The following is a 131,231-nucleotide window of genomic DNA, read 5'->3' on the forward strand; positions in this document are numbered from 1 at the left end:
AGTTCCAGGCTTCTAAGGGTCAGATTTATCATGCATTCTTCAGAAATTGCAAAAGCCTGACAGGCAGTTTCAAGCCAAATAAAACCTAAACAAATATTAGGTGTGGGAGGGAAGGACTTGGGAAAAATTAAGTGGTGATATGGGAAGAGCCAGAAAAATGGGCGAGCATGGTCTGACAGGCCCCTCCAAAACCCCTTCTACAAGTGCTCTGGCCTGACGAAAGTAATAATTATAAACACTTTTCACTGAGAAGAAGCCTAGGGGCAGGAGATAGAGTCCTGTTCTTTCCTGTGGATCTAAAGAGCAAGCAGACAGTCAAGCCAACAGTAAGAAGATTTGGAAAATGGGCAGAGTTCTACAGCCAGTTACTAACTAACAAACTGCAAAGGGAGGCAAGGGTGAGGGTTTTGATGATAGCCTATAGTCAAGTACCAGGACCAGATAAGAGTACCAAAAGTCGTGGAGAGCTGAAAGAGTGGAAAAGAAACTCAATCAAGTAGTAGTTGATTAGAATTGTAAGGGCTTTGTATTGTTGAAAAAGAAAACAGAAAGTCTATTTCTGGCAAACAGAGTCTTGTCATTGCTATTCCCTAGGCCCAGGCAATTCATCCTCTACCTTTTGCCCCATCCCCAACAAACCCATACCCACAGAGAGTAGGAGACAAAAGCATTGCAGCTTCTGGAAGAGAAATCCCTCTCCATCTACTTCAGTTGTGGCCATAAAAGGCAATCAACTAGGCAGAGACTTTCACTGGACTCACCAAGAAACAATTACTCCTGACAAGGCAAAGATTTCTTGTTCTTCTTCCTCAAGAGACTCTTAGAGACATGTAAATTTGTAATTTATATATTGTCCAATCATGTGGAGGCACATCTGGACTCAACCTTATGAGAGACATCTGGAACTGGGGATAGACGCAGTAGCTAGAAGTGACAATATGTGTCTTGCATTGGGGAGGGGCGAATGCATTTTGTATAGCAACTAGGATAGTTCTTAAAGTCATTAATCCGAAAAAGCACACATGTGCATTTATGTGTGTTCCCACACAACGATGCTTAGGAAACCACTTACCCGTCTAGGTAAAAGCTAGCTCTTATCTCCTCTGAAAAATTCCTCTTTTCCAATGGAGAATCCATCGTGTATTATTCAGATAGGGACTATCTCACCTCTTCATAGTCTTTATTCTGGGTACTGGGGATACAACAGCGAACAAAATAAACCAAATCCATGGCCTCTAGTAGCTCTCATTCTTGTCATTAAAGAAATACCATAAACAACAACAACAAAAAAAAAACCTAATACATATAAAACAGAGCACAGTAGCTCACACCTGTAATCCCAGCATTTTGGGAGGCCAAGGTGAGAGGATTGCCTGAGGCCAGGAGTTGGAGTACAGACTGGACCACATAATGGGTTTTCTACAAAAAATTTCTACAAAAAATTTAAGAATTAGACAGATGTGATGATGCACACCTGTAATCCAACATACTCGGGAGGCTCAGAGGGAGGATGGCTTGAGCCTAGGAGTTTGAGGCTGCAGTGAGCTATGATTGCATCACTGCATCCAGCCTGGGTGACAGAGATCCTGTTGCTTAAAAAAGTTTTAGAAAAAAGGTCAAAAATGATCAGTGTGAAAAAATAAAGAAAGAACTACAAGGGGGAAGTGCATTATTTAATGAATCAATTAGTGTTTTCAAAGTAACAGTTGCTGGATTTTAATGCACAATATGCTCAAAAATTTTGAAATGCACAGAAAATAGCAATCAGTCCTGAGTATTTTTTAAATTTGTTTTCTTTCTCTTTTTTAAAAAAAAAATTTAAATTTTCTCTTATATCTGAAGCTGTATCTAGAAAATGCTGAAACATTTTTGAAGCTAATTTAATATAAGTACTAAGATACGCCATTTATTTCATCTATGAGGTATTGATGAGATCTGCAAATATTTCAAAACTCACTTTTCTCTGTGTAGAACTGTCAAAGCAAAATCAGTGACTTTTAAATATCTTAAATTTATCTCTATAGAGTATTGGGACTTTTTCAGAAATATAGCATTCATGCGTAATGTTTTGGCTTCAAATCCTGTGCAGAGGAAACAATAGAAGGACAGGCTTGCAGTGTAATCATTTCTAAAGAATGTATTTTAAACCATATTCACAGTAATTCATGAAGCTTTAAGAAGAAAAAAAGAATGTATGTCATCAGCTTAACCATAGCAAATAAGAAAACTCATGCATTAAACATTGCAAAAGGAAGTAATACAGCTTTAGTTCAATCTGTAATTTGTGAGCTATCACAGAGATTCTGGCTTGGCACCACTCACAAATGTTCGCTGAATGTCATTGAAAAGGTTTGAGAGGACTCTCCAAGGACCAATTAAAGGAATGGAGAACTAGGAAAGATTGTTCACCACTAAGAAAAAGCAAAAAGAATGGCACAAGATGAATGTGGCTTTCCAATTTTATTATTTTGTCTGTAAATAGGGAAACACAAGCTAAAAATAAATAATATTAAACATCTCATTCAGTTATTTGTTCCTCATCATTAAGAAGGCGTTCTCATGCACTTTTGATTGACCCTGTTCTCCTAAAGTCTGGTAGTCCTCCACTCCCAAATACCAAACTGAGTCATTGACTACATTGTCATTACCCCTTTTTCCTGTTTCAGTGTATATATGTGTATATACACATATACATATTCATACAAACACAGATATATTTCCAACTTGTATAATTTCATTTAATTAACAAGTAGTGCGTGACTCAAAAAAGAGAAATCGAAGATTCCTATTCAACTATACGAGCAAAAAGTTGTTTAAGAACTATTCTTTATCAACTTAAACTCATTACCAACTATCCATTTTCATGTTTCATGTATGATATATTATACATGTATCATTAACATATATGATGTTCCTTCTAAAAGTGTTCAGGGTGTATAACAGACACTCAAATATCAATTCACTAATTAGTTAACTAGTTGACTAGTGGGACTGGTTGGACTAAGTGTATTTAATAAATCCTTTGGAAAAAAAATTTTCTTATTTCCACAGGTGTTGTTTACCCAAAGTTAATTGATATCTGATATTTTCAGAGATTTAAGAGGAAAGCTACTGACTACATATAAGATTTCTGTTTACATAATTAGTTTTTGTAAGTCTGGGCTATAGATGGAGGAGAAACGACAAAAGGAAGGTGAACAGAATGGAGGAGTAAATGGGTTCTATCACTTAGCCTATGGATTTTAATCTTCTCAAAGGTAAGGATCTTCTTTCTATATTCTTCTATATGCTACACAATGTCCAATGATAAATAATAAATTTTCATTGATTACTTGTTCTACTATTAAAAGGCAGAAATCTAGAGAAAACTTAAGTTCCTTAAAGTGATTCTGTCCTGAAGAACTCGCTACTTTGTTTTCTCTTTTGTCTCTTTTTCACTCTGGGGTTGCTCTAGTCCTTTTCAGGCTTAATCTCTGAAATAAACCACAACCATTTATGTTCTCAAACAAAGGAAGGGTGAGCAGCCTTGCAGAAGGGAGAAGTCCAGTGTCAGGTGCAGTTAGAATAACTGGGTTGAATGAGGCAGTGGAGTGGTGAAGCCAAAGAGTCCTGGATTGAGAGTAACCAGGCACGCCCTATAAAACAATTTGCCTTTCCTCTCTAAGGTGGAGTTTCTTCATTAGTAAAATTAAGGGACTGAATCATGTGTTCCATTCGAGCTCTAATATTCCATAATTTTTATAATTTCTCTAAGTCATACACTTCACAATCATTTATAAATAGCATAGATACATTTCACACTGACATGCCCAATGTCAAAGTGAATAACCATTTTCTAGTGATTTTCTTTACTTTGTTATGACTAACTGATATGTAAAAACTAAGTTTCACTCAGTTGAGTATATGCCGTAAACAAGCCTTGTAGTACTACTGTATCACAATATTTTTTCATTATGAGCTAATAGGTCCTTTAAACCCAGTAGACTTATGAGCTCCTCCAGGGCAAGTACTGTGTCTTAGTCATTTTTTATCCTCAGTGCATGGTCTTTAGCATGAAAACATTCAACACTTTTTAATAATTAGCCTAAGTAGCTAGAGAAAAGCATACAGAAGAGAAGCATGCTGACCAATCTCACTTCCTATGCATGACCACGAACCTCAAGAGAGCCCTCAGTGCTCCTGGCAATCAAACTCTATTTCTCTGCTTCACTCAGTGCACACTCATAGTTGTCTACTTCAGACTTCATTTTCTATTCTAAATCCTCAACACCTCCTACTTTCTTCTAAAGAGTGTATCCATCAGCTCCCATGTACATTTCTATCAGGATTTTATATGTCTTCCTCCTTCTACGAAGGATGAGCAGCCTGTGCTCCTGGGCAGGTCAACCCATTCATTTGTACAATAAATCCCACCCACTTATCCCAACACAAGTACAATTATTCATTCAGCAATTCTCCTTACTCTCTCCTGAACCAGTATGTTCTCTCTATATATCTTTTACATCAGTGTACACTCATGTGATTATTTCTCTCATCTTAAAAAAAAAAAAAAAATCTCTTTTGACCCCACTTCTGCCTCTAACTGCTGCTCTATTTCACTTCTTGAATCCAGTCCAATCACACCTCCCATTTTCCACCAAATCTGCCCTTGTCAAATTCACCAACGACCTCCACCTGCTAAGTTATGACTGTGAATTCTCAGTCCTCATCTTTCCTGATCTGTCAGCAGCATGTGACTTGGTTGATTATTTCTTCTCCCTTAAAATGTTTTCTTCACTTGTCTTCCAAGGCACCACACTCTGCTGGTTCTCCTCCAGTGTCGCTTCCCTGCTTCTATTCCTCCTTTGTGGATTCCTCCTCATCTGCCCAACTTCACAAAAGTGATGGCCTCTAGAGCTCAGGCTCTGGACTTTCATTCTTCTGTCTCTCTATGTTGTCTGACCCAGGTCCGTGGAGTTTTAAAACATTCACATGCCAGTAATTTCAAAATTTATACTAAATTTTTATCTTCAGGCCCAACCTACCACATAGTATCCAAATTTGTATATTCAATTACCTATTAACATCACTACATGGAAGTTTAATAGGCTTCTTAAACTAAATGCATCCCCAAATGAAAGTCGTAAACTTCTTTCTCAATCTTTTTTTCTAGACAGGTCTCACTCTGTCACCCAGGCTGGAGTACAGTGGCAGGATCATAGCTCACTGCAGCCTTGACCTCCTAGGGCTCAATCAATTCTCTCACCTCAATCTCTTGAACATTTGGGACCACAGGTGCACACCACTACACCCACCTGATTTTTAAAAACTATTTTTGTAGAGACAGGGTCTTGCTATGTTACTCAGGCTGGTCTTGACTCCCGGGCTCAAGCAATCCTCCCACGTTAGCCTCCCAAAGTGCTGGTGGGCCACAGGTGCCTGGCAGGTTTTTTTTCATAATAAATAGGTATAACTCCATAATTTCAGTTGCTCAAGCCAATAAGTTGAGTCATTCTTGATTTCTCTTTCTTTTCACATTCCAATGTGTAATCAAATTATATCAGATAGATCTTTTTAAATATATCATGAATACAACAACTTTTGCCACCTTTACCCTCACCATTCTGGCCCAAGATGTCATTATTTCTCACCTGAATTACTGCAATAGCCTCCTAACTTCTTTTGCCCTTGCTTGCCTCCAGAGAATTCTCAGCATAGCAGCCAAAATGATCCTATAATGTCAAATTTGGTCAAAATATTCAATCTTGGCTGGGCACAGTGGCTCATGCCTGTAATCCCAGCACTTTGGGACACCAAGGCGGGCCGATCACCTGAGGTCGGGGGCTCGAGACCAGCCTGACCAACATGGAGAAACCCCATCCCAACTAAAACTACAAAATTATCCAGTCGTGGTGGTGCATGCCTATAATCCCAGCTGCTCGGGAGACTGAGGCAGGAGAATTGCTTTAACCTGGGAGGCGGAGGTTGCGGTTAGCTGAGATCGCGCCATTGCACTCCTGCCTGGGCAACAAGAGTGAAACTCCATCTCAAAATAAAATAAAATAAAATAAACAAAATATTGCAATCTTTTCTCAACTCCAAGTAAAGGCACACACACCAAAAAAACCCTCATCAAAATTATCAGGCCTCTTGTGTCTCCGGCCTACTGCATTCGTCCTAGTTAACTTCTTCCCAGCCACAGTGCCCCCCACTCCTTGCTGTCACTTAAACACTCTAGGTACATTCTTATTCAGGTCTTTGTGCTTGTTATTTCCTCTACCTACAATATTTCTTTCTCGAGTGGCTTCCTCTCTCACTTCCTTTAGGTCATTGCTCAAATATCAACTCAATGAGATCTTCTCTGTCCCCCTGTATAAAATTTCAACTCCTCCCTGTCAATCCCCCGCAGTGTCTATCCCCTTTTCTGCCATATTTTGGAACATAGTAAGATCTTGATAAGCATTTGTTTAATGAAAATAAACTAAAGAAAAGGGGATAACAATAACACAAAGTCTATATTAGACATAATATTTTAGAAATAAAATCTATTTTTAAATGCCTCCAAGAGATTCATGAAGCACTCTCTTAAGATTTCTTAAGTCTTTAATTAATAGACAAGAGTTATTTATAATTGGCATATAATTTTTTTGGAAACAATCAGATGCTATTAACATATTTAAAATAGTTCGAAAGAATTCTCCTTGAGAATGAAAAATATTAACAGATAATTTTACAGAATTACTGATTATTTATCTTTGCTACAGACTTAAACTAGAATTCATTCTTTTCTCTGAGAAGACCCAGACAAGCAGTTTATATTTAATTTGAATTTGATCTTCACCAGTTAAAGAAAATAAAATTAAGTAACATACCACAACTTATATAATCCGCCTAATATATACATAGTAGGGACATAGTAAAATGAAGTTTCTTTCTTCTGGTTTACTATTGTTATTATTATTTTATAAAGTATTTTTATAATTTACTATCTAAACTATTTATCTCATAATCACAGTGTTTTTATAAGCAATTTAAAATCTTTTTCTAATTATATAACTTTTGCCAGAAAGGGAGCTAGTCACTAAGTAGAATAAAACTTAAGACTTTTCTTACTGTTTCTTAAGGAAGATTTGCTACTGAGACATTACCTTCATGAGTTATCTAAGGTAGTTGCTATTGTATATGTTTAATATTTTAAATATAAGGAGTCTGAAAAGCAAAAGTCATGAACCAAATAATAGCTGAATTTAAATTTAAAATTTTAAACTGAATGTTGGATGTTAAGGAGTGAGACATTAGTAACTTGGTTAGTAGTTTTACATCATATGATGTAAGTAAATGTTAAATGAAAGGAAATACAATCTTTTTTTTTTTTTTTTGAGGGGAGATGTTTGGCCACCTTCTGATGATTTCTTAGCCTGGAGGGAAGCTTCTGAATATGAGCTGCTGAAATGACAGTGAAGAACTGAAGTTCAGCAAAGTCTGGAGAGATTTAGGAACAAAGAAAGAGGTTTTTCGGTTTGTGGGGATTTTGTTTTTTTTTTTAAGAACTATGAAATTAGTTCCTAATCCAGAGGGTCAGACTCTCCTGGTTTCAAATGAGCTCTCAAACTGCATTTAAGCTCCTCGACGTGAGGGTTGCCGATTGAAATTGGGTGGAAGCAGAAAGTGACTTGCTACTTCTGTTTGTTTCAGTGATTTACCCTTCCTCCTGACATTATATTACTTTCTTTCAAAGATACTGTTGAATCCATTGTTTGGTAGACCGTTTTTCATTTACCCATCAAAGTACCCTGCCTCCTTCTTTTCAGAGTATTATCCAGAGTGCATACAGGTAGATAAAAAGAAGGATATAAAGTCGATGGTCATGGGCAGAAATTAGCTACAGTTAGAAAAATAAGTAGTAGATATCCAGTGGTTTTGACTTTTCACTCTTTGAAAGTCTCCCTGGAGAGAAGAGAAAGGGAGAAAAATGTCCCTCTAGTTCCTACAGAGTTTTCCTCTCTAGTTGGTCATAAACCTGAGTGACAGAGAAAAGACGAAGGCCTCTGCCCCTCCTAGGAAAAGAAATCAGTATAAGAATATTTTACATAACCTTGCACAAAAACCATCATTATATGTGCATAACCTTTAGCTCCATCCAAAACCAATCCTCAATTAAAGTAACAACAATATGAAGAATCATGCTGAGAATCATTTATTCAGCCTCTGAAGTATTCCCCCTTTTTCATAGGAAATATATAATTTCTCCTTTTTCTTTTAATTACATACCTGTGCATTTGTGTTGGTGGATGTGGTAAAAGCTTTGATTTGGTGCACCAGCCTCCATCACATGACAAAGTGCCATGCAATGGCTGCCACATCCCCTGTATTTTTATTTAAGGCTGTAAGTCTTTCTTCAAAATATAAACTATAAAAATGTAAACGTTATATTTGCCATTAGGATAGCTGTGAATTGATTTTTCTTTCTTATTAAGTGGGTTCAATTTGCACTTACAATAAACCAGCAAAGGGGGTGAAAACAAAATCTATTGAGATTTGTGATATTATCGCATGACTGGTTTTAAGCCTTGAAACCCCATACCATAGACTTCTGAAAACTTGACCCAAAGGAATCTGTAGTAGTAATCCAGTTGACATATAACAAAGGCCAAGTATGAATATGGGCATGCATGTGTATCTGTGGGGGTGTACGTGCATGCGCGCACGTGTGTGTGTGTTTGTCTATCTTGCTATTTTCTACTTGTAGACATTGGAAGGCTTACATCTTCACTACATAGGCCATCCAAGAAATTTCCACTGAAGCAGCAGAAAGTCAGACAAATCATAATTAATTAATTCTATATTGAACCAAATCCCAGCCCCAACTCCAATCTACTTGTTAGACTCTGCTTTAGATTGCACATAATTGCTTGTAAATGACCTAAATAAATATGAATCTCACCTGATTCTGGTCACGAATTTTCTCTGTTCTCTCTTGTTTATGTCATGGTTGAAAGATCATAGCCAAAAAGAAACAGGACATACTTTTTACTTTTATTCTGAAAGTCACCACCAGAACCAACACCATTGCCACCACCACCTTCACCATGACCAACACCATCACAACCACAACCACATCACCACCACCATCACCATCATTACCACCACTACCACATCACCACCACCACCACCTCCAGCACAACTACCACCATCATCCCTTCATCACCACATCAACACCATCACCACCAACACCACCACTTCTACCTCTGCTACCATCACCACTATCACCCCCACCTCCAGAACCACACTACCACCACCTAACATGTACCCTGGCAAAGACATGGTTGCAATCTTCATGTTACATAATACTTACCAGTGGTGTTTTCAAAGTAGCTATAATATATGCAGCTGCTCCCTCAGTATTTGCACTGTGAAGCCAGCAAAACCTTGTTGCAACCTCAGCATCCTTATCAGAGAGAGAACCTCAAATGTAACTTGTTACAATCTTTTGATAAACTTTTTAAGGAAAAGTGAAGTATCATTGGTGAAATGTGACTTAACTGCTGCCCTTTCAGAAGATCAGCTTTCCCTATAGAGCCTGTACATCTTGGAAGATAGTAAGGGCCAAGTCCTGCAGGTTCAGAATAATCTTGAAGATCTTCCAGAAAAATAGATTGAAACAAAAGTGAAAAAGTGAAAAGTGAAGTAACCAGAAGTTACTTCACTCTGGTTCAAAACAAGGACTACTCCCTGAGGAAAAAGTTTGGAGGAAATTAAACAGATTATAACTAAAGTAACTAAAAAGTTAGAGGATTCTTAGATTTAATGTGAGAAGTATCAAGGTTTGTAATTTACATAAAAGCCACGAATAAGATCAATTAGATTTTTTCACCAAATCCCAAAATTTTACATGCAGGACCAAAACCATTAAATTCAAAGAAGATATTTTTAGGATAAATAAATCACCTTTGTGAGTGGTAAATGTATGATATGGACTATACCGAATAGTAACATAAACTAGAGATACAAGCTTGTAGATGGAAAATAGATCAAAATGATAAACCTAGATAATGGGAATCTGGTTATGAGGGACTTTTTTTTAAGCTCAATAAAGTAAAGACAAGGATGTTTTCACATAAAATACTATTTGCCTTACTCTCAGTGTTTTAACATTGGGATCAATGGACCATTTTTCTCACCCAGAGAATAATGGCAATTTATTCATTGGCATTATTTCAAGAGCATGACCTCTTGGGCCCACTTGCCTCTGTTTGAATCCTGGATCCATGACGAACCAGCTAAGTGATTGCTCAAGTCACTTAACTTCTGTTAGGGTTTTCTTAACTCTAGAATAATAATAACTCAGCCTACCTCTCAGGGTTTTTGTGAAGATTAAATAAGATACTCCATGTAAAGCATTTAGCCCAGTGCAGGATATATAGTAAGTGCGCAATTGATTTTAAGTTTCCTCCATAATAACATAAAATAAGCTATTTACAATTTACTATCAAGTTAAATAAAGAGATAGGCCCAGTATCCTCTTAAAGATTCAATTAGACCTGAAAATTCTTTCTTCTTGTCTTCATGTATCTATCATAAAATGTTAGATCAATAACTTTACTACTGTGTATAATCAGCTAATGCCACAAAAATTATGCATTACAAATAACCTCATAGTCTTGGTGGCTTACACTGATAAATACTTATTTTTCTCACTCATTGGGGTGAGGTTGAAGTTTTGGTAATCTCAAACAGACTCAGGTGGGCTTGGCCCAGGTCAAGGTCTGGGTTAGACCTGCTCCATGAGTTTTAACCCCCACCAGGGACATAAAACAAGGCAAATATGAAAGCATGTTTTAGGGCTCTATAACATTTCATGGGCCAAACCAAGTCACATGGCCAAGGCCAACATTAAATGGGGCAGAAAAGTACACTCCATCCTCAGTGCAAAGAGAGGGGGGCGAATATATGTTGAACAACTATCCTAATGATCACTCCAATTGTTACCAAAGGTGAGCAGAATTTTAAAAGAAAGAAGGGTGTGGGAAAGCACTCTCATTGTAAACAAGATAGCTAGAAATTGTACTCACGATTCATGTTTCACTTCAAAGTAAAGAGTCAAATTTGGCAAATACACAGGGAAAAATATAATGGAAGTATCAGACTATGTCCAAAAAGATCCAATAGACTTCACCACCTGGAGCTTTCAAAAGGATAGTGGCATGATCTCAAAATCGCATATTGCATTGACAACACAAAAATAGTCACATTGTTACTCACTCGAAGAACAAGCTCAATTCAACAGTGTTCTTATGTCTTTAAATTAATATTTATTAAAGCAAGGATATATTCTGTTCAAATAAATTTAATAGAGCTTGTAGAAGCATGGCATGGCCTAATTTATGCTGACTGTAAAATACCATTTTAGAGTTTGTATGTCAATAGAAACACATTTCTTAGTCCCCTCTCACTGAAAAATATTGGATAAAAGCAAAAGCCTGAAGGAGGTAAAAAGATACAAGCATCATCTGTCTACAATCAAATGTATTGTGAGGGCCCTGGCCAATGATATTGGTTACTTTGTAAATGAATTGGAAGTCCTAATTCTGCTTTAGCCTAGAAATATGATTATCCTACAGCTTGTAAGAAATCAACTTTAATCCTCTTTTAAATGTCATTCAACAGGTTCTCTGCTGTACAGGGGATGCAAATGAATTATTCTTATCAAATCTTTTCTAATTCACTTTCCTTCCACAGGATATTCTCAGAAATAATTTAAGACTGGACTCAGGAACTTGCTCCAATATTGAATAACATATGTTTGAAGCATATTGTCTCTCCAACTAGCAAATTATTTCCGAATCCCTATTCAAAGCAGAGACCCTTGCTCCTCCACACAAAAATTAAACATGAAATATTTCTGGCATATTATGTCCACACTTAAGCTGTGCTGTATATATTTTAGTGTCAGCTCAAAATAAAAATTTTAAACTCCAGCATTGTCTACCCTATTCGAAAGAAATCCAACTTTCTTATTATGTAATCATAGCCAAGTTTTCAAGAGGTTGGGAGATATAACTAAAAACGCACCTTCTCTAGTTAGAGAAAAATAGTACTAGTACTCGCTCTTCAAGCATAGAAAGAGAAAAACAAATATTGAAATGGAGTCCAAGTCCTGGTTTAGTCTCAAATCTGTAGGATAATATGAAAAAAACCCTACTGCTTCAAGCATTATTTTGAGTTGGAAAATAAATACAATTTTGCTTGTGTGTTGATAATTAGGCCCTTTTAATGGCATAGCTATTAAAATGTCCCTGTGAGTAGCATGAAATATATAATCCGTATGACCTAAAACTGAACATATACATTTGATTGAACCCGTGATACGAAATTTCAAATTAAATTTATGAGGCTTCATTAATCATATGTGAGCCTTCTAAGCACGTCTTGGGATGCATGAGTTCTATTTCTTTCTCTGCTTCAGTGCAGACAGTTATATAAGTGGCTGTTCGTTTGTGTGTTTGTTTGTTTATTTTGTTTTGTTTGAGACAGACTCTCACTCTGTTGCCCAGGCTGGAGTGCAGTAGCGTAATCTTGGACCTCTGTCTACCGGGTTCAAGTGATTCTCATGCCTCTCAGCCTCCCGAGTAGCTGGGATTACAGGCCCCTGGCACCACATCTGGCTAATTTTTTAATTTTTAGTAGAGACAGGTTTTCACTATGTTGGCCAGGCTGTCCTGAACTCCTGTCATCAAGTGATCTGCCCGCCTCACCCTCCCAAAATGCTGGGATTACAGGCATGAGCCACCATGCCCAGCTTATGGAAGTGTTAAATGATTCCATTTGCTCTATGCCAGCATTACCTCTTTGGGTTTTTGAATAAGTTATTATACCAGTGACAGATCAATATTACATTTAGAGCTAGAAGAACATCAGTCAGTAACTGTTACTGTCTTTTTCTCCTAAGATACAAGCCTTTGTTTTTTTTTTGTTTTTTTTTTTTTTTTGTATCATCTGGACACATTATATATATATATATATATATCTATTCTTAGGATGTAGATGCAAAATGGTGGTTCCTATCTAAGAGTAACACGTGTGACTCCCAGTATTTTAATCCCACCCCTATTTTTAGAAATTCCTCACTTTGTAAGGCCTGATAAGAGGAAGAACTTGTCCCAGCCTGGAAAACATGGTGAAATCCTGTCTCTACTGAAAATACAAAAATTAGCCGGGTGTGGTGGCGTGCACCTCTAGTCCCAGGTACTTGGGAGGCTGAGGCACGAGAATCGCTTGAACCAGGAAGATGGAGGTTGCAGTGAGCCGAGATCAGGCCACTGCACTCCAGCCTGAGTGACAGAGCGAGATTCCATCTCAAAAACAAACAAAAACAAAAACAAAAAAAGGGAGACAGAACCTGTCTTCCATGAGGAAAAAAGGCTAAAAAAACTAGATACTAATTCTTTTGCCCTTCATTACAACTCAGCATACCACATAAACTAGGCTTGGCTAATCAGACATAGCTTCCCCAGGTTTGATTCCAGGAGCTAGCAGAATAGAAAGCAGGGGTGTTGGAGGATCCATGCTGGAGGCAGTGGCAGTGGTTCAGGATAGTATCCAGTGTTCAACAAGCAAGGACAATCTTGTCCTCACCCAAATAATTCCGAGGCATGATTTATCCCTGAGATTCACACTTGTTAGGACTTTTACCCTGCCTGTTTTACAAACCAATTTCTGAATTTTAAATAAACCATTTGAAATCTTTTAAAGAACCTTCCTTCCTGCATAATCACTTAAAATCCATTTGGGTTGCTTGTAGCAAGGAATCTTGAATAAATATACCTAGGGCTTTGCAGAAAAGATATCAAGGTATGAAATATGCTAGCTGTGGTATGTGGCAATCTTTGAGGCAACCATAACATATAACCAACCTCCTAGTCAGAATTACTTGAATAAAATAGTAATAGCTGCTTACCTTAACATTAAATTATTAGGTTGGGGCAAAAGTAATTGTGGGATTTGCCATTACTTTTAATATTTAGCAAGGAGTGTAGATTTTATGTAAAGTTAACAGACTTAAAATACATTCCTAAAATTATACTCTGACTACCCACACAGGTGGTTTCTATACCACTCCTACCTCTCAAATAGACTGCAAACATCTTTTGCTAATTATTTTCATTAGCCTCTTAAAAACAGAAATCATTCTACACCTTCCTGTGCCTTTTTCGTTTCCCTAGTAGGCCTGATTGCAGCTTGCATCATTTGGACACCCTGACCATTATTTATCTAATTGGATTTTTCAGTTGCTGGCAATAATGGCACAATGTCTTTGGCAGCAGTTGTGCCTTGCCTTGACCACGGCTCCTGCTGAATGTGTGTAGCTCCTGCAGGGTATGAAAGAGCAACAAGATAACAAGAACCTGGAGGGCTGAGTGTTTTCTGGGTATTGTCTTCATCCATTTGGTTGAAGCTGGGTGATGGCCACCAAAGGAATGAGGAAGGCAATACATGGAAAGTACATAATTTCCATTTCAGCGAAGAATGTAGAAGTTACACACATCAATTCTACTCACATTCAGTTGGAAATAATTTAATCGTTTGGCCATGTCTAGCTGCCAGAGAGGCTGAGAAATGAGGTCTCCAGCTGGATAGCCATATGTAACATCAACATAACTATGGGATAAGGGAGAATGCATATGAAGGAACAACTACTCATCTTATACAAAAGCTGTCATGAGGATTCAAAAAGCATATGAAGAGTCCCTTGTCCTTAATAAACAGCACATATATGTTGGTTTCCTCACTCTGCCTACTTTCCTACCCAATAAGCTTGGAGAGCATTCTTGCCATGGGAAGTTATTACACACAGTTCTCTCTGTATGGCACAAAACTCCCATTATTGTTTCCTAATTGAGTTTAATGTGTGCCACTAAATCGCTGAGAGCCATCTGCTCCATCACTCCTTTTACATTTACCCAAAGTCTATGTGCAACTACCAAGATAGTGTGGTTAAGAGTTTATTTCTTACTTTCATTATGTTTAGAACTAATTTTCAGTAACTTAGTAGAAAAATTAAAACTTGAGTGCTTATATTCAAGTTGTAAGGCATTCTACTAGCTTGGCTGTAGCTTGAGATTTATAGTGAAAACCAACTCTAAAAAAATTGATTTTATGTTTTAGAGCAGTTTGAGTTTACAGAAAAACAGCAGTGTGGTGTGTTTGTTATAATTGATAGACGAATACTGATTCAACATTATTATTATTATTAATAGAAATCCATAGTTTACATGAGGGTCACACTTTGTGTTATAAAATTCCATAGGTTTTGACAAATGCATAGTGTCATATAGTCAGCATTATAGTATCATACAGAATAGTTCCACTGTCTCTAAAAGACCCTGTTCTCCACCTATTCATAACTCCTCCTTTTCCGTGAATCACTAGTAACCACCAGTCTTTTTAAATACTTAACAAGTTGCTCCTTTTCCATCAGACATATCGGTTCCTATGGTTTTGACTTTTCCAGAATATCATATAGTTGGAATCATACAGTATGTAGCCTTTTCAGAGTGGCTTTTTTCACTTAGCAATATGCATTTTTAAATATCCAACTCTTTCATGTTTTAGTTTTTCTATTATTTGCTTTTTAATTGATACATTAAAATTCTATCTATTTATGGTGTCCAATATGATGTTTTAAAATATGTATACATTGTGGAATGGCTAAATTGAGCTAATTAGCATATGCATTGACTCACATATTTATTCGTGGTGAGAATCCTTTGAGTCTATTTTCTTAGCAATTTTCTAGTATGCAATATGTTGTTATTATCTATAATCACTATGTTGTACAATATGGTGGCTATAGCATTCCCCCTTGAAAGCATTCCTCCTATTTAACTAAAATGTTGTATCCTTTGGCAAAGATCACCCCAGTCCATCACCCCAGTCCCCTCCATCCCCTAGTCCTTAATCACCACCATTCTACTCCCTGTCTCTATGAATTCAACTTTTTTAGATTCCACACATAAAGGAGATTCTCTTTCTGTGCCAGGTATGTGAGGTGTTTCTCTTTCTGTGCCAAGATGATTGCAATTAACGTAGTTTCCTCCAGGTTCATTCATGTGGTTGTAGATGACAGAATTTTCTTCTTTCTTAAGGCTGCATAGTATTCCATTATGTGTATATCATTTTTTATCCATTCATCCACTGATGAACACTTAGATTGCTATAATGGACATGAAAATATTCATTATAGCATTATTCACAAAACCATGATTTCCTGTGTTCAGGATGAGGCTGCCTTGAAAAACTTCTTAAAAGTTATTTTTTAAAAAGCAATAAGTAAATAATGGAAAAGTAGTATATAGGTGTCAAAGCGCCAAGTGTTAAAATTCACTCACACAAGTCAAACTTTAAGCAACAACCAACCCCTTATTTACTTACTGTGGTGATGTAAGCAAGAGACAGAAATAGGTACCAGTTCACTAATGTTCTATATGTCCCCATGCAACAGCACCAGGAGAGGATCAGATAACATGCAGCACAGGTGGGAAGGATTGTCTCACTCTCTAGGAAGCCCAAACAAACTGAAGAGGCTCTGAGTTCTTCTGGAGTTCTTTCTGGAGGAAGTGGCAGTGCAAGTTCTTGACTGCAACTCCCTCCAAAAGAATACAGTGCACTGGCTGTGAACGAACCTAGTGTGGGGAGAATAACTGTCCCTTACAAAGCTTGTCATGCAAACCCTTTGTCATTGCCTATAGTAGAGCCTGAAAGATCACACATGGCATTTTGACCTGGAGTTGGACTCTTCAATAGGTATAACAAAATTTGAGAATGTGGTAATCCAAAAACTTAAAATTGGAAAAAATTGCTCTGCTCTACTAATATTGACTTATTTTCTATAACAAGTGTAATGTGTCTATCCTTTGCTTAAAATCTTTTGTTGATCTCAATGTTTCCAAGATTAACTGTCAACATCTTTACTTGACACATTCTCAGACTAGCTTCAACAAAGACACTTGTACTTCACTTGTGCAAAAACATTCTCCGTGATAGTCCTGTTAAACTACTAGGTTTCACCAAATATACTATACAACTTTCTATCTATTCTAAGACTTTTCCAATGTGCTTTTCTTAGCATACAGTGTAATTCATCTATTTTCTAGTTCATTCTTTCCTTGTAATCATTAAATACCTAAATCAAATATTACCTCTTCAGGGAAGATTTCTCTGGAATCCAAGAGATTGATAGCTCCACACTTTAATTTCAGAAGTAATCTACAAATCTCTGTTCTACTGCAATTCTCACTCTAATGTTTTGGAAGCCATCAAGCCAAGTCAATAAGTCTAACTATGGCCAAATATTCTGTGCTATGTATTCCTCCAATATCCATTCTCCTCTCTTTTAGAGTAATAGAAGTTTAGTTGGTCTCACTGTTTCCCCAAATAAGACTACATTTCCCAACTTCCACTGAAGCTAGATGTACCCATTGACCATGTTTTGAATAAAAACACTCTTTGCACTTTCCTGATAGTGCCTTTAAAATGTGGAACAGGGCCATTTCTTGCTCTTTTACTTTCCCATGGGCTAAATGGTAAATATGATAGAGGTGAAGCATTCATTTAAGGCCAGATGAATTGTAAAGATGGCAGAGCATGAAAAAGACCCTCTTTTTATGCTAACATAGTATATTGTCTAGAACATAGTGTGTGTCAAATCAATAATTACTAAGAACTACATTTCTGTGGACAAAGGGCAAATGATAAAGCAATAAGGCAAATATAGGTCTGTTGATTTCCTAAGGCAAGTGAGAGTGGGACACCATGGCAGTTACCAACATCATTAGCCATTGGGTTGGGTAAAGCCAAAAAGTAGTATTCAACTTTGTAAGGATAAACATATTTTCTAAATCTTTACCTGGACCAAAGATGAAATAAGGACTACTATAATTGGTAGAGGGCATTTAAGGAAAGGCAGAAATATAAACATACAAAAATAAAAATAAAAGAGAACTGACCACTTAGAACTGCTTCAAAATTTTACCTGGAGAATATATGTTACAAAATTCTAGCAGTTATTAATTGCTCCCTCCAACTTTAAAAGTTTTGGAAATACTGTGAGATTTCTTGTGCTAAAAAAAAAATGCTCCAAAGGTAAGCATCCCAGCCCATATGGTGGACTTTTATCCAGCTTTAAAAGTCATTCAGGATCATTTTCACTGCATTCTGTTAGTTAAAAAGAAACATTAATGTCAATCTAGGTTTAAGGGTAAAGAACACACACACACACACACACACACACACATGCTTCTTGGTGGAAAAAATATAAAAGATTTTGGGAACAAGTGATAAAACCTTCACTTGATAAGTTATTGTATTTGTAGACTAAGGTCCTAAAATTTTATATGTGTATTCTGGGCCTGAGTTACTGAACACACCACATGTTTCTAATACTATAAATCAAACATTATTTAAGCAAAGCTATTACACAGCACATAGTATATATTTTTTAATTATAATGGCATCCTTTACCCTAAGTCTTCTTTTCAAAGTTTATAAATATATTTCAGATGTAATAGACAGAATATATTAGCAAAAACATGTTTGTCATAGCAGAAACTTCCTCAAAATAACTTTTCAAGATACAAATTAGATGTAAATGTTATGTATATTATAGACAACAGATGATATTAGAAAGCCTTGTAGATATGTTTCTCAAAACTTTCCTACCCTACAATTGCCATTAGAAATTATGTATTTTTTACAAATCTGCATCTTTAGCCTAAAAGCTCATATGGGCAGTTCTATGGCTCACTAATTTTAATTGTCATTATTTCAGTTAGGAGTCATTCATCCCAATTTATTCTGAATCAAGTCTAATTTCTGAGTCTGCAGTAGTCGGTTACACTATTGCTTTAAAAGAAACTCAATTTATTGTTCAGTGGCAGGAATATTATTCTTATTTGAGGAAGTCTAAATTGTAGAGCTGGCCTGAAAATGATCACATACAAATAAAATCTACCAAACTTGACTCTAGCCTCATGCTTTCAGTTTGATATGCTGTGACCTGCACTTCTGCCCTAATGTATCTCTCTTATCTAGTTATCATCCAAGCAGTCTCGTGGGAATTTCAGGTTTATGCTTTGAATGTGAGTATCATTTCCTTTCTTAGAACAAAAAAAGGGAGTTTCCCAGAAAGAAAAAGGCTTTATATAAAGGACAAAATGATAGGTGTGCTCTAATATTAAAGTGGGAAGAAATAAAATCTATAGAAGAAAAGCTAGATGTTGAAAATGTGAATAAATTATTATAATTCTATTACTTTGGTTTTCAATACCACATATCAATGCCTAGGTTATGACCATGCTGCTTTACATGTCCCTCTTCACCACACCGCAGAAAACTCAACCTACACCACTGTCTGCTCTACTTTATGAAGTCACATTTTGATACTACAGTTTGCCATTCATAATATTTTGTTATGTATTTTTAACTTTTTTTCTATGTACATACTGTTGTCCCAACTCAATTTTAAGTTTCCCAAGCAGCAAAAATAAATGTTTCATGTATTTTTCAGTGTTTTGTTTACTATCTGATATTACAGGTATATAAACATAATTTGTGCTTAACAACTACTTGTCATGACTTTAACTTCATTATCTTATTACAAATCAACATGTTAAACTTACATCTAAAGAAAGGTAAAAGAACTAACATTGATTATCAGAATCAGTTTAATTTTGAGTAACTAGTTTCTTCAAAATAAAACAAATTTTTATGATGATAAATCAAGTCAGACCCTGGTTAACTATTAAGAAAGCAATAATAATGATTTTGTTTTAACAAAGGATTAATTATTCCACAATAATACAAGATAATGGAGGTTTGTGGGAGTAAACATAACAAATAAAATATAAATTTTCAGAGAAAAGTAATAAAAGTTAAAATAATTATGATTATTTAAGCTTTGTTGACTAAAATTTCTGCATTATTTATGTTTACATAGAAACAAACTAAAAACAGTGACTCAAAGAAGACAACTTTTAACTTATATAAGAATGACATCTCTTAAGCCCAGTAGAGTTTGAGGCTGCGATGAGCTATGATCACACCAGCCTGGGCCACAGAGTGAGCAAGACTCTGTCTCAAAGAAAAATGAAAACAAAAACAAAAGAAGAATGGCAAATGGCATGACAGGACTAGGAATGAGAATTTCAGGAGTTGAAGATGTTCAGTTATAACCAAAGAAGGTCAGGCTGGGAGTGGTGACTAATGCCTGTAATCTCCCAACACTTTGGGAGGTCAAGGTGGGCAGGTCACTTGACCAGCCTGGCCAACATGGTGAAACCCCATCTCTACTAAAATTACAAAAATTAACCAGGTGTGGTGGCATGTACCTGTAATCCCACATACTTGGGAAGCTGAGGCATGAGAATCACTTGAACCCAGGAGGCGGAGGTTGCAGTGAGCTGAAATGGCGCCACTGCACGCCAGCCTGGGAAACAAGGGTGAAACTCCATCTCAAAAAAAAAAAAAAAAAAAAAAAATCAAAGAAGGTCAAAACAAAAAAAAATCTTAAAGATGTCTAAGACCAAGAGAGCTTCTGAGATTTGCCATGGGTATGAAAATTAGTGACTAAAGTAGAAACAGAAAACATCTCTCTTCCAGTGCCCTTTTTATAACAATATACAGATATCCACCCACCTATCACGAAGAATAATGCACATTGGCTCATTTGTAAACTCTATTATTTTGAATTCCTTAACAACCTTCTTCTCCTCCAAGGAATGCTTCAAACTTTCCACTTATTGTCTCTTTTCACCTCCTTCAAGATATGTCAATAAAGTATTAACTGCCAGCCTTCCTGTCGGGCAGAGGAAATCAAATTGTCCGTCTTGTACAACACATGATGGACAAAGGAAAAACCTGGATTGGCATGTATTCACCAGTCCAAGGATACTCGAACTTCAATGAGAGATAAAATTTGGACAATCAAGTGTTGATTTTTATATTCAAATATCTCACTGTGTTCTTAAAAACTAATTCCACCAAAATTAATGCAAACTTTTAATTTTTAAACACATATCTTTAAATTAATTCATTGACTTGTACTCCATGGTGTTCTGGCCAAAGAAGGCAAGAACTCAGCTTTTTTCATTAATTTAGGATGTTTCCAAAATATGTAATTAGCAAAAATTCAGAAAATTTACTGTGAGTAAAAATCAGCAGGCTGCTTGCACAGAATTATTTAATGAATAAACACATTCTTCTAGATAAAGGTTTTGATCCCTTTTTGCCTGGGAACTTACTGCCCAGTAAATTATATAAACTATGTCCAAAAATAAGTAGGTGGACCAAGAAGTAAATTATCAGGGCCAGATGCAGATACATAATACAGACAATACATGCTCCAGTAGTTCAGTGGAAGGAGAAATGCTTAGAGAGGGGGCTAGAGGGGTGGGAAGGTGGGGGATGGGGAAGAGGGGGATGGGGTGTGGCTAATATAACTGGACTGGATGCTGCTGCTACAAAGAACTTCCTCAGAAGAAAATAAGAATGATTCTGCAATTAAATCCTTTGAAGGTTTGTTTCACTGTCACCATATAGACAGCTTTTGAATGCAATATGTAGGACAGCATATCCAACTGAAGTGCAAAAATCCTTTTCAAAAAAGCATTTTCCTTATTACCTTAGGATCAAATAATAAATAATAATAATAAATGCAGCTTGAGGAGGAAAAGCCACAGTCCCATTTATTCTTTTTTGTGTTTCACCTTAAAAGAAGCTTTGATAGTTTTATACATCACTCAGCATCCAGCTCATTTCCGTGTTGGTGTGTTAACCTTCTCCCTCTGGACACTTGGGATATTAATATTATCCTCTGTAACAATCAGCAGAAGAAATAAAGCATTTACGCAAATACTGCAAATTAGATTAAACTGCAGTTCTGATGTAACCCTGTGACATACAGTTTCTTGCGAATTAAGCCAAATGTACAAGCATTTAATGACTAATCCTTTTAGGTATTTTAATACCCACATGAAGATTTATTGAGGAGAAAGGGAAAGCATATGCGGTTTTCCGTTAGAGCCTGCCTGCGGGCGGAGGATTGAGCAGATTGGCTTTTTTTAATTAATATTTCAGTTCTTTGTGTTTTGGCGGGCAGGTTGCACGTGGCCCTGGTACTGAACGGACAGCTCCTTTCTCTCAGGCTGTGTGCTGGGGGCTAGCAGTCTAGGAGGGCAGTGGCAGACCCTGGAGACAGGAAAGGAGAAAAGGAGGGGGCGGGAAAATGAGATCAAGTGCTGTAGCCCCCCTTTCTTCTACCCCACACAGCCATAGGCTTACCTCCTCCAGAAATTAACCTACTGATCTATATTGGTAGAATTAGTCATACTAGAAGCCTTCTCAGTTCAGCCACAAAAGGGGAGGAGAAAGCTTGTCAGACCCTCCTCCTTCCCCTGGGCTTACTACAAACAACTTTTCTGATGCTAGGAGGAGACCTTTGAAGATAAGAAGGGCAAATTCGCCTGCATTTTAGGAACCTTCCCGCAGATGGGAGGGTTTTAACTAATGAAATCTCCAGGATCACACTTTGTTTTTAATGTTATGAAACCTTGTTGAATAAAGTAATGTGTGTGTGTGTGTGTGTGTCAGTGTGTGTGTACATATGATGGGGGGGTAGAGAAATAGATGTAGATTTAAATACAGAGCCTTATCAACTTTAAAAAGTCAATGATCCTGAAAAGTTTCTTCTTTTCTATTTAATCTTATTACATAATACTTTCAAAACATAGCTTTAACTTTGTTTTGAAAGTTTATCTTAGCATGAGAAAGAGAGGTAAAGAATTGCAAGCTCTTGGTAACTACACATTTCATCTAAGTAGCTAAACATTTCAAATTGTTGACATACAAATATGAACTAGAGGATTTAAGCATGTTTTTAAAAAATTGCATCTTCAGTATCAGTGTGGATACCCTCTGAGTCCAGGCCTCTTAAGCAAAATACATTAAGCATATGTCAAATATGTCACACATTTGTGTTAAACTAGAGATCTAGAACATGTATTTCTATTTACATTTCTCTCTTCATGGCAGATACTACAATTGCTTTTCATTTTCATTTCTCTCCTTCTTCTGGGAATAGGGGAAGAGATTACACTCTCCAGATGCCCTATGATTAAGCAGAGCCACATGACTAGATCTGGCCAATGTTTTTCTGGAACAAATAACTTATTTACTTGTAGAAGACCCTCCAGCACCCTCCACCTTATGGCAATGCAGAAATAAATATCCCACTAGATCCCTGTACTGCCAAATGGAGAACAGCTCCCTGGTGAGGTATTCCGACTCACAATGGATTGTGTGTTTCACAGAAATAACCTTTAGTTGTGTTAAACCACAGAGATTTGTGAGTTGTTTGTTACTCACAGTATAGTGTCTCCTAATACGATTAATTGACTTCTTTTAAAAAAAAGTTGTATGCAGGCCGGGCAAGGTGGCTCAAGCCTGTAATCCTAGCACTTTGGGAGGCCGAGATGGGTGGATCACGAGGTCAGGAGATCGAGACCATCCTGGCTAACATGGTGAAAACCCGTCTCTGCTAAAAAAAAAAAAATACAAAAAACTAGCCGGGCGAGGTGGCGGGCGCCTGTAGTCCCAGCTACTTGGGAGCCTGAGGCAGGAGAATGGCGTGAACCCGGGAGGCGGAGCTTGCAGTGAGCTGAGATCGGGCCACTGCACTCCAGCCTGGGCGACAGAATGAGACTCTGTCTCATAAAAAAAAAAAAAAAAAAAAAAAAAAAAAAAAAAAAAAAAAGGTTGTATGCTGTGTATGCATGGTCAGGGTGGTCAATTATTGGCTTTTCTGGGACATTATAAAACAATGCAAATTCAACAGAAATGAAATGCAAGTCAGATATGTAATTTTAAATGTTCTAGTGGCTACATTAAAAAAGAACAGGTAAGTTGACTTTTAATAATACATTTTATCAGCATATCCAAAATATTATCATACAGTTAATATGAAATATTTTACATTCTCTTTTTCATATTAAGTATTTGAAAATCAAGTGTGTATTTTACATTTAGAGTATATCTCAATTTGAACTAGCTTTATTTCAAATTACCAATGCTTTCTAACCAAAGACCACCAAGCACACAGCTGTAGTTGAAATTTGGTTTACAACTTTCAGCAAGAAAGGGCACATGTCATGGGAAACCACTGAACCTCAGAGTAAAACAGTGTTAGAAGGGATTTGGACTTTGGTTGGATAATTTCAGGAATGGTCCAAGAAAGCAGTGGTTCACACTGTATTGAATTATCTTAGAAAGCAGGAAGAACTCTGGTTGGGTACCTCTACAAACTTTTTATACAGTATAAATACTTGTTTGGTATTTTGTGGCCTAAACAATGTTCATGTTTTGCCTGTGTGCAGACATTACTAGAGTTATCACTTTCATTTTGATCCATCATGGTCACAGAGTGGCCCTGCCTGATACTGATGTTCTATAAGATTGTGCTCGACAGGACAGCACCAAGACCTAACTGTGAGTGCCAAACCAGCTTGCAGGAATGCTAAGGTCTCACTGATAGTACTAGGCCAACTCCTGATATCACAGCATGTTGTCATTGTTTCCTCCAAGTGTTTATATTAGTCTGCTAGAACTGCCATAATACAATACCACAGGTTATGGAACTTAAACAACAGAAATTTATTTTCTTACATGTGTGGAAGCTCAAAGTCCAAGATCAAGGTCTCAGCAGATTTGGTTTCTTCAGAGGAGAGATCCTTGGCTTGTAGATAGCAATTTGCTTTTTGTTTTGTTTTGTTTTGTTTTATTTTTGCTGTTTCCCCACATGACCTTCCTCTGATGTCTCCTCCTCTTTTTATAAGAACACTAGTCCTCTTGGATTAGGACCCAACCTTATGACTTCAGTTAACCTCCTTCGAGGACTTATTTTCAAATACAGTCACATTGGGGTTAGAGTTTTAAGATAGGAATTCAGTCCATGACAGTCCTCCATAGCCACATGTGGCTGCCATCACTGCATAAGACAGCACAGTTATAGACAATTTGATATTGCTTGTGTCCATCTGTTAGACACTCACACTGGGTGAGAAAATTTCTCATTAGAATAAAAAGATATTCTGCAAGTTTTACTGCTGGTAAAGGGAGCTCTGGATTTTCTTTGGTTTATCTTTTCATTATCTTCTTTCCCTACAATGTAAGGTACTGACCTCATGGTAAAGTGTTCTATAATTAGTTGTTGAGATGGCCCTATATTCTGCACTAAGGTGCCATTGTATGAACAGTTGAATCAAGTAAGTAAAATATGTTCCTACTCTTTAGCATTTTAAAATATCTAGTCAATCAATCACTTCTTTAAAAAATAGAATCTATGGCATCATAAATTCCTAACTATCATTCCAAGCCACCCAACTGGCATTCTTCCCATCCTAGTAGGAGTCATAACGTAGACTCATATTCACGTAAATATACCATTCTGGGGAAAGACAAGATGAGCTTCCTATATTTGTTTTCTAATAAGGCAGTAGTCATCTTTGTCTGTGGAAGTATGAAAAGGTTCCTTGTTCTCTGGGAAAACACAGTCTGTGAAGTGACCTTTGGTTTGCTGATTTTGAAAAAAAGAGTCAAAATTGTTAGAATTAACAATTTAAAATCCCCACTCCTTAAACATTGGGCAATTTTAGCCACCATAACCTATATTATAATGATAAACAAGTATATTGTCAAGGTATAAAATTTCTACATTTCAAGGATTTTGAATTTTGCTGTCAACTGCATCTGAAACACACTTGACCTTGTCAATGAAAAGCTCATTAAAATGATGCATTTATAACATTCTCCATTATTCCCTGTCCTCCATCACCAGAGTTCAGATAATAAATGGGAGAGCTTCCTTCTCTAAGTAAAAATTGAATGTGCCAGGGCAGAGCACCTACATGTGCTGTGCTTGGTTTTGCCACCATCTAAATCTTTGCATTCAGGTTGGAACACACTCCTAAATGACTAATGCTGTTTCAACGTATTTAACTAGGGAAAGAAACCTGTTCTCTTTAACTGCTGGCACATAAATATATGAGAAGTAGATAGTGTTCAATCATACAAAGAGCCTTACATTGTATTATTTATCAGAATGTCTGCATTCATTAGAGATATTTCTAATATATGGTACATATTTAATACATCACAGTCTACACCTGTTTCCAATGTCTCGTACTAGGGATAAATTCCAATGCTAGATTTAGTCTATAATTTCTCTGTAAAGAAGGGTGCAAGATGGTTGGTCACAGTGGCTCATGCCTGTAATCCCAGCACTTTGCAAGGCCGAGGTGGGTGGATCACCCAAGATCAGGAGTTCAAGACCAGGCTGGCCAAGATGGTGAAACCCCATCGTGACACTGGGTAGCATTAACTATAAGTTTTGTGCTTCCAAATCACTTTTTGGTTTTTAAGAATTTCTTCATACTCTTATAGCCTGCCTTCGATTTTGATCTTTTATTCTTTCTATTTGTCAGGTGCACAAGATCACCTTCCTTTTTTAGCCTTCTGTCTTGTCACCAACCATTCCTACTTGGTGGCCATGTACTTGGAAAAAGGCCGCATGATCTTTCTAGCTCCACTCAATGTTTAAGGCACCCTGCTTCCTTTGCTTGCCTGCCACAGACTATTTCCCTCAATCTATTTATTGCAGCAAATCTCTCCTTAGTTGATGAGATTGTGTTTATCTCCCTTGAAAATCCTACCTATCCTGAATGGTCTGTCATTGTCTGCCTTTAAAATCTTCCCTCTTTCTTCTTCCTTTATTCTCCTAAATAGTGATGGGGCTAAGTTATACCCAAAGCTCACTTTACAAAGTATTTCCTCAGTACTTTGCAGAAAACAGCAAACAAAAATGCCATTTTAAAAGAGGTGCATTTTTTCTTTTAGAATCTAAGCTCCTCAAGAGCAGGGACAATGTTTTCTGTATGTTCCATTGTGCCTAGTACACTGTAAGTGATCAATAAATATTGATGATGAGAAAGAAAAACTACAAAAATTAGCTGGACATGGTGGCAGGCACCTGTAATCCCAGTTATTCGGGAGCCTGAGGCAGGAAAATGGCGTGAACCTGGGAGGCAGAGCTTGCAGTGAGCGGAGATTGCACCACTGCACTCCAGCCTGGGCAACAGAGCAAGACTCTGTCTCAAAAAAAAAAAAAAAAAAAAAAAAGGTGCAAGAGGTGACATTTTCGCATCTAAAGATAGCAAAGCAAAAACCTATACTGCCCCATTTTACTGAACTTAAAATGAACTTTCCATTACATGACCTATTCCAAGCCAGATTGCCAGGTTGCCCCTAATGGGGAGACATTCCAAGAATTACTGGAGTGAATTGTGTCTGGAAAAAGGATGGGTAGTTGAGAGTAGGAGTAGAAATTGATCAAGAGAGGATTATCAAAGAGTAGGAGTGGTGGTAGTCTCTTACTGGGATTAAAATGTCCATCCTTTGCAGACGACATTGAGAGATAGAGAGGGGATTCACTAGGGTGGCTATTGTTTTCCTCAAGGCTTTTCATGACACCAAAATGGAGAAGAGGCCTGAATAAAAGGTATCACATTCTGAATCTAGACTTTTGAAACACAGTGCTCTAACAAGGATGTCAGTAGAAATATCTATTATCAAGACAGACAGACCACAGTTGAATGTTGGAAAGGAGAGGTCATAGAAGAAAAGCAATACTTTTCATCACTATTAGGATTGATATTAAGCCAGTCAAGAGACTTGACCTACCAGAAAGAATGTGAGTTGCAGAAATAAATTATACTAAATAATTTTAAAGTACATTATCAATTCCAAAGTTGTTTCATACCTATTTGTCCTCATTTAATACAGCCTGGCTGTGAAAGAGAGCAGAGTGGTTAAGTGTCTGAGGTCCCAGAGCCAATCAGTGGCAAAGTCAGTGAATACTCCATTGTCCTCCACTTGCTCAACAGGAAATCAAAGGAGTGAAAGTCATCCTAGCAATTTTCTAATGTCCCTATGGTGCCTACAACCAGAACTAGCTTAAGATGAAGGGGCATTATCACAGACCACCAAAAGTGGCAGGGCCAAAGTAGGAAAATATATATTTTAATGGAATGTTCTGTTGGGTCAGATCTGCAATAAAGCAGATACTGTGCAAATTTCTGGACACTATCCATAGACATTTCAGGCAGCAAAGAGATAGTAGGAAACAAAGGAATAAGGCAAATATGAATGGGCCAGGAGTTTCAAAACATAACTCTTCAAGGGTAAGTAAAAGACAGACATGAGGTCTAAACAGCATGCACAGAGTGTGGAGATTCGGCAAGATTACATAATGAAGTCGAGAAAGTGTAAAGGCAAACACTAGCACAGCCAAGTTGAAGAATAAAAGGGCGATTGCACCAGAGATTAAGATAAATAAAATAATAAGGCATTGTTCCAGTACATAAGGAAGTAAAGGTCAATGGAAAAATAAACGTGGCCTCTGAGAGGCTACTGGGGTAATTGACAGAAGAAACAGACAAAGCTCTTTTAGAAAAAAAAAAAAAAAAAGTAACTGGAGGCCTTGGTTGCCTCAAAGCTCCCCAAGGCTAGCAGGAAGGAGAAGAGGCAGGAGCTTGGGGTCAGCAACAAGACAGATCCACAGGGGTTGGTTAGAAGGTAGGAGAGGAGCTAAGTACCAGGGTGACCAGAACATGAAGTATTGCGGATGTAGAAACACTTCCACGCCCCCACTTCACTGAGACCATGCACAGGATGTTCAGGCAAAATGAAACAGAAACCTTTGGAAATTAGAAGGGAGGGAGTTAAGTCGGAGTAGAATTCCAGGAAAGCAGAGGCGGTACTCCTGAATACATTGACAGGAAGGAATGGAAGGAGAGGCTAAGGGTAAATGTGGGGAGAGAGAAAGAGGGAGAGAAGGATGGAGAATGAGAGAGGGAGGAAATAATTGAGAAAGAGAGAGAGAAAGAGACATGAAGGGAGGGGAAGAAAGAAGAAACAATGAAATTTTAAAAAAAATTAAAGACCAAAATGTTAATTAAGCCATGAGGAAATACAAAATAGACATTAAAAAAAAAAAAAAAAAAAAAAAACCCGACTATAAGCTGTCCATTCCCTGAATCCTGAACCAGTGACTTGGGGCTGAGGGGACACAAGCATCGGAGTTCGAGCTCCAGCCCTGGCTCTGTAGCTCCACTGGCTGTGTGACCCTATACGGCAGTAGAGAATAGAATCTGATGGCCTCTGGAGTCTCCTCCAGCCGAATTTTCTTTGGTACCATCTGTCCAAGGCTCGCAAAACGGGCCCTAGGGAAGCAAGAGTCTCCCCTGATACCGTCTCTCTGTAGTAGCCTCCTTAACAACTCTCCCTCTTTCCAAATAATAGCCAATATTTCTAAAGGCATTCCTTGTCCACGTTGGTCTCAGCGATATATATATTCACTTACTTCTCACAACAGCTGGACCAGCTAAGTGTATTATTTTTCTCATTTTACAGGTGAGAAAATTAAGTAACTTGTTCAAGTAGAATTGATGCCCAAGTAGATGCCCAAGTAGGGTTGGTGCCTAGGCCCTGTGGTTGCGGCTCAATTCGTGCAACCTCAATTACCAGGAGGTCCCGGGGCCAGTGCGGAATTCACCAAGCCGCAGCTGCCTGCCACTGAATGCGAAGCGGGCGCAGGAGACTGGAAGGTACATCTGGTGTTCCCTACGGCCTTGTTTCCCTGGTGCGTGCCACAGCCTCCGAGATCCACGACTGGCCGGCTGGAGCCACCGACTCCGAAGAGAACCAGAGGTGGACCAGCCAGAGGAGAGGGCAACCCTGGGAGCACCGCACCCTTGTCAGTCCCCTGCAAAGCTAGCGGTAAGATCCGGGAGGTTGAATTTGAGGCCGCGGTAGTCCAGACGACTTTCCCTGGAAGGTGTGACGATGACTTGTATTGCAAAAGAAGCCTGGACCAGGCCTCCGTGTGGGCATTTTCTTTTAGGCGTTTGGAGAGGGATGGAGACGGTGGGTGGGGGCGGGGGTGTAAAAAGAGGAAATTAAAAACCTGGAAAAGTTTAGATGCAACAGTAAAGACCAGAAGATGGAGGGGGGCAAAGTAAAACTTCTGGATTTGGGGCCACAGCCCCTGTGACCCCAGGGATCACTCACACTTCTTTGAGTCTCACTTTCGCCAGCTCACAGACCTGCTGAGGGGAAATGGTGCTTGGGATGAGCTGCCGCCAAACGCTTCCGTATCCTCATCCTTTGCAAGGGGAATACATTTGCACTAACACCTACATCCAAGGGTTGAAAGAACGAAATGATACAATGCTTAGACAGGGCTCGGAACGGGGCCTGGCACGTATGACAAGAGCTCAATAAATGTTCGTTGCCGCTACTTTGCTGTTATTTTTTCGTTAATATAAACAGGGTACTAATCATACATGAATGGCAGAAAAGGGGAGTGTTCTCAGGATCAAATGAATCAATACTTTTTAAAACGCTGGTAAACTAAGGCTCCATATGCAATCGGAAGGCCGGCAGACGGACTTCTAAAGCCCCTTACAGTGCTGCAAGGTTAAACAACTGAAAGAGGAAAAAGAGGACAAAGTGCAGCCTCTTTCGGAACTCAAACATTTCTTGGCCGAAAGGGACAAGTTTCCCACGGGAGCAAGACCTTAGCCAGAAAAGCTGGCTTCCTGCCTGAAGGCGTGCAACCAGCCAGGAGGCCTCCAGGGCATTGTGCCCTCCCGGTCTCCGGCCCTGCTGCCTGGGAGTGAACGTCCGCTGACGCGGTAGGGCTGGCGAGGCAGGCTCTGCATGCGCCCGAGCTTCGCGCAGAGGGCGGGTGAGTTTGCGCCTTGCCTGAGCACTGCTTGGCAGCTGTTGCAGAAGGGAAGGGAGCCTGCCGTCTCAGATGAGGGCCTAGGCTCCAAGTTCCATTGTTATCAAAGAGAAGACTTCAGACGAGGGAGTTCTCCCACTTAATTTTCCACTAATTCGTTCGCAAGGCTTTTTAATTGCTTGCAAATGCATTTTCTCTGTACGATTATGGAATCCGTGTTGCCTGTCGCCTGCAAGGCTAAGGAGGGATACAGATCCGTGTTAGACTTTTAACAAACAGCCCAGGGGGCGGGGTAGGGTCGTGTAGGAGGAGGTTTTGGAAAAAAAAAAAAAAACAAAGAAGAAGAAGAAGAAGAAGAAGAAAAGAAAAGAAAGGAAAATGAGTTTAAAAAAATCAATGACAACCCTTAAACTAAAATGACTGCAGAGTCTGTCAGAAATGTTAATTTCCCCTAAACTTCCTAAAGCTCTTTTTAAAAATGGCCTGCCTTGCCGGGGCGCGGTTGCTCACGCCTGTAATTACATCCGAGCACTTTGGGAGGCCGAGGCAGGCGGATCACGAGGCCAGGAGTTCGAGACCATCCTCGCTAATACGGCGAAGCCCCGTCTCCACTAAAAAATTAGCCGGACGTGGTGGAACGCGCCTGTAGTCCCAGCTACTTGGGAGGCTGGGGCAGGAGAATCACTTGAACCCGGGAGGCGGAGGTTGCAGTGAACCGAGATCGCGCCACCATACTCCAGCTTGGGCGACAGAGACTCCGTCTCAAAAAAAAAAAAAAAAAAAAAAAAAGTCTCCTTTTCTTGTTTGCAGTTAGGTAACGTTTTACACAACGTGGTCCTTCTGTCATAGAAAGTGGGATGGGTGTGGAATACCGAGAAGAAGTAGAATAGTTATCAAATTTGATTACTTGATAATTTATTAAGAATCATCAGATTTGATTACTGGAAAAGGGGAGGAATCTTTCGAAAAAGACCCAGAGTCGGCATCAGCACAAGCCAGAAGGAAAGGAAGCAATCACTGGGAGGGGAAACCTCGCACATCTGCGCATGAGTGCTGTTACCATGCCTTTTCTCTCCGAATATTCCCATCCGTACAACTGGATCAAGTTTTTGATTGCTGTCTCTGCCCAGAATTGCCCTGGTGTTTGGAGCACTTTTCTGTCTTCACCTCGACTAGTGAGGAATAAATGAATAAACTAGGGGATGGGTTACGGCATGGTGAACCCAACATACTCTTCTTTCCACCACTGGAAGTATTGCCCCCACGCGGTCTCCATAGAAGTGACTGGGAGAGGTTAGGAGCTTAGAAGAATCACACCACAGGAGGTCCTTGGACTAGAAGCGGTTTCCGAACCATTAGAATCCTGAGGGACTGTGAAACTCAGACCCTGCTATAAAAGGGCCGGAGGGTTCCCTCTGTGGTTGGCTGTAGAAGACGCCAGGCTGAGTGCCTCTTGGAAGCCTACCAGTGGTGGCACTGAAAGGGCTGGGGATTCTCAAAATGGTGGAAGGGTGTCCGAGGGCAGATGGAACCAAACACCTCTAGATAGGTCACAAGAGTCCTTTGCTTATTGTGGGTTCTCTGAAGGCACCTCTGCTCTTCATGTTCATCCAAAGAAGGAGTGGAAGGAAAGAAGCTGGAAGCAGTAAGGAGAGGTGATGATTTTCAGACCTACATATCTTGTTTTGTTTTGTGGAATGAACATCCTTCACCTATATGGGATCCTCAGTGCTCCACTGTTCTTTCAAAGACGGGGCTTTGTGACCATGGAAATTGTTTCCTATTGTGTAAGTTCATGTCTGGTTATAGAGCTGCATCTCCCACTGGAGCAGAATACACTAAATTTCATCCTTAGACAACATACACACATGCTTGCTTAAGGCATAAGTATAAGAGATTCAATCCCTCCTCTATCTACCTTTTGTTAAAAAGGAAGGGAAGGAGGGAAGCAAGGAAGGAAGGAATAAAAGAAAAAAAACAGGGAAAGAAAAAGAGAAGAAATGAAGGAAGAAGAAAGAGAGAAAGAAAGAAAAGGGGAGGGAAGGCAAAAGTGAGAGAGCAAAGAACATATTCTGGTTGATTCATGTGTCTAAATACATCCAAGAAAATATTTTGGTTTCAAAATGCCCAAAATAATTCCAATAATTATTCCACTTTGCTCAGTATTACATAGGCAATATTGTGGGAGAAGTGTATTCAAGCAATAAAAAAACAAAATCAATTTGCAATAGCAAAGGAAATCCTAAGTACCAAAAGAAAGAAACCTGAAGAAATACACATTTCTTAAAGCTAAGGATAGGCATGAGTTCGTTTGTAATTTTTCACCAACCTCAAACACAGAGTAGAGTGGCAAACTCTTTCAGTGAAGATGTTTGAGATTGGATGAAAACTGGAGTGATATGAATGACACTGGCCTAAAAGCCTAGGAAGGAATTTGCGACTACCCCAAAACTCTTCCAGCTCTGGATCCTGAACAAGACAGTAATGATATATATATAAAGATTTCTTTGCAGAATCCTAAACTGACTGCCAGAAGACATTCCTTCTTGGCATGTGGAGCATGGAACCAGAAGGAAGAACAGGAGTACTAAGCGCTGAGGAACAACCTTTTCAGCTTCTGGGGTGCAAGGCCAGCAGCATATCCACCCTGCTCTTGCCGGCTATTTTGAGTGACTGACGTCGGCCTGGCCTCTGACTGAGGCTGGAATGCGCACCATGGTTTTCCTGTTGGAGGGGGCCCCAGGCAATAGTCACCGAGTCTCCAGAGTGCTGTGGCCAGTTAATTCAATTACGCCACCCACTGGAAAATGAATGGCCAATCACTCTCCGGAAAAGAAGCAAAACAGAGAAAGAGGAATCAACTTTGCTAAAATGCCCAGTCTTTGGGTCAAGTCACACAACGCTTATTAATTGCTCAAGACTATTAATTGGATGGTGGGGTGTCTGACAGAAGTGAACGCTACACATGCACACATCACACACACACACACAGAGGCACAAAACACACCACACACCTGCCTCAATGAGTTTCTTTAGAAAAGGGGCGCGCTGAGCAACCCCAGAGCAGATGGAAGGGAGCGCTGACCAGTATGTGCATATGGCATGGATGATTTCCTCAACTTTGTTTCTTTCAGGGGGAAACAGCTTTTTAAATTTTTTTTAAGTTGGGATGAGGTGGGAGGGAGCAGTTGGCCAAATGAAGTTTCCCTGCAGTTTAGATGCTGATGTGGGAAGCCAAGACATAGGGTTAAGAGAGACGCTTTCTAAGGTGGTCAAGGGCCCTGGCAAAGGAAATCTCGAAACTAAAGGAGAGGCATTTTATCCTTCTTACTTCATTTTCCTTAAGTACAAATGAAAGGGTTTTTTTTCCCCCCACCCTCATTCTTCAGTATCTTTAGGTTCCCCTCGAGTCCACAAGAGTTCAACAAGCACATAAGTTAAACCCTGGACACTCTTTGTTTGGATACCTAAACGTCACTCAGGAAAGTGAACGATGAAAGTGGGGTTAGGGGGTAGAATGGGATGATTGCCAGTTAGTTGGTGATGTCCTGATGTTCACAGGGTCTGGGCTACTGGAGGTTACTCCGTGGGGTGTACTGAATTCAAGGCTAGAGCTCATTACCAAGACTATCATAAAGCTACATCTTCTGAGTGTGGTGGCAGGGGTGAGGGGGCTATGTGTGGCTCTTATTCCAGACGGGAACAAACATGTGGACCAAACACGCTGGGCCAGCAGGCAGGGCAGGCGGCCACAGCTTCCTGAGCCTCCTCATTGTTGTTCCCCAGGGAGAGGGTTTTATGTCTGCTGCCTGGACCTAAACTGGGAAAAGAAGGTACTTTCACCTTCAATGAAGATGTATCTGACAGTAGAGGGGTTTGGAAGGAGATTGCAACATGTCTGAGAAGGGATAGCCAATATCATCCATCAGGAAAAGCGCACCTGGGCATTCCCCAAGATAACCTGTGGGTCCTACGTATTCTTCCCGGGAGTGGTCTGCACTTTCCCAGGGACTGGGGTGCCTGGGTTAAGGTCGTGGGGGCAGTCTCCACCTACCAGAGATGATTTGATTAGTTATTTTCTCTGTTGGTTAGCTATGGAGGCCCCACTCAGACCTGGTAAACAAAGACTCCACAGCAAACATTTTTGGGATTCAACCCCTAGAGCCAACAGCACTCATTTTACTCCTTTTACTTAAAGATCAAGCTGGATATTCTTCCTTTTGGTCATCATTGGTCTCTCAGTCTTCTTACCTCATTAGGCCAAAATATGGAATTTCAAGGAGGGCGGTGGGGCGGGCGGCACTGGCACACCTTGAAATAGGGAGCAAGTGTTGGCTGCTGACCCCATGAGGGGCTGAAGAATCGTGTATCTCCATTTCAGACAATACATTTCAATTCTTGTCGTGTGCCTTTGTCCATTTGTATAAAGCAAAGAGCTCTGAGTGACAGCCCCAGTTAGCCTGCATGAGCAGATCCTAATAAACCCTCCCAAACCCCAACCTAAGAAAAAAAAAAAAAAGCCACATGCCTGTTTGCCTGCGGCTTATTATTAAGACACCTTCTCAGCTTAAACACTTGAAAGCAAACCAAATGAAATGGCAATTAAGACTGAATTACCCCTTCTATCTATGAGATGAGTCTGTGGGGCCAGCCAGTTCTTTCTTGTAATATAGACACTGAGGAGCAAAGCCTCAGTATTTCAGGTTTATAGCCACCACCACCCCCTCCAGGCACTAGACAGCTTGGTGAAGGAAGCTGAATTTTGAACGAAGGAAAGCTCAAAAACTGTTTGAAAGTCAAGAAATCCACTGAAGAGATGGAAATAGGTGTGCACTGCTTCCTTCCTGCCCTCTATTTATAAAATATAACTTCCAAGCATTTAAGGGTTATTTTGGGGGTAATGGTGTTCCAAAACCTAATGCTACTGCTAAACGGTCTACACCCCACCACTACCAGTACTGTTTCCAAAAGGAAAGAAGAAAAGCACAAAAGAGGGGGGATATGGTTTGGGTTGAGGAGTGAAAGACAACATTTTGCCTAAATGTAGAATCTTGTCTCAAATCTTTATTCCCTTGCATTTTTCCTAAATGCATTACCAGTTACACCATTTCCTGATGATGGAAACTTGGGACTGTCCATCACCGTTATTTATTTTTAAAGCTGCTGAAAAGTGTAAGCCACCGCCTGATTTTGCCTTTCAAAAAAGGGGAAAGAACCCAAATTCAATGTAAACATGGAAAGATCAGCATTGTTTCCACTTGGGCGAAGGCAGACACCCCAATCTGGGCAAAATTGATTCGGGTGGTTGTTGGAAAAAGCAGCTTTCAGCATCCAGGGAGTGGAACCAATAGGAATGAACACTTACCCATATAAAAGGAAGCTTTAATTAATATATATTTCTATCTCTAATATACATATATTGGAGCTAGATATCTAGCTTCACAATAAAATGTGTGCAAATACTCTCCACAGAGATGAGTCCCCACCTCAGTCGGTATAGAAAAGCATGATAAAGGTTGGAAAAAATGGATAAAAATGTTGAAAGAACCTCCAGTTCCTTATTAGGCGAAGATACAATATTTATTCCTTGTCTCCTGGGATAAATCTCTTCTGCCTATTGTCCTCCCAGTTCTCAGTGCTGATGCTTAATTTTCAAAACTTCTATATTACCAAGGGACCTACGACATCAGCCAAAGAAATACTCAGCAAGTACAAAATCTGTTCCAGGGAGCTGCTTTTGTGCAGAGGGAAAATTTTGTTCCTACAGGTTTTTAAGTGGGTACGAGGCAAGGAGCTATCTGATCCGGGCAAAACCGTTACAATTTAGATATCTATCTATAGAACATCTTTTTCCTTTAAAAATTGGAAAATACAAGAACTTTGGATTTTTTTTCCCGATTCTTTTTTTGGAGGGGGAAATTGCATCGTAAGCTTTCGGAGAAACCCAACATGTCAACTACCTTTCCGGGACTAGTCCACGATGCCGAGGTATTATTACTTTTTTTTTTTTTTTTTTTTTTTGAGCGCGCGTGTGTGTGGCGGCGGCGGCGGTGGCGGCGGCGGTGGCAGCCTCCCCTGTCTCTAATCTATATTGGACCGTTACGTTTAATTATAATCTGTCTTTCGGGGGAAGTTAAGGAAGGAAAGGGGAGAAAGTTCGTTATGACATCTGTCGCCAGGGAGGGCAACTCTCTGCCACGTTAAGAAACATTTGCCATAATGAGCGGGAAAACATAATCCTAATAATAAAAGGGAGGGGGGGTGAGGAGAAAGAGATAGAGACGGAAAAAAGATTCTCAGAAAAGCAACGAAAAGGGACTGATGGGGGAGTAGTAGGTGGACAAGGGGGATGGGGAAAACTCACCCCTTTTGGAATGGGCTTATTCAAGGAAAAGGAAGCAGAAAAGAGGGAGTCGGATTCCCTCCCTCAAATGACTAAGGAAGGGAGCAAGTTGAACGATTTGCACACTGGATTTTTAAAAATATATGGACAATGATTTTGAGCAGCCCGGGCCGAACATCTCGGCATAAACAGGCGCAGAATTTCGATGCTGGGGTCTAGTTGGAGAGGCAAGGCGGCGCGGGCCAGCGCTCTTTTCGGGTGGACTCGTTCCTCTGCTACCGCGGCCCCGGAGTCAGTTGCAAACTTGGATCCCAACGCTAAGCTCCCTGCACAAGTTGGGCAGGGGCTGTGTGTGTGTCTGTGCGTGTGTGTCTGTGTGTGTGTGTGCGTGTGTGGTGTCACCCGCACCTATATAGGGTGGGGGATTTTTTTCCGCTCTGTAGACTATGAGGACGAGGCCGCCCACCCCCAGTTCGCCTGTTTGCAAAGGCTCTCTGGTGAAGACGCTGAGACCCGGCTTCGGCTCGGCCCGAGTCTTACGCGCTCGCTTTCCTTGGAGTGCCAGAGAAAGCTCCTGGCTCTGGGAGAGTGGCGCCTTGGTTGCAAAATGACAAACCTCAAGTTTTTCTGCTCTCCCTTTTCCCCCTCTTCCTTCCAGATACGTCACGACGGATCAAACAGCTACCGTTTGATGCAGCTTGGCTGTCTGGAGTCCGTAGCCAATTCCACTGTCGCCTATTCCTCCTCCTCTCCTTTAACTTACTCCACCACCGGCACCGAGTTTGCGTCCCCCTACTTCTCCACTAACCACCAGTACACCCCGCTCCACCACCAGTCCTTCCATTACGAGTTTCAGCACAGCCACCCGGCCGTCACCCCCGACGCCTACTCTCTGAACTCGCTCCACCACTCGCAACAGTACTACCAGCAGATCCACCACGGGGAGCCCACCGACTTTATTAACCTGCACAATGCGCGGGCGCTCAAGTCGTCCTGCCTGGACGAGCAGAGGCGGGAGCTGGGCTGCCTCGATGCCTACCGCCGCCACGACCTGTCCCTCATGAGCCATGGCTCTCAGTATGGAATGCACCCAGATCAAAGACTCCTGCCAGGGCCCAGCCTGGGGCTGGCCGCCGCGGGAGCAGACGACTTGCAGGTAAATAAGCATGCAGCGAATTTGTCTGCTCCCTCCCCTCTTCGCCCTCCCCCTCCCGCCCCATTAAGGCTCCGTTTGTAAAGCGTCTCTCTCTCTTCTCTCCTCTCTCTCTCTCTCTCTCTCTCTCTCTCACACACACACACACACACACACACACACACACCCCACTTATGGAAAGTTATCAAAACAATTAGAGGAGGAGTGTGCCTGTTCTTTTCCTCTCATTGGATCCAGGCATTTCACCTGGACGCGCGGCAGTCCGGGCGGCTGGGGCCCTCGACCTTTGGTTTGTCCTCACAGAAGTCGTATGTGAATCAACATTTGTGACCCTGAGGGAATAAGGTGGAGGAGATCGAGAAGTCTGGGGTTGGGCCAACTGGACTCAGAGTAAGACCCAATAAATTGATGACCAATCGTACTCTCAATCTCCGCACTTTACAGGGTCTTCCAAGGCGTCCCAGATGTTTGTCTCAGACTGAGCTTGTGGAGATTTTACTACAAATAGGCTTGTTCTAAGAAAATTGTTGGGACTGTAAGCTTGAGCAAAAGTTTCACCAAATTCACTAGATATCTATGGAAAGTAAAGAATCGCAAATGAAAATCTCAAAGGTCTACCCTAAGGAAATAATCTGCATAGTGCACTTTACCGGGGTGTAGGTTGAGTTCAATTCTCTCCGCCTGATGTGCACTCAAAACCACAGCCCAGTTAGGTAATTTACGTGTTTATTTTTGCTCTTCAAGCCATTACATTTTATGTAACATGCACCTCCTTAAAAAGACAAAAATGAGGCAATAAAGGTAGCAAAAGAGGGGAAAAATAAAGAAGGAAGGGAGGAAGGAGAAAAGGAAAGAAGGGAGAAAAAGAAGGAAGGAAGGAAGGAAGGTATTCAGACACTGTGGAGGCCATCACTCAATCAGATGATCCCTCTTCTATTTTATTTCTTAACACATGTTTGCACATATTTTGCCAACAATAGAATTTATAAGTAGGCAATTATGTTGCCATAGGCATATTTCAAACAAATGAACCCACAAATACCCAGAAAAGAATTCAAAAGACCCATATTTTTAGCTCCTTTTAGCTGAAAGTGCAGTTCTATCTGTGAGTTCCTACTTTTTCTGTCTGCACAAAGCTGGCCACCTTCTTCACACTCTCTGGACAAATAGGGAAATAGTCTAAGAACACAAGTTGGAGACGTAAGAGATCCCTTGTTGCGCACAGAAAATCTTTCCTCCTCATTTACCTTTGAGCAAGAGATTATTTTTAAATTAAAGTGAAAGCCCTTACAGTTCCAACAAAGAGCCATAGCAGTAAGATCAGTACACAAGAAAAAAGATTTGGCTGCATAAACCTTGACTTTCTACATTTATATTCACAAAATAATTTTATACGCTCTGGGCATTTTTACATTTTTCACAAGGATCCCCTTATGTCTCAAGAGGGAAAAAATCTGCCATTCAATGCTTAGCTCAACTAAAACCTATTTACTCCTTTTAATAGCCGCGTCTGTTGCTGATTTTTTTGTATCTGTACAAATTTTTTTTCTGTGCTAGGCACAAAGCCGGGCATTTTTCAAAAGAGGGGATTAGAACATTTGCAAGCACTAGACAAAGAGCGAATCCCGTGCAAAAGGACACCGTAGTTTATCCCATTTTCGACTTAGTGCCATTCAACTGGTCATTTATGCAATGTCATCCGACCAAACAACATGTTTTACTTATGAGGGAAAAAAGTTTGTTAAGTGAAGAAACCAAGGTTCGTTTCTTCTAAGAAAATAAACATTGTAACCGTGCGCCAGAGAGTGGGAGAAAAAGTAGTTCACTGCCTTGGAGAGCTTTGAAACCATTTATCATCTACATTTCAGATATTTTGAAACCTTTTCCTGAGCCTATCTCTTTTTCCACAAACAAATGTCCCTTTTCTCTTTTATTACTCATATTGAAGCAAGATTACTCTTACTAAGGGACACACTCCAAGATACTAGAAGAAATATAGTACTGCGTGTGATACACGTTTATACCCTTACATAGATATATCCATGTATGTATATATCATAATATATATCCATCTTTATCTATCTAACCTATGAATGCTATGTAGCAAGTTTGTAAATCTGACAAGTTATTTTCTTCCACTGTTCTTGCACCAAGTTGGCAGAATGAAAAAGAAAGAGACATAGCTACTTCTAAAACAAGAAATGGGGAGGGAGTGTGTGGGAGAAACCCGTCTCTCTCCTTTTATTTCTTCCTTTTTAAAACATTCATCAGCATATGCCTCATTTCAAATGCAACAAATGTAAATATACTTTTCCCTGCACAGAATTTTAAGTGAAAGTCCAATGGTTTGGAGGGCGGTCTAAGTCTGCCTAACAGATGCAAACAGTCTTGTGGCTTCAGTTCCATCTTTGAGTCCCCTAAAAAGATTTGCTATGGCCAACAAAGGAAACTGTCACACCTTTTCCCATCACCGCTTTAATTTATGCTCAGTCTCCAAGTTTTTTTTTTTTCATATTGATTTGATAATCACTTTAAGGCAGAACATTTAAAATAAGAAAGAGCTCGTGAGTAGGTTGAAAAGGGGGGTCTTACAGGCCTGCCTCAATATGGTGAAAATGGGGAGGCGAAAGGGAGCCAGGGTTGTAAAGGTTGTTTTGTAAAGTGGGTTTTTATTATGCACCGACTCTCTCCGCATTTACTTAACTCTTCACGGGCTGTTGGGTAGGTTAACACCCTTCAAGCCCTCTTTCATGTCCAATACCTCGTTTGTTTGTAAAGGAAAATGAGCCTTTAACACATTTCGATTTGGGAAAAAAGAAAAGGACAGACAGGGAGAAATTTTTATTTTTCTTAATCAAAAATCAGCAAACCCTTTCCATCTCTCCAGCTCCAGGGATTCCTCAATCCATTAGGATCTTGAAGGTCTACAGTGAGTGAACCTGAAGGTTTTTCCTTCATAAGGGTCCATTTTGGGTGGCATTATAGGATGTTCCTACAGTTGGGGTAAAACAAAACCTCTATAAGACATCCTGAATCCTGCATATGAAATAGTTCCTCTGTGTCCTCAAGAAACCCACAGTCCCAGACTTGACACTCTAGGTGTGATTTGCTCTACTCAGAAAGTGCTGAGTGTACACTGTCTGTATATATGCTGTGTGTCTTGATGGGGACTCAAAGGGCTTCTCATTCTCTTATGCCAAGATGAAAGACTCCCAGGCACTTTGAAGTGTAATTTTGTATGGTGATGTAAAATGCATACCTTCAGATTTATACAACTTTTAGATTGTAGTTTTTCTTGCAATTTTTAAAAAATTATGTTTGCTGGAAAGCTTGCTTCAGCTCAATGCTTGCTTTTAAATGTCTACTGAGACAGAGTTCAGAGATGGGCTAGTCTAAAAGACTTCACCTACATGGTCATATATGTGAGTATCCATTTAAGTAATGTTATTTCTGTTTCTTTTATTAAGGGCTCTGTGGAAGCCCAGTGTGGGCTTGTTCTCAATGGCCAAGGTGGAGTGATAAGAAGAGGTAAGTAACAAGTAACAACATGTTAACCCTAGACATTCTTCTCCTATCTGTTACTTTGTTTAGAAGATATGGTTGTGCTCAAATTCCTTTTCTGATGATTAAGAAAACAATTATACTTAGTCAATTATTCTAGTCCAACACTGGCATATCCACGTTTAAAAGCCTCCTTTCTTCCATTAAGGTTTGAACCCAGGCTGTGCCCAGAAGGCTTGTGATAGGAGATATTTGTTGCTCCTCACAGACCAGTAACAGAATCAAAGTTAGAGGCAGAAGGAAAGAAAAAAGAAAAAGGCAGAGAGAGAGAGAGAGAGAGAGAGAGAGAGAGAGAGAGAAAGAAAGAAAGAAAGAAAGAAAGAAAGAAAGAAAGAAGCTTCTCACAGCCCCTTCCCCCAGCACTAATACCACATCCTCAAGCAGAGTTTCTTTTTTAGCCCTAAATGTGCTAGCCACAGCCTGGGTGTTTGAGGTGATGGTGTTAGCTTGAGGCTTTGAAGGATTCTGTGAAAGGCTAGATCATTGAGGCTTTAGGGGAGGCTAATGAAACACCAATATTGTAGCTGCCCTTATTTTTCTAAGTGTCCAGAACATTTCTTTCTTTAAGGGAGGGTGGGAGGAGGAGGTGGTGTTAACTGTACTGGATAAAGCTTTCTTGTTCCCATCTGTTGAGGGAAACATCTGAATCCAGAGTTACCCATGGAATTGGAAGGTGGGGGAAGGCAAGAGGAGAGGAGAGAGCTGTTGCTTTCAGCTCTGGCACTAAAGGGGGCTGCATCTCAGATGCTCCATTTTGACAAAAGGTTTTGAACTATGACATTCTCAGGGCCTTGAGGCAGTGCAGATTTTGCTAGCTTCCCCTACTTAACTGTACCCAAAGCTTCTGAAGTTTATTTCCCTAGCAAGCTGAGTAACCCGAGCAGCACACAAGGCAAGAGGGACCAGCTGTTATCCTAACTTCATACGAATTAATAAGATGTGGTCTGTTCACCAAGACTAATTCCTGCTTCAGGACCACAGTTGTCTGCAGTAACAGAACACCAAAAACTGAGTCTCTTCTGATGGGACCAAATAAGTGTCCTTCAGCCCCTCTCCATCCCTTTGAAAGTTTCTTGAAAGATTTGCTTTTCTGGATGCAGAAATGTGCTGGTAGAAATCAGTTGATTCTTTCACATTTAAACTGCAGATTTTACATCCCAATGTCCAATGTAAACTCCATTTAAACTGATGGGGAAAGAAAACAAAGGGTGCTTTTCCTTTGGAACTTGGGTATTGTTCTAGTGGATGTAAGTAGTTTACATTACATTTAAGAGAGCTGCTCATCTCTTGTTGGTTCACCCTATCGAGATTCACACACACACACACACACACACACACTAGTGGTATAGCTCCACAAAGATTTTTTAAATGAGGAGTATTATGCTTGCCATCCACGCTGGTACTCAGACATATGGAAATGGAATAAAATAGGCCCAAGACTGATGAATATTGAATGCACGCTGTTGGAGGAGGCAAAAAAAAAATTTACACAGTGAACAGGGGACCAGGTGAGATGTGCTGATCAGAGGTCTGTTGGGACGGGTAAAAATAAGGTGAGGCAAGAGCACTCAGGGCGCGTAGAGACGTCGGTGGTGCTGAAGGACAGCGCCACTAATTAGGTACGGGAGCCCGCTTCTCCCACAGCCGGCCTTTTGCTACTGCAGTTTTGCATTCAGTTCCACACTTATACCAAGATCACCTTCTCATATGCTTGGAAACTGCATCTGAGCATAAGATATCTGACAGAGGGCGGAATTACTTGAGGCCGAGGAGGGAGCTGGAGAGGAAGAGGCTTTGGAATCAATTGAATTTCTGGGGAGAGATTTATGGGACACCCTCTCACCCCCTCACACAATTCCCAAGAAAGGCCAAAGCTCTTAAGTATCTCCAAAATGTTAGCTACTTTATCAGAGTCACAGAAATTATCCTCCTTAGGTGATGCTTTATTATTCCTGTAGAATTCGGTCCCTATTCGTTTCACCTAAAAATCGTCGTTGAATCTGCTACTTGAAACCAAATATTGATGTCATATGAGAACAGTGAAGCTCCAGAGAGAAAGGGAATGTAACTTGGGGTTTACGTCTGTCTTGTGCGACTAAACCCCCCTTCGTAGGAATTCAGATTTTAGCTGCTGAGTTTATTCCATTTCCACGTGTCTTAGAGAAAGGCCAGTTAACCTAGTTGAGCCGTGGAAAGGAGGGTGTGTGTCTATACGTGCCTGTTTACTCTGAAACAATCAATGTTCATGACAATTTACAAGTGGGTAGCAAGGAAGTGTATTCCCAAAAGAGGGTGTATATTTTGCTGCAGCCTGCCCAGCCCCTCATCTCAGAACTCCCTTTTACAAAACCCTAAAGAAGCCTATTTTCTCAATTGTCATGGCAGTACACAGGACCCCTGATATCAACAGCTCAGACTATTTGTGTTCATAAAAAATCAGGAAGACATTAACTCGAGTGCTCTACTATACTGCCCTACTTCATATAACCCGATATTGTCTAACAGCTGAGATAAAAATGTCTGTTTCTTTTCCAGTTCATGCTTTACAGATGACCCACCACATGAAACATGGTTTATTGCAAAGCACAACTTTTCACCATTTTCTCTCTTCTGCTAAGTTCCCGAATCAATTTACATTTCTAATGGTTTCTAGAATGTACTATGGGAGGAAAAATAAATAGATTCTACTTTCAAAGACCCCAAATGGTGTTCTTGAAGAAATATAGGTGCCTATGTACTTTACATAAGTTAATCACGGACATTGTCCTGGTTTGCAGTGGCGTGGAGGGCTTGGGCGTTCTCAGTTGTTCTTTACATTTGGTGACTTCAACTTGTAAAGAACAAATAGCGTCGCCCTGACTCACTTGTTAAGTGGCAATTACATTATTTTAGCCTGTAATGAAGGCCCGATAGCCAAAGACTTCGTGGAAGAGGGGACAGCAGCGAGGTAATTACCACCTAGATAAAATATTTGCCACCGCCTCGGAGGCGCAGCTCCCTGCGCGCTCACTCTCGGTTAATGGTGTGCACGATTTTGCCCGCAGCTCCGCCACTCCAACCATCAGAACCAATAATCTTTACTTTACCCTGTGCTCGCGTATCGATAGCTTCTTTCGCCTCGGGCGTAGGCTTTGATATGTTAATATTACTGAGTAGCAAATTCTGCAGAGATCATATTAATGTTGTACGTACAGAGTGGAGCTTTGCCTTCGTTGAATATTCAGATACCGGGTTTCAAAAGGCATCTCTTGAAGAAATGAGGCTTCTATTTACAGGAGTCGTCTGTGTTTTTAATCATTAAAAAAAGAAAGAAAAACCCACTCTTTTTTCCCCCCTGAATCTTCTGAGGCTCTCTTATGGCCCCCTCCCCTTTGTCAGACACTGGTCCCTTTCATTTCTTGCTCTGAGTATTTAATAATAAGTGAACAATGTTGATGACGATGGTGATTATGAAGCTCATAATAAATGGATCTATATTGGAATCTCAGGGTGGGGGTTCAAGTGGATAGTGGCTGTGAACCTCAGAAGTGGGCTAGATGAGAAGAACCAGCTTTTCCTTACGTGGGTGGAAAGTGACATTTTGGCCCTAGTCTCTTTCGTGAAATCGGGACGGCAACTAAAAAGGGCGGGGGGGGGGGGGGCGGGAGAGGAAAAAAATGAAAAAAGTGGAGAGGGGAAGCGCCCTTGTTTCGCTTTGTGATCATTCTGCCTTGCAGCCCCAGGCTAATATCAGAAGCTTAAATACTGCCATAGCCTCTGGGCCACGCGAAGAGGGAGCGGACCCGGCCATGGGCAGGCAGGAGCGCTTTCCTGATTGCCCGTGGCTACACAAAATACAAACTACTTTGAACCAAAACATTTTGGGGGAATTAATATGATCTGAACTCTGCACGTTTTAAGAGAGTTTGAGTTTGTCAGATCGCTTAGAGGTGACTGGCACGCCAAGGCAAAGGCACTTACGCCGCGGTATAAACATTGTCAGATCTGATTTAATTTCTTTAAAGAAAAAAAAAATGCTTCCTTGAAATGGAACCTTAGCTTCAGCTGCCCAGTCTGCCAATAACAGAGTAGAACTTTTCCCTTTAGCCGGCCTCAAGGCCGGCAGCAGGCTGCTTGGCAGGAGGACGCGGTTTCCTCTGCTTCTCTGGGTTTCAAGAAGGCGCAGAGCCTTGGAATTCGGGTTGGAGAAAACCGTTGGCTCTTTCAGCAGCTCCTGAAGGAGTACAATTGGAGGAGGATGGGAAGCCTTGCCCTTCTTCCTTTGTCAGTACTCTTCGGATTCCAGACGGACTACCTGGAATCTCTACTCTCGCTAGCCAAAACTCATCTCTATGGTTCATCCGTTATGGGTGAAGATAGAGCCGGAGATACACCTCAAGCCTCGCCTGCCTCCTTGGTCCTCAGTGCAGATTCTGCAGGTTTGAAATTCAGTCTCCTTTATGTGGAATCTAAAACTCTTGTGCCAAAGCATCCAGAGGCATGATTTGTTGGAAATCTTTTTGAGGGGTTGGGGGTTGCAGAGGGGAAGAACAGCCTACAGTCTTTTCTCTAATTTCTTTAACTGCTTTGAAAATCAACAGAAGCCAAAACACTTTCTGCACTGGGGAATGGGGATTAATCTCCCCCCCCTCCCCCACCATACACACACCCTAATATCCACCATTACACGCCTACCACCACATTAAAACAGCCAGTCTCTTCACGCACACCTCTCTTTCTTTTGTTCTGCCTAAAATCTACAAAAGGAGAAGCACATTCGGCCCTGGTAATCCAGCTATATCTGTAATGTTATACCCTTCCCCCAAACAGCACAATTCGCTCCTGACACATCATCAAAGGCCTACTTGATTCCAATTAAGTCCGCATCCTTTGCTGTTTGATTACAATTAATATCTGCTGCCGTGGGGGAGGGGTAACACGGGGGAGGAGGGTTAGGAAGGGTGAGAGGCTAGAGGGGAAGCAGCCGAGAATAATTCTACCCACCCAACTCACAGGTGCACCTCGCAGAAATGCTACCGTAGAACAAACAGGGACAGGAAACTCTTGTAATCGCTTACACATTTTTAATGTGTCAGAAAAAAACGAGCGATCACTGGAGATGAAGAAGGGGAGAAGAAAAATCCCTGCCGTTTGTATTTCTTTCATTTGAATTGTAAACATCTGTTTGGCTGTAAGGCGAACAGAACATTTATTTTGCTCTCAAGATTTGGTCTAATTATGTCAACACCGACGCTACGACAAGTGGGGCGGCGCTGTGGCTTTGGAGAGGATGCGCGTACCGGCCCAGCGCCCGGAAGCCCTGTAGGAAGTATTGATCGCACCTGGAGAGTGCGCGGGGCCTCTCGCCACAGCTGGGTGCGTTCTGAGAGAGGGGAGGCGCGGAGGCCGTGCGTGTGGCTCAGAGGCAGATTTAGAGGCTCCAGGGACTCGCGGCTCCTTGGAGACAGCCGCCGCTGTTTCCTCTGCCCTAATAGCCTGGGATGAGAAGAGAAAAAGCTCACCCAGGCGCCGGCGCTTGTCTTTCCCATCCAGTTGCAGCACAGACGGTGGCAGTGTGTGTGTGTGTTGGGGAGAGCGGGGTGTGGGGGAGTTGTCTTGTCCTACTCCGCAGTTCACACCCTGCAACGGGATAGTTGTTTAAAAAAAATAAAAATGACGGGGTTGGGTGGCCTATAATCAGGTTGCCAAGAATGCGTGCATCCATTTCCCCTTGCACGTCCTTACAAGGTGGGGAGATAAGTAGAGCAAGTGTGAGCGTCTTCATTGTTTAGATGGACAGACTGAGACCCAGAGTCATTGGCCCAAAGTTTCATGAGTCGCTAGTTGGTCAAATTCTTACTCGTAGACCAGTACTCTTTCCACTGCTCCACACTGTCTGCAGGCACTTGTCGAGATGTCCCCAGCTATGCCAAGGCAGCGAAGGTAGAGCCACTCCATGCTTCTTCAAACCGAGTAAGATCTAACAACGTATGGCAGCTGGAGGATCTGCATCCATGTATTTTGTGCCTAGTTTTGTCACACCTGAGCCGGAAGTCTCTGGCTGACTTCTTCCTGCAGCTATGGCAAAGTTGTCCCTTTTATGAAAGCCATGTCCTAGGCAAAGGACCTTGAGTAGACAGTTTCTCATTTCTTACCGCTGTTACCATAGCTACCCATCAGAATTTGCAGCATCACTGAAAATAGAAAGCCCTATCTCCAAATTCCAAATTTAAAAATAGTGAACTTTGTGAAAGTATTGCTTCTGTGAACTGTATATGGAAAAGGGATGAACTCTGGAGAAGTTCTGCATAAATACACTGGCTATAGAATCAAAGACATTCCTAATTGGGATGCTGACTCTAGAATGATTATCACATAATTTCAGTAAGAGCTGACATGCGACACAAGCACCATGAGGAAGTTCAACTAGTAACACTGGGGATGACTACTGTAAATGACTTGGTGTGGGCCAATGTTTCACGACGTTCTTCTTTGAGATCTCATGATTACCATCTGTAGTCTGGATTCCCTTAAAGAAGTATCACTCCCTCAGTACCTTCAATCTAAAGACAAAACCCTGGTGATACTGACCTATTACTTTTTTCCACCTCTCTAAAGAATAAATCACTGAGAAGAAAGATATCAGGTTCCCCATGTTGCTGTAAACTCTACAAGTTGCCAAATCTTTAGCCAGGACTAGAGAGTTCCCCAAGGCTGCAGCAATGCCAAGTATCAAAGCAACAGAAATTCCCTTTAAAGATGCTGTGACATAAAAAATAAAAGACTCTATGGTTGATGGCTAATCCTGAATACAAAATAAATCCTTCAGGCAATTTGTGTGTGCATAAAGCATACTCTTAATATGCAGCTTGTGTAACTTACCTAATAAATGTCTACTTGAGCATAAGCCAGAAGCCCAACCTAGATGTAGGAGAGGGAGACTCTGGGCCCAGGGAATTGGCACGTGGGTGGGTAGCAGACTCAGTGGTTTCCCTGGGAGCAGCTGGTTTTCAACACATAAGGTTCACTTTGCCAAAAGTCTTCCAGTTGGGGGAGATTGATCTAACAAATTCTTTTAAAAATGATAATTATCTACATCTCCCTAAATTAGGTTTCTAATCCACTGAAGATTAGTAAAGATAAGAAAGTTCTAAAATTGTATTATTCCCTATCATTAGCATCCAAGCAAATAATTCATACATATACTCAAACGCTCTGTTCTCTCACTCATCATAAACTTGAAGCTAACTGGCAACTGGGTGAGATTCTTTGTGTCCTCATTTGTATACTGGCTAGTATGCAAGACAGGAAAGTTTATGTAAGAATATAAATTTGCTTATGATTCATAGTGACTGTGAGTAGAGATCCATTTTTAGAAGAGGGCTATGTGAATTTTGCATAAAGACATTGATTTCTGTTTGTTTAATATATATGGTTTAGACTTATCTAATTCCTAAAATAATCAGGATCATAATTCTCACAGTATGACTCTAAAATACAGATTCATAAATACCTACCTTGCTTTCCTGTTCATCTCAAATTTTCAGAAGTCATTTAAGAATTTGTTTTTGAAATGCATTTTGCATCTGTAAGTACAGAGTGAAACTGATAACAAAAGTGAAATTGTAGTTTTAGGTCCAGGAATCTGGGGCAAATTTTTATTATTGTATTTTGGCTTTAAACTCACTAAGAATACGAAGAGGGGGAAATCACAGGAGAATTTGATTTTAGCTCCTAAAGCAGGTGTTTACATGATTTGCCGTTGTATTGGCTACAAGTTTGATGTCAAGAAGTGGATTTTAATTTGACAATTGAGATTATGAACTCTCAGATTTCTAACTGAGAACAGGTTTTCAGGCACTAGCATGGAGGTTTTGGCAGAGTGCACAGGACCCAACTTCTAGCCTGAAAATGGTTGGCTACCCTGACATTCCTAGTGTTTACTCTCCTGGTTTTTGTTGGTTTGTTGTTGTTTTTTGGAGGGGCTTTAGAATGCTTAGGGAGAAAGATCTTGGTCTCCAGCACTTGCAGGGAAAACTTGGGTAACCAAAAGACAGCCAGGAAGAATTCCAGAAGGTACAGGGGTAGAAATATTTTAAGAGTGGGGCAAGGTTAACTTTTTCTGTCTCCTCAGGTTTGGGATCCCTTTGCCTTTTAAAATGTCCTCCCAGGTTCTTTTGCAACCCAGCCCAGGGAAAATACCAGAATCTGAATGCCAGAATTTCTACCATCGATGTAACATTCCATATGTGCTAGTTAGTAAATGAGGGTAGGAGATACCTGGGAGGCAAGTGGTAAGTCCTAGTTCAGTGCTTCTCAAACTTTAATGACCACGTGAATCATCTGGGGCTCTCATTAAAATGCAGATTCTGACTCAAAAAGTTTGGAGGTGAGTCTGAGATTTTGTGCTTCTAAAATGCTGAGAAGTAAAAATATTTTAGACAATGCTCTTCTACCCATTTTTCTTCCCCCACCTACTTTTTTAAAACCTCTTTTCTCTCATAGAACTTTTCCCTTTTCTGGATATGGGTCGTAAGATTGCCCCTAACTGAAGAAATAAAAACATGATCAAAAAGCCAACTTTGAATTTGCCTTAGACCCTTAAAAGCTCTGCCTTCAGATTGCTCAATGCATGAGGCAGTTTTGGATTCCGGAACTGTATAGACACCATGCTAGCAGGGTGGACATCGGCTCCAAAGTCTTGCAGTGGGGGAGGAATTGGACAGTGGGAAATGCTTCTCAGAGATGATCACCCTTGGATCCTCAAGTCCTCTTCAGTTCTTGTTGACTGCCCGAGGATAGGGAACATACACTGTTGTTCCTGGAGGAGATTGAAGCTCAAGGGGCTTTCTGGAGCTTGGAGACAGAAAGCTTCTGTTCCAGGAACCCCAGCATGGCAATATTGCCTTGATGATTTTGCTACTGACAATTATATATTTTTTCTCCCTAATAGTAATAATGACAATGAAAATTACAACATCAATATTATTGTCAGCTAACATTTAATAATTATTAAATTAATAATAATAATTAATTACTGTGTTCTAGGTATTTTGCTGATGTTGAGGGCTGGCATACAGTAGAGGTATTTAACCTACCATCACCTGTATGGATTGGAAATTTCTTTCAATGAGTAACTGGTTTTTAGCAGTGCCTGGGAGTGAGTGACTGTGGTGCCTTTAATTGGCAGATGGATGAGGAAAATATGGCAGTTTTCAAACACTTTGGAAAAGACAGTAATTGTGGATAAAACGTTTCCATCCATTGTGTACATTGTGCATCTGTGTGTGTACATAAACACAAAACCATGTATAAGTAATACCTACTCCTTGTGAACCTAACTATTGAAATTCAGGTTTTTAATTCACTGAAGCGTTTCTTAGTGTGAATGTTACCAAAATTAACACTGGTGAGGCGGTCTACACTCCATAGGATGCCAATGTTTCCTAACAATTGCACACTCACAGACATCTTCACAAACATTGAAAAGACACAACCCTGAGTAGTATTTGAAAGAACATTCAGAGCAGCTCTCTGTGATGATTTGGGGGATATATAAGTACAACTGTTAGCATGTATTCCCAAATCCAGTACAGTCTTTTGATGTTAACTGCCTCTCATGCAGTTAGCTTCTTTCACTGTCACTAACATGTGCTATACTTTTTTCTCCCAAGGTGGCACCTGTGTGGTCAACCCCACAGACTTATTTTGCTCTGTCCCTGGCCGTTTGTCCCTTCTTAGTTCTACTTCCAAATACAAGGTGACCATTGCTGAGGTAAAGAGGCGCCTCTCCCCACCTGAGTGCCTCAATGCTTCACTCTTGGGAGGCATTTTGAGAAGGTAAGACAAAGCTGTATTCTGGCACAGAATTTCTAACTGATACCATACCCTCAATCCTTAGTCATGATGTCTCCCATCTGATAGTGTATTCCCCATGTGGTAAATCATCTCATAATTTTCATCAGAATTGTGAATTTTCAAAACCTAGTTTTTGTTTGTTTTTATACAGAGCAAAATCGAAGAATGGGGGCCGCTGCCTGAGAGAGAAATTGGATAGGCTTGGCTTAAACTTACCAGCAGGAAGACGGAAAGCAGCTAATGTCACCCTCCTCACTTCCTTGGTCGAAGGTATGACTTTTCAATTTAGCAAAATAATGCTGGAAGGTTAGCATGTCTTTGAAACTCAGGTTTGTTAGATTATGCTGTTTCATTTTTGTCTGTACCATTAAGCAAGTCAGTTAACAGTTAAGGTAAATTTCCTAAATTATCTTGACAATGATGATTCAATTAGACTTAATATAAGATTTAGATAATTCATAAAATATCATTTAATTTACTAATCTTGGTAGTAATAGGAAATAAGACAATGGAAGTTTTGGGTACTTCTCCAAATAGCCTCTAAGTAACAGCAACATGAAATTGGCAGTGCTCTTGTCATTTGCATTATTGTTTATTTTAGAGTTTAAGTAAATCTAACTTAACTCATTGTAATTCAGTACAACATGATCTACAGGAGAAATAACCCTTTATGAAGAGTTCACAGGGGTCTAGGCATGATACTGAGACTGAAAGCATATTGTATTAATCCTAGTAGACCTCTCTAAAGACATGGTGAATTTTCATGGCTGTATGGGTGGATAAGCTCAGCTCAGTTGGAGAGATGTTGAGGTTAACCAGTAGTATAGAAAGAGAAATGGAAATAAATATATTCCCAGAAGTTGTTTTATATCCAACTTACCTTTTCCCTTTTTTTCTCCTATTAATGTCTAAACTTTACATATTCTTATTCAATCTTCTTTTAAGGAGAAGTATTGTTGAAAGTTTTTTTTTAACATTGTGGGGAACTTTTTGAATGTCAAAGGAAAGTTCTTTCATCATGCAGAATGCTATTGTTTAAAATATAAAAGGCCGGGGCCTTTTGCCAAGCCTCACCTTGAACACATCTGTGTTACTTCATGCATTCGTTATTTGCCTATATGGCACTGTAGGAAGTAGTGAGTGAAACACAAAACCAAATATCTATAATTTTTTTCAGATTTTCAGTATGTAGCATTTACTGTACAACATTGAGAAGTAGTGTGTTCTTGACATTTGTCTTGGCAGAATTGCTTTGGTGATTTTGTTCTTAACAGCCATCTTTGCTGTGTTCCCTGATAGTAGTCATGATAATAACAACCACAACAATAATATTATTGACAACTGACATTTACTGTGTTATTATTACCATGTTCTAGGTCTTGTGCTGTGTTTGCCTGTGTGTGCTGGTACTAAAGGCTCGCATATGGTAGATGGCTGTAACCTATCATACACCCACATTGGGGAAGAGCAAAGTAGAAAAAAATGACTAATGGGTTGATTCCAAAGGGAGACAGATTTCTACTCATTTTAAGTAAAAATGGGGGTAAAATTATAGTTATCCTTGTTTAAAAATACAACAAAACACTTGCTCAGGATAATAGAGGGGATTCAAGGATCATATGGATGATAGGACTTGAGTAGTCCTCAAACCCAACTCCACAGTAGAGTCAATTGAAAAGGTTTCTTACAAAGTGCCTGGGTCTCATCCCCAAATCAACTGAAACTCATTCTGTGGGGATGGCTTAGGCATCTAAAGTTTTTAAAACTCCCTAGGTGATTCTGATGTATAATGATGTTTAAATATCATTGATTTAATTGTTCCTTGGAATCCTTTTCACTACCCAGGATGATTGTTTATGAATGCTCATGAAATTTCTAACTGGTTTGAAAATTATCAATCCTAGTAAAGACTTTTCTCCATGCTGTCTATGAAAGTACTGGTCAGTACAAAACGGAAGAGCCACAAAAAGTATGTTCGCAGTTCTTACTGATTTTTATGGTAGCCAAGAGCACTGGAATATCCTGTATGGGAATCCTCAATCTGTATTAGCAGCAAGGGTGCAGGTCAAATATGTGGAATCCTAGGATGATCTCTGGAGTCTTACCATCCTACTCTTTCAGCATACCTCTCCTATCCCAAAAGTGCCTGACTTGTGTTCTATTCCTGTGGCCTCTGCTCACAGATAGCTATCAGCCTTGACTAATGAAACAAGATTTTATCCTTTTGAGGAGCATCTTATCTTAATTGTGTGCTTTTGAAATCCCCAATATCTTCAGGGTGTAGAGAAATAAATCTTTCATTATTGAATTCCAGGCACATTGATGAAACCTTAGAAAACAGATTTAGACTCAAACAGACCTTTTGCATCCCTGCACTCCCCACATAGTAAGAACCCTCAAACCCACTTTCATACACACACACACACACACACACTCTTTAAAGTTTTAGTGCTTATGTGCAATATTCTATGACATTTTAATTTGATTACATATTTTGTGTTCTTTTCTAATGTTCATTGTAAACCCACTAAATTTATTTCACAACTCACTGTCGAGTCATGAGTCATGACCCACAGTTTTTAAAATTATGAGTTGTACTGGGATATAAGGAGAACCTAATCTTTGACGTACAAGGACATTATATCTAAATTGAAATAGGCTTCATTATAACCCTGAGCTGACAAGAAGAGTGACTTCATTGTTGATGACTCTCTTTTATATTTTTATCCTCATATTTTGGTTGGGTTGGTGGTAACAGCTGATTACTCCTTTCCAGCCAGCAAGATGCCATGTTCTGAACTAGGTCATGGCCCCTGGAACCCTGCAGACAGTATTAGGTGTATACAGAATAATCATGACCCAACTCTGATTCATCAAACCTCCTGGGACATTGAAATCGTTGATGTTTATCAGCATTTTTGGCAATTTGATCCAATGTGGGTCTAATGTTTGTTCCATTTGTACAGTTTTACTCCTCTGTGAATTTCACCATACTTACCATTTCATGTTTATAAATTCTTGAATTGACCGTGATTTTGGTAATGTTTTCCCCCTCAATCAAATATTTTTCAAGAGCCAGAAACTTTTTAGGCATTTTTCATTTTCAAAAATTCAAAAACTAGGTTTCTAGTGTCTAAAACCGTCCATTGGCTTTCTTATATGGCCTTTCTATTGTCTTGTGGGAAAGAATACTACTATTTCTTTCATCATTTTTAAACTGAAATCTCTTCTTTATCTTCTGGATTTTGTACATTGACTTATATGTGCATTTTAGTTACCAATAGCTAGTAACTTAGTTTTTCTTAACTGTCTCTTGAAACTGTTGCTTGAAATTGTTATAGTCTAGCCATGACCAGATGAGTTTCTCAAACATCCTGATGACCCAATACATTACTGGGGTTCAATTATACCCCCCCATTTTGGTATAATATTGAGCATAGGAGAAAAAAATACCTAATTGATTGTATTCCTCATAGAGCAGACTTAGAAATAAATCTCATGAAGGTTAAACTGCTATGACTTTGCAGTACTTGACTCTGCCTCTTTCTGGGGAAGATTTGAATACAGTCTTGACATTGTTGATATTTTTATGGAATACCAATGAAGGAGTAGTATGTGGGGATCCTTGAAGGCTTTCCACACAGAGATGATGTAATCTTTGTGAAGAGCCAATAAATGAACAATAAGGTGCCTTATGATGGGGATTCAAATTGGCAAACGAACCTTTTTTTTTTTTTTAAAACAACACTTGTTACTGACATAACAGGTTTCATGAGCATATCCCTAGCTTTCTATGCTTGCCTTTGGTTTTCACTTTTAAAAAATTATTTTAGAAATCATTTTTCCTATATTCCTTTTAAATGGAGTCACTTTATGAATAGCTCCTAGCAATTTTTTCAAAGCCCTCATATTAGTCATTATTTTTAGAAATCATTTTAGGGATGTATAAGACAGGGTTGTTTGATGCAAATTTATACTATATTCCAATAATTCACAACTTTTCTGTTACAAATATTATTGTACCTACTAACAAATGGGATGAAGAACTTCTGACTGGCTGAATGTTTTTCCACCTGATAAAGTGTTTGAAAAGTGAACGTTTTAGTAAGGCAGATATTTAGACTGGGGATTTTGGGGGGTCTCCATAACATAGATATATTTTATTCTGAATGAGATAGAAATATTTGAATTGAGTCCCATGAAAGTAATACCACATTTAACTTTTTTTCCAACCCGTATGTTTTCATCTAAGTGGTTTAAATCTATAGGTAATAATTAGGTATAACTCCTTGTATGCTGTTTTATTACAAGTCTCTTCTTTCAATTTTCCTTTGCTAATTACATTGCCCTCATCCATTAGTATCCATAATATCAGAAAGATGTCAGTCTCTGAAAAATACAGTGGCTTGGATTTGCTTAACTGATCTTCTTGAAGAGACACTGGAATAATTTTACTCTTCTAGGGTGGAAATAATTCTCTTCTAGAGTGGAAATTATTCTATCTCGAAAACATTCAAGGAATTTGACCAATATTAACACCCTTGTTATATGTTTATTACTCTTGAATTGGCAACTTCTGTGGATACCTCCTCCATATTTTACTTAAGAAGAATGTTTGCAGAAATGGTGGTTATTCAAATAAATACAAGAAGTCAATGATCTTGTCATTCCTGCATATCACTCCCTTCTTACCTAGGATGTTCCAAGATGAATGACATTGTAGAGTATTACCAGCAGGAAATTCCATCTGCTTGAGTGGTGTGCTTCCTGGGACAGTTTTGCTGCATTTGCAAAAGCTTGTATAACATCCTCAGGGTTCTGAAAGTACAGATTATTTAAGCTCGTAAATATAAATACCTTGAGCTGAAATTTGTTATGATAGGAGATCAAATTCTCTCTCTCTCTCTCTCTCTCTCTCTGTGTGTGTGTGTGTGTGTGTGTGTGTGTGTGTGTGTGTCTGTTTATGTTTAAACAGTGTGGGACAATGAAGGGCATAAATATGTATCAGCAAAAGAAAGGGAACCAGTTTCAAATATTGTGTATGATCTCCATCAACCTTTCTCAGTTTAAATCCTTAGTAACTGTTGCTCTTCTCTTTCATTTCAAAATATATACTCTCAGACCCTATCCTGGACATCTTAGCTCATGTAAATTAGTTGTTTTGTGCCACTTTGAAAATCTATTAACCCTTTGCCTGGTATTCCCCCTACCACCTCTTATCCTCAGAATATCATTTTTTAAGTAGGGCCTGACTTTGGACTGGTTACTTAACCTAGATGAGTTTCATTTTCCTAATTCATAAATAAAGACCATCATATCTATACTGATGAGAATAATGCCAGCTGTTATAACAGTTCCCAAAATTTCTGTGGCTTAACATAATAGAAGCTAATTTCTCACTCATCATAGTCTGATGTGAATGTTCGTTATCGGGGACCTTTTTTATTGTCAGTGTCTCATTCAGAGACCCAGGGACCCAGAATTCTTCCATCCATAGCTTACTCTGCCTAAGTCTTAGGAGTCCTATTCATTTCGCTCACAGATGAGGAAAGGCATGATGATGAAAGTATACTGCTTCTTATCCACTCTAGCCAGGAAATTATCCAGTTACTACTATTCACATTCTATAAGAACTAGTCACATGATCACACCTTATTGTGAGGATTACAGTGGGATATGCTAGAAAATGTAATCTCTAGCTGGGCAGGGTCTTCTCAGAAACAACTCTATCATATACAAAGAAAAGATAAAAATTGTATGGTCTAGCACCCATATCTACCACAACATCTGCCCTATGTCTCTTTTGTAGGATTAACTACATTCACATAGATTAAACATTTGTACAATAGGCCCCTCATAGAGCCACTAAATAAAAATTAGTACATGTGTCCTAGTTTCCTTCCTCCTAAATAACAGTGCTGCTTAATAGTGAAATGTACTAAAAATCATAAAACTTAAGCCCGGTAGGAAAATTAAGAGTGAGTAGTCTAAGCACTAGAGCATAGTAGGTTAGAGCATGGTTTCTGGAGTCAAACAAACTTGTCTGAACTCACTTCTACACTTGCTGTAAGGGAAGACACATAATCTGTCTGAGCATAACTGTCCTTATTTATAAGACAGTGTTAAAAAATAACACCTTTCTCATAAGATTGTTGCAAGGGTTAAATCAGAATGTTTGCAAAGCACTTACCACGGTACCCAGCCTAAAATCATTGCTCAATAAATTTCAGTTACCATTATTCTCAAATGAGAAAACTAAAAGCAAGGTGAGAATAACTGTTCTGCACAGAATTACACAATTGGGTGCAGCAAGGATGAGAACCCAGATCTTCTGGTTTGCAGCATCATGGCATATTTTCCATTTGGATTTGTGTTTGTGGCATATATCATGAAAAGTTTCATTGTTGAGTTACTTCTGAATTTACCTAAAGTAAAACTCAGGGATAGAAAAAAGATTACCAGTTTTTGAGCCTGTTTTTCACATTAGATTGGTCCTCCCCTCCTGCTAGGAACCCTGGACAAGTTTCTTGAACTTCTTGTGTCCAGGCTTCAAAAACTTTGTCCACTAGTCCAGGGTTTTTAAAACCCGATGAATTTTCTGCTTCTGCTTAATCCCTCAAAGTTAGGGGGACATTAAATCTTGGTTTAATCTCTTCTAGAATAATTATCAATAGTATCCATTGTACTTTTTAAAGGATGCCAGTTCAGTAAGTTATTAGTTACAAGATTCCCCTACAAAACCTTTTTATTCCAGTCTGGCCAAACTGCCAAAAGGCAGTAGAAAGAAATCCTACCACTTGGTGGTATTTCCCTTCTGCCTTTAATCTTCAGCCTAAATTATTGCATTCCAAGGAAACAAGGAGAAACAACCGATTTGTCAATGAACTGTTTCCTACAGATAAGATCTACCAAAAAAGTTTTCTTCATATGATTAGTCTATGACTTTGAAAGGAAGTATCTTTGACTACATGAGACTTGTAGGCTTGAAAACCGGAATTATTTTGCCAATTATTAGGGATAACATCTGTTTAGGGAATGCTCATCGTAAGTCATTCTTCTCATAGAATTTAGAACAAAGCTAATATTCTCATTGCTCTCACACAGGTACCAACAATGGGCTTTTTTTTGGGGTGGTGGCGGTGAGATATGAAACTAAGTCATATGAAACTTGAGGAACTCATGGACCTCATTTCCCAAGTAACTCCTTCACTGGCCTTCTCCAGATACTACATTCCCAAATTAGTCCCACCTTTGGGAGAAAGGTTTTCAGCTGTCTTCTAAAAGTGTATTTGATATGAAAAGTATAGTGAGCTGACGTCTTGAATTAATAGCTCTAATTGATGTTCACTTTAGTCAGACAGTCTCACCTGGAAAAACTCTGCTGTTCCCTTTTACATATACATATCCTGGCACTCACAGTATCTTCTTGGAGACAGTGTTTTCTCCGAGAACACATATTTTTTAGACTATTAGATTTTGTATCACCTATAAATGTCTTATTCTAAGCACAGAATAATTTCTGTCTAGGATACTCTGCTTTGGCAATTGGTAATTAGATGATAGATCTTATTGTTATCTATTATCTAGAAACTTACATTTATCAGTATTCAAAAATTGCTCTCAATGAACCTGAAATAGTATCACACAATATTATGGATAGATATATACCATCTTAGAGTATATCTTTTACAACTATTTGCAAACTTTCTAATAACACTCCCCTAGGCTGCATTTTAAGATTTCATTCATTTCTGGGGGGAAAGGTATTTGCATATAGAGGCAGAAGGAATAGAATACTATACATACGTCATTATGTCTTACTATGTGCTTGGGTGTCCATAATCTCCTGTTCCTACTCATGGTGACTGTGCCACATAAAAACAAATATAGCCAAACCAATTTGCCTCAATTTTCCCTTGCCACTTTTGATCTAGCTCATTATTCACTCTTACACATAGTGATGCTCACTAAAAAGACATTTGAATTGTCTTCCTAGTGTCTTTCTTTTTTCTGTGATTCTTCCTTTCAAAACTTAATGGATCAAATAATGCTTTTTTTCCTTTTTCTTTTCTTTTTTTTAAAGAGACAGAGTCTTAAGAGCTCTGTTGTCCAGACTGGAGTGTAGTGGCGTGAACACAGCTCACTACAGCTTCTACCTTCTAGACTCAAGGGGTCTTCCTGCCTCAGCCTCCTGAGTAGCTGAGACCACAGGCACATGCCACCATGTCTGGCTAATTTTGGATTTTTTGGTAGAGATGGAGATCTCACTTTTTTGCCCAGGCTGGCCTGGTTCAAGTGACCCTCTGCCTTGGCCTCCCACAGGCTGGATTATAGGAATGAGCTGTGACCCCCATTGCTTACATTTATTGAAATTTGTAGGTATTCCAATCAAACTGCAGAGTGTAATTACTCTTAGTGATGACTAACTTTTATTGGATAACATTGGAAGACTTGGAATTAACAATGTTCCATCTACAATAAATAATTGAGTTCAGAATTAAATCTTTCTAAGAATAAGGCAAAGAGTAATTTTACTTTTTGAATAATATAAGTTTAAATAAATAATACAAACAGATAGTTCAGGATTCAAAGTTACAGAAAAGTATTCAGTAAAATACTTCCTTTTCACTCTGTTCCCCATTCAGTTCCCCTCCTAGGAGAAAACAAATGTTATTAGTTGATCTTTTTTCTTCCAAGGATATATGTGTGTACCTCTTTTATTCATTTTTAAAACAAATTATAACATTCTGTAGACACTATTTTGCAATTAATTTTTTCACAGTTTATCTTTGTGTTCATTCTTTTTTCTTCAGCACTTACAAGTTGTTTGTTCTTTTAAACACTCGTGGTATTTCACTGAATGGATGTATTGCAATTTATCTTACCAGTCCTCTTCTGAATATCGTTTAGGTGTTTTCAGTCTTTGGCTATTACAAATAGTGCTTCAATGAAGAACCTCAAACTTATATAAATAGTTCCACAGATATGCAAGTACATATCTTCAATAAATGTCTAAGAATGGCGTTGCAGGGTCAAAAGATAATTTGCATTTATAGTTTTGATTGATTATTGGCAGATTCTTCTTAATAGTGGTTGCCAATTTATAATCCTATTAGCAATGAGGGTAGAAAGCATTGACGTTATAGTACTTTCCTGTACTCTAAATTAAACAGGAGACTATCAATTGTTTTATCTTTGCTAGTTTGATTGACTAGAAAAACAAACAAACAAACAAAAACCTCTATTATGAAGGAGACTGAGAATTTCTTGGACTTTTATGAGCTTTCCTATTTACTTATTTTGTATTTATGGAGTAATTTTTTGTACTTTCCTTATTTGTAAGTTTTCAGAAAAATTGGCTTATTACATCTTAGTATGTCTTTCATATGACATACTTTCATTTTTCAGTTGGCTGTTATGGGTTTTTGTTTATTTGTTTTGTTTATTGAGGTCTTTGCATGCAGAACTTTTTTACATTAATATAATTATATTCTCATATTTTATTTCATGGCTTTTAGTTTCAATTGTAACACTGTAAAAGGCCTTTTTAATTCCAAGATCATAAAAAAACCATGTTATCTTCTAATTACTATGTGGTTTCATTTTTTTATGTTTAAATCTATGATCCACCTGGACTTTGTTTCATGGCTAAATATATGCTATAGATCCAATTTTATTTGTTTTATTTCCAGGTGGCCACTTTGTTGGCTTACCACTTTCTATTGATAATCTACCTTTTCCCTACTAACTTTAAGTGCAAGCTTCATCTTATATTAAATCCACCTATATAAATATGCTTTTCCAATAGGCTGAAGTCTTTCTTTCCCTAACAATGCTATCTCTACTTCTACTACCACATTTTCTGTTTTGTCTATAGAGTTCATACCATATTAGCCAAATAAGGGAGGGCTCATCATGCAAGAACCCATACAGACAGAGACTCTTACAGTTTCATATTAACTCACTAGTGGCTGCTTTCCCTTTTTTATAAGTCATAGAATCCTTATGTTTTTGGAAGATGTACAGTTCATCCTCACCTAGTGCTTTCTCTTTATCTTAGGACAGTGGTTTCTCAACTCTGGTTTGAGAGAATTACTTTAGGAGCATTCAAAAACTGCAGATGCCCTGGCACCAGAGATTAATTGATATGGCGTGAAACACATTTTTTAAAGCAAATTTCTAGGTTATGGGAGTAGCAAGGGTTGAGAAAGCCTGCCTTCAAGTATAGTCTATTTTATTAAATGGCTCCACTGATAGAGGGATATACTCTTTTTTTCTATTTTTCATAGGTTTTTTCTGTATATATTTAATTCTTTCTAACAAGTCTCTTTTGCTCTAGTTCTTCCCTATATTCTTTGAAGGGGATTCTTCACAAGACTATTGTCATAATTAATATACTGTTAACATAATTTGAAAGCTTTTTCATTTAACAAATGTCTGCTGAGTACCTATTGTGAATCAGATGCTGTGCTAAGTGCAGGATATTGAATGGGGAACGAAACTTTCACTTTGAAACACAAAGTGTTGGTGTTTGACAAAAGCATCATCAAACTAGTGAAACTACTATGTTATAAGGCACCTATTCATGCCATAGATCGTATGATATATAGAGTTGTAGAATGCATTCCTTTTCAAATAGTCTGGGAAATCTGTAAGTCAGGGCATCAGATATACTTACTTTGTCCTTCAGCTCCAGGATTTGCTAAAGCTCAATACTATAAGAATTTACTTAATTCTCAAATTTACTTTCTAATAGATACTTCTTGGAATAATCCCATAGAACTGAATGTGTTATTTCCCTATACATGAAAATAAGATTCAAATCATAAGTACACGACTGGAGTTTAACACATACAAATTGTTATTTTCATTTAATAACATTGGGTTTTGTAAGACTAAGTTAAACTAAATTGTTTTTAAGGCCATATTGTTAGAGTGACCGTTGATGAGAATTATCTATTGAGTAACAATGTACAAGTACTGCTTAGTAAAAATTAGTGTTAAATATTAATTTTTTAGTTGTGTAAAGTAATTTTTAAAAAATACCATAATTTTAAAGAAAGAATTTTTTTGTTTTGTTTGTTGTTTGTTTGTTTTGAGATGTTGTCTCACTCTGTCACCCAGGCTGGAGTGTAGTGGCACGATCTCAGCTCACTGCCACTTCCACCTCCCGAGTTCAAGCAGTTCTCTGCCTCAGCCTTCTGAGTAACTGGGGTTGCAGGTGCCTGCCACCACACCCAGCTAATTTTTTTTGTATTTTTAGTAGAGATGTGGTTTCACCATCTTGGCCAGGCTGATCTTGAACTCCTGATCTCGTGATCCACTCACCTTGGCCTCCTGAAGTGCTGGGATTACAGGCTTGAGCCACCACACCCAGTCTAAAGAAAGAAAAATTCTTAATGACTGTATAACAGATTGAAAGTCAGGTATATTTATTTTTACTGTTAAAATGCATTTAAACCTGCTTCTTATAAAACCCAGGATCTTGGCACAATGTGCAATCAGTTTGTCTTTAAAAAACATTTTGCCATTAACTTTCTATTTCAGAGCAACACCAATGAATGTCATTTAAATTTTTCCTAATATTTCTTCCTAATTTTTTACTTTTTGCTTTGGAGTGTGGAAAAATGAATTCTCTAAAATCAAGAAGCAAATTTATCTTTTACATTCTTGCTATGTTCTGGAATTTATTTGTGCCCGCTTTTTAAGGGATATATTTAATATAAGTATTAAGTATCTAGTTCTGTTACTGTTGAAAAGTTGAATATCCTTCACGGTTTTCACTTTTTTAGAGGTGGGGTTATTACGTGGCACATAGAGCCTGAAGCCTTGCTCTTGGAATACTTTTCTCCAAGCACCAGCCTGATCCACCTGCACACCCATGTACCCTACTTCTTTTTTTAAACTTTTATTTTAAGTTCAGGGGTACAAATGCAGGTTTGTTACATAGGTAAACTTGTGTTGTGGGGGTTGCTGTGCCAATTATTTCATCACCCAGGTATTAAGGCTAGTACCAACTGGTTATTTTTCCTGATCTCTCTCCTCCCACTCTCCACCCTCCAAAAGGCCCCAGTATGTGTTGCTCCCTTCTATGTGTCCATGTGTTCTCATCATTTAGCCTCCACTTATAAGTGAGAACATGTAGTATTTGGTTTTCTGTTCCTGTGCTAGTTTGCTAAGGATGCTGGCCTAAGACCTAAAGATGGAAATACCATTCTATCCTACTTCTAAAATATGTAATTCTTGAAATGATATGGAATAAAATGGAGGTATTTCAACTTTAGTGTGTTGTTTCAGTTGTATTAAATTAAAAAAAAAAAAGAAGGTGGCTGGCCAAGTGCTGCAATACATTGAAATAAAGGCATAGCTTAAAGTAGTTCTGAAAAAAAAAAAAAGAAAAGAAAAGAAAAGGAAAAAGGAACAAGGGTGTTCTACTTCTCTCCCAGAAGTGAGGTGACAGCAGCCATATTTGCTGTTCTGGGAATTGAAGGGAAAACGTCCTCAGGCTTTCCTGGATTGCTCTTTCCACCACAGGTTATTGCACTTCAGTTCATTGTTCATATAGACATCTTGTGCCACCACAGAGACAGAGGAGCTCATGGATTTTTTATTTTCCCCAATCAAACTCCTTACAGTCATGTTAATATGCTTTTCTGATTGTAAAATGTCTAGTTTTCTTAAACGTGTTGACTAAGACAGCTGTTGTAAAGGACTTAACTATAGATTTGTCATTGTTTCTGAATACTATGTGTATTTTAATTAATGGATCCATTTATTCATTCATTTTTGGGCCCTCACACACAAAGCTTTTGTGGCATGATATACACATTTTAACTACATATCAGAGTGTCTTCACTTGCCACTTCTTTTGATGTAGCATTGCTATACATCCTGTAACAATGTTATATCACAAGCAGGAGAAGGCAGTAAACAGAACTGAGGGAAGGAAGAATCTGGCTGTCAGTGTAAATGTAAACAGCAGCTGTCCCACTCAAACTGTTTCTAAAAACCACACGGTGAGAGCTTTGCATAAAATGGGACAGATCCGCAAGAATCAGGTTTCAGCACAAAATTCAAGAGGTGTGCTGCCATCCTCCTGTTTGCCCTGTTTTACCTCTCCCACTATTGTGCAAACAATAAAGCAAAAGGATTAGATGGATGGATGGATAGGTGGATAGACAGATAGATAGACATAGATAGATAGATAGTCTCTGTTAAAATGTCATTTAAATATCTGTTTCGGTGTGAACAATAACAATGTGCAGCTGTATTAATATACGTAACTCGACTTGCTGGACAAAGATGACACTATTGATGGTATTATACTGTTAGTTACAAGATACTTTTGAATCCTAAGGTCCACATGAGTTTATCCTCTGGTCAGGTGCTGTAGCATTATTTGATGGGTCAAGCTTTAAAACATTTTTACTTCCAAATTTGAAACTTCTCAAATAATCTCCCTTCTATCATTTTTCAAGCAACAGTGAGTGTCCTGTATGGCATAACAATGACTTTAAAACACACACACACACACACACGCACCTTTGTGCAATTTCTTCTGCCAAATACTCACATATTTTCTTACCTTAAACCATGACCCCATTAAACTAGCACTATTAAGATTAATATAGAGACCACTTCCATTTAGTTACATCATCTCTCTATTTAAAATAAAAGAAAAAATAAGATGTTTTTCACCATACAAATACTAAAATTGCAACTAAAGACCTACCATTGCTTATGTGAAATATGTGTGGGGAGGGACATGATCAGAGTTTACAAAACATTAACTACACTAATATGTTTACTTATTGCAATACCTTTTATATTAAACTAGACTTTTTTTTGCTAAGGCCTAGAACAGGAGGCCTCACCTTGTGGGAATGAAAAAAATAGTATCTTTTTGTTTTGTTTTGTTTGGAGACAGAGTCTTACTATGTCACCCAGACTGGAGTGCAGTAGTGTAATTACGGCTCATGACAGTCTCAGCTTCATGGTGTCAAGCAATCCTCCGGCCTCAGACTCCTGAGTGGCTAGGGGACTGCAGGCATGCACCACCACATCTGACTAATTTTTAAATTTTTATAGATATGATGGAGTCTTTCTATGTTGCCCAGGCTGGTCTTGAACTCCTGGGCTCAAGGGATCCTCCTGCTTCTGCCTCCCAAATTGCTAGCATCTTTACTAAGGATATTTTCATTGATATTAACTGTTTCCTTTTGTATATTTTGTATCTCTATAAACTTTTCCTCCTTTTTCTTCATATTATCAGCTATTTCATTTTTTCCTGGTGCTTGTAATATAACATCTTGTATTATATACTGTCACCATAATAACAACAAACATGACAAGATTATAGGTAATATTCATATAAGTTCAATAAAAATTATAAAGTGCAACTAAAATACTTGTTGTTGTTGCTACTATTATTGTTATGACTGTTATTTTCCTAGAGACAGGCAATCTTTGGTACTCTTTTATATTCCCCATTACTCCTACCTAGCACTGTGCCTTGAATAAAGCAGGTAAGTAGATGCTTAGTATTAACAGATATACAGTAAAAACTTGATTTTATTTTTAACTTTTAGGTTCAGGGGTGCATGTGAAGGTTTGTAATATAGGTAAACTGTGTCATGGGGGTTTGGTGTACAGATTATTTCATCACCCAGGTAATAAGCATACAACTCAATAGGTATTTTTTCTGATTCTCTCCCTCCTCCCACTTTTTACCCCCAAGTAGGTCCCAGTGTCTGTTGTTCCTCTCTTTGTGTCCATGTGTTCTCGTTGTTAAGTTCCCACTTATGAGTAAGAACATGCAGTATTTGGTTTTCTGTCCCTGTGGTAGTTTACTTAGGATAATGGCCTTCAGCTACTCTTGCAAAGAACATGATCTCATTCTTGTTTGTGGCTGCATTGTATTCCATGGTATACATGTACTACATTTTGTTTAGAAAACTTGATTTTTTAAACAAAAATTTAGTGGCCAGGTAAGATTTGCCTTGACTGAGCTTTAAAAATACCATTGTTTTCCAGATTGATTTTCATCACTTAATTTTACTTTGCTGGGAAGCCATTTTCACCCCACTTCTTAAAAATATACTTGGGTTTAGGATTTTGTGAGAGAACAAAGTTATTCATGATTTTCCAAAGTTCTCCAACTTCCTTGAAAAGTTACCTGGACCCTCTGTAGGTATTTTAATAGGTCTCATGGAAAAGACACCTGAATAGTTTAGACACACTAAGAATAGGCTGTAGGTTCAGCAGCCACAAAATGACTTGTCCATGGGACCATTTCCCTTGGGAATCATGTGTGAAACCTGGGAAGTCAGTCTGGTCTGATGACCAGAACCATGAGGGGAGTCAACACTTCTGGATTGTGTTTCTGTTTTTTTCCCCTCAATTTTCCACCTATCCCTGCCTGCTAAGTCACTTCTCTGTTCCTCAATTTCCCCTCATTCTTCCTCATTACCTCCCCTCTTCCCCCCAAAAAGGTCTTTTTTCTTGAATAGTTTAAGTAGGAAAAATGATTTGTCTGACCACACCAAGGAGTGAGGTTTGAGCAAAATGCAAGACACTACTGTTATTAAGGTTGAATGCTGGTGAGAACCTCACTTGTGTTATCTGCCAACAGGGGAGGCTTTGCACTTGGCTCGGGATTTTGGCTACACTTGTGAAACAGAGTTTCCAGCCAAAGCAGTAGGAGAACATCTTGCCAGACAACATATGGAACAGAAAGAACAGACAGCAAGAAAAAAGATGATCCTGGCGACCAAGTAAGCAGAACGGGGAAACCTCTGTGTGCTTTCGTCTTCAGTCTTTGTTTTTTTTTTTTTCTTTTCTTTTTTTTTTTTTTTTTCATTTTCTTTGAAATGAGGAAAACAAGTCTAGAACTAGAAGGCACCCATTTTCTAAAACAAGGAAGTTCTCACACACCAGCAGCTAAATATATTAAACAAGGACTTTCCCCACTTTGGTACCCAGGCAAGGTTTACAAACTGCCCTTGATTAGTGATAAGGCTGTCAATGAAACTGATGAAAGTTCTTGGAAGACCTCTCCAGAACATGCAGAAATCCCTTGGAGAAAAGCATGTTTAGGAAATGTAGATCCCAGGCAAATATGCCTTTGGTTGCTGTGTAATTTGGTCTAAGGCACTCATTTTGCCTCAATAAATGAGAATAAAGCTCTCAAAACACCATAAATGTTTGGGGAATGTGACAGAAGATGAGGTCACAGGTTGGTGAGAGGTACCAGGGAGACCTCTGGGACCAAGGATCACCATGAGTGCCCCCATCCTGTCTTGCGTATGGGTAAACAAATCATCCTTGTACTGCCTCATAGTGTTATTGTCTTTTTTTTTTTTTAAGGTATAATATATTTCAAAGCTTCTGGAAATTGTAAAACACCTAATTAAAATGCAAACTAAAATAATGAGGAAAATGATACGGACAAATTTGACAATACAACGGAAAAAGGGGAAGGTTGCATGAGATGACTTTTAAATTCCCTGACACTTGAAAGTTCTTCAATAATTAGTGGGAATACTACCATTTATTGTGCAAAAATCCAGTAGAACCACAGGTAGCACTGCAGGTTATGTTCAAAAGTTTTAGAGGAAAATCCTTCTGGTAGTAACTAATTCTTGTTATCCTCTCTTTATTGAAATAAGTTATTGCTACATATAGGCCATTAAGAATCTTAAATAATTTTTAATTCTATATTAAGATTTTAGAACTGATGGTTTCAGCTGGTTAATAACTGTCATTCATGAATTAATTTTTTATTCAGGGAAAAGTATTTTGTTTGTTTTTTGAGACAGGGTCTCACTCTGTTGCCCAGGCTGGAGTACAGTGGCGCAATCATGGCTCACTGTAGCCTCACCCTCCCCAGGTTCATGTGATCCTCCCACCTCAGCCTCCTGAGTAGCTGAGACTACAGGCATGAGCCAGCATGCCCCCCCCCACCCTGTTTTTTGCATTTTTTGTAAAGATGCATTTTTGCCACATTGCCTAGGCGGTCTCAGACTCCTGGGTTCAAACAATCTGCACTCTTTGGCCTCCCAAAGGGCTAGGATTACCGGCATGAGTCACTATGCCCAGCCTTAGGGAAAACTTTTTAAGAGAAAATCTAGGGCAGAGAGTATTAAAAACATTGCTTCTTAGAAACTGATAAAAATTAGTTATTTAATGCCTTTACAACATAATGGCTAAAATTTAAATTGGCTCAAAATGCATAAAACCAAAACTAAATATTCTATTTTCTACCAGCTTCTTATGTAACACAGGTCTTTTTACAAATTTAAGGAGAATATGGGATACTTACCATCTCACAGGTTTGTCCAAGACACTTGAATCACTTAACTGAAGTTTACACACTGCTGTGGCTGGCACTATTTGGACTTAGGACTCTATTTATCTATTGCTGTTCTGAAAGTACTAGATTATCTCATCTTGTCCCAAAGAGAAGAAAAGCAAAAGTTGGTGCCAGAAGGAATAGAGAAAAAGCAAAACAAGATTAAGGGGAAAGGAATAGCAGAAAGAGAGAATGAAGACCAGGAGATAGAGAAAGAAAATTATAAGGCAGGTATGAAAGTTGGACTTAAAACCTGGGAATGAATTTTGTGATGTGGAAACCCCTGAAAACTTGCTAGTAGGAAGAGCTAAATCTGAACCTTTTGCATAGTGTGTCTTCTGGGAGTCTTTACCTCTACTGTGTACTCTTTTCCTTTTCCAAATAACTTCTTGACTAAATTTTTTTTTCAAATAATTTCAGTCATGTTTCAGTTTCTCCAGAAGGAGCTGAAAGCACATATAGTTAGTTTGAATCCTTTACATTACCGTAGGAGAAAGATAAAGACTTGTCACAGAACAAGATAATTATACAGTACTAGAATTTAGGTAATATCTCCCAGATGTTTCCATAGCATATCATCCTAGCTGGCAGGATCATGCAGATTTACCAATGCACAGATCCATGTGAATTTTACTGTTGTCCCAAAATACAAATTTCCAAGAGAAAACACCTTCATTTTTTCTACCTCAAAATGACTTGGTTGTGGTTTTATCATGCATATTCAAAGACTTTCACTCCTTAATCCAGAGAAACACTTCTCCCTGTCCTCCTTCCCCCAGGAATGGTTTTGGAACTATTCACCACTACCATCATCGACACAATAAATAACAATTCCTATTTTCTTAGAGATTCCCATCATTCTGTTGAAGTCTGCGGTACTCTCTGAGTACATTCAAATTGGCACTGAGATTTTGTTTTAATAGAAGTAATGCTAGAAGAATTTGAGGGAAATAAGAGAAATGCATCCATATTTGTCAAAATTTTACTGAGACATCTATTTTCGAGTAGCGTATTTGACCAGGTAGTAGTAGTTTCCTTTTACCTGGGATCTAAGTAACATATATTATTTTAGGTGATAATTTGAACTTTGATTTCATGAAACATTGTGAGAACATGTAATTTTCTTTTATCTGTCTGCTTATAGCTGCACATTTGCAGACCATTGAATGTCAAGCAAGAATTCCACTCATTTCAATTAACTTATTTTACAGAGAGTAAATAGGCATAAACATCTGAAAATTATAATACAGCTTTATAATTTTTTATTTTTGTTATTTATATGCATCCTGTCTTCTTATTGGACTATGTGAAATAAAAATTAGAGAATCAGAGACTGCAGTCATAGCAAACATATGTAATATAACCAGTAATCACTATAACTAGATAAACTAGGGGATGTGTAGAAATAATACCCATTTTGTGCAACATATGAATGGTCACAATGTGTTCTGAGAAGTTTCTAATTTTACACCAATGGTAAAGCATTGGATATTTTCATCAATTAAAATGGTAAAAGTTAATATTGACTAGCCTATTACAGATATTCATTACATCCTGCTCAGTTCACCTTTATTCATAAGACTTGAACAACTTTATAAAAAATATACATGAAATCTAAAATTTATTGAATGAGAGATCCAATTGCTAATCTGCATTGTCAGATTGGCCTACATATTTCTTTTTTACCTCCATGAATTACAGATTCAGTTGTCTTTAAGTATATCGCCAAGTATACAATTGTATAAAGAGTCTATTAATTAAATGTCATTAGTCTTCTAATTCCTCTTTATTTCCAGTGTTTTGTTGATTAAATATTTTGGTGTAATTTAGACATTTACTTAGGTGAAAGAATAGAAACTGAAACATTTTTTGAATTCTAAAAATGAACCAGACAAAACATGTGTTTAGTTGGTTAATAGAAAACATATTTAAACTTTTTCATTGAATTTAGAACTAAATATGTCTAACATTTGATTTGCATTAAGGTAAAGCAGAATAGTTAACAACTTTTAGTGTTACCATAATATTAATCATCGTGAAACAGAGAACTTGGATTTCAGACATCAGCTAAAAACTTACGTCCTTAAGGACAATGATGTAAGTGATAAAGTTAGAATGTATGATTCATTGAAGATCATCTTGTGTTACATAATTCATAATACGACATTTTGTCTTGAGATGTAAGATTGTTTCTTTTTGTAGATTTATAAATAAAAATTTAAATAAGAATGAAAGTGGTCATAAAATCATAATTCTGTAAGTGCCATAATGAGATGATGATGATAATTGCCTAGGGGGAATCTACAGGATTGTCATCTGTTTTCAAGTCTAAACTTGAAAGTGAGTGAGTTAAGCTGTAGAATTAAATATAAAAGGGGGAGAGTTCTAATATTACTCCTGGTAGAGCTTCATGTGTGAATTATTTAGCATGAGTTAAATTTTTCCACCTCTTTAGCTTTTTGTAATTTCTTCATCAATTTTATTATAACTTGCTGTATTATTTATACAGGAACAAAGTTGATTTGTCAACTTAAAAGTTTATTCCATTATCCAATTAATTCTGATATTATGCCATAATAACTAAAGCAATGTTTCAATCTTTATTTTAATGTTTTAAAATTTATTTTAATCTGATAGAAAAACTAAAAGTAAAAGACTGCTAAAAACAAAAGTCTAAAAACAACACCAATCTTTCTTTGTAAGAATGGATCATAATGACGACCTACCATACAGTAATTTGTAAATGATACCATGAGGCTAAATTTAAAATTTTAGTTAGAAATTTCAATAAACAAAGACAACAAATCTATATTAAATGACACAAAGCACAAAAGATGATGATATACTCCTCAAAATGGCACCAAACACTTAGATTAAGTTGCATTCATTGATTAAAATATGGGCAATACACCTGAAAATGGGTATATTTCATAAAGCAACTGAGTCTCACAACAAAAAATGTGAGGAGTTCAGAAGAAACCTTCTCAATGAAAGTAAAAACACACAGTTGTTAAAAGCATGTATTCAGATGCTGTATCTCAGAGATCCAACTGGTCCTTTAGGAAGGGGATGTGGAGTATCTTATTTCATTGAAGCAAATAAGGACTTTTTTTCCTTTCTCTGACTCTTTTTTTACTTTTACCTGTGTTCTGCAAACATGAATAAGGCAATTCTGTGAAATGACACAATATTTGAACATTGGCATTAAACCAGACCCTCACTGTTCATTTAAAATATCATAAGCGATCTTTGATGGAATTCAATAAATTTTAGATATCTGATTAAGAATTCTCCACTGATTTTGACTCAGTGATCAATTATTTGTACTTTAAGATATTTTGTCACTTTTTGGTAGTCATTTGTTAATGACACAAATGGCTTGCAGCAGAATAATGGCCGAGTTCATATTCACTTGAAATAATTTGACCCTTCTATACCTGTCTTTTGTTACATTGATAGTCAAAGTCAGGACTACAATATTATACTTTGCGACTGCCCATTGTAAAAACAGATAAAAAACCTAATTACTATCATATTATCCCTTGATTATGGAGTCACCTCACTTTAGATGATAGATGCTTTAAGTAATTCCTTGGTAATCCTTTACTTTTCAGAGACTGGACTAATTTAGTGTTTTGTTGTTAAAAAACAAAACAAAAACAAAATCTCTTTGTATAGTGTATTCTGCTTCTTTAGAATTATATCATTTGCACTGTACATCACAAGGGCTCTATTGTCACATGCTAATACTGTAATTAAACTGAAACCAATGACCTAAAACCATAACCACTTAAAGCAAAAAAATGCAGCAGAAAAGTTACCTTGAGGGTACTTTTTGCAAGAAATTAGCTTACATGGCACATAATACAACCATTTTTGTGAGGCTAGTGAACTAAATTACTGGTGATTATCTGCTTCAAATATTAACATATAAAGTTAGCTCATAAGAATATGAATTCTAATGCAATCTTGGGAAAAAAGGATTTTCCGAAGTCTGAATCATGGCTCTGAAGTAAGACTATAACTTTAATTAAATTTGTTTACAGATATGATGTCTAAAAAAATCACATTTCAATTAAAAAGATCATCGTGATCATTTCATATGGGGTTTCCCTTATCCTGAGGTTAATTTATGAATAGTCATCTTAAAAATGAACATTGGTCTTATCAGTGCTCATGGATTGTTATTTTTTGAAATGTTGTATGATTATTCTATAGCTGTTAAGAGCAAAGTCACCATTGTGAACCTCAACTGTATGCTATGAATGGAACTTTTGAGGTTGCTTTATGAAATGTTATCCAGACTGCTTTTAAAAGACAGAACAAGTCTTTAGTTAAATATCATGGGATGAAATTAAAGCCCAATTTCAAAAGTTCAATTTTAAATTTGATTCTTTTATTTTAGACAAATCTGTAAAGAATTCCAAGACCTCTTGAGCCAAGATAGATCACCGCTGGGATCCTCCAGACCCACTCCAATTCTAGACCTTGACATCCAGAGACATTTAACACATTTCAGGTAAGACTGGTTTTCCAGATTGCTCACATTCTTTACTAACCCAGACTCTTGTATTCCTATCAAAGTTCTACTTAGAGATATCACTTATATATTTATATGGTGACTGTCCTAGTTCTTTCAGATAGGTTATAACAAAATACCTTAGACTGGGTAATTTATAAACAATAGAAATATATTTTTTACTGTTCTGAGGGCTGGGAAGTCTGAGATTAAGGTGCCAGCAGAGTTAGTTAAATAAAGGCTTGCTCTTTACTTCAGAGATGGCACCGTCTCAATTTTCTCCCACATGATGAAAGGGCCAAACAAGATCCCTTGGGCTCTTTTATAAGGGCACTAATCCTATTCATGAGGGTTCTGCCCTCATAAGCTAATCACCTCCTAAAGACTCTATTTAATACTATTGCATTGGGGATTAGGTTTCAATATATGAATTTGGAGTGGGGTAAAGGGGACACACATATTCAAACCATAGCAGTGATTGACTGAATTTTTTGAAATTCCAAGCTTATAAAATCAAATTGAGAGAATAACAAGGCATGAAGCATGTTAGATTGGAAAATTTTATATCTTTATGTATTGTTAGGAAATCATTACTTTATAAAAGTGAACACTATTATTTCAAATAATACTTAGCATTTTTGGATGAGGATTCTGAAATCTTTTAAATAGTTCTTTATCTTGGTGACACAAATTGTTTGATGGAAAGATGCCATGGCAGAAGTTAACAGGATATCACTAACTGGTTTTCCAGAACTATGATAAAAATTTCTATGCAATTAGAAACTGCAAATGGTTCTTAAGTTAGACCACACAAGAGCATGAAATGTATTATTGGAAGCATATTTTAAATTTCATTTTCTGATGTGTTTTGGGAATGAAGAAAATATTTTTTATCTGGTTGGTTTATGCCCCAGATGGAATGTGAGAAAGAACATGGTAATTACTCAGGTGCCTTACATTTTTAAAACTCTAGAATTTTAATGCCTATATGATAGGCATATTGTATCCTTTCTTAGTTATTATCATTTAGTTAAACAATGGTAAGGAAAGACTAATACACATTAAATATTAACATGATTTCAATACCTGTCAAAAACTGTAAAGCTGTTGAGGAGGGCGCTTCATTATATAAAATAACAAGTGTTTAAATAAGTTGAAATTTAGGCTGCAACATCAGAGACAGTTAAATAGAATATTCTATTTTACAATATGTCACAAGTTTCCTCAAGATGTAATAGACACACATCTCTGAAGACTCAACTTAGGATTTATCTTCCAAAAATGCACAAAATGTAGGATATATTTCACAGGACTTCTCTCCTATCAGTTGAGCTAGTGATAGGAAGTGTAATAAAATTGTGGGAAAATAAAACGCCCAAATGCTATGAGCAAAAGGTTTTGGAGTCAAAACCTTTTCAAATCCTTGTGTCTGTGAGCCTTTATGTATGTGAGCTGGGTTGTTTGGGGTAACTCACCCACTCTTTGCAAACCTTTATTTCTTCAGCTTTAAATGGGATAAGAACCCCTCCATTATATGGTCATAGGTGAGCTAAAATGAGATAAAGAATATAAAGTAGGCGTTCAGTAAATGACGTTTCATTTATCTTCACCACCGATCCAAATTTAAATTTGTTTCCAGCATTATATCTACACAAATATCTTTCATATTTTTGTTTGTGTGCACAATAAAGGGATTTATAATTTTCACAAAAGATCAACTCAGAACTTAATTTTCATTGAGATTTGATTCTGGATTTAAAGAAGTGTGTTAAATTACAATTTTACTCCGAGAAGGAGCATACTATTTAGAGTACAGAGAAATGAGACTCTGACATGTATGCTAGATTATTTCCAATTACAGATGCTGAGGCCTTCATCAGATAGTAAACCATTCTTTTTATGCTCAAAACAAAATAGAGCACTGGTCAAACATCAGCTAGTGTGTGAAATAAATAGGCAAAACATTTGTCTTCTTAGCATAGGCACAACTTGCTGATTTGTCAATACATTAGTCAGTTGCCAACTTAGTGCCACAGAACTCTTTAGAGAAAACTGACTCCAAAATGTGAGCTGCACATTTTCTTTGTGGGTTTCATAAGCTCTTATTTACCTCCCTGTACAGAATACGGGAACAAGCTGGTGTTACTCAGAGTGCAGCTAACTATATGGTAAATGGCTACCCTCACCCCTAGTGAAAAGAAAGTGAGGTTTTATTGGAGGTGTAAAACTCTCAAGATTGTATGTGGCTTCAGTTTCTTAATCACAATTTCAAGCATAACTGTATCTTAAAACTTTCTAACACTACATATTTACTTACGATAGTATCATCTATAATATGTTGGTATTATTTATATATTGAATATTTTGAATATTTGAAAATTATGAGTTCCTATTTATTATGCTTTTTAAATGTTTGCAAGAATTTTTATTTTTCTTTAATTATAGTCAAAATTATTTATTTAGATAAAATCTTCTGATTTTATAACAAAAGTAGTAGGATGATACAAATCACATAACCAAAGATTTCTTTATAGCAAATTTCCTACTATGTCTTTTTCTTAAACTGTGATTAAAAACACATAACAGAAAATTTACCATCTTAACCATTTCTAACCAATTCAGTAGTGTCAAACATATTTTCATTGTTGTATTACCAATCTCCACAACTTTTTTATTTTGTAAAACTGCCTCTGTACCCATTAAACAACTTCCCATCTTCTCCTCTCCCCAGCCTCTGTCAACTACCATTCTATTTTGTGTTTCTGTGGATTTAACTACCCTAGACATCTCATATAAGAGGAATCATACAGTATTTGCCTTTTTGCACTGACTTATTTCACTTAGCATAAGGTCTTCCAGGTTCATTCATGTCGTAGCATGTGTCATTTTTTTTTTCCTTTTCAGGATGCACAGCATTTCTGTGTGTGTGTGTGTGTGTGTAAGTGTGTATGTGCCTATATATGCCACATTTTGTTTATCCATTCATTCACTGATGGCAATTAGGTTGCTTCACTTCTTGACTATCATGACTAGTGCTGCCAAGAACATGGGTGTGAAAATACCTCTTCATAGTCCTGCTTTCAGTTCTTTTGGATACACACCCAGAAGGGAAATTGCTGGATGATATGGAAATTTTATTTGTCATTTTTTGAGGACCTATTCTAGCATTTTCCATAGCAGCTACATCACTTTACATTTTCACAGATAATGTACAAGGTTTCTATTTCTCCATCTCTTCACCAAATAGTAGCCATCCTAATGGGTGTGAGGTGATATTTCATTGTTGATTTGCATTTCTCTAATGATTAGTGATGTTGGACATCTTTTCATATGCTTGTTAGCCATTTCTATATCATCTCTGAAGAAATGCTTAAGTCCTTTGCCCACTTTTTGACCAGGTTACTTTTTTTATTAAGCTGGAGGTTTTTATATATTCTAGATAGTAACCTCTTCTTAGATGTATAATTTGCAAATACTTTGTTCGTTCTGTACATTTCTTTGTTAGTCTATTGATGGTGTCTCTGGTGCATAGTTTTAAATTTTGATGTAGTTTAATTTGTTTATTTTTACCTTTGTTGCCTGTGCTCTCGGTGTCAAATCCAGGAAATCATTGTCGAATACAATGCAGTAAAGCTTTCCTGTATTTTTTCTTCTAACAGTTTTACAGTTGTATGTCTTGTTTCGGTCTTTGATTCATTTTGAGTTAATTTTTGTTTATGTTGTAAGGTAAGGGTCCAACTTCATTCTTTTGCGTGTCTTAAATTTTATCATTTTAAACAAAAGATACATGATTGGCATTTCCAATTGAAACCCAAAGTGAAGGTTCCTGATGTAGACTGAATTTAAATGTGTGTAATTTCTTTACTGCACATTTATTTTAAAAGGCATCAACAGAATATGTTAACAATAGGATAGCAAAAGTCAGCTTGTTGCTTAGCCTTGAAATAAACTCTGCACTTTACAAGTGTATTTCTTAAACTTGGCTTTATATCAGAATTGCTCTTGAAACTGTAAAAAAAAAAAACTCAAGGATTGGAGGACATACTTAATATTTAAAGATTTGATTCAGTAGTTCTAGGGCTGAACTCAGGTATCTGTTATTTTTAAAACTCTGAAGTTGATTCTGATTGTTAGGCAGGTTTAAGAACCACAGTTCTAGGATATTCTGTAACTATAAGCTCTTTTCCCCCGCTTTGGGAGAAGAAAAACTCCAGTTCACTTTGAAAGTGTCACTGAGAATTCTATCAAGTTTTGTATTGTATACTTAACATATTAAAAACATTCTATTGGGAGCCCGAGGTGGAAGGATCACTTGAGGCCAAGACTTCAAGACCAGGCTGTGCAACAGGAAGAGACTCCATCTCTATCAAAAATTTTAAAATTAAAAATAAAAACATTCTACATTGATGATTCTACTAATAATCTGGGTAAACATGTGTTAGCATACAGCGTGTCTTTTTTATTTTTGTTTTATTTTATTATTTGTGAGACAGGGTCTCACTCTGTTACCCAGGTTGGAGTGCAGTGGCTCAATCATGTCTCACTGCACCCTAGACTTCCTGGGCTCAGGTGATTCTTGAGACTACAGGCATGTGCGACCATGCTTGGCTATTGTTTTGTATTTTTTATAGAGATAGTTTCATCATGTTGCCCAGGTTGGTTTCGACTTCGTAGGCTCAAGCAATCTGCCCACCTCAGGCTCCTAAAGTGCTGGATTACAGGCGTGTGAGCAACTGTACCGGGCCGAGTGTGTCCCTTTTAAAATTTTCTGCTGACAGTGACAACTGTAATTTCGATAGAACCATAAGCTCAAGAGAAAGATGAATTACAAAGGAGACATATCACATCTGACTTTGAAAGCAGACAATTGTCAGAGTACGATTTTCCACCGTCTTTTACTGAATGCTGGCTGGGAAAGAAATGAAGAGGGAGTGTAATTGGATAGGCATAGAGAATACTCTAATTAATAACATCACTTGTGTTACTATTTTATTTAGTTAAACCTCCTTCCCAATGCAGACCACTTAAAAATATACCTTAGAGGTTGGCCCAATTTGGTGCCTTGAGAACTGTGGCGTACTTTCAGCAGATTTAATATGTCCAGACAAAGCACAGATAACTACTTCTAGTTTTCCATGGCAGTTGACATATCAGTGTGTTCTGGGAAGCCGTATGCATAGTAGTGACCCTTCTCACAATTCACAGCCTGGAGAGCTTCTTGTTTCCATCAAAATGACAGAAGGCAGGCTTATTCATTATTTATAATTTACTGAGTACCATCAACAGTGTGTATTGTTGTAGAGAGCACAGCAGACACCACAACACAAACGAGAAGGGGGAAAAGATTTGATTGACATCTGTGGAAGACCCCATAGACTTACAGTTCCTGGGAATAGTGGTGGCAATTAGACCAAGGTGGCATGGGGTTTCATGGTCAGAGTAGCCTCAGCTCAGATGGAAACCCAGAGTCCTACTTTTTTGAAATGTTAAGAGTTTCCCTCTTTGAGATTTCAGGAAATCTTAAAATTTTCCCCGCTTTGTCTCTTATGTTCTCATTATCTCCTTGAATCTGAAGTCAAGCAAAAGCACATTTGACAGTGTAATAAGATATTAGACTATCTTGCCAGGCGTGGTGGCTCACGACTGTAATCCCAGCACTTTGGGAGGCCGAGACGGGTGGATCACGAGGTCAGGAGATCGAGACCACAGTGAAATCCCGTCTCTACTACAAATACAAAAAATTAGCCAGGCGTGGTGGCGGGCGCCTGTAGTCCGAGCTACTTGGGAGGCTGAGGCAGGAGAATAGCGTGAACCCAGGAGGTGGAGCTTGCAGTGAGTTGAGATCATGCCACTGCACTCCAGCCCGGGCGACAGAGCAAGACTCCATCTCAAAAAAAAAAAAAGAAGTTAGACTATCTTGAAGGCTCAGTTCAGGGAAGACACCCTGTTGACAAAATGAGGAAACTTTTTTTCTCAGCATGTACCTTGGGAGGCTGAAATTTTGTTGTTTCTGTTATTTCTAGTAGAATTATTATTTATTGTTCCTACTATGTTAATGGCAGGTAGTGAAAAGATGACTAGAGGATTATCCCGTTCTTTAGAACTTCTAAAATGGAGAATAATTATATATATATATATATGTAGAGAGAGAGAATATATAATTATTCTATATATGTAGAATATAGATATAATTATTCTATATAGATATATATAGGCTTATAATATACAAGAGTGGTGCTACAATAGAAGATTAAGCATACTGGTAATTTACCTGGGGAAATAAGGAAATTTCTTCTTTTTATCCATAGTACCTAGTGAATAGTATGCATGCAATCAATATATGTAAATAAATGTAGATTACAATAATATCTCAGTTGAGTCCTGTGTATATTCTCCATTGGTTCATTCTCAGGGCCATGATGTTTTAATTGGGTGATGGACTAGGGAAGTAAAATGATCAATGTGCTTAATTATCCTATTTAACTCATAAATTATCCTGACAGCCTACCCTCTTAGAAATATACCCTCTTACTACTGCCTTGGGAAATAAGGAATGTATAGGCAGTCCCAGACATCTATGTGCTTGCTGGTGATTAAATTTTCTTCAATGATTCTCAGTGTTGGAAGGCCTCTAACATTTCCTACTCTTCTTCAACATTTAGACCTTCGCTCCAACATCTCTGTCCATGTCAAGCTTGGAAGTTATCCATGTCAAGCTTGGAAACTCTCAATAATAGACTGCTCTCTATCTCTGACAACTCTGTTAGAAATGCCTTCCTTCTATTTCCCAATGTCCCGCTTCTTGCAGGCTTTCAGAGTTACTTTCATCCTGGTTCCCTCCCACTTTCTAAAGGCAGTTCTCATGTCTTCCCTAGTTTTCTCTTCAAGAGTTATTCATTCCCATTTCCTTCAGGGTTCCACATAGGACACGCCTTACTGTCAACTCAACTGGTATTTTCTGATTGCTCTGTTCTTGGCAACATGCTGAAGAGCAGATGTTTGTCTCTAGTCAAGCGTGAGCATGTTTTGTTTTCTCCAAGAAGCCTAAAGTGTGCATAGTTATTGTTTTTTGTTTTTATTTTGTTAAAATTTTCTTGAGATGGAAAAGTGGCTGGGAAGGTCATCAACAGTGGGCGAGTTTCTTCACTAAGCATTCTTTAGTGTGAGAAAAGAAACAATGAAATTTCAATTAAATCTGTAATCTCAAAAGCAAAGGTCAGCAGATATGAGTTGGGGGAGATCTTCCTTGCTAAAACTGGATTTTTACAAGGAAATGCAAAGATGGGACTAGGAGAAGGTTCAGAAACCTGCCTAAAGTTTACTCAAGCAATGAATCTTTGTCAGGAGGAACATACATTAAAGCATCAATTACAGGGCTTTTGATGACATTTTTATGGATTTTTAGATTTAGCACATAGGAGACTAGTGGTTAAAACAATAGAAGCCAGAGGTAACTGTTTCTAATTAAAAGTTGCAAACATGACCCTGTAATAACTGCGTGTGTGAATAACTGACTTTGGGGAACTTATACATTGTGGAAGAGTTTTGGTTAATTTTTATTTAAATATTGTCTATCTTTGTTGAGCCATGGACTGAAGAGAAATTGACAAAAGACAATATGGCATGGTGGGAAGCACTCAGGATTAATTGTCAGGGGACCTAACTCAGTCTCCACTTGGTTACCAACTAGATGTGTGAATTTAGAATAGGAATTTCACTTGTGTGACCTCTGCATGTTCATGAATCAATGCAGTTAAGCTGGGTGATTTCTAAGGTTCTTTCTAGACCAATAATATTTTACTCCATTCTTAATTTACAGATTCATTTTAAATCATTACTTATGCTGAGTTTCTATATCATCTCATATCTTCTTTTTATGTTTTCTCAACTTATTCATCTTAAAACATCAACAGTTCAATAAAAACCATTTTAAAAAGCTTAGCATTTTCATTTCTCTATTCCAAATAGAAAATATGTCTGATGGGGAGAAATGTAACAAGATGGTTAATGTATCCCTATAATCTCCATTCTCGTATGTAAAAATTATGGTAGAGACATCAAATGTTATCACTTTCAAGAAGTTGACTTGGATGTAATCGATTGTAGTCTCTTCTAATGTATGTGCAATGATTTTATTTTAGCTTGCTTTGCTATTGAGCTGTACTGAGGTAAAATGGAGTCACAAAGACCCATTCATTCCCCTTTGGGACCTCAAAGTAATTGAGAAGAACAGAAGGAATGTGACTTTAGGGCAGTGGATGAACACACATCTCCCAATCTGACAGAGATTCGGGGTAGTCATAAACATACTTCCACAAATTGAGTTTCATAGTGCACTAGTCAGTCCTATGAGATGCTCTCTGAAAGTGTTTCATGGTCAAGGGTTTTTTGGTTCAAGAAACCCTAATTATTGTACCTATCTTGAAGTATGACAATACATATTGGCATACCAAAGACTCCCAGAACCCTTTTTGAAAGGAGGGAACACTTAGCCACAGTTTCTAAAACTTGATCATGAAAACTGTTTTTAAATCTCAGAGTATGTATTAACATTACATAACACTAAGATTCTGCAGAAGGTCTTGTGGGAAATGCTGTAGAAGTTTATCATCCTCTTTTTCCCAAGGAGGAATGCAGACATAATAGTTAGGCGTTATTTCTTGGTCCTAAGGAGACATACTGAATTTTTTCTCTGCATTTAAATGGAATGAGGGTTGTTTAAAAAATAGTGATGCTTTGGATTCATCCCAAACCAATTAAATCAAAGTCTTGGGGGTGGGGTCCATATATTACTATTTTTGAAATAAGATTTGTGAGTGATTTCTTATATGCATCTACGGTTGAGAACCACCAGCTGAGAAACCACAGAACATTTGGGAGTGTCGTCAAGGCTTTGCTTAATGAGTAGATGTCAATGATTCTTCACCACCAGAGAACTAGATACTTTAATTGTGTATCTTAATTAAATTCCATTGTAAAAGTACTTGGGACCATGAGATAAGATAATCTATGTAGAAAATAAGCACCATCAACTGGTTTCACCTTTCCTCTGTTTTCTGAATCATTTAGGCTACGAAGAATAGATGCCATTGAGTTCTGGAGGATAAGCCTCAGTTACATGCTTATCCTCAAGCATGTAAGGGTCTCTTTTCATGGCCTACATTTAGAAGTTGTGCTGCTTTAGAAATAAAGCGTCTAATACTGAGAACTGTGAGAGGAAGTAAGGTGGGGCAGAGAAGACCTACAATTCTTTGCTGTTGTTGTTGAAGGTCTGTTCCCCGGACTCCCTCTCTACTGGGCTATTCTCATGAGTAGAAGGCACTTATCTGGTGGCCACCTAACACTGTAGTGAGATTATAGACTGCACTAGGACCTAAGCCTGTAGTAACTGAATAATCTCAGAGGAAAGGAAAAGGAGATTTGTCTTGCATTTAAATCTTACTGTTTGCATGCTTCCCAGAGGGCAAAAAGCAGAACTGAGTGACATCAGTATGCTATTCTAGAAATCAAAAGATTAGTGATAGCAAACACCCATTGGAATGACGCAGTATAACAAAATAGTAGGAATAATAACCCAAACACCATTTCAACCTTCACACACACCAAAAAAGAAAAAAAAAAAAAAAAAAAAAAAGTGGAGAAAAAGGCTTCCTTGCTTTGTCAGGTAAAAAGTTGAAACTTTACAAAATAAATTAGCTTTTAGTCAAATTACTTAAATGATGATGGCAGGCTATTTTCTATTGATTTTCAGTCTTCTAGTTTGTAGCACGATAGTGTCTATTACCTCCAGCTTTTTGTACCCCAAAAGAAAGCTAGAAAAATTTATCTATGGCTGGCAGACACAACTGAGTGATCTAATCTTCAGCAACAAATACTAAAGAGACTTTCATTTCCTTTATAACACATATTGAATCAATGTTTGCGTAGTAGGTAGAAAGGTGCTGGATATCAGGCACAACTCTTGCCAAGATAGGAAGAATTCAGGAGAGGATTCCATAGAAGGTTGCTTCAGGCTATGTTTTAGAAAATTGCTTTAGTGGTCTAATTTAAATTAGTTTAGACAAATCAATTAAAGATAAAGCATTTCTGAAGGACAATTAGAAAACTATGGACACAGCTTTGTAGTATTTATCTAGCATACAATTAAGCTAGTGAAATGTAAACTATACTTACTTAGATTAGAGAAAGTAAAATGGCTCTTATTCCTCTAACATTCAGGATCCTATACTGGCTTACATTCTAAGTAAGAACTGAAGCTTTGGAGATTTTAAAGATAAATGTAGGTAAGGCCTTGACCATGAGCAAGAAATGCAGTTAACCAGGGATTATAAGGAGCGAATAGAAGTTTGTGAAATTCCTATTATATGGAATTTTCTGATAGGTCCTTGTCATTAATGTCAAGCGATTTCTAAGTATAAACACTGTCCAAGTTAAAAATGGGTTGTTGCTACCATCTACTAGCAAAACCACACAGGGAAAAAGAAGAAAGAATTAAAATATATTTTCTTTCCAACAGCAGTCTCTTTTCTTCCACCCTCTATTCTACCTCTTCTCTTTCATATCTGAGCCTCAATTTCTATAGTTTTGACACCCACCATTAGAGAATACAGTTTGAATGGTTGCAATACATTTCCATGTAAAAAGTTACAGACTGTATCAGTGAAACATTCAGGTCAAGGCCACTGGTCAAGAAGAAGATGCCATTTTATAAAAAGGCAAAACCAATACAAGTCCACAGGTACACACACACTCTTTCTCTCTCTTTCACACATATATGCGCGCACACACACACACACAAACACACTACACACACGAGTGCAAAATCTCCCTAGAAATGGCTACTCTACCCAGTGGTGTTCTTCCAATCATTGAAATGTAAACACTTAGGGAAGAAACCTGACACTTAAGAGGAAAACGGAAAAGTAGAGCTTCATCCCTGAATCCAGTAAACAGTTACCTCCTTCCTGAACTGAGCCAATTTGAGGAGATGCTTTATGTTGCAAGAAAGGTACTTTAGAGAATGTTAATTGGGAGGTCTAGCAAAATAGGAGCTTTTAAAACCATGAATAAAATTAGGGAGATGACTGTTAAATATAAGTTACATTTTCCCTAACATCAGGTGCCATAAACTACACTAGTCTGAATTTTCTCAGCAGGTGATGGTATTGTTCACAGTCAAGTTGTCAGAGCCTTTCTGCTCCTCAGTGTGAAATTAGTAATAGGAAAATGAAATCACTGAGCTGTAATCTAGTTAGAGACAGAGAGAGAGAGAGACAGAAAGAAAGAGAAAATGAATGAGAATATAGTCCAAGGTAGATGTAGTCTCTAAGTCTGCCTAACTATGCTCCAAACCTCAAATTTTGACCTTTGCCTTTTTAATTTAGACTTACTGATTTCGTAAAGCTCTTTCCTATGAATAGCCCTTGAGTCACATCTCCTTCTTAGTATATTACAACACTAATTTGCTTTTTACCCAAATAGACATGTTTTCCTTAATCTCCCCTAAATTTCCTATCATTGATTTTGGCCCACCAATTAAGCTGTCTATCACATTAAGGTTTTTCAGAACTTTGGTTCTGTTATGCAATGCAGGAACTTTCCTCTCTATTTTAATACCAGTCATTAAACTAAAAATCTATGATGGCTTCAATCACATTGTTAATTAACGTGTCCAGCAGAGTGGGATTAATGACAGACTTGCAGCATGCCACAAGAGACATCTTTCAAGGTTGACAATTGCCCTTACATCCACACTTTGGGTGTCATTGTACAATCAGCTGTGAATTTGCCTTACTTTGCTGTCATCTAGCTTACCCTCCTCCTCCCCTCCAACTTTTTATACAGTATGTGGGGAGACTTTGTTAGATGCATTGCTGAAATCTTGCATTCAATTATATTGCTACTGCTCTAATAACTCATTTGTAAAAGGAAATGCAGTTACTTTATTACATATCTTACTAAATCCATGCAGCATTTCAGTGATAACTTCTTTTTTTTTTTTTGGATACGGAGTCTTGCTCTGTTGCCCAGGCTGGAGTGTTGTGGTGCAATCTCGGCTCACTGCAAGCTCTGCCTCCTGAGTTCAGAAAAGGGATTGCAGGATCATGTTGTCATTCTAGTGTTTAGGTTTTTGAGGAACTTTCATAGTGTTTTGCATAATGGCTGCACCTGTTTGCTTTTCTACCAACAGGGTTGGTACAGGGTTCCCTTTTATCTACACCCTCACCACAACTTCTCTCTCAGCTTTTTGAAAATAGCCATCCTAACAGATGTGAAATGACATCTCATTGTGGTTTTAATTTGTGTATCACTGATGATTAGTGATGTTGAGCATCTCTTCATATACTTACTATCTATTTGTATGTCATCTTTGGAAAAATGTATGTTTGTGTCCTTAGCCCATTTTTAATATCAGGTTATTTGTTTTTTTACCTATTGAATTGCATGAGCTCCTTATATATTTTAGATATTAATTCTTGTATCAAATGTATGGTTTGCTAATATTTTCTCCCATTCTGTAGGTTGCCTTTTCATTTTGTGATTGTTACCTTTACTGTGCAGAAGTGTTTTTCATTTGACTGAATCCCATTTACTTATTTTTGGTTTTGTTGCCTGTGCTTTTTGTGTCATATCCAAAAATAATGCCCAGACCAATGTCAAAAATATTTTTTCCTATTTTTTATTCTAGGAACTTTAGAGTTTAGGTCTTTTATTACATTTCAGTTTTTAATCAATTTTAAGTTCATTTCTGTGTATGGTGTAAGATAAGGATCCAATTTTATTTTTTGGCACGTGACTATTCAGTTTTTCTAGAATCATTTATTGAAGAGACCATCGTTTCCCCATATGTATTCATTAAAATCTTGTCAAAGATTAGCTTACTACATATATGAGGGCTTATTTCTAGACTCATTCTGTTCCATTGGTCTATGTGTCTGTTTTTATGCCAGTACTATACTGTTTTGATTACTATAGCTTTGTAATATAATTTGAAATCAGAAGCATGATATTTTTATCTTCGTTTTTGTTTCTCAAGATTGGTTTGGCTATTTAGGGTCTTTTGTTGTTCCCAATGAATTTTAGTGTTGTTTTTCCTATTTCTGTGAAAATGCTGTTTAAATTTTGGTAGGGGTTGCACTTAATCCATAGATTGGTTTTAATATGGACGTTTAAAAAAATTAATGCTTCCAATCCATGAACGCAGGTTATCTCTTTCCATTTGTTTGTGCCTTCTTTAATTTCTTTCATTAGTGTCTTATAATTTTTAGTTTACAGATCTTGAATCCTCTGTGGTTAAATTTATTCCTAAGTATTTTATTCTTTTTGATACTATTTATTCCTTTTGATACTATGAGATTGCTTTCTTAATTTCTTTTTTTCACATAGTCCATTGGTACTCCTTAGAAATGCAACTGATTTTTGTATCATGAAACTTTATTGAATTCATTTATTATAACAGTTTTTCATGGAGTCTTTAGGATTTTCTAAAATCATATCATCTGCAAACAGAAACAACTGAACTTTTTCCTTTCTGATTTGGATGCTTTTTATTTCTTTCTCTTGCCCAGTAGTTCTGGCTAGGACTGCCAGTACTATGTTAAATAGCAGTAACAGTGGTAAGAGTGGGCACCGTCTTCTTGTTCCTGATCTTAGAGAAAAGTTTTCAGCGTTTTACTATTGAGTATGATGTTAGCTGTAGGCTTGTCATATATGGTCTTTATTATGAGGGACATCATTTACCACTTGAAGTAAAAATCTGATATACTTTGATTGTCAGTTATGCTCTGATGCCACCAATGTTATTCCCATTCCTCTTCCTCACTTGGTGAGTGGGAGTTTAGCCTCACCTGTTTTCTTCCCATTGTTCTCTCTGTGCTATAGTTTTACATTTGCTTGGGGATTGTTACTTCTTTCTCCCCAGATTTTATTTAAGTCCTCTCATCACTTTGGCAAGTTTCTATCCTTTGGAAGTAACACGGCTGTTTTTCAATATCTTAAGCCAGGCACAAGGAAACTAATCCCTTTTTCATCAGTATCATCAAAGAAATTGTGAATTTCTTTGAGTGGAATTTCAATTGGCTGAGAGAGGGAGGACACACAACACACACAAATAGGAATAACTGTCATGTTTGGGTATTAAAAAGGAATACACTTGAGATAAACTTTACAACATAAGGTAATAGAGCACATGATTACATAGGGTGAAGAAAGGCGACTTGGGAAACATTAAGAAACCTGATCTGACCTGTGACTTCTCTATAGTCACTATTCTTTTACAAATGTAGCGTAGATATGACTTATCTAACACAATGCAAATTATCTCCATGGCCTCTTTGAGGATAGAGTTTTAGAATTTAGAATTTAAAATAACTTCTATATTTTGACTGCCTATTTCAAACCATCACGGCTGCTATTAAACCCTGGTGATATTTGCATGTGAAATGTGCTCTCGTCAGTAATCTGATGAAATTATGTGCAAATGCCAAGGGTAACTTAAACATTAAACCTGTAACTGAAAAATATTTTCCAAAGGTGAAAATCATCTCTATTATCAAAGAGTTCGAAGATTTGACTATAGTTTGTTACCTTGTAGGTGACCTTAGTCTTTTTTCTTTTTTTTTTTTCTGTCTAGAATCAAAAATCAGACCTTCTATTTCTATTTTTCTTTAATTTTTTTAAGATTCTACATTATTCCTCCCTCCTTTTTCTGTGTGTGCTTTTGAGACAGAGACTTGCTTTGTTGCCCAGGCTAGAGTGCAATTGTGCAATCATAGTTCTCTGTACTCTCAGGTTCCTGGGCTTACACTATCCTCCCTCGTTGGTATCCCAAGGCTCTGAGATTACAGGCATGAGCCACTGAACCCAGCCCTCTCCTTTTCTGTATGTCACTGTGAATGAGATACACACCTATTTTTCTGGAATGACTGGGGCTAAAAGCATAGCATGATATTCCCAGAACTTTTTAAAACATACTGTGATTGCACACTTCTTTTTACATTATTGTAGTACATTAGATTACTTTAATTATTGGGATTCATAAATTTCTCGGAAATCTGCTAGAAAAGAATCTCTGCCTTACATTTATTATCATTCTGTGCAGTGTGCTATGCATATTTTTAATATGCAGGTAATGTTAAATTAAGGTAATTAACAAAATTTACATAATGTTTTTCATATTGAAAGATGACATTTAAGGTCATGAAAGTCAGGATGACTTTTTTTATATTGAATATCCTACAATTGATTTTAGAGTTCTTTGTTGATGAAGTGGGATTTTTTTGTTTTTGTTTTGTTTTGTTTTGTTTTAACAAAGTCTTGCTCTGTTGCCCAGGCTGGAATGCAGTGGCATGATCTCACCTGAGTTCAAGAGGTTCTCCTGAGTAGCTGGGATTACAGGCACATGCCACCACACCCGGCTAATTTTTTTTTTGTATTTTTAGTAGAGACGGGGTTTCACCATGTTAATCTGGCTGGTCTCGAACTCCTGACCTCATGATCTGCCCACCTTGGCCTCCCAAAGTGCTGGGATTACAGGCATGAACCACTGCACCCAGCCCTGAAGTGGTTTTTCAACTTCTGTAACCTCTGTCCATGTCCTTGATTTTAAGAACACCATAAACATGTTATACTCTTTTTTTTTTTTTTTGAGCTGGAGTCTCGATCTGTTGCCCAGGCTGGAGTGAGGTGGTGCGATCTCGACTCACTGCAACCTCAGCCTCCCAGGTTCACTCCATTCTCCTGCCAAGTAGCTGGGGCTACAGGCGCCTGCCACAACTCCCGGCTAATTTTTTGTGGTTTTTTTAGAGATAGCATTTCACCATGTTAGCCAAGATGGTCTCGATCTCCTGACCTCGTTATCTGCCCGCCTCAGCCTCCCAAAGTGTTGGAATTACAGGCGTGAGCCACTGTGCCCGGCCAAACATGTTAAACTCTTAAATTGAAGCTTACAGTTGGAAAGAACCTAGCAGATGTTCTTGTTAGACTACTGTCATTTTACAAGGCTAAATAACTTCCCCCAAATCACAAAGTGCCTAAAGTCAGAGCCAATGTGAGGACTTGGTACACTTGGTTATCAATCCAAGGCAAAGATGACAATGCAAACTGCTAATGATCAGATCCATATTTGCAACAAGAAAGCCAAAAACAAAGTCAAGAAGTGATACCAGCTTAAGAGGAATCTTTAAATATGGAAACAGCTATTTTCTCAAAGTGGATAATAAAAGCATTTATGTATAACTACCTACCTGTGCTTGATTTTAAAAACGCTGCTCCTAGACAGGAAAGTGAGTAAAAAGCATCTGATTTTACAAGCCAACAAGGCTGCCCAAGTACAAAGTTAAGTCAGAGGAACTGAGTTAAACTGCCTAAAGAAAATGTGATTTCTCAGAGAAGAGGAGTAAAATGTACCCTCAGCCTGGGAGGAATATAAGTACAGAATATCCCATTTCTCAGGCAAATTATTTAACTTTTCTGGGACTCAGATCGTCTGTAAAATGGAAATAATATTGTCTAGTTCTTAGTGTTGTAACTAGAATTATATGAAGTGATACAGATTTTAAAAACTTAGAATAGGACTTGACATATGTTCAGAACTCAAAAATTAGATATTAACTTCAATAATACCCAGTGAAACTAAATAATATTTTATATTCTGCTATAGATGAAGAAGTGAGTCACAACAAAGAGGACATACCAATATAGAAGAAAATAAAAAAAGAAGCTCTAAATAGGAATAAAACATGAGAAAAGAGACAATTTGTGCCTGGGGCCAAACATCTGGACATTAATGGTTGGCTTTACCCAGTTCTTTTTGTGGGCATCACCATGATTAATTCTTCCACCACTCCAACAATTCCATTTGTTGTCCAAGATCCCAGATAAATTTCCAATTATTTGACTTCCCCTCTAGTTGTCTCATTGTAGAAATATAGCTTAAATTATTTTTCCTGCTTGGCAATGCAATTTCTTGCAGCAGAGGTGTGGATATAGTACTTGAGCAGTGATGATGTCTTACACTACAAACTTTGGTGTACATGATTGCTTAAGCACTGGCCATTCTTGTTTCCTACATAATCAGAGATTGGAATTTCCTTTTTTCTTTTTAATGTATGTTAACTATGATGGAGGCACAGGGAAAACTTTGTAATATATTCAGAAGAAAGATGGTAGCAACCTGTGGAATAAGGAGGGACATGCAGAAATTTTACCCTCTACCCAGAAAATATATCCAGCCAACAATCTCTATCATTTATCGAAGACTTCATTTAGAAGTGGCATCCTCCTGAGCCCTTTGCGTAGACGAATAAAAACAACAACCCCACATGGTGGATCCTACTATTACCTCAACTGAGGCATATTAATAGGCTGCCTTAAACCCCAAATCCTTCATTTGCATTATTATAAAATATTATTATTTTTGCTGTTAAAGATTATGTAACTTAAGAAAGATAACTATAGGTAGCTAAAGTATTATGAAGGGTGGTACTATCTGATTTAAAAACTACTAATGTCCTAATAACAGTTACAAACTAGGACTTAAGCAGTTAATTGCTTTATTTATTAACCGTACTATACACATATGCACAATGTTGTATATATATTATAACATGGGCATACTATGTGACAAGGATGTTTTTCTATATTATTACAAGACATGGGAAGCAAACTGGCAGAGTGTCACTTCAGGACAGTTAACATAAGTGAACAATCTGGGTAGCTTCTGCTCACAAAAAGATAAATCTACAGCTATGTGTTTGTTCAACCAAAGATGACATTTGTCATGGTTGGAAGAACTACCTATGCTGAGGCTGCCATAACATTCCTTACATTTGCTTATTAGTTTTTGTTATTAGTTAGTTAGTTTCCGGGATCTAAATGTTGAGTGGCTTACATAAGACGGGGTTTTATTTCTCTCTCATTTAGGAGTCTAGAGATGAATCGTTTCCTTCTATCTTGTTTTGTCCCTGCCACTTAAGTGATTATCTACATAGGGCATAGCTACCCTTTTAAGCAAGTGGGAACTGCATGTATCACTTCTCTTTATGTTACATTGTGGGTAGGTTAAGTCCCATGTCCAAAACTCACTGCAAAAGAAGCTTGGAAATGTAGTCTCCATCTGGATGGCCATATGCCTGGATAAAAGTGCATTACTATGGAAAAGGAGAATGAAGTCAGAGGGACAGCTAGCCATGAGGCACACTCAGCCAATTATGATTTCTTCATGTATAGTCTATGCCATATAGGGCATTCTTGAAAGCAAGATGTTTCCACACATGGAATCTAAAGGTGTGTTCTCTAGCTACTTCTCAATGAGGTAGAGAATCAAGTCATGTGTTGAATATTTAGACTTGGTAATAATTAGTGCATATCAACTCTATTAATGGCAAGTCTTCCAAACGGGTCCTATATTTCTTTTGTAGTCAAGAGCAATACCTTCAACTGTGCTGTATCTTCCACAATGCTTAGCATCATTTAGGAACACAATAAATACCTGTTTAATTGAATGTTCTGAATTATATGGAGGGAATTGCTATTTCACAGGATACTGCAAATCATTCATCTCTTTTTTCCTGTCACTTCTCATTTCCAGTTTGATCACTCATGGCTTTGGGACTCCGGCAATATGTGCAGCTCTAAGCACTTTCCAAACAGTTCTCAGTGAAATGCTGAACTACTTGGAAAAACACACTACTCATAAAAACGGCGGAGCAGCAGATTCTGGCCAAGGACATGCCAACTCGGAGAAAGCCCCCCTGCGGAAAACTTCAGAGGCTGCTGTGAAAGAGGGCAAAACAGAAAAGACAGACTAGCTACATCAAACGGAATCTATTTCCAGAGAGTCTTGCTGCTGATATTTTTTCTAATATATATATCATTGAGGGTGACTAATCTTCAGTGGACCAAATCTCTACCTTTCCCCAATCCTCCATAAAAAACAAAAATGGAAATGAAAAATGAAACAAAAAAGGACAAAACCAAAAAAAAAAAAAAGAAAAAAAAAGGAAAACAGCAGTGTAACTGTGTGATGAAATTGTCACCTTTTAATTTTATGTTATGATAAACTCCTTTGTGCACGTAACTTATTGTCTGAATTATATACACCACAGTTTTTAAGCACTTCTGGACTTTGGAGAGGCAGCACATGCTTTTTCACATCTAACTGATGCACTTTCTTACCCAACTATGTAGGTAGGGATCAGAAAGCATGACCAAACTGGAATCCACCACCAGTACTTACAGCTCCAGTCTTTCAACTTAACTCCCTTTAACTGAAGAGTGCCTCATTCCACTAAATAGATCAATCTGGAAATCAGTCTATTAATAAATGTTTGGGTAACTGAAAAGGGCAGTTATGAATCCGTGAATTGACAACAGATCTAAAATTTTGATAACCCCTCGCCCACTTAACTACCAGTGCCTTGGTGGTATTTAAAAATTCCAGGAAACTTTCTCGTATCTATGATATTCCCACCCAATCCCAGGTCCATTTACCCCACCCCAATAGCTAAGAAGATACTGGAAAAGTGTATTACTGAAGGGATAAGAGATGAACTCTTCTATCCATTCTCTTCACATCACCACCCTAGCAATTCAAGAAAACAGACCCACTGCATTTAGTGGGTCAGGGCAGGATGGATATAGGAAAGAGTAGCTTTGCCTCCGTTGGGCTCCTGATGGAAAGCAGTGGCATTGTTTTGCCTGGAAAAGCATAGGAATAGGAACAGTGATCTTTCTGGGAAGTCCTGCTTCTCAGAGATGGGAGAAGAGAACAGGGACCTAGGGGAGGCCCCTTGAAGTGCTGGTGGCCAACGATTGTATGGTTAAGATGAGAGCCTTCCTTTTTCTGCTTTGGTGCTTCTTCTACCTGCCCGATGGCTGTGTTCTAAACCTTTAGAGGCACAAAAGCATTCAGGTCTGTGTTCAATAAAGAAAACAGAAACAATGATCAGAGAAAACTTTTGCTTTTAAGATGCTTTCTTTTTTCGTAGCTTGTTTTTATAACTTCATTGTCCTTTAGTTAAGACACTGAAAACGAGAGGTTCCTGGCTGCAAAGGCAAGGGGCTAATTGAATGAAAGTTTGGTCCATATAAACCTGAACATGTCAAGAAACCTGATTGGTATCACATTGTACTAACCTTTCTACTGTTAACAATTCTCAAGCTTCTAGGCCAATAAAAATGTAAGTCATTGTCTATGTAAAAAGAAAAAAAGAATGTTTTTATTAATGTGTGGACTCCTGACACTTAGTTTAAGATGAAAACATTCTCCTCTCATTAACATATTTAATTACCTTTTAAAAGCCTCTATCATATTATAACCCCATGGAAATATTAGTATTATTTTTAATTGAGGGGAAATAGCTCAAGAATTTTCATGTAGAGATCACAAAAACTATTTTTACCTAACAATAATTCTTAAAAATTATTTGACCTTGATCTTCAATCTTGTACAGAAAAGTAGAACCATACCAATGAAAAATTAAATTTCCTAGCTTAAATTTAATTAACAGAAAACACTACTAAGGAATTCCATAATAGAAGAGCTTAAAATAAAGAAACATGAAATAATGAATTGTGATTTCATGTGTTTAGTTCCATTTTTAAAATTTTTCTATTATTCATGGCTTAAAGTTTTTTTGAAATAAAACAGAATAAAGCCAAAATTCTGCTGCAGCTCCAAATTTTCTCACAAAATATATGATTTAATCTTACATGAAATTTCCCATATTGTAAAATATACACAAGAAATAAAAATGATCATTATTTCAGTTTAATAAGTAGTAGGAAAGTTATGTACAGATAATGTGGATGACTACTTCCTCAATTAAATTTCCACATTAACTTGCTTTTATTCTATTTATTATTAACAATACATATGTATTTAATATGGCATTTTGATATGCATATCTGCTAGGTACTTTATGTAGTTATATACCATGTCAAATGTTCAACAATAAGCAGACAAAAAATTAGATCTGGCTTATATTACCAGCTTACTTTTTCACCTTTACCTGTGACTAGTTGGGATTCTAAACACCTCAATGGGATGTTATTACTTATTAGCCTTGGAAACAAAAATATAACTACAGTGCATATTATTTACCAGGATGTTGGGTGTTTTAAGAGCCTTAAATGGACAGCACCCATCTTTTAACTTAACCAGCCATTAGGATATAAAAGAATTGATGGACTGGTCATGTTTAGAATCATTATCATATTCTAATAGACATTGTTAACATACCAATTTTTGCCTTGTATATAATAGGTACTCACCACTTTTTAAATAAATGAATAAATGAATGTGTGTGTGTTCTTTGTCCAAAATGGGCCAAAGGACCTTTTAATTGTGATTTTTTTTTCAGTACTCAGTGCTTTAATCTGGTTTGCTTCCTCCATTGTAATTTATGAATAATTATTTTTATTTGAATAAGAAAATATTTCCAAGATGACACATTGGTTTCAAATAGATATATTTCATATGGAACAATAAACAATACTAGTTAGGTATTAGAATTTCAACAAAAGTGAAGTTATTACCTTTATTATAGTTTATAGTAAAAGAAGATAGCTTGGACCAGGTGTGGTGGCTCACGTCTGTAATCCCAACACTTTGGGAGGCCTATGCGGGTGGATCACGAGGTCAGGAGTTCAAGACCAGCCTGGCCAACATGGTGAAACCCCTTCTCTACTAAAAATACAAAAATTCACCGAGTGTGGTGGCAGGTGCCTGTAATTCCAACAACTTGGGAGGCTGAGGCAGGAGAATCGCTTGAACCTGGTAGATGGAGTTTGCAGTGAGCCAAGATCGCACCATTGCACTCCAGCTTGGGGTGACAAGAGCAAGACTTAGAAAAAAAAAAAAAAAGGAAAGAAAAAACATAAATAAATAAAAAATAAAAGAAGATAGCTTGAAAAAAACTTTCTGATTTTTAATATTATGATAAATAATGGAAATATTTTTTCAGATAAACTATTACTTCCCCAGAAAATATATTCAAATCTCTCATACTTACCCCAAATTAATGACAGCATAACAGTTTTATATTTAAAACTTAATGAAATAAGTCAAACTTTTATACAAAGATATGCTTATTTTAAGACTGTTTCAATAATTCATTTAATGCAACTATCATGGATATGTCATCAGAGTTACCATTTGACTTAAGTGTGCTGGCTGTAGAAAAATTAATGAAAATTCAATGACTCTCTATTTTTCTTCTCTGGAAAGATCAGAGCACTGCAAAGATGCCTCGTCTATTCTTCTTCTGCCTTCTTTTTAGATGCCTTAAAAATAGAGATAATCCTTCCCGGCTTTTCAGTTCCTTTTTTTCCCCATTTTTTGAGAATATATTCTCTTCAATGTCTATAACAAAATATGACCCTTTAGGACCTATGAGTACCCTGATCCAAGTGTGACAGTGATAAGAGTTCAACCCTCTGTCACTTAGCACTTTTAAGATAAATGTGACAATAAACTATTCTTGTTAATAATGAGTAAGGTAGTACAAAACATTTTCCTATATTTTCTTGCTTCTATGCCTCTTTGGAAGCATTTTAGAACAGTGGAATTTTAAAATATATATACATATCTGAATTATTTACACAATGAGTGTGTCATTTCCTTACAAAAGCCAAGTCAATATGTGAGAGGTGTCATGACCTAGTGTCTAAGAGTATGAACTAGAAACCACTACCTGGTTCAAATCAAGGCTCTCTTACTTGCTACTGTGTGATTCTGAGCAAGTTGCCACACCTCTGTGTGCCTCCATTTTCTCATCTGCAAAATGAGCATGATAGTAGATACCTACTCACAGAATTACTGTCAGAATCAAAGACTTGGTGTATCTAAACTGTTTAGAGCAGAAAGGGGGCATGTTAGTGCTAGGTGAATATTAGCTACTGTCTTTCATACTTAGAATTTGGACAAATCATTTTTTATCTAGAGATCAGTTTGTCTTCAGCTTATTGTACCCTTTCTATGACAGGCTTCATCCTAGAGACTGAAGATACAGAGTGAAATAGAATATTTTTATTAATGTCAAGCTTCTCATAATCTCCTATGAAGATAATAGCTATTCAAATATGGTATGTGTCATGATGAAAATACACACAGGGTGCCCAGCACAAGCCAGACCAGGATCTAGGAAACAGGAGATGGGGGGAGATGGAAGGGTGAAAAATTGAGGAAGAGAGTTATGATCAGGGAAACAGGAAGCTAGAGACCAGGGAAAAGGAGCTTTAGCATTCTAGGAGACTTAAAAACATTTGAGGCAGTAAGCTATTTTGAAAACTAACAGGCACACCTTGTATTTCTGGATATTCCTCCCTTCCTTCTACATTCTGGGGCAGCTAACATGTTGCCTTTACTGCCTCAGGGAAGGAATGTGACCCAGAAGAATGCAGGCAACAAAAGTTTTTAAAGAAACTTTCATAAAAATTTTTAGTTTCAAAATCTTAGGCTCTAGAGGGGACTTGAGGTTTAAAAGCATCTCGGTCAGGACCTTATTACTTCCACCTGCCCCCAAAGCTGCCTGACAACACCACACACACTGGAGACCAGAAAAGAATCCACAGGTGGTTGGGGAAAGAGCAAAGAAGAAGGAGATTTATTTATTTATTTTTTTTGAGACGGAGTCTCGCTCTGTCGCCCAGGGTAGAGTACAGTGGTGCGATCTCGGCTTACTGCAACCTCCGCCTCTTGGGTTCAAGCCTCAGCTTCCTGAGTAGCTGAGATTACAGGTATATGCCACCACGCCTGACTAATTTTTGTATTTTTAGTAGAGAAGCGGTTTTGCCATGTTGGCCAGGCTGGTCTTGAATTCCTAACCTCAGGTGATCCACACCCCTCGGCCTCCCAAAGTGCTAGAATTACAGGCGCGAGGCACCACGTCCAGCCAAAGGATAATTTTTTTAAAGCTTAGTGTAGCACTGCACCTCTGAGATAGGGTCATGTCCTCGGGGTGAGGTTAGGGTGTGAATCTTATAGAGGAGGAATTATGTCCTCATCCCAGAGAAAAGCCCAGGGGAGGAAGAAAGCCCAGCGCAGTACAGAAGCAAAGAGCTGTCTATGTGATATGCATCTAGGCAGGTGGCACTCAGACAGCCTCACATTTCTCCTAAGGAGTTTATTTATTTCAAGATGGCAGGGACAGACTAGCATGATGTGGATGCAAGAGGAACAAAGGAAGCAGCACTTGAATATTTCAGGTTCACCGGAGAGCAATCCAGATAGCTGGCAAGTATGCAGAGTCCTCATAGGTTGGAAACAAGAATACGAAAGAAAAACCTGAGACACACCAATCAAAGACCAGACAGGAATTCAGACCTTCCACCTATTCAGGGATTTCAAAGAGAACAAGTTAAATAAGTGTTAGAAGGCTGAAAGAGCAAAAATGGACACTGAGTCACCCAAATACTCGTAATTGGAAAAGCAGCTACCATCCCCAGAAATGGGGGAACAAAAGTAAGGAAGTAAAGTTACTTGAATGTAGGAACTTTGAAGCAAGCACGCCCCTACCCATGGGTGTTACTTGAACCTCTCTCTGAGAGAACCCATCTCAAGATTAATGCTGGTGGATCTTCTGAGAGGGTAGAGGGTCCTAATGCTGGGAGTGCAAAAGAAGCTGGAGGCTGGAGCCTTAACCTACCTCTTCTGCTGGAGGGTTGATAGCTGGAACTGGAAATATGCTAGAGCATCCTTTCCCCTCTTTCTTCCTTCCACTTCCCACATGTGCCCCATTGCAGAACCTAATTAGAATCCAGCTTGCAAAGGGTTATGAGAAATGTAGTTGGCAGACTTCCAGCCATAGCATCACAAAATATAGAAGCCAGCATCAACAGATGAAGACCTAGGCCAGATGTTCCTCCATGTCTGGTGCTACATAAGCCCTCCCCAATGCAACCCTGGGACACATACGTAACCCAAGGAGACCCTGAGTGTACTGAGAGCTAATTTTGGCCACATTTCCAAATGAAGGCTCAAAAATAGAAATTAAGTCACATTATAGAAAATAAAGTGACATTTCTCATATATCCAAATTGGTAAACATTTATACCTGCTACACAAGTAAAATATCTATTTCAGCTACTTCTCATCTGCATCATAATTTAATAAGACCAAGACACTTAAGAGAAATTGAAGAAGGCTGGGCACAGTGGCTCATGCCTGTAATCCCAGCACTTTGGGAAGCCGAGGCGGGCGGATCATCACGAGGTCAGGAGATCGAGACCATCCTGGCTAACACGGTGAAACCCCGTCTCTACTAAATATACAAAAAATTAGCCGGGCGTGGTGGTGGGCGCCTATAGTCTCAGCTACTCGGGAGGCTGAGGCAGGAGAATGGCTCGAACCTGGGAGGTGGAGCTTGCAGTGAGCCTGGGCAACAGAGCGAGACTCTGTCTCAAAAACAAAAAAAAAAAAGAAAAAAGAAAAATTGAAATAACTGAATAAATCCCCATAAGGTCAGAAGAAAAAAAGTTTAATGTGGCCATGTTGGTTATTGCCAGTTAGAACCTAGTGTAAGTTTTCAAAGCTATTCTTTAATATTGCATTTCCTTAATCTTTTTTTATATCAAGAGCTATTTGGAAAACAGGCACTGAGGTATGATATAAATTTATGTTTAGTCTTCCTTCCAAGTTCAGTCATGATGTCTTACTGTCAATAAATCCTAACTGTGGGTTTAAATATTGTCTTTTGTTTTCTCACCATCTCTCTGGGCAACATAATGTCCAACCATAATTTCAATTACATGTCTTTTCTTGTGGCAGAGACCAATCGTCATCTAACAAAGTCCACTTTTCCTTTGTCCTGCCGTATATTCCCATATGAGAGGTTGGCAATTTTTTAAAAATAAAGGGCCCAATAGTAAATATTTTAGTCTATGCAGGCCATGTGGTCTTTGTTGCAACTACTCAACTCTGCTGATGTAGCATGAAGGTAGCTATAGACAATGTGTAAACAAATGGCAATGACTGTGTTCCAATAAATCATCATTTACAAAAATAGGCAGTGGACTGGATTAGTCCTCAGGGCCATAGTTTGCCAGTCTCTGACCTAGACTAAACTTCTTGCTGTTTGTAGCCATGTGATTAAGTTATCTCTAGAGGAAGAGTGGGGGTGATACTTGCTACTTCCAGGATTTACCAGTAAAAATCAGTCATGCACTTTTCTCTGTGTTCTGTCCTCTTCTACATGAGTTATATGATAAAGTTCAGAGCAAGGATTCTCCACCTTGGCACTATTGATAAAGAATTATCTGGCATATTTTGGTGCCAGATAATTCTTTATTATGAGAGCTATCTTGTGTGTTGCAGGATGTTTAGTAGATTTTTGGTTTCTATGCAGTAGACTTCAGTAGCATCCCTCACAATTATAAGGAGCTAAATTATCTCCGGACATTGCTAAATCACTCCTAGTTGAGAGCCACTGTCTTACAGATGGCAGAGACATAAGATAGAGAGGATCTGGATCCTGAATGGCCACATGGAGAAGAAGCACACATTACTTTGACCTAAACATCTATTATTTTAAGCCACTGAAATCGAGATGAGGGAGGCTAGAAGGGTCTATTTACTACTGTAGCTTGCCTGTCTTAGCACAACGCTAATGAATTATAAATCCATAATATTCTCCTGCATTCTAGATCCATGTTGTCCATTTTCAATGGTTATTATCATCTTATGAAAAAACAGCATCTTCTAACTCAACACACATTAAAATACGGAATCCTAATCAACCTCCCTCAACCAATTACACGTCTCAAATTTTCTATCTCTGTGAAAGACAACTCCATACAGTTGCACAAGACAGAAACTTGTGAGTCATCTTAACTAACCTTATCTCTATCCTCTCTTATAGTTAATCACTAGATTCTGACAAATTCATATAAAACATTATAATAAATTAAATTGGCCTGGTGAGGTGGCTCACGCCTGTAATCCTAGCACTTTGGGAGGCCAAAGCGTGGGGATTGCCTGAGTTCAGGAGTTCTAAACCAACCAAGGCAACGTGGCAAAACTTCATCTCAACTAAAAATAAAAAAAATTAGCCAGGTGTGGTGGTGGTCACCTGTAATCCCAGCTACTCGGGAGACTGAGGCACAAGAATCTCTTGAACCTGGGAGGCAGAGGTTGCAGTGAGGCAAGATCACGCCACTGCTCTCTAGCCTGGGTGACAGAGCAAGACTCTGTCTCAAAATAAATAAATAAATAAAGTGATTAATTTGTCAGGACCTAGTGAATGACTATCAGATAGCCAACCACTTAGTTCCAGGCACTAGCAACTCATGATTGCATTACTGCAATAGCCTCGTAACTGGACTTTCTGCCTCCAGTCCTGCTTTTTATTCCATTCTCCTCACTGGAGAGATTTATTGTAAGAAGCGAATACGATTTGCACATCACAAATAATCCTCTTCATGGCTTGCTATTGCCCTTATGACAAAGTCAAACTTCTATACAATTGACAATATATCATTCTGACTTGGCCTTGCTCTCTTCTCCAGTCCCTTTCAATTTTATCTTGCTTCCCTGTTTCCCCCATATCATCCCCTCCCCACCACACACAGTCCGTTGTCTAGCCACATTAAGCTTCTTGGAATTCCTAAAACTCATCAGAACCTAAGACTTTGCCAATATGGTTCTCTCAGCTTGGAACATTATATTCCACCATCACCATCCAGCTCCTACTAATGATTCAATCAGCTCAAAAGTCACCAATTCAACAGAGCTGTATTCATTTTCTATTGCTGCATAACATATTACCACAAGCTTAGTGGCCCAAATCAAAATCCATTTATTAGTGCACATTTCTATAGATCAAAAGCTCATCTATGCTCAAATGGGTTCTCTGCTTAGATACTCATAAGGCTAACTCAAGGTAGCAGCCGGGATGGGCTCTTTCTGGAGGCTCTAGGGAAAAATCCACTTTCAGTCTCAGGCAGATGGTTGGCAAAATCTATTAATTTGGTTGTAGGACTAAGTACTTATTTCTTTGCTGGCTGTAACGGCTTGTTAGCAGCTCTGAGGGGCCACTCTCAGGCCTTTGTCACATGGTACCCTTTGTGTTCAAAGCCAGCAACAGTGCATCCAACCAACAAATATCTCTCTGACTTTCTATTCTTCTACCAGCCAGAGGGAAAAAAAATATCCCTGCTTTGAAAGGACTCATATGATAAGATCGTGCCCGCCCAGCTAATCTCTCTTTTGATTAATTTGAAGGCAACTGATTAATAGCCATAATTTTATTTACAAAATGTTTATCATCTAAGGTAATATAATCACAAGTGTGATATCACATTATATTCCCAGTCCCAGGGATTTGGATGAGGAATCTTGGGAGTTCATGTTTACAATTTTGCCGTTTGCAGACAACTCTAATTTTCTAAACTGTTTCTTTTCTCTCCTTTGTGCTCCCATACTACCATTCATCATGGTCATGTCTTTTCTTTTCTTTTCTTTTCTTTTCTTTTTTTTTTAGTTGGAGTCTCACTCTGTCGCCCAGGCTGGAGTGCAGTGACACCGTATCAGTTCACTGCAACCTCCACTTCCCGGGTTCAAGCGAATCTCCTGCTTCAGTCTCCTGAGTAGCTGGGATTACAGGCACCAACCACCATGACCGGCTAATTTTTTGTGTTTTTAGTAGAGACAGGGTTTTACCATATTGGCCTGGCTGCTCTCAAACTCCTGGTGATCCACCTGCTTTGGCCTCCCAAAATGCTGGAATTACAGGTGTGAGCCACCGCACCCAGGCCCACCATGTCATTTATTAAAGACATTTAAAATAATCATTTGCCTTATTATCTCTCCTGTGAAGCAAATAATTCTCAGTCTTTACAACTATAAAATTAGGACAATTAGAGCATTTACATCATTGCGTTGTTATAAGTATTAAATAAAATATTTCATGTAAAACAAGAATAATGCCTGAAACATAGTGAGAGCCCAATCAATGTTAGCTGTTAATATTATGATAAGTGGTGGAATTGTTACTGTTAAATGTCATTAGGATTTGAAGAGAAAATCATGTATTAATATCTTGCCTAGGATTGCATTCTCAACCACTAGCCCAAGTGTCTACCTGGCACATGGTTGTCACATGTTCATTCATTTGTCATAAATGATGGAAAATGAAGGAACGGAATATGTAATTCAGGGACTAGCCCAAGGTATGTAGAAAAAATATGTATGATTACCTGGGAGAAATAAAAGCAACCATAAATTATTGGATGCCCTAGAAGTGTTTTTAGATACACAGTGTCACAGTGATAGGTATAAAATATCTCGTCTATTGATACAGAAAGTCAGTATCAAGCTCAGTCTCCAATGTATAAGTTCCACAAGCAAATTGTTAAAAATCAAGATTTAGATAAAATAGTAATGGAAAATAAAACTGATGGCTATGGTCTCATCTACAGCAAAGCATTCTTTGTTCAAATTATTATATCCTCAAATACCATCATTGTATCCTGAAATGGATATAAATATGTTTATTGTTTCCATTATTTATTGGAGCCTACTTACTAGTACAGTCAAGATTTTTTGTCTGTCTGTTTGTTTGTTTTTTCCTGGGAGTAGTGGAGGGGATAAGGAAAAGCTGCATTTCCTTTCTGGCTTTATAAATGTTTACCCTAATTAATTAGCTTCCATTGTATAGGTTTTTGTTTTCTTAATGAATGACAGAATTCCACTGGAAATTATGGTCTTTTATCCCAGGGTTAGAAAGCTATAATGACTCTGTAACAAGATACTATTGTAATGGTTCTATTGAAGGGGTTTTGGAGAAGATTGCTTGTGACTTCCTTAGATCATGGGGAAAAGCAGGACTACGCTAAAAGCACACTGCTGATAACTTTCTCCCCTATTGTCTGGCTAAATCTATCCAGTATGAATACATGAATTTAATTGTTACAGAGACATATATCTCCTAGAACACATAATAATAACTTCAGGAATTCCAGATTTCTTCACAAATTGATCAAAGCTAAAATTCTAACCATCAGTAGTTAGTCAACAAAGACCTTTTTGAATCTGGAAATTTTTGAAAAAATTATCTTGTCATTATCAAAATGGAATAAGTTTAAAATCATTAATTTATTTACTCAACAAATATATATTAAGAACTTACTGTATGACAGTCAATACATTAGACACATAATAGAAGGTGCTGAGTAAGTTCAACACTCAAACTAAATGTTATTCAACCTTTTGTTGTCATTGGTCTTGTTTATTTAAGACTCAAATTTATTTGGGGTCTTAGATCTGAGAGCACATGTTCATTTCCAGTGGCTACAAATAGCAATTCTCATTCTGTACTTATTTTTGAGTAAGCCCTTGATCACGGACTAGAAATACTTTATGCTAGTATGTATTCATTTATGCCCCTAGATCTTTTTAAAAATAAGATTTAAGACAGCTTCCAGGAACTTATAAAAATAATAAAATACATAAATTAGAAATAGCTGAAAAAGACAAAGGAAAATTAATGGTAGGTAAATAAAATGGAGCCAAAAATGAGCCTAATAAAAAACAAAAGTCAGATGCAGTGGTGGGAGTCTGTAATCCCAGTTACCTTGGAGGCTGAGGCAGGAGGATTGCTTGATCCCAGGAGTTTGGGGCTGTAGTGTGCTATGATCACACCTGCGAATTGCCACCACACTACGGCCTGGGCAACATAGCAAGATTTCATCTCTAAAAGAAACAAAAATAGAGATATGACTATTTTCTATAGGTGTGTAACAAATTTGACTATGAGTATCCTAACAGCCATTGCAAAATGGAAAAGTTGACCATTTATTCAATTCACAGTGTTTGTGTCTAAGACTAAACCAAAATAATTGTTCTGCACAACTATTTCTGATACATAATTAGGAAAAAAAGTGTTTTGAAAGAGTTTCTGGAAAACCTATCAACAATATCCTTTCTGCAGATTAGTTTCTCAACCTTGGCATCATTGACATTTTGACTAGAGGGAGTCTGTCCCTTGGGAGACTGTCCCATGCATTGTAGGAGGTTTAGCAGCATCCTTGGCCTGTACCCACCGGATGACAATAGCACTCCTCCTCCAGCTGTGACAACCAAAAACATCTCCAGACATTGCCAAATGTCCCTTGATGGCCAAAAGTTCACATCTCCCCACCCCCATACCTTGCCTTTTAAGAGCCACTGCAGTAGATCCAACAAGGAGAAAAGACTGTTTCTTAGACAAATGGCATTAATGTCAAAATACAATTCAGTGAAAACAAGAGCCTTTTTGGTCAGAACAATAGTCCAGTTATTCAGCTTTCTATAGGCTTAGGTTAATCCAAGGTTGTATTTAGAGTAACTAACTAATATCCACCCATCAGGACTTCTAAGGCTGTTCCTCCCAGTTGAACCTCTCATACATACTGGGTTGCTGTGATTTCAAGATTGTCCTTCTAAGTAAGTATTATTCCATGTTACACTTTTTTTGTTGTACTGATGTCATAATTTTTCCACCTTCATTCACTCACACCCTCTGGTGGTACTCTTCTACACCAACTCTGAACTTAGCCATGTGAAATCCTTTAGCAATGAGATAGTAACAGACAATACAAGCAGAGACTGGAAAAATCATTGCTCGTCCCCCATCCCCATTACCTAGAGGACAAATCCAGACTAGCCTGCCAGAGGAGAAGGGACTTTGTGGAAACGAGAAGAGTTCCCAGCCAACCTCTCAGATGACCACAGATGCATGAGCAAGTCCGACCAAGCACAGGAGAACTCAACCAAGATCAGCCAAACAGCCCAGCCAACCCAGAGACTCAAAAATAATAAATGGTTGCTGTTTATATTCCTTATGTTTTGGGGTAGTTTGTTATCTAGAAATATGTAATTGACAAGTGCCAATTTAAAACTGCTGTACTGGAAATGGGTTGACATCCTCTTAGAAAAAATGAGGGGCCAATGAAGGATTTCTCACCTCTTCTATGAGTGAGCTGATGATATATCTGCTGGAAATACCCCATATAGTAGCCAAAAGCACCAGACCAATGACGAAAGTGGGTGGTGAAGGCTGTTGTATAATTTAACATAACAAGTATATCTGTAAGATTTTGGAAAATAGTTTTTGATGATAAAATAAATGTTGGGATGGGTACAGTGGTTCATGCCTATAATCCTAATATTTTGGGAGGCCGAGGTGGGATGATTGCTTGAGTCCAGGAGTTTGAGACTAGCCCCTTAGGCAACACATAGCAAGACACTATTTCTACAAAAAATTTAAAAAATAAGCCAGGAGTGGTGACATGTACCTGTAGTCCCAGCTGTATGGACAGACAGATAGATGGATAGATAGATAGATAGATAGATAGATAGATAGATAGATAGACAGACAGACAGGCTTGAGCAAACTACGCACACACACACACACACATACACACACACACATATATATATTTAGGCTTGAGCAAACAAAATTTTCAGTGAAGATTGAAAATACCAACACTCTCTTTTTACTGATTCAACAAATATATATTGACTTACTCGGCTGAGCACAGTGCTGGGTATGTGGTGCTGAACAAAATGGCCCCTCATCCATGGAACCAGAGGGAGGGAGCAGCACTAGGGCCTATGTACAAGACTGATTAAAAGGAGAGCGTATGTTCAAGTTTCCCGGATTGTGACCTTGGCTTGCCACTGTCCTATGAGGTCCCACAGATGTATGCTTTCAAATTGGGCATAATGTTAACCAAATTACTCTTCATGCCTTGTTTTTCTTATCTGTAAAATGAGGATGATAATACTAACAGTACTGCATTCTAGGACTGTTGTGAGGCTTAACTGAATGAGTGCAGGCAAATTGCTTAACAGAGGGCCCAGCATGGAAAAAGCCATTTTGAGGGCAGTTTTGCAAAGAATTAGGAGTGATGAGCATGTTGGAGTCAGACTGTTTCAATTAGAATTTAGGCTCAACCACTTTCCTAGCTCTGTACCCTGGAAAAGTTCCATAACCCCTCTAAAACTTATGTGAAGTGGGACAAATGACATAGTGAGAATTAAAGGTGATAAACTCTGTAAAATATATAGCATATGCCTGATTCACAGTAAATGCTCATTCAGTTATAATTTCATCAAAATTAACAAATGTGCAAATTATGCTAAATGCTTTTATGAAGAAAAATATGGCAGATATTTAACTTAGACATGGAGGGGTAAGGCAAACCCTCTCTAATGGAAGGGACAATGACCTGAGGGAGGAGTTAACCAGTCCAAGGGGGAAGGAAAGAGCATCTCCCAATGAAGGAACAGCATGCGCTGATCCTGAGGAGGCGCCTGAGGAGGGAGAGGGCTTGGGATTTGCAGAAACTGTCAGAGGTCAGTGAGATTGCCATGCAGGAGTGGATGAGCCAGGAGTACAGGTGGAGAGGTGGCTGCAGAGGTGTCCAGGTCCATGTTGCCTCACTCTACATCCTGTATTTCATCATAAACACAATAAGCAGCAAGTGAGGAGTTTTAATCTAGAAAGTGATGAAACCCAATTTACCTGTCATTCTTCGAAGGCTCTTAATGTCTGCCCTTTGGCTCTCTTATCTCACAACTTTTTCTTCCAATTTCCTTCTGGCTGCAAAATAGGTAGGTGATTTGGGGAGCTTAGAAATAAATGTTTTAAAATATTTTTAGGAAAGCAGGTATGTGCAAGTGGGACCAGGTGAACAAGAAACAATTGCCCAGCCCTCAGAAATATGAACATCATTGGCATCAGCAAAATGCCAACCCTGCCTTCTTTTAGAGGAAAAACAAACAAACAAACAAAAACAGAAAAACTACCCCCCTCTAAATCCTTGAGGTAAAAGTCATCTAGATTTACAATACAATTGTTTACCCAAAAAGTAAAGGACAAGAGATTTAACTTCTGGTCTTATATTTAAGCCACTGTAATATATGGAAATTTGGTAAAATTGGTATGTGAAGTTGAATGTTGCTTTGGATTGATCAATAATTTAAAACAAAATTAACTTTTCAAGTGTGATTTTTTTAAAAGATTTTATGCCTTGCCTTTAGAATTTCTAAAAAAAAAAAAAAATTCTAAACCATTGGTCTTGTCTGCTATCATATTTTGAAAATACTTTTATACACATAACCCCAAAAAGAGTTTGCTTATGTTTCATAAGTATAGTAGTTCTCATTTTAATAATTATGACTTATGGATTAAATATATTATATGAAAAATTTTATAACATTAAATTTCAAATTAACTAGACTTCTAGAATTAAAAATAATAAAATATTATATATGCAATTGATAACCACTTAAACACCCTGGTATGTAGCCATTTAAAAGGATCCCCACTCCTAAATATCTGTTAAGTTTGGCCAGAAAATTCTCCCAGACAGCTTCTTGAGCCTTAACAATTTTAAAAATTAAAAAAATTACAAAACAATTTTTAAGGAGAAATGGATTTGACTATATTTTATTATACCTGGCTCTTCTCTTTACATATAAACATATAAATTCAACATTAACAGAAAAGGCAGATAAAAGTGAGTATATGGAACCCTCAATTATCATCCAGTCTGAGAAAATATCTGCAGACAGAATCAAGCTACACAGATCTAATGCACTAAGGCCAGCTGTTCACCAAATCTCACCTATGCAGACCCACTACAGGATACGTCCAGAACAAACGATTTTTAATGAAAGAAGCAGATGAATGTTCAGTCTTGTTTTGGCCACATAATACTTTTGTGGCTTGTACTTTAACTAAAACAAAGACAAATCCGTTAGGAGACAATTCTTCATGAGTCTCTTGTGTTTCTGCATGTATTTTGCACTGACTATTTCTGTGCTGAACTGTCTTTTCAAAGACATTTTTTATTGTGTACCATTGTGGAAGATAGAGATAATGTTTCCCTTTGGAGCAAAGGGCAGGATTGCTTATAGCCTTAGTAGGTAGAGATGATATCTTCCTCCAGAGCACAATATAGGCATGCTTCTGTTTATTACCCATTATAAAATAGTTGTGTTCCGTAAGCTCAGGTTTACCCTGTTGTAACACAACCCACTGCATGTATAGGTGTCAACTGACCCTCTTCACATTGTTCTGTGAAAACTGGGAACTGGCACAAAGGCTTATACTTTGGCTACTTCTGTTACTATAAGTAATAAAGTTGTTTGTCTCTGACCTACAAGTCTTGTGTCTTCTGCCAGTTTATGTGAAACGGTGGCAGGCTAACGTGTTAGATTGCAAGTAGAATCTCTTCACATTTCTTGACAAAACCATTCCCTGAGGAATTCTCTGCTAATTCATACCTTTAAATAAATCTACATATGTGGGAGGATTTAATCTATGTTCGATGATACATTCCTATCACCCAAAACAGTGCCGATGTAAAGTGTCACCTAAATATTGATAAATAAATGAAAGAAATTAGAAGTATTATTTGGAAAATACATACATAATACAGGGGTTTTGCCAAAAAATAAAGTAAAATTTCTGGCATTCTGAGAGAAACGGTTTATAAACTAGAAAATGGTGCCTTGTATTAAAACATATTCTGAAAATATTTCTTAGAACTTTAAGCAATTCCATTTAATGAATATCGGTTCCCAATGCTCATGGGCCAAAATTTGAAAACTTTAACATGGCTTAGAGACCTTTCATTTGTTTTTTGACCTGCCAGCCTCTCCTGCCTTATCACCCAGACTCACTGACGGCTCCTGGGCATATCTGGATCACTTTTAGCAACTTGACAGGACAAGTCATGCCATCTAGATCTTGCAAATACTCTTTTCTTTGCCTGGAATGCTCTTCACCCACCTCCTTCCCCTTTACCTCTCACACCTAGGAATCCTTCAGGTCTTAGTTTACATATCAGATACTTTGGTAAGCATTCTCTGATATCCCTTACCATCTAATTACCAACTAAAATTACCAATTAAACCAAGATTAGCTGCGATAAGAGCACACTCTTCTACTACCTCTGCGTAGTATTTGTTTACTTTTTTCACAGCACTTACTACTATCTGAAATTATCTCATTTATTTGTTTAGTGATTTATTTCCTGTCTCCATGGGATTGGGGTACTTGACACAAAGTAGGTCATCAACAAATATATTAGTCAAATAAGTAAAGAATAAATGGAGGGACAACACTATAATTCTTTATTATATTTCTTTATTCATTTATGAGCCCAACCGGACTGTAAAGTCTTAAAAGCAGGAACCTCACCTCTCTTATTTCTATAGTACCTGGGACAGCAGCAAAAATTGTTGATGTAATTTTTGAGCAAACTTTGTTGAGCAAACAAATTTTGTTGAGCAAACCACTCAAACACATAAGAGGAGCTATTTAAATAATTTTGAGTTGAAGTGAACCAGAGATGAAATGCAATATAGCCGCTTAATCCTTTACAAAAAAAGCAGTATTTGAGATGATATGGACTTGAAATCTTATACAGGACAACTATTAAAAAGGACTGTATATATTGCTTTGCTCAGAATACTCTTCCTATCTCTTCCATTGTGCCTACTCTTCTTCTCTACTTACTGGTTCCTCAAATTCCAGTTTCACTTTCATCATGACTAGAAGGTAGCTGAGTTACAAAAAGCTGGCATTGCCTGACAGTCTCCAATACTGAGATACCTCAAGGAGTTGTGATCTGGGAGAATATTTAGATTTTCCTACTTCCTTTACTTCCTGTCCTCCAAATTGAAACTTGGTACAGATAGAGATAACCATAATAAAAGGAGGAACAAGGACAGTGTGGATGTTGTGGATGATAGAGATATGTACATGTGAGTGTCTGCATTTGAAATATGATCAAGCAGGTGGTGAGATCAAAGAGTAAGTGCTGAGACAACTCTCTGCATATCCTAACATGTTTGCAAGTATGGCATAAGCAAACAAGGTTTGGAAAAAAATTATCTATGCAGGCAGAACTCTAGAAAAAGATCTCTGCCCTAAAAATCTTTCTTTAAAGTTACTTTTAAAATGTTTATTCAATAATTAATAAATAAACTTATAATTATAGGACACAGATTTATCTGACTATAACATATTTTAGCAACTACTAGCAAAATTGTTGCTAGTATTTTATACCTTAACAACTTGGTACTTATGTACTACCTGAAATTTATCCAGTTTGTGACAACAATGAATTACTCAAAAGGGCAACCACAAAGTCTCTCTGCAGAATTCAGCTCTAGAAGAAAACCAAAAAGTCATTTACCTTGTTAAATAAACTAGTAATCACAGGGGCATATTTATATTCCCTATAATTCTTCTCTACCCACTGGTTCCTATTCCCTATAACTCATTCAACAAAGGAAATATTGTGTAGATAGTATTTAAATACAGAAAGAATTAACAAAGGCAGTTGCAAAGTATAGGCTTCTCTGGTTTTGAGTCACATACCAACTACAAATTCCCTGAAGAAGAAATGTATTACAATGAAAATTTTTTTGCTTCACTTATAACAAGAATTAATATAACGTCACTTTTTCTCTAATTTTTTTTCACCAAAAACCGTCACCTTATTCTCTATCTTCAAACATATCTGAATACAGTACTTTCAAAATAGCACCAGTATTTCCCAAAGCCTTGGTGCTACAGAGTGTATTCTACTGCCCTCTGCTGGAAGATGAAGTGAGTTATCATTCATCAACCGGATTGCTGGAGCAAGTGAAGGAAAAAGTTGCTCCCATATCTGTTCAACAACTAGTTGTTTATTACCTACCAGACTATGTACCAGATAATTGATAGATCAATTGGTAGACTTATCTATCAATCTACAGATTCAGAATATTATTCAGAGACAAGATTGGTTCTCTGTACTCTACAACTATATTAGATTTATTTATAGAAGAAAGTTGAACTTCCTCAAACTTGCAAAATAAAAATAGGACAATACATTTAAAATGACAAGCGACAAGCATTTAATGAGTGGGGAATATGGAAGGATTGATTCTAACTAATGTGCAGATAATTAATAAAATGAAGCTTCTTAGTAAAGGGAAGGATCTAGGTTAGAACACAGGAAAATTGGTGTCAGATAAATAAAGAAGGAATAAATGGATGGGTAACTGAAGACCTTATCATAACAGTATAATTCTTTATTACATTTCTCTGTCCATTTAAGAGTCCTCTGGACTGTAAAGTCTATGAGAGCACTTAATGCAACGTTCAGTAAATAATTTCACTGCTCTGTGCCATGGTTCTCTTATCTTTAAAGTAGAAAGTTTTCCTCCAACCCTACAAGCATATTGAGGGTGACAAATAAACAGTGTGTGTTATTTTGTATGTGTGTGTGTATGTGTGTGTATGTGAATTTTCTTACAATATGGATGTTATGTTTAATCTCATAACTTTATTTGAATCATGGATTTAATTCAAAGTTTCCAGAAGGTTTATGTGAAATATAATGGCTTAAAATCTTAATTGGTCCCAGTTTGGGAACATGTTGTATCCTTCCTTGCCAGTTACTTTTGACATTCATTTTTGAGTCTAAAGGATGCATCTTGACTCATTGAATCTTTATTTGGACTCAAACACTGGCTCAGCAATGTGGTTTCAGTCACTGGGCTAAGAACTAGCATGGGTTTCATATTCAAACAGACTTGGATTCAAATCTCAGCTCTAACAAAATATTTAATAACTGTCAGAGCAAACACTTGCATAATGTGTACCATATATAGCAACCCCATGAGGGAAAAACTGTTATAATGCTCATTTTACAAATGAGAAAACTATGTCATAGAGATGGTTCAATAACTTTTATATACTGAGTCATATAGTTATTGAGTGGTGGAGTCAGGATTCAGGTCCATGTCTAAAGGCTCTAGAACTCTTCTTCTTAAACCTTACATTGCACTGCCTATCTTCCCCAAATCATATTTTCCTAATACATAAAATGATAGTAGAGAAACCAAACTGAATTCAGGGAAGGATTGGGGCAAATGCATATGAAGCATAAAGCAGAGATCCTGGTACATAAAAGGTGCTGAATAAAATTGTTGCTAGTATTTTATGCCTTAATAACTGGATACTCAAGGACCACCTGACTTTTATCCAGTTTCTGAAAGCAATGAATTACTCGAAAAGGCAACCACAAAGTCTTTCTGAGAATTCAGCTCTAGAAGTGAACCAAAAGGCCATCTTTCCCACACTCTTCATTTTAGAAGTAAGAATCATGATGCCCAAAGAGCTTCAGAGGTTTACCCAAAGAAGCACCAAAACCAGACCCCAGAGCCCCTCATGGTCAAATGGGTTTGTCATTCCCATCATGCTGTGTTTTCTCCTGATGTAGTTTGCTCTCTGATTAGCCCCGCTTCCGGAAAGTTTAGTGAGAAATTCTAGACTGCCTTTTATGTGAGCTCAGATGATGGTAAACCTCATCAAATCACATATATCAGTTGAAAAAGCACAATAGAAAAATAACTATGGCACATCTCCCCTTTTAGATTATTAGATATCATGGCAGCACACAAATAAAAAATATTTTCAATTTCCTTACATGACTTATACATGCTTTATTTTTCCTTTGTCCAAGTAATCAACCCTGAATTGCTAGTATGGGCGCATTTTATTCAAAAGGAAATTTTATACACACATACCACCCCCTACAAAGTTTCACGGGACCACCTGAATCTGAATTTTCTGAAGTCTTTAGTAAAATGAAAATCCCTAGACTCTACTCCTGATTTACAGAATAAACCGAATCAGTATTTCTGAAAGTGGAGGCTTAGAAATTGTATTAAATTCATACTCCCCATTAAAGCATCCTAAAGCTTGAAAACTACCACCTTAGGGCAGAAAACTATGGTTGAGCACAGAGGAAAGTACGTTACACATCTTAAGCCCACATTCCCAGGGCTGAGTTTGATTCTTTGATTTTCCTTTCTGCTCCCACTCCCTCCCCCATGCCCATAGTGTGTTTCTCTCTTCCTTTCTCTCTCTCCATCCCTGTCTCTCTGTCTGTCTCTCTCTCTCCCTCCCTCCCTCCCTCTCTCTCTCTCTCTCTCTCTGTTTCTTTCTCTTTCTCTTTTGCCTTTCGCCTTATTGGTAAAACTGGGATCTGTATAGGCTAGAAGATGCTTATGAATTTCAGATCAGTATTTATGGTAATGTGTACGTATGTGCCAAGGACTGTTGGTTTTAATCACATTTCTTTATTTATTGCAGCATATTTAAATTCAATATCAAAATTTATTTCTGACACTGACAAAAATCTCCCATGGAAATAACTAGGCAGTTCACCCCTAAAGAACAACTCATTTGGGGTGAGCTAATCACACAGAATAAGGTCACTTCAGGACTTTGTGGGGCTAGTGGGTTTCAAGGACCTCTCTTTGGTCAGTCTGCTGAGAAAATGAATCAGGGGAGAGAAGGAAGCATAGAAAAGCACACCCACCTCCTTCAGGTAGCTCAAGCACTACCAGAGTCCAGGCTAACCGAAGGATGGAAGGGCAGGAGACCGGAAGGCTAATTGACAGGAAGGTGGAGGCCCGTAAAAATGTGACCATCTGGGAGAAAATGGAGTCCCCATGGAGCTTTGGAAAGGAGAGAAAAGGACCCGTTTCTTCACTGAATACCCTTTTCTTTCCCATGGCTTTCCCAGGCTTCTTTTCTCTCACCTATCCATGACCAAGTGGGTTTGATGGAGCCCTAAGATGGCTTCCCCTTTCCCTACTGGACTGAAATTGCGTGCACAACTAGAGTGGGTGTTAGGGTGAGGTTTTTCTACCTCCCACTCTTACACCTTAAGTAATGGGCCAATCCCATTATCTACATAATTCTGGGCCTAGAATCTACGTGTACAAAATGCACAGAATAGTTGAAAATGAATACATTCTCATGGATCATTATTTAGAGGCAATATCAGACCCAGAGGCCACAGTGTATTACAGTTGTCATTCCTGACTGATACGGTTTTCTCGGGCAACACAAGTTGCCCTCCCTGAAGTTTCAATGGTATTAGGAAAGATGTCTTTTGTTTCCCTCTCCTCAACCCACAGAACGTCTTCAGCCCCTATTAACCCCTTAACCATTCCATAATATGACCTCCATTACAGAATGTTTACACCCTTGGTTGCCTCAAACGTTTGATGTGGTTCCTCCAAAGGATCAAAATATTCTTCAGATCTTTCTTCCTGTGCCTGCTGCTTCTACCTGTGTAAGTAAGTAGCAAATGGGAAGGTGTCATTACTATACATTATTTATGAGCTGCAAAATTATATAGTTCATTCATAAACCCTCTGGTAAAATAGGCTTGTACAACTTTAAGTTGGAACATTTGAGGGGATTTCCAGTTCGTTTCAAGTCAGTTTCCACAGCACTAATTGGTACATTCCAGCTGCATGTGATATCTTAAAAAAAAAAAAAAAAAAAATGCACAAAGCCTGGCACAGTGACTCACGCCTATAATCCTAGCACTTTGGGAGGCCAAGGCTCACGCCTGTAATCCTAGCACTTTGGGAGGCCAAGGCGAGCGAATCACAAGGTCAGGAGTTCGAGATCAACCTGGCCAATATGGTGAAACCCCATCTCTACTAAAAATACAAAAAAAACTAGCCGGGTGTGGTGGTGCGCGCCTGTAGTCCCAGCTACTCGGGAGGCTGAGGAAGGAGAATCACTTGAAACCAGGAGGTGGAGGTTGCAGTGAGCCAAGATTGCACCACTGCACTCCAGCCTAGGCAATAGAGGGAGACTCCATCTCAAAAAATAAATAAATAAATAAATAAAATAAGAAAAAAATAAGAAAAAAGAAAGCACTGAATTCCTACCCCTGTAAATATTTCCATCTAGGAGTTCCACCATCTATCAATAATGATGAATTATAAATGTACATACTGTTGTTAACTATAGTTTGCCATGGTACACTAGAACTTACTCATCCTATCTAGCTGTAAGACACTTTCTTGAAGATATGGGAAAATCAGCTTATATATCTATGGTCTTTTATAATAAAGGGAAAAATTTATTCTCTAGCCTCAAAAGCCCTCATTTAGTTATTCAATAAATATTTATTGAGGACCTATTAGGTGCCATGCACTCTTCTAGATACTGGGGATATATAAACAAAACAACAACAACAGCAAACCTAAAGACTGTGCCTTCATTGAGCTTACGTTCTAACTTGTATTGCTTAACAGGAAGAGAAATATCTGGGGAAAAAGAAGATTTGGGTTCTAATCTTTATCTTCTAACTTATTTTCTGTTACCCATTTTACTTATTTTGACCTCACAGTTTTCCTTCCTATTAAATGATTGTTTAAAAAGAAAATAGGCTGGATGCAGTGGCTCATGTCTATAATCCAGAACTTTGAGAGGCCAAGGTGGGAGGATCACTTGAGACCAGGAGTTCAAGAACAGCCTGGGCAACATAGCAAGACCATGTCTCTACAAAAAATAAAAATAAAAAATTAGCCAGGTTTGGTGGCCTGCACTTGCAGTCTCAGATACTTGAGAGGCTGAATCAGGAGGATCACTTGAGCACAGGAGTTCAAGGCTGCAGTAAGCTATGATCACACTGCTGCAGGGCAGGCCAGGTTCAAAGTGAGGTTTAGCCCATGAAGGTTCTTGGTAGCGGGATGAGGGAGAGTGGGGATGAATGGGGATAGTTAGTGGGTGCAAAAATATAGTTAGAATGAATAAGATCTAGTATTTGATCATGCAACAGGGTAACTAACTATAGTCAACAATAATTTATTGCGTATTTTAAAGTAACTAAGGTGATGAGATTGAAATGTTCCTCGAACAAAGAAATAAATGAGGTGATAGACACCCAATTACCCGATATCATGATTACACATTGAACGCCTACATCAAAAATCACATGTACCCATACATACACACACCTAGTATGTGCCCATAATGATTAAAAACCTAAAATTTAAAAATACCTTTTACTTGCCTCATTGAGGTGGATGGAAATTCGATAAAGCAGCATAGATACAGAATGCCATATACGCAAAAGCATGTAAGAGACATCCATGACATATACTGAGGATGAGCCTCAAAGAAGTCTTAATCTTGCCCAAGGAGATGGCTGTGATGTAAAACATACAGTGATGATTAATTACCAAGCTGTTTGCTGTTGACTCTAGCTTGTAGTTAGAGAAATCAATGAGCACTTGAGTAATGAGAGGGTGATTTAAGAAAAGGGTAAACTTGAACTGAATCCCAAGTAATATTTAGGTTAGGCAGAGTAAGAAAAGTGTAGAGATGGGAATTGATATGATGTAACTGGTGTACAACAATGAGGACTGCTTAATAAGAAATGGGAGAAATAATCCGCGAAGTAAAAGTCATGAAAAAACATCTGGGAGGCTTTAAAGTCCTAAAAGAAGTTTTGATGTAACAGAGAGCCAGTGGAGATCTCAAGCATGAAAGAGAGATGCTGACAGTCCTGTCTTTGGAGAGTCTATACTAGATGCTGATTTTCTGCTATAAATTTCTCTTATGAATAAGCATGTCCTGACATTGTCAGCCTCCTCCAATTATTAGAAGCCTTCCCTTTATAGACCTAGCAAAATCCTAAAGTCTTGGAAGAAGGGGAGAAACATATGCTCTGAAGAAACCTGTCATCACCATACCACTAGATCCTCCATCTCAACCTATTTGGGAAGACCCTAAAAGTAAAGCAAAACTTTTGACTCAACTTTCCTCTTTCAAGCCAAAGAAGAATACCTTGGTCTTCGATCATGGTCATTCCATAAAGCATTCCAAACTTGAAAGACTGGGAAAACACAATTAATATACATTTGATACCTAAATGTACGAGGTGGCTGGAGAAACTATCTTACTGTATTAAGACTCTCAGAGTAATGTGGTCAATGAGTTAAGAATAGGTTTAACAGAAAATCCAAAATCAAAATGGCTTGCATGAGAAAAAGTTTATTTCTCTCTTATATAAAAGAAGTACAGAATCAGGCAGTCCAGGGTTGGTGTAGTGACTTCATTCATCAGTAGTCCAGGCCTCTTTCTGTCCTTCAGCTCCACTATCTGAACACAAACTTCCATCTTTAAGTTTCAATACATGGCATCATTCGTACCTACACTGCAGACAAGAGGAATGAGAAAGAAACAAAGAACTAAATGTACCCGTCTCAGATGAGTTGCTCCCTTTGAACAGCCTTCCTAGAGCCTCACACCACGTTGCACTTACAGTTCACTGGTTATATGACTATATGACCATCAGAGGCTGGAAAAGACAGTCTTTCAGCAAGGTTTATTCCTAGTAAAAATGAATTCACTAAGGCTATAAAGAAACTGAATTTCAAAGTCTGAATATAAATTCACTACAAATGGGAACAGAACAAAGTGAAAAATGGTGACAGTGATAAAGAACAGGATCTAAGTATTTTTCCCAGGATTAGACAAGAAATCAAAACAAGAACCAGCTGTCAGAACTGGGTCTTTTCCTTGGCCTTATAAATTGCTGAAGAGTATGTTAACATACACTTCACTCAGATTCTCTAAATATTAACATTCTGCCTAAATTGCTTTATATATCCATTTGAGAATAAATCACAGACATAATTCTCCTTTACCCCAAAATACTTCAGTGTGTGTTTCCTAAATTCAAAGACGTTTTTATATGGCCACACCCTAATTTTCAAAATCAGAAACATAGTATTGATAAAATACTACTTATAATTTACAAACTTATTTAGATTTCTCCAAATATACCAATAATGTATTTTACAGCAAAAGAAAATATCAGATTACATCTTGCATTCAGTTGTCATTTCTTTAATCTCCTTCAATATAGAATAGTTTCTCAGTCCTCCTTTTATGATTATTAACAGGTATTTTGTAGTGTATCTCTGATATTGTATTAGTTCTGTGCTTCCTCCCCACAGAGGAAAAAGAATGGCTTTAAAATGGAGATACCTAGGAGACACTATGTTAACGAAGCAATCAACATTAATATCACCACCAATGGGACAGGCTTACATCATTTGCCTTTGATATGATGCAATTGACAACACATAATTCCCAAGCTATCCCTGCCAAAAATGCATAACGGAATCTCATTTCATGTTTATTTCTTGTAATATGCTAAAACTATTCAAGCAAAAAGATTTTTCCCTTACACTATCTATCTGTTGTAATTGAGTGATGAACCATGTGTGGTTCAATTTCAGGCACTAAATTAAACCATCTTATTTACTTCAAGATTTAGATTGTGAGAAAAGAAAAAGGTGAGTCCTATAAGGAAAATGATGCCAGGTGTTTTTCTTCACTCATTATCATATCTGGGTTTCTAGAACTTCCATAATTTCCTCCACTTTTTGCATCTAACCAGTTGTGTTCTACTCTTTCTTTGTATATAAAAATGTAAACCCAGAATCTGGTGAGCTAAAGGGGAAACTTAGTTCCCATCCAATGTTCTAGATTTTGAAAGAGAGAACATTGCTCATTATGTTATTTTTTAACCACATCCTGAAGTTGCTTTGTGTTTCTTCACTCTGAACAAAAGATAAAAAAAGATTTTAAACTATTTGTTAAAATTAATCTTGTCTCTTTTCCCATGAATGCCTAAAGTATAGTATTGCCATTATTTGCATAGAGAATGAAAGCTAAAATGTTCCCATGGTCTAATAGCAAACTATGCCAAAATTTAAATTTTCAGAGCCATTCCCCATTCCTCATGAAACCCAAGCTACCTAAGTAATGAAAAGAATCATGTTTTATTTATCAGCATTTATTATTTATCTTCATTCACCATATTTCCTTTATCTTATTGGTTTCATTTTATAACAGAGGTTAATCTAGAATGTCTGATTTTAATTGCAGATTAACTTTATACAGAACTTTAAAGTATGATTTTTAATGTAATTTCTTCCTGACCTCAAATCCCTTGGACAGGTAATGTCAACAACTTCTAATAATGTTCTTTTAAAGATTACATTAATAATGATTCAATGAATGGGGCAAGTGAGACCCATTGAAAAAAAAATCAAACAGGTAAAAGCGAAGAGCCAACATATATCAGTAAGTAAAAATAGAGTCAGGCTTGCTTTCAAAACAGCATAGTCCACTCTCTAATGATACAAATTATGCCTTTTATTCTGTGGACCCAAGATAGTCCCTTAACCATGCCATTCTTTCTGTTTTCTCTACAAAGCAACAATTAAAGCAAGCCTCTCCTGGATGTGTTCAACTAGATGTAGACTCTCTCCCCAAAACTGTTCTGATTAATCGGTAGAATATATAATATATTATATATATTTTTTATTTTAAGTTCCAGGGTACATGTGCAGAAAGTGCAGGTTTATCACATAGGTAAACGTGGGCCATGGGGGTTTGCTGCACCCATCAACCCATCACCTAGGTATTAAGCCCCACATGCATTAGCTATTTTTCCTAATGCCCTCCCTCCTCCACATCCTACCCACTGCCGGACCCCAGTGTGTGTTGTTCCCCTACCTGTGTCCATGTGTTCTCATTGTTCAGCTCCCACTTCAAAGTGAGAACATGTGGTGTTTGGTTTTCTGTTCCTGTGTTAGTTTGCTAAGGATAATGGCTTCCAGCTTCATCCATGTCCCTGCAAAGGACATGATCTTGTTCCTTTTTATGGCTGCATAGTATTCTATGATGTATATGTACCACATTTTTTTAATCCAGTCTATCATTGATGGGCATTTAGGTTGATTCCATGTCTTTGCTATTGTGAATAGTGCTGCAATGAACATATGCGTGAATGTATCTTTGTAATATAATGATTTATATCCAGTAGTGGAATTGCTGGGTCGAATGGTATTTCTGATTCTAGATCTTTGAGGAATTGTCACACTATCTTCCACAATGGTTGAATTAATTTACATTCCCACCAGCAGTATAAAAACATTCCTATTTCTCCACAACTTTTCCAGTATCTGCTGTTTCTTGACTTTGTAATAATCACCATGACATGGCATGAGATGGTATCTCATTGTGGTTTTGATTAGCTATTCTCTAATGACCAGTGATGTTGAGCTTTTTTTCATATGTTTGTTGGCTGCATGAATGTCTTCTTTTGAGAAGTCTGTTCATGTCCTTTGCCTACTTTTTAGTGGTGCTGTTTATTTTTCTTGTAAATTTAAGTAGTAGAATATATTTTTAACTTATCTGTAGTCAACCACATATGAAATTTTTATATCTAGGCTTTAGGATTTTACAATTCCTCTAAAATATTATTTTAGAATAATTAACTGATATTAAAACAAAGGTGGTGTTATTGCTGCTTTTTTATCACCTCACTCTGTACATAATATTTGAGTGAGTTGCACCTCTGAACAAGAAATATTTGACTACATCAGTGAGCCAATTAATCCATCATCCTATACACCTTTCCAGTTATACAGGAAAATAAATAGTGGTTTGTTGTTGTTTTTATCTCCCGCCAAATGAAATTGTTGGCTAGCTGAACAGACAGACTACTAGATGCCTTTTGGAGGTGTGAACTAACTCCTTAGAACCAGCCTGGAGGGAAAAATAACATTCATTTTCACACTCAGGAAGAACCCTGGATCCTCTGCTTAGATCCCCTCCCAGTTCTGGGAGCTTCCCCTCTGGCTTGCAGATAAAGGCTTCAGGTATCATGTTCAGGTAGGTCAAGTTGAATTCAATTCACCCTGAGTCATTTAATTAGTTTTAGAACTTTGCCTTAGAACATAACTATGAAAAAATAGCAATTAATCAAAAACATATTATAATATCATTAATGTGGTTTCTCAGTTGCAGTTGGGAGAGGGTTCTTTATACTTTCACAATGCCTGACACCCAATCCTCCTGTGCTTCTTTGTGTTTTCCCTCTCCTCTGCTTACTTTCAGTTTTAATTGTACATCTACCTTCTTCCAGAAGCCCTCTCTGATTAAAATCATGCTCTTACTAATACTAGCTTTATCTCCTATTGGTTTTCCTTTTAGGCTTGATCAGACATTTCTATGTAAAAGTGGGTATCAGCCTCATATGCATTGCTTCTCTAATTAAATACATATTCTCAAAAGACAGAGGAATTGGCCTTTAGTTTCTTGTCATCTCCAGATCCTACCGTGGTTAGTACAGTAAATGAGTTAATACGCATAACACATACACTTACACCATTGCCTGGCACAGAGAAGCACTTAAGTGTTAGTTGTCACTGTCACAATCTGAGATGCTCAATACAGGCAGTTGGCATCTAATAAATGTTTGTATATTAATGCATAGTTCATTCATTTTTCTGATTTTAATTTTTGTGCTTTATTATCCCATGCTTAAGTTACACTGATGAGAAAGACATATTTGAAAACTGCATTAAATTAAGGGAAACAGTGAATCCAAAGTGTTACTACTACTACTGTGAATTATAGTGTCTTGGCCACTACCATAATGGCAAAATTATAATCTGATTTAATCAAATGCAGTACTTTGTTATCATTACATTTCTTTCCTCAGAAGAAAGAGGGGATATTGTATTAACTATTACAAAACTTTGAAAAGAATCTGTAAGTTGTTATGTCTGTGTGTCAGGGTTTGTGCTTGCATCTTGTGTGCTTTTAACAAACAGACCTGATAAATTAAAGAAAAAGATGCTTAAGTCATTTCTGATGATTGGTGTTAGTAGTAAATTGCAGAATCAAGTTTGATAGAGGTAAAGAACTGAGAATTAGAAGGTTGAAGAACTGGGATTTTGTCTCAACTCAGCCATCTATGGCCTTAGGCAAGTCACTTCATTTTTCTGAGCCCTGACTCCCTCCTCTGTAAAATGATAGGCCTGATATAATGGTTCCTTATGGTTCTCTCTGTTCTAACACTGAGCTTTTAAAGTCCTCACACAGGAAAGTTAGAACTGACTATTCAACCCCATTCTGCTTCCTTAGAGTTCACTGACATTAAATTGCAATTTATATTGAATAACATATTCAATTTGTATTAAAATATGAAGCGTACCACTCTAAAACTACATTATAGAATTTTTTCTCAGATATTGCAGGGACACAAAATAATCTACCAGTACTAAGACTTCTTTCATGTTCTTTTGTAACCTAGATGATGATCTCTTCATTTCTCCCTCCAAAATGTCTTTTTTTAATTATTGGTGTTAGCTAGGGGAGGTTGGACAAGCAAACCCTATACCAGGGTTTCTCAACCTCAGTACTATTGACATACCGATAATTCCTTTTTATAGAAGCTGTTCTATGTATTACTTAATGTTTCTCAGCATTATTGGCCTCTGCCCACTAAATGCCAGAAGCAGCACCACCCTCCAGGCAGACTGAGAATTTAAAAATGTTCCCAGACATTTCCAGATACGCTCAGGGGATCAAGATTACCCAACTGCATGTTGAGTACCACTATTCAGAAAATCAGCAGCCTACTACATGCTGTGTCTGTTTTCCTCTCTTTCTTTAAAATTTTACACTTTATCTATTCATCTTTCTTTCTTTTCCCCTATTTGATTTCTCTTTCCTCCTTCTTTTATTCCACTTTTTTCTTCTGTCTCTCTTATATGTGATCTGGTTTTTCCATTGTCCAAACCACTGGCCTGTGGAAGTCAGAATAAAACTGACTCTGGGCCTTGAAAGTTCACACGGCTAAGGAGACAGGTTTACAGCCAAATTTAGGCTCAAATCCTATTTCTGTCATTTAAAAGTTCTATAAAAATTGATGAAAGTTACTTAATCCCTTTGGGGCTTGGTTTCCTCACCTGAAAAACTAGAGTAAGAGTGCCTTTTTCATAGACCCTGTGAAGATGAAATTAAGTGAGCTAAAGTAAAGTACTGTGCTTCATTTAGGGCATGAGACACGGTGAGGTCTCAATAGGTGGCAGCTATTGCTTAATACTGTTAGGCTACTAGAGAGAAGGAAGCAATTTCAAGAGTAGAAAAGCCCATAATAAAAACTAAAACAGTGTCGTTGTTGTCAAAACAGGTAGAATCCTAATCAGTGTACATAAAATAAACGTGCAGTAAAGGGCAGAGCTAATGATGGTGGTCCTTTGTGTTTTCTGCCCAGTTAAATCCACAAATTGCTTATTTAATTGAAGCGTCTATAATGTGACCATTTCACATAGGAGTAACTGCATTTATTCTCAAATATAAGTTGATGGTATAGGGTATATTAATATAATAATCACTCCAAAAGAAATGGTGTTCTTCCACTGAAGAAAAAAATAAAATGTTGTTTGGAAATAATAGTTTAAGGCACTAGATAATATTTGGATAAAAGGCTAGAGCTGGTATGCTGCTTCTTTTCATATTTCACATGACTTGGAGGGTCCTGGAAATCTGGTCTCTCTTTTTAGGCAAAGTCATTGTTTTTTTTCTTTTGAGTTGCTTGGATACAAGGTCACTTTGGAGCCACTGTCATCACATTCTCTAAAATTGTGTTCACCATTTTCTAGTACTGTCCCTGTAGTTAGAACTGAAATAAAAAGTATTTGCAAAAACAATATCAAGGTCATTAATAAGAAAGACCCATTGCCCCAAAGCACCAGGTTAAGAAGAAACCATAGTCAGACTTTCATTATGGATTTGTGAAAACCAGAAAAGTTGTTGCCAAGTAAAGCTGTACATCCTAGATCATTTCTAGCATCTCCAATGACTAGTTGTTGTCAGATCTGCTCTCTCCCTGAGCTGTATTTCCACAGAAGAAAGACTTAGAAAAGCTGTCTTTCAATATGCATGAACACTCACTCACAGCATCTAGTTCCTGGATTCTGAGGCAAAAGGTCAGCCAAGTCTAGGTAATGCGTGGAGTCAAGGCCAAGGCCAGCCTTCACATTGGTTCATAGACCAATGCTGTTTGCTTTCCTCCGACCAAGAGCCAAAACCTAAGAAGGTGGTAAAAGGTGTGACCCTGGAGATAGGCTTCCATTGGCAAGTGTATAAATCAAGATTTAGAAATGCTCAGAGTGAGACTTCATGGGAGAAAGTCACCACTAGTAGAATATGGAGGAGTTTCTCCTAAGAAATGCAGAATCTCAGCGCCTGATATGAAGCAAATAGAAACTCCTATTGATATGGTTTGACTGTATCTCCACCAAAATCTCACCTTGAATTGTAGCTTCCATAATTCTCACTTGTTGTGAGAGGGACCTGGTGGGAGATAACTGAATCATGGGGGTGGTTTCTCTTACACTGTTCTCATGGTGGTGAATAAGTCTCACAAGATCTCATGGTTTTATAAGGGGTTTCCCCTTCCACTTGGTTCTCTTTTCTCTCTTGTCTGCTGCCACATAAGATGGCCTTTCACCTTCTGCCATGATTGGGAGGCCTCCCCAGACACGTGGAACTGTGAGTCCATTAAACTTCCTTTTCTTTGTAAATTACCCAGTCTCGGATATGTCTTTATCAGCAATGTGCAAAGGAACTACACACACACACACACACACACACACATATGCATTTAATTTACCAATCACTAATCACAAATTTTATTTTTAAAAAACTTTCTGGCCAGGCTTGGTGGCTCACGCCTGTAATCTCAACACTTTGGGAGGCCAAGGCGGGAGGATCGCCTGAGGCTGCGAGTTCGAGACTAGCCTGACCAACATGCAGAAACCCCGTCTCTACTAAAAATACAAAATTAGCCAGGCATGGTGGCACATGCCTGTAATCCCAGCTACTCAGAAGGCTGAGGCAGGAGAACTGCTTGAACTCAGGAGGCAGAGGTTGCAGTGTATTCTCTAAAATTATCAAGACAACCAGTAAGAAAGAGCGTGAAAAAGTGACTGCCCATGCTTAGTTGGGTCTTAAAATATTTTTTAAATTTAATTTAGGTTGTAATGATGGGGTTAATAAAAATATTTTATAATACAGCAGGAAAAGAACATTCTTTATACTTTCTTTGTAAATACTAGTGAAAGTTTTATAAAGAGTTTTCACATTCCTTTGCAATTAAGGAGGGACTTGGAAAGAATTGCTTCTCTTTACTTGTGTGCTTATTTAAATCACTTAAAGGTTTTTGAAACTCCCTCAAAGGGAGCCTGGCTTTGAGTGTGTTCATTGGAGAAACGTTCTGCTAAGCATTTATTTCTTTTAGGGATCAAACAAATGTTCCTCAAAAATTATTGCAAATAAAAGCCTGAAAGGCCCTTCATCCATACCCTAAATAAATAAATTTGCTTTTCTTCATTCTATAAAGCCACCCATATAAATCTTATTAAATATGGAAAAAAGTGATAATGACAAAAGCAAAACAATCAGAGACTGACAGACCAATAAAGCTGTTGAGTATAATTACTGTGATGTTGTTTCTACTAATAGAAATCAGATAACATATGCATTACAAGGAAACATGGGCTCAGTAAATGTGTACAATTCCCCAATCAGATAATACTTTTACAGATGCAGAAATAATGGAATCTTCCACATGTATCTCTCAATGCCAGTCCTTTACAATGATTAATCTGCTCAACTCACAATGCAATATCAAGCTGAGCACCTGTAGTAGAATCCCAACATCTTGGTGTTGCAAAGGACCTCCTGCCCAGCGTTATATAGATAGACCTCCTGCCCCAGCATTACCCCATTCTAGATGGAGGTCATATAAACTCTGCCTGCATCCAACAGTTCATCATAATCAAAGCTGCTTTTTCTAGTGCTTGAAATTTTTAGAATTTTTTTTCTCATGCTGAGTTAGATCTGCCTCCTAGTAGCATCTCTCTATTGATCTTATTCTGTGTCTTTAGAGCAAAAGAGAATTATTTTGCCTAAAATGCTTTAAGCACATTTGAGCCAGCCACTTTGCTATACACTGGTAATATAGCAGTGAACAAGACAAATGCTAACTTTTTCCTCAGTCTAATTCTCCTTCCCCATCGTCAAATATTGAAAGACAGCATTCACATTCCCAAGTTTTCTCTGTATTAGTGTAAAAATTCAGTTTTCTCAACTCTTTCTTCCTTGGCATGACTTTCAGAACTTTTTAAAATCTGGTTGCTTTCTTGTTTTTGTTTCTGTTTTTGTTTTGAGACATGGTCTTATTCTGTCACCCAGGCTGGAGTGCAATGGTGCAATTTTGACTCACTGTAACCTCTACTTCTTGGGATCAAGTAATCCTCCCACCTCAGCCTCCTGAGTAGTTGGGACTACAGGCACAAGCCACCGTGCCCAGCTAAGTTGTCTTTAGTTTTTGTAGAAACAAAGTGTCACTATGTTGCCTAGGCTAGTCTTGAACTCCTGGGCTCAAACAATCCTCCTGCCTCGGACTCCCAAAGGACTGAGAGTATAGCCACTGTACCTAACCTGAATACTTTCTGAGACATTTTGGTTTACCAGTAATAGTTGTAGAGTAAGCCACCCCAGTTGGACACAAGTCCTGAAATGGTTTTACCAACATAAAAAACTGTAGGACTGCAACTTCTCTGCACTTAAACCAGGTTTACTAATGCAACCTGGAATTTCACTTACTCTATAGATTTTTCATTCTCATTAAGTTGTTGGGCATGATGCTAATGTGGTTACTACAGTCCAGAAACCATAAGGGCCCTGAGTGGTAAAAAACTGTGGGTATTTTCATGTCTTCCTCTGTCGGTCTATGAGGCCCCTGCTTCTTGCTCATATTTTTGTTACTTTTATCTTTGCTAATTATAGCTCTTGAGATTTGTTCCAGATTATCGGCCTATTAAAATATTTTTGAATGCTCATTCTGTAATCCAGTGTACTGACTATTTTCCCTGATGTTTAGCACCTAGAAAGTAACTAATATGTCTTGTAATTATTCTTCCAAGTCTTTTATATTAGCAAGAATGAGACTAAGGACCAACTCCTGTGGCAAACTAACTATTAAAGCTACTGTCTCAAATTGGTTTTTATTAATCAATTAATCTCTTTGGGAGATAATTATTCAAATAACTGCAAATCTGAGATGGAAACAGTAGATACAACATATACTGAGTTTCCTCATACTGGAGGTCACGAGAAGCATTTTATATGTATTATCGCAATTAATCATCATGACTATTTTCACACAATGGCTATTGCAATGCACATATTTCACATAGGAAATATATTTAATAAGGAAATATGTCTCATACAAAGCAATTGAGGCTCAGGGAGGTCAGGTAATTTTCTTACTGTCCAAGATAGTAAGTGGCAGATCTGGAATGCGCACACATCTGTCCTACTCCAAAGCTCATATCCTTCATCAGAGAGAAACACAGTCTCCAAATACCATAACATCACTCAACCAAGAAAAGGAGTCAATGAAAAACCTTTGAAATGTCTTCATGAACTCCAGATACACTGTGTCTCCAATATTCAGTCTAGTGAATTTTTAGCAAAAGGAAATGAGAACATACGGAATGATCTGTTCTTCCTGAATTCATGCTAGTTCTAAGAGATCTCTTCATTCCCTTCCAGAATTGGCGAACTGCACTTTGACAAACTAAACTATCATTTTCTTAGGGAAACAATAGTATGATTCCCCATATGTAGTTTCTAGTATCCACCTAGTATCACTTTTTTTTTTTTTTTTTCCCAGACCGAGACTCACTCTGTCGCCCAGGCTGGAGTGCAATGGCATGATCTTGGCTCACTGCAACCTCCACCTCTTGAGTTTAAGCAACTGCCATGCTTCAGCCTCCCAAGTAGCTGGAATTGCAGGCTTGCATCACCTCACCTGGCTAATTTTTGTATTTTTAGCAGAGAAAGGGTTTCACCATGTTGGTCAAGCTAGTCTCCAACTCCTAACCTCAGGTGATTCGCCTGCCTCAGACTCCCACAGTGCTGAAATTGTAGGCATGAGCCACGGAGCCTGGCCTTAGTTCGCTCTTTCTGAAGAATGAAGTGTTTTCCAGCCTTTGTTATTGGACATTGGTTCCACTCTGCATACTTTATCAAAGATTACTAACCACAATTTCAAGATTATAACTGCAAATTCTTTTAGTACATTAAATGTTATTCTTGTAGACATATATCCTTGAATTTTTCAAAGTGCCTATTAAGTACTAGCTATTAAAATAATATTCTCTTCCCTCAAGCTATATCCACAGTCTGAATGTTTGTGTCCCTCCAGAATTCATATGTTGAAATCCAACTCTTAATGTGTTGGCATTAAGAAATGAGGCCTTTAGGAGGTGACAAGGTCAGGAGGACAGAGTCCTGGTGAATGGGATTAGCACCCTTATAAAAGAAGCCTGAGGGCCAGGTGTGGTGGCTCATGCCTGTAATCCCAGCACTTTGGGAGACCGAGGCAGGCAGATCACCTAAGGCTGGGAGTTCGAGACCAGCCAGGCCAACATGGTGAAACCCTGTCTCTACTAAAAAGAAAAAATACAAAAAAATTAGCTGGGCATGGTGGCAAGCACATGTACTCCTAGCTACTCAGGGAGGCTGAAGAGCAGAATCGCTTCAACCCGGGAGGTGAAGGTTGCACTGAGCCGAGATTGCGCCACTGCACTCCAGCCTGGGTGACAGAGCAAGACTCCATCTAAAAAATAAATAAATAAATAAATAAATAAATAAATAAATAAATAAATAAAGCCTGAGAGCTTGTTTGCCCCTTTTGCCTTTCCACCATGTGAGGACACATAGAAGTCACCCACCATCTATTGGAACAGGCCCTCACCAAACACTGAATCTCCTGGTTAACTAATCTTGGTCTTCCCAACCTCCAGAACTGTTAGCAATAAGATGGTGCTCTTTATAAATTACCCATTCTAAGGTATTCTTTTTGGCCATGCATAAAAACTTATTTTTATTGCAAACAAACAAAAGAAAAGGAAAGAAAGAGAGAAAATGGTCAGAAATACAACACATAAGATTAAGAATTTAAAAGCATCTTACATTCTGTCCTAATGGCAGCATAATTAATAGGAACGAATGGTCATCTTGCTTCCTGCCACAGCTGGGAGGTATTTTTTTATAGCAGCCTCTACAAACTAAGACACGATTTTCTTATCTTTCCTTTGCTTTCTTCTAAGATAGTATTCCTAAAAAACTTTCATGATTACCATTTATTAGAAGATTGGGACCAATTCTTTTAAACTCTCTCACAGAGGGTTCCAGAAAGACGAGGTTTGCTGCAACATGCTCAGAAAGAACACTTTCTTTTAAATTTTTTGACTGGTCCCGGTGACTCACAAGGCGGAGGAAGGATTGCTTGAGGCCAGGAGTTCAAGACCAACCTGATCAACATAGCAAGACCCCTTTCCTACAAAGATAAAAATTAGCTAGGTGTGGTGGCATGCACCTATAGTCCCAGCTACTGGGGAGGCTGAGGTGGGAGGATTTATTGAGCCCAGGAGGGCGATGCTGCGGTGTTCATGTGATCATGCTACTGCACTCCAGCCTGGACAACAGGGTGAGACTCTGTCTCAAAAGAGCAATATTTAAAATAAAAAACATAATTAATTACTACTTAATGCTTTTTTCAGTTTCATAAAGTCCACTCCTAAGGAAGAAGCTTGAATATCACCTAGTATATTCTCCTTTTTTTTTTTTTTTTTTTGATGGAGTTTTGTTGTTATCCCCCAGGCTGGAGTACAATGGCGTGATCTTGGCTCACTGCAACCACCGCCTCCTGGATTCAAGTGATTCTCCTACCTCAGCTTTCCAAGTAGCTGGGATTACAGGCGTGCGCTACCATACCCAACTAATTTTGTACTTTCAGTAGAGACGGGGTTTCACCATGTTGGCCAAACTGTTCTCGAACTCCTGACCTCAGGTTAAACACCTGCCTCGGCCTCCCAGAGTGCTGGGATTACAGGCGTGAGCTTCTGGCCGAATTCTCCTCATTTTATCAACGAGAAAACTGAGACCTGGAAAGGTCAGAAGACTTGCCCAAGGGAACATAACCAGTAAGTGAAAAACTCATCTGGTATCAAAGAAATAAAAAAGAGGCATAAAATGAAGATCCTTCCCTATTTTTATCAGAATGCCAAATCATGAATTTTAAGAAGTAGTTCCAATATAATGCTAATTTCTCCCAAATGTCCCTTGTACTTATGAGACACTTCAGCTCTGATGCTATGCATTGTATGTGTTTATTCATGCTTTAAAGGTTATATTTCTGCTCTACATCTTTCGAAGTCTTTATTTGCAAATTTTTTTCCTCACAGATGTGTACTGGTCTACTGGTTGCATTTTGAAGCCAAATTGTTTAGTTTTCTCACCCTTCAAGATTGCTCCTTCTTAAAGCAATAATATGGAAAACATCCACAATGATGAAAGTACCTGTCCTTCTGCATTAGTCATGGCAGAGGAGACACACACCTCTCACATTTTGTATGTGAAATACCCATTGGTGTTGAAAACAATTGTTGCATGGCTGTTTGCATCATTTACTTCAGCCCCTCATCTTCCATTCCTTAACCTCTTTATCTCCAAGGGATAGAAATTTCAAAACTATCCCCTTGGCCACTTCATACCCCCACAGTTAAACAGAAAAGCTTAAGGGGTTCAGGACATCTAAAATATATAATAAAACTATGATTGCTTCTCAAAAGTCCCAGAGAAAGGAGGAGTTTTCACAGTTACAGTTATTTTTATTCTCACAAGTGATTTAAACTCAGTATCTTTTACAAATTTACAAATGTACCATCAACTGAATATTATGATTAAAGTAAGAAATGCTATTTCCTTTTTAGTGCTTGCCTCAATCTCGATAATTATGAAGAGTCAATCCAAAGATAACCCCACCCACATTTCGTTTTTTAAAAACACTCCTGTGCACACATTAGTCCCTCGTATTTTGTTTCCTCATACC

At 38.0% G+C, this 131,231-nt stretch overlaps 1 protein-coding gene across 1 annotated transcript; it reads left to right on the forward strand.

Moving 5' to 3' along the window:
- The first annotated feature begins 36,907 nt into the window (after positions 1–36,907).
- On the forward strand, positions 36,908–95,252 carry TFAP2D (transcription factor AP-2 delta). Its single transcript, XM_021937363.2, has 7 exons — positions 36,908–38,328; positions 41,793–41,853; positions 51,540–51,705; positions 51,875–51,993; positions 67,355–67,496; positions 73,479–73,592; positions 92,182–95,252. Exons 1-7 carry the CDS (start codon positions 37,378–37,380, stop codon positions 92,399–92,401), a joined length of 1,773 nt encoding a protein of 590 aa, XP_021793055.2. The 5' UTR covers positions 36,908–37,377; the 3' UTR covers positions 92,402–95,252.
- Positions 95,253–131,231: the final 35,979 nt, after the last annotated feature.

Source organism: Papio anubis, chromosome 6 (assembly GCF_008728515.1).
Source record: "Papio anubis isolate 15944 chromosome 6, Panubis1.0, whole genome shotgun sequence".
Lineage (NCBI taxonomy): Eukaryota > Metazoa > Chordata > Mammalia > Primates > Cercopithecidae > Papio > Papio anubis.

Coding starts and splice junctions, on each gene's coding strand:
- TFAP2D (XM_021937363.2), top strand. CDS start 37,378: ATGCTGGGGTCTAGTTGGAGAGGCAAGGCGGCGCGGGCCAGCGCTCTT. Junction 41,854..51,539: donor AGGTGGAGTGATAAGAAGAG/GTAAGTAACAAG, acceptor TTTTCTCCCAAG/GTGGCACCTGTGTGGTCAAC. Junction 51,994..67,354: donor CCTCACTTCCTTGGTCGAAG/GTATGACTTTTC, acceptor ATCTGCCAACAG/GGGAGGCTTTGCACTTGGCT.